The 144,179-nt window shown below is 38.9% G+C and overlaps 1 protein-coding gene and 1 pseudogene across 2 annotated transcripts in view; one reads left to right on the top strand and one right to left on the bottom strand.

Moving 5' to 3' along the window:
* Positions 1-36,165: 36,165 nt before the first annotated feature.
* Positions 36,166-102,955, top strand: LOC101614345 (annotated as a pseudogene).
* Positions 102,956-109,841: 6,886 nt separating this feature from the next.
* Nell2 (neural EGFL like 2) overlaps positions 109,842-144,179 on the bottom strand; it is a 396,883-nt gene continuing 362,545 nt past the window's right edge. For both annotated transcript variants that reach the window (XM_045153341.1, XM_004668535.3), the window contains exons 17-21: positions 126,045-126,185; positions 117,087-117,280; positions 115,990-116,166; positions 114,170-114,394; positions 109,842-110,549 (exon numbers count right to left, since the gene is read on the bottom strand). In XM_045153341.1, coding sequence (XP_045009276.1) covers positions 110,499-110,549; positions 114,170-114,394; positions 115,990-116,166; positions 117,087-117,280; positions 126,045-126,185 — 788 coding nt within the window. In that variant the 3' untranslated portion in view covers positions 109,842-110,498. The remainder of the gene's footprint in view (positions 110,550-114,169; positions 114,395-115,989; positions 116,167-117,086; positions 117,281-126,044; positions 126,186-144,179) is intronic.

Raw genomic sequence — 144,179 nt, forward strand, 5'->3', positions numbered from 1 at the left:
CTCCAGGTGCAGTGAGAAATTCTGCTTAAGGAAATAAAGTAAAAGAATGATGGAGCAGGATACCCAACACCCTCCTCTGGCTTTCAGACATGTGTTCAGGGGGTGCATACATATCTATGTGTGTGTGTGTGTGTGTGTGTGTGTGTGTGTGTGTGTGTGTGTGTGTATACATATATATGAATAAATTCTAAGGAATATATGCCTTTGTATTTTTATGTAAATGACCACTTCTGTCTGTAATAGAATGTGTTAGGATAGTCCCATATGGTCTTACCAGTAAATAACAGTGTGGTCTCCTTTTAAGTACAACTTGAGTAGAAGCCATGTATTAACATCTTATTAGTGTTTTAACAAATACCACAACTTCAAGATTTACTATTGATCTGTAATCCAACGTAAATTTCACCTGGGCTAAAATTAAGATGCCAGCAGGTCTTTTCTTCCCTGGAAGCTGTAGGTAAGAAAATTTCCTTGCTAATTCCAATTTCCTGAGGCCTCTGGCTCGTGTGGTTCGTATCCCCTTAATCCTTCAAAGCCAGGAACATTGCACTCTTCTGATAACTCTTCTCTAGTCACATTTTCTACTAATCACAAATTCTAAGATCCCTATGCCTTTAAAGGTTTGTATGTTATTGAGCGCACCAAGACAATCTAGGATAATCTCCCCTTCTCAAGGCTAAGATTTTAGTCACATTTGCAAAGATTGTTTTTGTCATGTAAAAAAGAATTGATAGATTCCTGGAATCAGAATTTTCACAATTGTGGCAAGTGGCAAAAATCTTTTACAATATTCCAGCAAAGGTGCTCTCGGCCACCTTAGGGATTCTCCTGAATGGAATGAGTCTCTTTTTAAAATTTTCATTATTTAGCATTTGTTCTACATATACACATCACTATATTATTTTATTACCCATTTCATATTAACTATGCAAGCTGTAAAAGTGCTTGCACATAAACAATCACCTCTCCTCTTTTTCAGATTTGAAAGCTTCTATTTAAATTCTGCTAATTCTGGAGAGCTTTTCTCAGACAGGACAGCAGCATGGATAGTATCTGAGTGCTTGAATGTTCTCAGACATCTTTCATACTGACTGAAGAATATCTTCCTCAGGTATGGGATTCCTAGTTTACAGTCTCTTTTTAAAATTTTTTTGGTTTATTTTTATTTATTTATTTGAGAGTGACAGATAGAGAAAGAGGCAGATAGAGAGGGAGAGAGAAGGAGCATGCCAGGGCCTCCAGCCGCTGCAAATGAACTCCAGACATGTGCCCTCCCCCCCCCCCACCCCGTGCATCTGTTTAACTTGGGTCCTGGGGAATGGAGCCTTGAACCAGGGTCCTAAGGCTTCACAGGCAAGCACTCAACCACTAAGCCATCTCCCCAGCCCTATAGTGTTTTTTTAATCTGTTTGTAGGGCTCATTTCATTCTTTAACATCTTATTGCTACTACTGAGAAGTCTGATACACATTTAGTTTTCTTTTTTGGTTGTTTTGAGGTAGGGTCTCACTTCAGTTCAGGCTGACTTGGAATTGACTATGTAGTGTCAGGGTGGGCTCGAACTGATGGTGATTCTCCTACCTCTGTCTCCCAAGTGCTGGGATTAAAGGTGCATGCCACTTCACCCAGATCCACAGTTATTTTTCTTCAATAGGAAATATTTATGATCATTGGCAATTTGTAAGTGTCCCTCTTCTTCTTGGAGTACAAAGTGCATACCTGAATATCCCTTTTAAGTTTCTTTTCTATTTTTATTCTAAACCAGTACTTTCAGAAGGCAGATAGCCCTTCTAATTCAAACTATTCAGATTCAAATAATTCTTAATGTAGGTTAATTCTGACAAACCTCCCTTTTTAAAATTACAGCCTGTCTTTTATCTATTTCTCCTTTTTTGGAATTCCCATTACATTTAGGTTAAGTGTACTAGATATGCTTTCAAGTCTTACTTATTCCCTGATGGATTTCATAAGCTTGTATTTCTTTTCTACACATTTTGAAAGATTTCTTCTATTTAATCATTTAGGCTTTGATTTTGATTCTCAGTAGTGACATTTCTTTCCTTTAATTTACTCACTAAATGTTTTGAATTGAAAGTCAGACCTTTGAGGTCTATAATTTAATGTCCCAAGTGACACCTTAGTTTCCTTTGAAGGTGACTCTTTTTTTGTTGCCCAAATTTAACTCAAAATGAGCTGTGGACACACCTGGGAAAGCAGTATTTCTATATGTGCTGGTAAGAATGCCAATTTCTGTTCCTGAGTTGGAAACTCATTGAAGTCTCTATTGGGATTCCACAAAACACTGATTTACTGTCTGTCAAAACAGGCAGCCAAACAGTCTCTCCACTTCAGAATAGACAATGTTCAGCACTGTAGAACTCCCTTAAAATGCCCCAGAAGAGTACTCAAAAAACTAGCCAAGCAAAATGGTGCCATCATTATATGACAGCATTATGTTACTTTTGGGAAGTCCATGGATCTCTGCTGTGGAGGCTCAGATCCAATAGTACTACTTTCTTTGTAAAATGATAGTAAGAGTAAAGTAAAAAGAAAGTGAAATAAGGGGAGAAAACATAGCTTTTACCTCATGTTAACCAAGTAAAACCTACAGTTTAAAAGCGAGTTTATTGTGGAGCCAAATAGTTCAAAGCTACCTATGTTGGCCAACTATCAAATTTTCATGCATGCATGTCCCATGAAAGATCAACCCTAGTACTTTATATAGATGAGACTGAGTTGTGGCCTGGAAAGTAGTGTTTAGGCCAGAGGAATAGCTGGTAAAAAATTCAAGGAAGACATTTTGGATCATGTCAAATCTATTAGCAATTGTGATCTGAGTTTGAATATTGTTACCTTCTGTATCTAACATAGTATGTGATATATAATAAGAGAACTATACTTAAAGTTAAATATAATCAAGAACACAGTCTTGGGCTGGAGAGATTGACCAGTGGTTAAGGCACTTGCCTGTAAAGCCTAATGCCCCAAGTTCCCAGTACCTGCATGAATCCAGATGCACAAAGTATCATGTGCATCTGGAGTTTGTTTGCAGTGGCTGAATGCCCTAGCACACATTCTCCCTCTCCCTCTCTCTCTTTCTTGCTCTCTCTTTCTCTCTCTCTCTTTCTCTGTTTTTCATTCTCTGCCTCTCACTGCTTGCAAAAAATAAATAAAAATATTTTCAAATATAACACACTCTAGGTTAATGAAGTGAAGATAATAGATAAGGGAAACAGGCATGCTAGCCAAGTAAAACCTTCTTTTCAAAAGTTTATTGACTAGGTTTCCCCATATACCTCCAGCTATTTGCACTTTCAAAGAATTTGTTAACTTATAGTTTTCTTCATCTACATTTTAATTTGGATTAACCATTTAACTTAGGGGAAAATCTTACTTTGCCATACAAAATCCTTTTCCTCTAAAAGCATGTCATTTCCTTTTTAACATTCTTTACCAAAAGCATATATTACATTTTTAACTCATGTCTTTTTGACCTGATGGTCCTTTCTTCTCCTTCTTCTTTCACCTCATCCTCTCCTCCTCCTTATTCTTTGGTTATTACAAAATTTAGACAATAGTTTTTAAATGAAAAGCCAGAAAACTGTACCTGAAACACAGCACACATTTTGTATCTTATATATTTAACAGTTATAAATACAGATAAACAATATAATGCCCTAGTATTTAAAAAAAGTAAATTAACTACTTTTTTGTTGTTTTGTGAGGTAGGATCTCACACTAACCCAGGCTAACCTGGAATTCTCTATGTAGTCTCAGGTTGGTCTTGAACTTATGGCAATCCTCTTACCTCTGCCTCTCAAGTGGATTAAAGGTCTGCACCACCACACTCAGCTAAATTAACTACTTTTCAAAGATTAACATCTTATTATAATAGGCATTATTATAACATATATACCTCCAAAGACATGACTTTAAAGTAGGAGACCTTACATCTCAAAGACATAGGGTCTACCATGATTATAAGGTGTTTGGTAGGTTAAGATGTAACAGGGAAATTGGTGTTCTTGCCGGCTTCCTGGAAACCCAAGCCCTGAGTTCATATCTGCAAACTAACCAAAGAATTGGCAATTCCAGATTCAAGAGAATGATTTTTAAAATATCACATGCTATTCAGATTTTACAAAGGAGTGCAGAAAGGGGAAGGCTGGGAGGTAAGGGAGGTAAAGTGGGGAGAAGTACAGGACATGAAGCTCAAAAGCCCATGTGGGCTAAGTGTAGCTCAGGAGTCCATGTGACCAAATAGGGATCCAGGGGAAAAAGCATGAAAAGGGAAAAGAAAGTTCAAAGAGCTCCTGCCATGTGGGGAGCTGGAAAGGATAAAGAACCTATGTGGACAGTGAGAGCCTGCCCTCCCCTTGGAAAGGAATTTATAACCTTAGGGTCGTGGCAGTCTTTTGGCCCAGGTGAACCAGAGGGCCGGTTGGCTGGTTGGTTAGGGCTAGGGGCTGTCTCAGGAAGAGATTAGATCTGGCACCAAGTTCCAGGGGCTGAACTTGATCAACCACAGTGTTTAACTCCTGTGAAAGACCTCCCTCCCAGGAGGGGTCCTGATCTAGGGAACTAGGCAAAGGATAAGAAGTCGGCCTGCACTTTCACCTTCAGGGATCCAGTCACCCTAACCCTCCCCCTCCCCCAGAGAAAGCCTTGGTTTCAAAATGATCACTTTCTAAATTTTAGTCTCTGATTTTAAGAATTATATCTTATTTCCCTCAGCTGATATAAAGATCTTGAAAAGCTGTTGTTAAAAGAATCCTAAAAACATTTATTTATTTATTTTTCTTTTTTTCTAAAAACATTTATATTTGTATACCAAACATACACATATCTTAAAATTAGGTATAGTGCTCAATAACTTTATTTTTTTTAAATAACAAAAGTGGGCATAGCTTTACTTACTGTGGTAGCTTGAATGTGATAGTGTAAATGCCCTATAAAGTCAGGTGTTTTATTACAATTGAGTTTGCAACTTCAGCTCCCAGAATGCAGCTTCCTGCTAGAGGGGCATGTCACTGGGGTCAGAGCCCAACCCTGAGCCGTGTTTGGGGGCAGATCTGAGTCCAGCCCTACTAGGTATGTTCAGAACAGTTTGAGGTCTGGCTGTTTGTGCTTGCCATTGTTTATGTATGCTTAGATCTATGGAATTAAGCAGCTTCTCCTACCATCAATGTAGTTTCCCCTGGATTTCTCAAGCACGAAATAAACCTCTTTTTCCCATAACTTGTGTCTGGTTGGTTGTTCGTCTCAACAAGGAGCTGACTGCAACACTTACTCAGTTCTTTCTTAGGACACAAGATGACAATAAAAAAAAAAAAAATCATGGAAAGAATGACAATGAACACACCAACACAATGTGCACAGTTAAAAAGAAGAAGACAAAGAAGAAGAAGTAGTAGTAGGGGGAGAAGAAACCAAAGTAGAAGGCTTACTTGTCTCCTGCTCTGAGACACAAGAAAGGTTTCAGGCCACATGATCTAAGGTGAAGATTATGAAGAATTAGATCACCATTTTGTGTTCCAATTTAAAAGTTAATCACCAGAGTTGTCTTTACAAATAGGAATCTTAAGTATAGTGTAGGATCACTACTGTGCCCATATATGACTTTGGACTTTTGATCTGCCTGCCTCCACACCTCTCTAGTGCTAGGAGTATAAAATACACCACCATGGCCAGTTAGGATTTGCACCCAGGGCTGAATGCATGATAAGTAAGCACTCTACCAACTGAATTATACCACTAGCCCTACCATGGGATCTCTTTTTCCTCTAGGTTTTATCCTAAAACATGTCATAACTGTATTTCCCTTTGTTATAAAGTTTGTTCTTTTGAGAGACACAGATGGGATAGGCAAAGTCAGAGCATGATAGATGAGCACAGAAGGTTTAAAATACTTTTGTCAGAATTCACCTTTAGTTCGTATATAATCTCTAACTTGTTCTTATTACTTTACTATTTATTTTTAACATCTCATTTGAATTTAAGTATAGTTTGTAGAACTCAATTAATTAATTTTAAATGAACAGTTTTCTCATTTCTCTCTTAAAGCACACATAAGCTAAATCAACATAGTTATCAGGCACAAAACCAGCTGGAGCATCAAAGGGCAATTTTCTTCACGACATTTCCTCCTTCCTTGAATCATATATTTGAGGTGACAGGGGAATGAGTCAATTGATAGCAAACATCCAAACCAAATGTTCAGAAAACGAAATACTTTCAAATAAAACAAAATGTATACCAGAAACAAAATGCTTTGAAAGCAAACCAGGACAAGTTGTCCAAAATATAATACCCTAATTTAAAAGAAAAGCTCAGAATAAGTCAATGGACCATCAATGAAAACAAAGGAAAGCCAGAACTCCACCAACTTCAATCTGAGGAGGTAATGCTTAAGGGCAGGGAACAAAGATTCCTGTGCTCATACCATGGTCCAATACAGGTGACTCCACTAGTGAAATGTAGACTGTTTTGGGGGCCCTGCATTTGGACATCATAATTGTACATGGGGGTTGAAAAACAGCTCACATCACAAAGGGAATAAAAGCTAGTCTATGAGTGTCCATGGCTGGGGAACACTGAATTAAATTGCTTCAAATTTCATAGTCCAATATGGTAACAATTTATAAAGTTTTTACAGTAACACAACAAAGAGAGTCATGTCCATTCACTTTTCAAATACATTGAACAAAATATCAGGTTACAGTGAAGTAGGAAAGATCTGTTAGGGTCTCAGATGCTATCTGATAAATTTCTTCACCTTTGGGTTGGTGGAAGCTAAGGTGTATATTAGTACATTCCAAAAAGTTTCATCTCATAGTAACAAGCATGTTAGGTCAAACACAGGAGTGGGCAGTAAATGGCTTTGAAGGGTATTAAAGATTTTCCAAGATAATATGGCTCTGAACCTGAAACATTCCAACTATTCACAATCCTATAAGTTCTAATGAGTCCTGTAGCATGTTTGAAGTAGTTGTTGCTGCTTTTGAAGAACTTTAGTTCACAATGGGAAAAGATTCTTGAAAGAATATTATGTATACAATGTAACAATTAGAGCTGATGAGAAGGATCAGTGATCGGAGAAACTTTCTTACAAAGCTTGATGGCCTGGGGTTAGATTCCCCAGTACCCATGTAGGGACAGGTCCACAAAATGGCACATGTGTCTGTAATTCATTTACAGTGACAGGAGACCCTGGTGTACCAGTTCTCTCTCTCTCTCAAATAAAGAAAACATTTTTTTAAATGTCATGGGAAAATACTTGTAATTGACAGATGAATATATTTTTCTTTTCATCTTCTTGGATTAAAATTTAAGAATCCTTTACTAATGACCTGGCTTAAGTCAGGCAAATATAGGCCTTTTCATAAACACTCTTTGACTTCCACACCAAAGGAGAAACTATGAACAGATATCTCAAGATAAGAAAAATATTGCTCTGGGAACTCAGTAAGCTTTTAGAAAGTCCTCCCAGAGAGTCAAGCCAGGTCTTTTGAGTCTTATTTTGTCTATAGTCACATAGAGCTGCCCTAGTAATGGGATGTCATGGCCCTGCTTTAAAAAGTGTCAGCTCAGAGTCATGCATTGCAGTGTCATTTGTGCATCTTTTGAAAGTAAAAATATTTCTTAATAAATCATGCAGTAAATTTATGCTTGAATTTAATTTATGAAAAAGTCTCCTTCCTGACAAATGTGTTTTTTCGTGCCAGTAAATCAGTGTGTCATAACTCTCATGTCTTCGCTCTTTTCTCCACTGCCAAGAAAATTTAATTCAGCTAAGTTAAGACCTAATTTTCATAATCCAATCACATTGGGTAAATGGATACCTTTTCTTCATAAGTATCATAGGTTGCTTCTCTAAAGTATTTTTCTTGAAAGTATCCCCAAATAAGTTATATAAGCAAATTGATAAAATTAATTGTGAATTTTTAACTTCTGTTTGACAGGCATTAATATGTTTAGAATGTTTAAAACATGTGCAAGGCTGGGTTAGGCAAATAACCTACTTGGGTTGATTAAAAACAAGCCAGCTGAAGTGTTCCCCTTAAGCAATTTTGGAGAATTTGAAAGGGGTTGGAAAGATATTGTTCGGGAAGGAGAGAGAGGAAATTGGAGGAGAGAGGCAGGGGTATACTAACTGCGGGTATATTGCCCAGGTAGAAACAATGCTACTGAAAATCCCTAAGGACTGCAGACACATCCAGGGACTCACACAGGTCACGTACTGCTGCTAGTCTTACGTGGGTTCCTTTAGCTTCGTGTACCTGCCTTGACCTCTTTCCACTGAAGGCACATTACGATGTCTCTAGGAGCTTCTGTAGCTTCCAACCAAAGTCTGGAAACTTTTTTCTGCTGTCCTTGCCCCCTGCTAGTTAATAGGTGGCTTTCCTAACCGTTTCTGCAGGTCTGATAATTTCCAGCTGGGGAGAAAATGTCTATGTGTACAATCCCTCAATGGAAGCTCTTCTAGGGCCTCCTTCCTTAGCATGGAATGGGGAGGGGTTAGTAAAGATGGTCCCCAGGGAATGAAAGAGAAAATCAATCATTCTCCCCCTAGGTCTGTAACTCACTCTTCAATTCTTGCCTCGCATAGGCTGACATGTTTGCTCAAGCTTTGATCATCCCTCAGCACCCCTTAAAGATTCGAGCAATTTCCACTCAGTCTTCGCTTTGAGTTCCCAGTTGCGCAACTACATCTTTGAACATAGATTCAGAGGCTCTGAGATGTAGTGGCAGACTTCAGATTTAAGTTGTTAAGGAGCCAGAGGAAAGGTGATGGATATCAGATGTTAAACCTGAATGGAACTGAAGACAATGTTCACTCAGTCTAATGAAGACCCTGGAGCTGAGAGGACTGTGCAGAGTCCACAGTCTGAGGCAAGGACTAGAACTCAGCAAGAGTGGGATATAGCCTTAGGAGTCGGGAACGGGACATGAGGAAAAAATGGGAACTCTAGGTAAATCTGCAGAGGAATTGAGATGAGCAAGTGTTCTGCTTCGGGGCTGGAGAGATGGCTTAGTGGTTAAGCGCTTGCCTGTGAAGCCTAAGGACTTCGGTTCGAGGGTTGATTCCCCAGGACCCACGTTAGCCAGATGTACAAGGGGGCGCACGCCTCTGGATTTCGTTTGCAGTGGCTGGAGGCCCTGGTGCGCCCATTCTCTCCCATTCTCTCTCTGTCTGCCTGTCTGTCACTCTCAAATAAATAAATAAAAATTTTAAAAAAATTTAAAAAAAAAAAAAGAGCGCTGCTTCCATGGTGAGTCTGACAACCTGCACCAGGGAGATGGAGACAGACAATGAGAAGAGTGAAAACACACAAAAGCAGAAACCCAGAAGCTGCTGAGAACAGAAAGCTGAAGTAGACTTAACACCCACCCACCACCTCTCTGGGAATTTTGTAGAAGAGGGGTAGAAATATTATAATAGCCACAGGGTGTTAGGGAATATTCACACACAAACACACAATGACTGACTGCTCTTCTCACTACTCCTAACCCTAAACCTCGTGGTGAATATGCCCAATCCCACTGAGGAGCGATCTCACTGGAAGGTACAGTTGGGAAGGAGCTGATGGTACCAACACATGATGTGTCCATACAAAGTTTCTACTTAATAAAAAAGAGAAAGAAATAAAAGAAGCCTCTGTGAGAGCCTGGCATGTAGCCTAGTGATACATACCTGTAACCCCAGAAATTGGAAGGCTGAGGCAGGAGAATTACAAATACCAGGACAGCTTGTAGCCTCACTACATAGCAAGATCCTATCTCAAAATGCAAATAAACAGGGCTCAGGGGATGGCTCAGCAGTTTAAGTGCTTGTTTGCAAAGCCTGATATCCTGGGCTCAATTCCCCAGTACCCATGTAAAGCCAGACGTGCATAGTGGTGCATATGTCTGGAGTTTCTGTGCAACCGCCAGAGGCCCTGGCGCACCCATGCTTGCTAGCTCTCTCTCCCTCTAACTTGCAAATAAATAAATGAAATACTTAAAATTTTTAAAATAATCCAATAAAGAATTTAAACATTTCCATTCTATTTTTATTCTTTTATCATCAAATCACCTTTTTTAATGGAAATTTGCCATGTCATATCACCTTTTTTTTAACTTCAGGAAACAAGAGATACCACCCTAGGTGATTACCAACTTCCTTAAACCACAGTGACTCAAATAGAAAAATCTGGAAAGTGACAACAAAATCACAGGGACCACTAAGCAAAGACCATATTTTCATCATTCAGCTTAACAGTTGCAACCAGCAAGTACATTCCCCTCAACCTATCCCAGGGACTTGGAATTTATTAGTTCTGCTTTCTATAATTAGACCTTTGGAGACCTAAACAAATAATAGTTGATTGGAATGTGGAGTGGAAACTGACTCTCCAAGGGCAGTATTGTGTTTGCTGTCAAGATGTGCTCATTACTCCCAGTGAAGAGATCTACATTCTGTTTGCAGTGTCTGCACCGGCACCGACTACAGCTGACATGAGCATTGAGGAAGCATACATATCTGTCCCCAAAGCACCTCTAATACAGATTCATTTAGAAAAGCAGATTTACTCAAATCATTTCTGGCTGTAGTGCTTTACAAGCATGAAACTGCAAAACTGCTTTCAAATCAGGGCTGACTGTGTGACTTTGGGAAAGCCTTCTTCCCTACCTCTCACGGTGGCAGAATTTCCATCTGCAAGGGGCACCGAGGGAAGAAAGAGATAACAAATGGATATTTAGTCTGTGCAGGAGTGGGGTTTGTTCTAAAGAGGAAGTATAGTAAACAACCACAAAGTATGCACAATTCTAATATACAGTGAAATGAATTACATTCTTTGGCATAGGTATTCTCAAGTTGAGAATACACCAGATTTACATGTAGCATTATTTAAATTGAGGTTAATGGGCATTTATAAATATTTAATTTAGTTTTATTTATTTGAGAGACAGAGTGAGAAAGAGGGAGAGAGAGGCAGGGGGAGGGGGAGGAGAGAATGGGCATGCCAGGGCCTCCAACTACTGCAAAGGAACTCCAGATATGTGCCACCTTGTGCATCTGGCTTACATGGGTATTGGGGAATGGAACCTAGGTCCTTAGGCTTTACAGGCAAATGCCTTAACCACTAAGCCATCTCTCCAGCTTGCAAAGTCTCTTTTTAAAAAAATGTGCATTAAGGGTATAGAGATGGCTTAGTGGTTAAGGGGCTTGCCTGCAAATCTTAAGGACCCAGGTTCAATTCCCCAGAACCCACATAAGCCAGATGCACAAGACGGCACATGTGCCTGGAGTTTATTTGCAGTGACTGGAAGCCCTGGAGTGCTCATTCTCGCTCCTCTAGCACTCTCTCTTTTCGCAAATAAATAAATAAAATATTTTTATGTGAGATTTTGCTTTAATCATTCTGATATGGAGGGCAGTATCCTGGCAACTAAGTTATAAGTAGCTTGGACTTACCTATGCTCATGGAGAATAGCATGATCATACAGTTGTATTTCCTTCTTTCTGGTCATTACCATAGGACCACACATAATAGTTTTCAATGGATGTGACCCTGAGTCAAATTATATGAACATCTCAGATTAAAAGAAGTTTTCTTTAAAGGGTTGTATTAAAAAATGTGAAATATGGTCTTTTTATGACATGAACATTCTGTAAATAATTGTTAATAGAATTGTTTCCTCTACTTCTATAGAAATAGTATATTGGAAATATGTAAAGTCATAAGGCAAATGAGTTAACCAGTTCTGGAAATGAAAATTTCAGGTAAGAAAAAGGGGACCTGAATATCATGTTTCTTATAAAGGTAACAGTGGGAAGTTAAACAAAGACTTAAGTTGTATTTTTTTTCACATTTACTTATTCCTAGCACTGTTTATATAAATGACATTCCAGATTATGCTATAATTTCAGTAACAATGCATCAACCATGATAAACAGCATAAAATATAAGACTTTATTCTCAGATAATTTTCTACTTGTATGTTCTTTAAAAAAGGAATAGTAGGGCTGGGGAAATGGCTTAGCAGTTAAGGCATTTGCCTGTGAAGCATAAGGACGATGGTTCAATTCCCCAGGTTCAATTCCACGTAAACCAGATGCACAAGGAGCACATACATTTGTTCATTTGCAGTGGCTAGAGGCCCTGGCATGCCCATTCTCTCTTTCTATCTATCTGGCTCTCTTTCAAACAAATAAATAAATAAATAAAAATACATTCAAAAATTAATAGTCATCTAATAGCCAAAATGTACACATGAAGTATTTATCCCCAAATGAAGAGAAATGACTTCCACTTTTGGTATACTTCCCATTGTTCCTTTCTTTATCCATCAGCAAAATGAAGTAGGTTAGAGTTCCCCTACTTCTGACATGTACTTTTTTATATTTATTTATTTATTTATTTGAGAGTGACAGAGAGAAAAAGAGGCAGATAGATAGATAGATAGATAGATAGATAGATAGATAGAAAGAAAGAAAGAAAGAAAGAAAGATAGATAGATAGATAGATAGATAGATAGATAGATAGATAGATAGATAGAGAATGGGTGTGCCAGGGCCTCCAGCTACTGCAAATGAACGCCAGATGCATGGCCCCCTTGTGCATCTGGCTTATGTGGGTCCTGGGGAATCAAGCCTCGAACCGAGGTCCTTAGGCTTCACAGGCAAGTGCTTAACCACTAAGCCATCTTTCCAGCCCCTGACGTATTTAAAGTGAAAAACACAATCACACTAACCTTTCCCCTTTCACCACACAGGAAGAGTTGGACTTACCAGTGTTCAGTCACTACCATCTGGCTTTGCAGGTGATTAGCAGCTTTCTTTTACTTTCCTTGCCAGCCTTAACATTTATCGAACACATACGAGGGTAGAAAACTCTTATGGAATTAAACTTGGCAGGAAAGGGTGGTTATAGATACACTCATAACACACTCAGTAAGAATTTAAGGATCCACTGTGATAGATCTAACTTCAAGAAGTTCTGCAGAACTGTCAATTGCTGCTTGTAAACCGTGCAACTTGAAATAGGAAAAAACATGTATTTCCCTGTCAGAAGGATGCAAAGCTTGGCTGAATGTCTTCTGGGTTTATCTGTCTCACTGATGTTAAAAATGAGCTATTGATTTTCCTCACACCATATAATCTGTGGAGGAAAGCTAGCAGAGATATACTCTCAGTAAGAAGTAGGCCAAGGTTACTATGCTATAAAAATGAAATGTTGGAAAAGTTTTGACAACATGTTGAACTAATTAGAAAGCAATGCACAGAACACATACAAGTTTCCATTATGTGAAATGTTTAAAGGTTCCTGTTCCAAATCTCATTTCAGGTTATCCTGTCATTAAATAGAACAATAGCCTTGCATGCTAATTATTAGTGCCTCATTCTCTGTAAATAGATGGAATCTTTTAAAACACATTCTTATCACTGAATACAGTTAGATCACTTTAGAGATACTAATATATTACTCACATGAATACAGTACCATGAAGCAACAATAATAATAATAAAAATAATAAAATGTCAATAACAAGAAACTTTGAGGTCTGTGAAAATATCACAGCAAAACTTAATATTTCTCTGTACTCAAATAAGGATAGTAAGCCTTATGCTCACCAAAGAACAATTAAACTGAGAGACCTCCAAAGTATAGAACAGGGGCTACTATGTGCAGGGGAGTTAATAAGTGGATAGACACTGAAGAACTAAGTATCTTCTGCTTTTGATTCCTCAGATTACAATATTTAGAAGTGCACATCTGTTGAAAGTTCATGCAAACATACACATCCTATTATTGGCATGGGTTGAACAGCTCATCAGGAAATGGACCAAACAACTTTGGAAAGACAATCATGATTAGTGGTCTAATTCCAGGTGAGAAATTGCTATACAGACTCATTTTCTCTCATGGTTGGCTCATTAATAGGCCTGAAAATGTCTGTTTTGTATTATAAAGACCTTAAAATACTTGGAAATTGTGGTTGTTTTGGATGTATCTAGTACATAAGAGTATCTTGTAAATGCATTATTCCAAAAGCATTGGTCCTACTAGTAAATTTATTTAACCCACAAGTTAAAACTATTCTAAACGTTTTGGTGTTTTCTAGGTCATAAACGAGAATGTTATCATATGGTAGGTAAAATAATAAACACTGTTTTTAGAATGCTGTGTTTGAGCCCTGGTTTTACCCACTATGTTAGTCAACTTTATATTGCCTTGAAAAAATACATTAGGAAAGCATGACAAGTCAATCTACAGTCTGCATTATGACTCTGAGGAATAAATATTAGTTAAGTTGGTACATATGAAGCCTTTAGAAAGATTTAAGCATGTACTATATAACTATGTTCTATATTATATATTACTGTATTAAGTTTGTACTATGTTAATTACTATAATTATTACACACATTTAGCAATATAAATATCATCATAGAAACAAAACAAAGAGAAGACAAATCCAAGTATAGCATCTTAATTTGTTAGTGATTGCTTGCTTTTGATCTGTTCCATGGTTTAGTTTCTATTTTATTTTAGAGACTTTGAAAGTCTCTAAAACCTAACTGAGGTAAAAAATTGTTCTGAAGATAACACTAGGGTAGATCAGAATGATCAATATACAATATATGTGCATATTTCTTGGGTCATTTGTATCAATAGTTTGTCAGTTTCCTGATTTAAAGAGCTTTTTGCTTTTCTGGGTTTCATAGTTCACAGTCCTCTCCTGATTTGAGTAGTTGAACCAATTCCCCAGGGATCATTTTGATTCCTTCCCTTGCCCTCCATATCAAGTTCTGTGTTTTGCATAACCATTCCCTTGAATCATAGAGCCACTGTTCTAGTCTAAGCGACTTCACATTCTATCTTCAGCCACACCTGCTTTCTGTGCTCCTATATGTTCTGCAGTTACTGTGTCTGTCTGGAATAGCTGTACCCAAGCTTCTCATAGGTTCTCGTAGAAAGTATCACTTCTCAGCATCACAACAGCTGCCCAGGGAGTTCTTTCCTTCTATCCTATTTTACCTCTTCTTTTACCTCATCTCTACTTATCTCTCCTATCCTCATACCTCACCATTTATTTATGCATTGAATTGTACACTATCCCTTCCAAAGTACATATGATAAAATATTAATGTTGATATGACAGTATCTGGATGTGGAGCCTTTGTAAAGTTATTATGGAGGGTCTTCATGATAAAATCAATGCTCTTATAAAAGGAGACCAGAGAGCTTGCTCTCTTTCTCTTTTTACTGTGTAAGTATATGGAGAGAAGATGATTCCCTGCTAGCCAGAATGATAACCTTCACCAGAAACTAAACTGGGCCAGATATTTAAGCTTGGATTGTCAACATCTAGAAATCAATTTCTATAATTTAAACTGTCTAGTTTATGCCATTTTAAATTACAGCTCAAGCTAACACAATCACTTATATGACATGTTTCAACATCTAGATGTTATGTATTTGTGTGACTTCGTAAGGGCTTGCTAGAACTTTGTCATCTTGTGGAAAGCCTAAAAGCCAACACCTGGGACACTGACCAGCAAATCACATACACAGCTGATGCTAGAAACTTCTAGGTTAATGAAGGGAAGGTGAGGCTGCTTCTGGATGTGATACTTTCCTCGGGAACTTTAACATGGGGGGTGAAATGCTCATGTTTTGGAGCAATTGAGTTTTATAACAACTGATTAAGTCACAGAAGCCATTCCATTCTACTTTTTATAAAGATCATCATCTTTGAGAAGTAGTTGCTTATTTATTTAAAAAATGCCCAAAGTGTGGAATCTACATTTAACTCTTAATACTTTGTAGATAGAATGTTATTCTTATAGCTAGAGCTGCAATTTGGCCACATATGATTGGAATTGTATTCTTGAATTTAGATTTGACTAAATAATTCAAGAAAACTAATGAGAATGGACAATCTCCCCCCCCCCCCACCAAGGATGGAGGTTGTAATCCTATTGGAGAAAAGGTAATCACAAACTGAGGGTTATAAGTTTAGACAAAGGCAAATAAAAAACTAATAAAAAAAGGGGGGGAGTTGAGGTAGAAAATAAAGTTTCTAACCCTAGTCTCTAAAAGACTATATTTCAAAAACACAAAGCTCTTAGTCAGATGTGTGTTGATGCTGGGACATAAGAAAGCTCCTCTCCACAGGCTGGGGAGAATGCAGTCTGCATAGCAGCCAATGGAATTCTCCATTTGTAGTTGATGTTGGAGCGCAGGGAAGACTTACCAGCTCCATTAGAAAGCCAGAACGATGACCATCTAGAATGTAGACATCACATGGGAAAGTGTTCTTCTGTGCATCTTTGCTCATCTTTAGTCTCTCTGGTACCAATTATCATAATGGAGACCAGGATATGTTCCAAGAGTCTCTTCCCCAAAGACTGCTGGAATGGTATATGCTTAATTAATGTGACCTTGTAAGGAACAGAGATGGATTTTGTTTTGGTCTAGATATCACGTTCATAGTGCATAACCTCAGTCTTTACAGGTACACTTGTTCTCAGAATGAGCAGTAAATTCTGTTTAATAAATCAGCTGACATTCTGCCACACATTGTAATTAATAGTATTAATATAATGCTGTATATCACACACCAGATTTTCTCAGCAATTCAATAACGAGAAAAGCTTTGATCCCAGATGAAGAGGGGAAGAGTCCTGTACTTCCACCTTAATCCTGGCTTTTCTTAGTCAGAGTAGGAAGTTCAGTATTCTAAGTCAAAGTTTCTCTGAGTCCCCATCATGTGCAAATCACTTCACTCTTGCTTTTGTTACCACTGTTCTATAATAGCTTTAATGGCCCATAAGAAAGGACAGAAGAGTTTACTATATATACCACCAGCAATGATGAGTCCTTTTCTCCTTTGCTTCATTCAGGCCTGGCTCCTGAACAGAACTAATAGAGAAAACACTGTAATTTGATTAGGAGGGTTGTGTGAAAAGGAGCCTCTCTCTATGCTACCTTATCCTAACCTGTATATATGACATAATTGTGAGATAGTCAGGTAAAATTTACCTTGATATTCATGTATTATAAAAGAATTTGTAAAATGATGAAAAATTTTTACACAATATTTTTTAAAACTTAAAAAAATAGAATAGAAAATTACACAGTTTATACCCAAAGAGAAGGATAATTTTCAATATCTTGTTAGAAATTAGCATTTAATAAATTAAAAGAAAAACCTACACTTCCAGGGAAGATGGCTGCATAGGAGCCATGCCAAACCAGCCTAAGGAGGTATTTAAGCAAAACCCCGTAAAATACACTTCTGAAAAGTGAAGGTGTAGAGGACAGCAGTCTCTAATAGACCACCAGTGGGAGGGCATGGAGGGGCAATAAAGGGAATCAGCTGATTCCCACATACTTGGGTAGCCCACCAGTCCTCCAACACCCCCAAACAGCAGTCCTAGCCATATTCCCAGCCTCAAGTTACTCCTACACTAACTTCAGGCAAGGGGCACAGGCCAGCATAGTTCTATCTGTGCCACTGAGCATTGACAATCATCCCTCCACACTCCCTGTGCCTGCCTGCATGTCTTCAGATGTACCCTCCCTGCCCCTGCGTCAACCTCAGACCTTCACCAGCCTATCCCCCACCCGTGCAACCTCAGACCCCCTCTGTACACCACGCCCCCTCCCTGCACGATCTCAGACCCATTCAGTCACCCTGCAAGCATAACCTCAGACCCGGTCCACCCCCTACCCAGGCCACCTCAGATCAATTCTTCTCCTCCCACCTGCATGACCTCAGACACCTCCACCTCCCCACCCCTGAGACCTCAGACCCGCTCCCCCAACCTGCAAAATCTCAGACACACACCAACCCCCTGTCAGTAGGATTTCAGACCTTCTCCACCCTCCTGGAGGCATGACCTCAGTCAGACCCACTTCACCCCCGCTGGCCTATCAGACCAGCTCCGCCCCCACAAACCTCAAACTCAGACTCACTCCTCTGCCCTACCCAGGCAGGACCTCAGACCTGCTCCACTCGCCACCACCACACAACCTCAGACCCACTCCACCCTCTGCCCACCCATGCAACCACGTCCCCCAAGTGGCACGACTTCCCCCACCCATTGCAACCACAATCCCACTCTCTCTGCCCCTACACTGTGATAGGCAAACCACAATGCAAATAGAATAACATAAAAAAAAAACCAACTGTAAGTAAATCCAGTAATATCATCCAGTCCTACAATGGATGTTTCTAATCAAAACACAGAAGCGACATTAGGATCAGAACCCAAAATGAAGTTATGAGCAATGCAGCCCTGATCAAGATACTGGGAGAATTTGCAGAAAAGCATCAAAGGACCAATGATTGTGTGGATGCTGCCACCACTAGAATAAACCTAATAGATAAGAAAATTAGAGATCCAAAGATAGTTAAGGGATATGAAGGAGAGTGGGAAAAAAAAAAGAGGACCGCAAAAATCAGCTGGATATTCTAAATGGAGACATAAAGAAATTCAAGGATGAAGTCCAAGAAGCATAAAAAAATCAGAAAATGATGTGAAAAAGGAATTTGACAAAGGGATGGAAACTATACATTAAAAAGTAGTAAAAAATGCAAACCTAATTAAACAAGCCCAAAACTCTAAAGAAGTTCTCAAGAATAGAGTCAACCATGGGGAAGATAAAAACTCAGATCTGGAAGACAAGATAGAAGAAATAGTTTGAGAGTTCAAAAGTTTCAATAAGTTCAAAATTTTCTCTGAACAGGACATGAGGAAATTGTGGGGTACCCTTAAACATCCTAATATTCAGATCATGGGAATACCAGATAGGGGAAGAAATTCAGACCAAAGGTATGGAGAACTTATTTAACAAAATTATCAAAGAAAACTTTCCCACCCTCTCAAAAGAAAGGTCCATCAAGATACAAGAAGCTAATAGAAATCCAAACAGATTGGACCAAAGGAGAAACTCTCCATGACATATTGTCATCAAGACTCTAAACATTGACACCAAAAAGAAAATCCAAAAAGCAGTTAGTGAAAAATAGCACATCACATTTAAAGGTAACCCCATCAGAATTACTTCAGACTTCTCAGTGGAAACCCTGACAGCCAGAAGGGCCTGGAATGGAACAGTGCAAACACTAAGAAAATATGGCTTCCAACCTGAACAACTATACCCAGCAAAAGTATCCCTCATAATAGATGGTGAAAGAAAAAGTTTCCATGACAAAACTCACCTTTACAACTATATTAACACAAAACCAAACGTACAGAGAGTATTTCAGGAAATTCTCCACACAGAAGAGTAAAATAATCAACCTCAAGTGCCTACACGAAGCAGATCACAATAACCATACTCAGAGAAGGCACAAAAATCTTCAAAATCCATGAAAACACCAAAACACATAAACCAACACAATATGGCAAGGATCAAATCAAATCTCATAGTCATCACCCTAAATATTAATGGCCTTAATTCATCCATCAAGAGACACAAGTTAACAGGGTGGATCAGAAAATTAGAGCTCTCAATCCATTGTGTTCAAGAAACCCACCTCATCACTAAAGACAGACATCTCCTGAGGGTGAAAGGGTAGAAAATGATAACCCAAGCAAATGGGAATAAGGTACAAGCAGGTGTGGCCATAATAATATCAGATAAAATAGACTTGAGACCAAAAATAATCAAAAACGACAAAGAAGAACACTTCCCATTTATCAAGGGAATGATCCATCAAGAGGATATCACAATCATAAATCTTTATGCAATAAACACAGGGGCACCACAATTCATAAAACAAAACCTACTTGAAAATAAAATAGAAATTACCACCAACACCATTACTGTTGGGGACTTCAATACACCATTATCAGCAATAGATAGGTCATCCAAACAGAAAACAAGCGGGGAAGTGAAAGAGCTCAACAAAACCATAGAACACTTAGACCTAACGGACATCTACAGAACATTCCACCCCAAATCCACAGACTACACATTCTTTTCAGCAGCCCATGGAACCTTCTCTCAAATAGATAATATACTGGGTCACAAAGCCTGCTTCCATATATTTAGGATGATTGACATAACCCCCTGCATGATATCAGATCACAATGCTATATTGCTAGAAATTACCAATAAAAGACCTACCAAGAATCACATTGGCTCCTGGAATCTAAATAGCACACCTTTAAACAATAAATGGGTAGTGGACGAAATAAAAAATGAAATTGCAAAATTTCTAGAAATGAATGACAATGAGAACACATCATACCAAAACTTATGGGACACAAGGAAGGCAGTCCTTAGGGGAAAATTCATAGCACTAAATGCCTTCATAACAAAGGCAGAGAGATCCCAAATCAATAACCTAACCATCTACCTAAAGTCACTGGAAAAGCAAGAAAAATTCAACCCAAAAAGCAAGATTGTACAACCACTTTGGAAATCAATATGGAGACTCCTGAAAAAGCTGAGTATGGAGTTACCAACAGACCCAGTTTATTCCCTTACTGGGCATGTACCCTAAATGCTCCATTCCTCAGTTCACAGAGATTTGCTCAACCATGTTCAATTTATAATAGCCAAGAGCTGGAATCAACCCAGATATCCACCATTGGACCAGTGGATAACTGAGATATGGTACATGTTCAGGATGGAAGTCTACACAGCAGTAAGGAAAAATGATACAATGATATTTGAAGAAAAATGGTTGAACCTGGAACAGCTCATTGTCAGTGAACTCACCAAATCACAGAAAGATAATCGCCACATAGTGTCACTCATCTACAGCTCCTAATCTGAATCTACCCAAGATGCCACCATACCTAGCAAGCATCTTGAAGACTGGACAATAATGTCAGTGAGGAGATAGGGAACGGTGAGGGAGGGGGTGGGGACACAAATCATGGACCCAAAGGTCAATGATTCCATAAAATTCTACATCCTAAAAGACAGACCAGATGGTTGAATGTTCACCAGGCTCTTAGAGGGAACACCTGAATCACAAGGTCCTGGAGAGGTTATGATGAAGACTGACCTTAATCTTCTACTGCCTCTCTCTCTCTCTCTTTCTCTCTCTCCCTCTTCTCTCTAACTCTTTTATATTACTTATCTTTTTCTTCCTTCTCTTTGTGGGCACTGACCTGTAACTCCCAGTACCAGCATATGGCTATCATCCACAATGAGCTTTTGATCAGAGAGACCTACAAGGTTTCCTAAAAGAATGACAGATTTCTGTCAGAGTACTTGATGACCCACCAAAGGTTAGTGGTAAGACTGTAATGCTGAAGATGCCATGTGCTGTTGGCATGTAAAATGGAGTGACATGGCTGAAAGCTGGAAGAGAGTCAGTCCCCAGACAGTCAGCACGTCTAGTGCCAGAAGGTGCTACATGGGCAACTGGGGGAAAATGATCAGTATCTGTCCACGCAACTCATGATCTAACCTACTTAGCAGCAAATAACCTGTCATGATGCTCACACAAGTGCATTAGTGTTGCACAGACATGGTGGGTAACCAAATGCTCTTAATTTGGTTAGCTGATCCACTATTGGAATGGAACCCATAGCTGAAGCTGGGAAACAAGGCAGAACCATATCCAAAAATGAGCCTGCTCTCCATTATCAATGTCCCACCAATCGTGGACTACAAGAGGGCCTACACCTACTTTATTCTCTCTAAAAAAAATAATGGTCATCCCAATTATCTGGTGCTAACATTCCTCTCCATTGGAGAATTTGCTTCTCTTTTTCAGATAGATGCAGATTCTAAGGAGAGAACCAACCCATTATACCTCAAAAGAGCCCCAGCTGAAACTAAGAATAATTGGTGAAACAAGTAAGAGTGCTGTTTTCTTGGGGAACCTGGTACCAGCACAGGGTGAAGGAGATCGACACAGAAAACAATCAACTCCTACCAAATCAGATATTCAGAGACACAGAGGCTCCCAAGACCTCATCACTAAAGGAGACCTAAAATGAACCCAACATGGCTCAGGAAAATTTTGTGGAAGAGGGGGCAGAAAGAATGTCAAACACACTGGGTCATGATACACAGAGACATTTCCTCCTATCCGTAACTGATGGCTAAGCCCCATAATGCATGATTCCTATACCCCAACAAGAAGGGCCCATGTGGAGGGGGGAGGACAGTGAAAAGGCTAAAAATGGTACCAACTTGACTGAATTCAGTGAGTACAAATCTAATTTCAAAATAAATAAATAAATAAAAGATTTAAGAGATTTAATGGGAAATAAGGTATAAAGCCAGGCTTTATCTTCAAAATTACAGTCTTCAAAATTATTTAGTTAAGCCGGGCATGGTGGTGCATGCCTTTAATCCCAGCACTCGGGAGGCAGAGGTAGGAGGATCACTGTGAGTTCGAGGCCACCCTGAGACTCCATAGTGAATTCCAGATCAGCCTGGGCTAGAGTGAGACCCTGCCTTGAGAAACCAAAACAAACAAACAAAAAATATATTTGGTTAGTTTTGAGGTTACAGGGTAATGATTAATTATATATTTGTCACTAGCTTCACCTTCTATATCAACATACTCCTCAGCTCTAAGTTGCTGTCTTCCAATATTATCATTTTTTTTCCATGAAACATCAAAATATCAACTGATTTCAGTTCTACTTCTTTATAAAGTTGATCATGTATCTGCAGCACTTTGTGCATCTGGCTTTATGCAGATCATTAAACTTTGCATGTGTGTGCCTTAATCACTAAGCAGTCTATCCAGCCAAAGAATTTTAATTTTTGTGCATACTTTGTCTTTTTCTGAAATTCTGATATGTCCTGTAAACTTTTGTATGACCCTCACTAAAGTATATTTTCATGGGTCTGAGAAGCTCCCTGGAACATAATTTATCTATACAGAAGAAAGAACCAGGCATGGCACATTTAGAACAAAGAATTTGTCATTGAAAGAGAATAAGAAATTTGTGTTCCATATAGTGGCTGTCACCCTAGCTGCACATAAGTAAAGAGAGAAGAACATAATGAAAAACAGAAAAGCAATGTGATAGAAAAACACTAAAATGTTGGTATACATGCAAGCACTACGTGAAGATGTTTCTGATAAATTATACTTGCATTCTACTTCCTACTCATTAGCCCACACTACCATATTCATACTTTGGCAATGAAGCCTGGAGAATCAATGGTAGACCCCACTGTAACATTATGATGCCCAAAGAGTCCTTTGGAAGCTAATGGAGCAGTAGCACATTTCAAAGGCAGCATACTTGTTCCTGAATACAGACATTCCATAGATTCCTTACAAATACTTAATGATGAAAATTGTAGAATCCAGATCCAAGTCGGTACCAGATACAACAAAATTTAATTAAAATAATGTGTTTTATTATAAGTGATACATTATAAAGTAAGATAAATAACAACCTCATCTCTTGAAATCACCACTTGAAAATTTTGATTAAATTTTGTCCCATGTTAGCTTCTGTGAATTGAGTGTGCAGAACTACCAAATCATGGGATAGGAACCAGGAGCTATTCTTATTAACATCCTTATGCACTGATACAATCACATAATTTAACTGCAATGTGATTAGTATAAATGGAATATATGTAGCTACCTCTACCAACTAATTGATTCAGGTACAATGCCAGTTCCTATTTATACTACTAAAGCTTCAGGTAAACAAAATGTACACAAACAGTAAATAGGAGCCTCACTCAAAATATTACACTTTTGTCAATCTATGAGGAAATAAATCAGTCAATTCATGCATTCTGTTGCTTATCTATGAAGATGTGAGATATATTAAAGTGTTTTGATATATACATATATATACACATATATATACATATATATCATACATATATATATGCTAGGTGTGCATAAAATATCATATGTACAAAATTTTAGACTATATACAAATGGTTTTGCCACACACACACATATACACACACACACTACTTTTTATTTGTTTTGTGAGTTTTTCTTTCATATGCCCTATTTTCTACATTGGTTCTTCAACAGTAACTGCATTTGGATCACCAAAAATATTTACATGGAATGTTGTAGTTAAATTTAGAGTTATTTTTGTTGTTACTGTTTTTGTGATTTCAGATGATCAATTTTTGTCCTATGGTAATTTGGTTATATTGTTTTACTAATCATTACAAAATTCACAAATCTGTCTAGTTAATACATTTAGCATTTTCAGAAAGGTTACAGGAAGAGAGAAAGGCTCATGTACTTTTTTGAAAAAATTGCTTTAGATATTTAAAAAACAATGTTTAGTTCTGAGCATTTACATAAATACAAATGTAATTATAATAGGCAAGTTGGCACTAACTCAAATAAGTACCTTAGCCAAAATCTCAAGTCAAAGTTGCACCCATAATGCTAGGAACTTTTTAATCTAATTCCATGGGGGAAAGCATTAGATGAACATCCAGATCTCATCTGATAGGCAACATAAGAAAAAGCAGTTTGATTGATATCCCCAAATGAACATTTGCAGACAAAATTAGAAGAAGAAATGACTATTTCAAATATTATGAAATTTTAATATTGGGTTTCAGGGCTCTGTTGTAAATAATTAGTAAAGTCTCAATTTATCTAATATGGAGAGAGGTTAGTGTTTGAACTCAGAAGAGAGAAAGTAGTGGTGAGTGAAGACAGGCAGAGAGTATCTGCAGGCAGGTTCGATTTTGTCCCATGACCATAGGTTGTAACCATGAAGCATTTCATAGATATTTTGCCCTGTAATTTTAAGTCACATAACATCAATGAGTGTTTTATAATAATAGCAATTCCATTATTTATCAATTACTTATATTAAACCTGTAAGATGGGGAAGTTGCTTCTAATATCATGAAGAATTAACATTTTAAAGGGGGGCTAGAGAGATGGCTTAGTGGTTAAGTACTTGCCTGTGAAGACTAAGGACCTCAGTTCGAAGGTTAATTCCCAGGACCCATGTTAGCCAGATGTACTAGGGGGCACACACATCTGGAGTTCATTTGCAGTGGCTAGAAGCCCTGGTGTGCCCATTCTCCACCCTTTCCTCTCTCCCCCCTTCTTTCTCTCTCTGACTGTCACTCTCAAATAAATAAATAAAAATAAAAATAAGTTTTAAAAAGTTTTAAAGGAGAACATGCCCACATAAACTCTGTAAGTATATCAAGTATCTGGTGGAAATTAAATTTAGCAAATACCTGATCTATGTATCTCCATGTGCAAACGTAGAGTCCAAGAACTCCTTGAAAAAAGTGGTGAAGAAAGGATGGAGCAAATAGAAAAAAATGGGAAAGAAAACAATGAAATAGCTTAGTTCTGGGTCATGTTTTCTCTAAAAGAAATAAACCAAAACAAAGAAAAAAAAAATAAATACAGGTGAGAAAAAAGCACCACCCTGCAGCAATTAAAGAAGCAGAATTATTGAGCCGGGCATGGTGGTGCATGCCTTTAATCCCAGCACTCGGGAGGCAGAGGTAGGAGGAACACCATGAGTTCGAGGCCACCCTGAGACTACATAGTGAATTCCAGGTCAGCCTGGCCAGAGCGAGACCCTACCTTGAAAAACAAAACAAACAACCAACCAAAAAACAATAAAAAAAATAATTTTAGTTGATAATAAGTAGAAGGTAAGGGTTGAAGGTAAGAAGAAAATTTAAACCCTTTGAGAACAAGGTTTCAAGATGCCTTCTGGTCCTCTAGCAACATCATTTATATATAAATAATTGAGACCCAATTATAAATCATTTTGATCTGTTAATTAAATAGGTCTCAAAGGGCTGCTAGGAAGCAATGTTTTGTTTGATTTGTTCCAATTACTGTATTAATTAAAATTTAGTTGAGCAAACAAATCTAGTTTCAATTAATCAATTAGTGAATTAACTAATAATGTAATAGAAACCCAATAGTAAAAATAGTGTAAGTTTGCAATTAAGCTGCAATGCCAGATTGTTTTTTTCTGAGAAATATGAATTATTATGCACTTACATTTATTTTCCGTTTTGGGCCCTTGTTATTCTCAAATCATTCACATTTTTAACCCTTGGACTTTCTATTCCTTAATTCTGTCAAAACATAATTTTGACCTATTTGTCTTCAGTTTCCACATCTAACTTCCAAGGTAGGCTTTTCAGCCATATTGCTGCTGTTTGAACTTCACTGAGACATGTCACTTTGGATGAATGATTTACAATGGAGAGAGAGAAAGAGAGAGAGAGAGAGAGAGAAGAAGAAGAAAGTCAGACAATGTGAGTTTCTAGACACAGCACTGGCTTAAGACAAAAGAAATTAATTTTAAAAGCTTACTTAATTTCCACAGCATTTTGTCAGTTGATTTATCCTATGAATTCTCTGCTGTACTAAGTGAAAATGTGTTAGGCTTAATGTAGGCACACTGGGTGTCCCTGCTAAGGAGCTAGGGATTAAGTAAGAATACAGACTAGGACATCCTGGTAAAATGGCTGCATAGGAGCCACTCTAATCCAGTGCAGGGAGAGATCTGAGCAAAACTACAGCAATATACACTCTTTGTCAGAAAAGTGAAGGTGAATAGATTTTTATTGGCTGCAGTAGAGAAACAGGAGAGACTAAGATCTATCAGAAAGGAGAAAATCAGCCAGAATCCCAGCATGGATCTGTGGACCCAAGCCGGACCCACAGACCCACATGTCCGCCTGGTACCCAGCTGCAGGAGCAGAGACAAAATAAGGGGATTTTACAACCTCATCAGCCTCCTTGAAAGTCAATCTGACAGGGAGACAGCAGGACCAGGCAGGATCAGCTGAGCGGTTCAGGAACAGAAATCACAACCTCGCAGCTGACAGGATTAAGGGTGTACAGCAACACACACCCTTAGGGATTGCAGCTTTATAAGGTTGGGTGTTTGTTTCAGTCTCCATACTTGCCTACTTGATGCTGGATTTTATTGAATGTGTATATTGCTCAGTTGAAATTTAGACTTTGCCAGTAAATTGCTCCACCCAGCCCACTAGAATACTAGAAAATCATGCAAACTAAACACCTAGAATTATTTCTGCAATTGGATTGGAGTACAAGAGTTAGTTTGTACCTTAAAGTCCTACTCTGAATGTACATAAATTGGATTTCCAAATCTAAAAGATCCACAGATTATTAGAAAATTAAAGTATCAAATCAAGCTAGGATGCAAAAACCATAATATTATAATACAAGAAACACAAAGAATCTAGACAATATAGCCCACCAAAAATTATAAATCCATCCGAAATGGCCCCCAATGAGACTGTTTTAGATGAAATGCCTGACAAAGATTAAAAAAAGAAAAAAAAAAAAAAAGATTTGACCTATATTCAAAGGAACCAAAGAAGAAATCAAGGAATCAAAGAAGAAAACAAACTCCTGAAGGAATTCTAAGAGAACACAGGAAACCAGCTTAATGAAATAAGGATGTCATTATAAGACATTAGTAAGGAAATAAAAATACTGAACAAAAGCTAGGCAGAAATTCTATCACTGAAAAACACAGTCAAAAAAGACAAAAACACTGTGGAAAATCTCACCGGTAGAATGGATGAAGGATAGATCACAATATCTAAAGTAGAAGATCAGGTGGCATATCTAATACAGTCCAACAAGGAGAAACACAAGCCAAAAGGAAGGTATGAATGGGAATTTCAAGCTATCCAGGAGATTATGAAAAGGTCAAGCATAAGAACTCAAGGTATGGTATGAGGGAAAGAATTTTAATTCAGAGGCTTAGTTGGCATTTTCAAAAAAGAAAAATCATAGAAGAAAATTTCCCTCAAATTGGAAAAGCTTTTAGAACACCAAATTGACAAAACCTGGAAAAAACAACTCTTCACTATGTTATAATCAAACTACTAAATACACAAAGCAGAGGAAATATATTGAACGCAGTTAGAGAGAAAAAGCAATTCACCTATAAAGGCAAACCCATCAGAATTAGAGCAAATTACTCAACACAAACTTTAAAAGCCATAAGGGTTTAGAATGTTGTATTCCAAATTCTGAAAGATAACAACTGTCAACCAAAGTACTTTATCCTGCAAAGCTGTCTATCCAAATTAAAGAAGAAATAAAGAAATTCCACAACAAAAATGGGCTAAAGGAATTTATGGCAACTAAGCCAGCATAACAGAAAATACTTGAAGGAATCCTTCATGCTGAAGAGAAAGCAAAGCATACACATGAGGAAACAGGAAAAAATAAACCATACTCAAATAGCAGTTAAAACAAGAGAGTAACAGTAAACAGGAAGCAATACAAAACAAAAAGAATGGTAAGAATAAACACATACCTTTCAATAATAACTCTTAACATAAATGACATCAATGTCCCAAACAAAAGACTCAGGTTTGCAGACTGGATTAAATGGCAGGATCCTGCTGTTTGTTGCCTCTACAAAAGATAAACACTGTCTTAGGGTAAAAATGTGGAAAACGGTAGTTCAAGAAAATGGGGCTAGGAAACAAACAGGGGTGGCTATCCTAATATCTGACAGGATAGACTTCAAACCAACATTAGTGAGGAAAGATAAAGAAGGTCACTTTATACTGATTAAAGAAACATTCCAAAAAGAGACATTACAATTCTAAATATACCTAACATGGAGGCTTCCAATTTCATCAAAGAAACACTATTAGACGGAAGGTCAAAACACCAAACACAATTGTAGTGGGTGATTTCAATACTCTACTCTCATCAATTGACAGGTCATCCCGGGAAAAAATAAACAGAGAAATGTCTGGATTAAATGAAGTCATGGAACAAATGGACCTAACGGATATCTACAGATCATTCCATCCAAATTCTGCAGAATATACAGTTTTCTCAGCAGCACATGGAACATTCTCCAAAATAGACCATATATTAGGACAAAAAGCAAATTTTAACAAATACAGAAAAAGTGAAATAATCCCTTGCACTCTATCTGGCAACAGTGGATTAAACTAAAAATCAGCAAGAAGAAAAACTACAGAGCATGCAGAGATTCATGGAGACTAAACAGTACACTATTGAATGATCAGTGTGTCACTGAAGAAATCAAAAAGGAAATCACTAAATTCATAGAATCAAATAATGATGTGAATACAACATACAAAAACCTTTAGGACACAATGAAGGCAGTTATAAGAGGGAAATTTATAGATTTAAGAGCCTAAATTAAGAAGGTAGAGTTTACAAGTAAACAAATTAATGCTTCACCTTAATGCCTATGATAAAAGAACAAGAAAAAAACAAAATAAGTTGACAGGAAGAAATAATAAAGATTAGGGCAGAAATTAATAAAATAGAAACCAAATAACAATCCAAAGAATCAATGAAACAAAGAGTTGGTTTTTTGAATGGATAAATAAGATTGATAAAGCTTAGCAAATCTGACCAGTAGAGAGAAGAGACAAAAATTAATAAAATTAGAGATGAAAAAGCCATCATTACAACAGACACCAAAGTAATTCAGAAAATCATAAGGATATACTTTAAGAATATATATGCCTCCAAGTTTTAAAATCTGAAAGAAATGGATGATTTCCTTGATTCTTATAACCTACCAAGGTTACATCAAGATGAGATAAAACATTTAAATATACTGTAACAAGTATGGAGATCCAAGGAGTTATAAAAAGTCTTCCAAATAAAAAATGTCCAGGCCCAAATGGACTCACTGGTGAGATTTACCAGACCTTCATGACAGAACTAACACAACTTCCTCTCAAATTTTATCATAAAATAGAAAAGGAAGAAATTCTACCAAACTCCTTCTACAAATCAAGCATCACCCTGATATTAAAACCAGACAAAGACAGAACAAAAAAAGAAAATTACAGACCAATCTCCCTTATGAACATAGATGTGAAAATTCTCAACAAAAGATTGGCAAACAGAATACAAGAATATATCCAAAAGATTATTCACCCCAACCAAGTAGGCCTTATCCCAAAGATGTAGGAATGATTCAACATATGCAAATTGATAAATGTAAAACATTATATAAATGGTCTGAAGGACAAAAAGGTCACACGATCATCTCAATAGATACAGAAATAGCATTGGAAAAAATCCAACATCCTTTCATGGTAAAAGTTCTACAGAACCTGGGAATAGAAGGAACACATAACAAAAGCTATTTATGACAAACCTACAGCTAACATAACACTAATTGGGAAAAAACTTGAAGCTTTTCCACTAAATTCAGGAACAAGACAAGGGTGTCCACTGTCCCTACTTTCATTTAATATTGTGTTGTAAGTCCTAGCTATAGCAATAAGGCAAGAGACACTCATAAAATGGATACAAATTGGAAAGGAAAAGATCAAATCATCATTATTTGCAGATTATATGATTCTATACATAAAGGACCCTAAAGACTCTATCAGCAAACTGTTAGAGCTGATAAAGACTTTTAGCAATGTAGTAGAATACAGCATAAACACATAGAAATCAGTTGCTTTCTTATATACTACCAACAAATATGTAGAGGATGAAATCAGGGAAACTCTCCTATTCAAAATTGCCTCAAAAATAAATAAATAAATAAATAAATAAATAAATAAATAAATAAATAAATAAAGTACCTTGGATTAAACCTAACCAAAGAAGTGAAGGAACTCTACAATGAGAACTTCAAAACACTCAAGCAAGAAATTGCAGAAGACACAAGTAAATGGAAAGACATCCCATGCTCTTGGATTGAAAGAATCAACCTTGTGAAAATGACAATCTTACCACAAGCAATCTATACATTTAAGGCATTCCCCATTAAAATTCCAATGGCTTTCTTCACAGAAATAGGAGAAAGAAACCTAAAATTCATTTGGAATCACAAACAAACCTTAAATAACCAAAGCAATTTTGAGCAACAAAAATAAGGCTGGTGTAGGGCTGGAGAGATGGCTTAGCAGTTAAGCACTTGCCTGTGAAGCCTAAGGACCCCAGTTCGAGGCTCAACTCCCTAGGACCCACGTTAGCCAGATGCACAAGGGGGTGCACGCATCTGGAGTTCGTTTGCAGTGGCTGGAGGCCCTGGCGCACCCATTCTCTCTGTGTCTCTCTCTGCCTCTTTCTCGCTCTGTTTGTTGTTCTCAAATCAACAAATAAACAAACAAAAAAAAATAAGGCTGGTGGTATCACCATACCTGATTTTAAGCTATATAACAAAGCCGCAGTAGCAAAGCCATATTGTACTGGCACAAAGACAGACACATAGATCAGTGGAACAGAATAGAGGAACCAGATATTAATCCAGGCAATTACAACTATCTGATTTTTGACAAAATGCCAAAAATATTCATTAGAGGAAAGACAGCCTCTTCAACAAGTGGTGCTAGAAGGATGAAAATAGATCCTTGTCTTTATCCATGCACATTAATCAAGTCCAAATAGATCAGGGGCCTTAATATTAGACCTGAAACTCTGAAACTGCTAGAGGAAAAGGTAGGGGAAACACTTCAACATATTGGCATAGGCAGTGACTTTCAGAATATAACCCCAATTGCTCAGGAAAGAAAACCACTAGTCAACAAATTGGAGTTCATGGAATTACAAAGCTTTTGTACAGCAGAGGATACTGTAAATAGAGCAAAGAGACAACCTACAGAATGGGAGAAAATCTTTGCCAGCTATACATCCAACAGAGGATAAATATTCAGAATATACAGAGAACTCAAAAACAAAATACCCAGAAATAAGAAATATTAATATTGATAAGAAATCAATCCAATTTTAAAATGTGCTACAGAACTAAATAAAGAGTTTAAAGGAGGAAATAGACGTGACATGTAGACATCTAAAAATGTGTTCTATATCCTTAACCATCAGGAAAGTACAAATTAAAACTACCTTGAGATTCTATCTCACTCCTGTCAGAATGACTCTCATCAAGAAAACAAATGACTATAAATGTTGGCCAGTGGCAGAAAAAGGGGAACCCATCTACACTGTTGGTGGGAATGTAGACTGGAATAGTCATTGTGGAAAACAGTTTGGAGTTTCTTAATACAGCTGAAAATAAGATCTAACATATGAATTAGCTATAGCTATATGAGTTAGCTAGCTATAGCACTCCTAGATATATATCCTAATGACTCTTCTCACTACCTTAGAGATACTTGCACAAACATGTTCATTGCTGCTCTATTCACAATAGCTAGGACATGGAACCAGCCTAGATGTCACTCAACGGGTGAATGGATAATAAAGACATGGCACATTTACACAATGGAGTTCTATTCAGTAGTAAAGAAAAATGAAATTTGCAGGGAAATGGATAGATCTAGAAAAGATTATACTAAGTGAACAGAAAGCCAAATGTCACATGTTCTCTCTTATATGTGGATCCTAGCTACAAATATTTAGATTGGCTTGTGAGCTGGAAATAAAAATCAGTAGCCGAGGCCAGTAAGCTAGAAAAAGGCTATAACGGAGAGAGGAAAGAGGACTTTAGGGGGTGGTATTGTGTATATGTAAATAGAAGAACAGATTACACAGGGAGTGGAATGGCCTAAGTGAGACCAGGGGAAGAGATTGAGTAAGAAAAGGGCATGGGGCAGAAGATCATTAAAAATTGAAGATATTCTAAATGAGACATATGAAAGCCTACTTTTTTGGATAATGGCACATCCAGTAGCCATAGATTGCTACTAGAAAATTTTCAGTGTCAGGGATGGGATACCTTCCAGTGAATTGTTGGTCAGGAGGTCTCTGTTGCCTCCAAAACATTACAGGCTATTGCCAAGGCTCTTGGTTTTCCCTATGTAACAGAGGGTGAGACCCTATGCTGAAGACTTCACATACCTGGGTAGCAAGGTCACTGAGAAATCAAGCTGGTACTGAGCTGAAAACCTTCTCCCTGTGTCCAGCCAACTTAAAGCTGCACTGCTTGCAGCCCTATTGGAGAAAGAAGTCATCAGCTGTGGACACTGGAAGCCTCAAGTTTGGCCAGACAGGCCAAATTACCAAACGGTTTCTATAGTGGTATGTCTGCTCTGGGGGAAACCAACTGCTGTCTAATTGGATTGGTGGTCTGTTCTATGGGAGGAAATACTTGCCTGGTACTGAAAACCTAATCAAAAGCCTATGACAGGGGAGGTCATGAGCCTTAGGGGTATAAAGCCTGCTCTTCTCTGGCTAAATGCATACATTATGCTCATCAAACTGCCCTGTAAGCACTACACTTAATGTTCACATTCATATATTAATGCTACTCTCACTTTTGATTAGAGAAGCTTCTCTTTTTAGGTGGTGGTGACCACAGGGATGACCCAAAAGGCAACATAGTGCTGAGAAGAAGTGACAGAGGAGTGTCTAGTACTGAAAATCTATATGAAATCTTCCAAGGCTCAGGGTCTACTGCAAAGAGGTAGCAGAATATATATATATATATATATATATGAGCCAAAGGAGGGGTACCACTCCTCACAATGCAACTGAGCAGACAGAAATTAGCCTTGATATAAATGACTTTGCAGTGCCTAGCAATATCTTCACAAGACCCTCATAATAGGAGAAAAAGATGCTTACATCAAAATATAAGAGAGGCTAATGGAGAGAGGGAGGGGATATGATGGCAGGCAGAGTTTTGAAGGGGAAATTGGGGAGTGGAGAGAATTATCATGGTTTATTTTCTGTAAGTATAGAAGTTGTCAATAAAAGATATTTTAAAATTTTTATTTATTAATTTGAGAAGGACGGGGGGGGGAGAGAGAGTGAGAGAGAGAGAGAGAGGCAGACATACAGAGAGAGAGAATGGGCAGCCAGGGACTCCAGCCACTGCAAACGAACTCCAGATGCGTGTGCCACCTTGTGTATCTCGCTTATGTGGGTCCTGGGAAATTTAGCCGTAAACCAGGGCTGTTAGGATTCAGTGGAAAGCGCTTAACCACTAAGCCATCTCTCCAGTCCCTCCTACGAATTTTTTTTTTTTTTTTTTACAGAGTGGAAAGAAGCAGTTCTTTCCCTGCGTTTTCCATTACTGGTAAAGCTTCTCCGTCTATGAGAAGCGAGAGCAGCGAGGCATCCTTTTCAGATGGCCATTCACTCCACTTAGCAGAGCTCCTGCAGCAATGTGTGCTTGGTTGTAGTTGGAAGAGATGAAATGGGAGTGATTTTCATTCCCACAAAGGGAGCGTCCAGATGGGAAACTGGAAAACAGGGTGACTATGCACATCGGCTTCCTGGTCCAACCCCATCCCACCAGACCGGGGAAACAGTCCTTTCCTTGCCAGCCCTCTTCCCCTCTCTGTTCTCACAGCAGATGCTTGCAGCATTGCCATGAAGCTCCAGTTCTTGGACTGACTCCAAATGTGTTGGGGAGGAAGAAATCAAACACTCACTAGAATTGTGCAGGGAGTTTTAGGAGCAATAGCGTAAAAGGGTTGCTGGAATGGATACTGCACAGAAGACCACGGCTTCCTTTGCAGCTTTTGCTCCCCACAGCCAGCATCCCTCGCAGTAAGTGCCTTACCTTGAGGTTCTAGTGATGTGCAGATGAATCTCATGGTTAAATGACGCTGAAATCATGGTGGGGAGAAACCTTGTACTAAGGGTCTGATAGCCAGGCTTCCTTATTCAATTTCTCTTTTTACGAATCCTATTGTTTTGATAAATAGACACTCTTTGGAAACAATTTATGTTACCACAATATTAACTCCTACATTTTACTGTAACAAACATAGAAGCATATTCCAAAAGAATTGCAACTGGCTTGCACTATAGCCTAAATGTGTTCTGTCTCAGTCTGAAACTGAGAAGGTACTCAGCTGAACTCTGCAGGAGCAGAGTCTGGTATTTCATTAACATTTCCCAGTAGCTTTTAAAATGTTACCCAGTGTTCAGGCAACAATCCAAGCTTCCTGCTATGCCTAATTTAAAATCCGCCAAAGCCAGTGATCATTCTTTTAAAGTTAGAGAATACGAATTGTCAGGTCAACAGTGTGCTTTTTGAGACTCTGGCACCTAGTAATGATGGCCTAGGTAATTGGAACCAACTCTGTCACCAAGGACATCTAGAAAACATGGACATAAGATGAGAATCATCTGCCCAGAGGCATCAGAAAGATGACATAATGATGGGATATATCAGGCCAAGATTGGGAAGAGAAAGGGCTGCCTGCTCTAATGAGCTGGCTTTGCCCTGGGAACCTTGCTGATCCTGGAGCTGCTGAGACCTTGGTACAATTTTCACCTCCTTCAAAGGGGAGGAACTGAACACCAAACTCCATAAGCCACCAGTATCTTAGATATGGATCCCAACAGTTTATACTTTAGAAACAAATATGACACAGAAGCTCAGCTGCCTGGCTCCTAATTATCTTGTTCACCCAGAAATTCCCACTTTAAAAAATAGGTTACAGTAACCCATAATTACTGATGTCTCCAGGTACCTACTAAAGCAAACAAAGTTCTGCTACAGGAATGCCAGATGGACCAAAAAGGAAAACAACACCCGCAAATATATGATACACTGTCATAAAGAAGAGCCAGCAGAAATACACTGGAGAGCCCATGTCACAGAAATTACTAGACGTCAAAAGCACTAAAATGATTTTAAAACTCATTTTCTTTTAAAAAAGTTATTACCTACTAGTGAAGGCAATTTACTATATGGACATAGAAAATGTGCATACATTTTTCTTTTGTTTAACAAGAGTTTCCATACCAGAATGAAATAGCAAAATTAAAAAAGAAAATATCTAATGCAGTGTCTATCGTCATTAAACAATTCAACATCCATCATCTATGTAAGTATGAGAGACATATATTTAAAAAAGTGTCTGTGCTGTGATTGAATGTGAAATGTCATACACAGGCTCTTGTGTTGGAGCATTTGGTCCCCTGATGGTGCTGGTGTTCAGGAAGGTTATTATGGTAGCTTTGGAAGTGGACCCTTGCTGGAGGAAGTGCATCACTGTGTGTAGGCTGAGAGGTTTGACAGCATGGCCCTATTTCCTTTCCTCTCTCTGTCCTTAACTGTGGGTCCATGTGATCAACTGGCTTCTTGCACCTCCTGTCATGCCTTCCTTGCCATGACGGAATGTTATCCCTGGTACTGTAAGCCCCAAACCCTTCATTCCCTAAGCCTCTTTTTTTCCAGGTTGCGGCCATGAGAAAAGTAACAAATATAGTAAGGGACAAGCGTAAAATCACCCTGTACTCCTCTATGGAGGCAATACTTCAGTAAGGCAATAGGCATATGGAAAGCTATGACCAATGGGAAGGTGAGGTCACCTAAGAAAGTGATGAACAGCTATGAGTGCAGCATGAGGTTAGTGTTAACTTGGTTCCTTGAATGGTAAACTTTAGCAGCTCTGCGTCTAACTACAAGATATCCAACTAACAGGCTGATTGAATGAACTGTCTCAAAAGGTACAATATGAGGTTAGATATAGAAATCAATCCAGCTCAACCTGAATTAAAACTCTAGTTTAGTACCTAATTTAAAGTTCAAGTTCCCACAGCAAGGAAGGAACACAAGAAGATGGTTTGTGTTTACATTTTCTTCAAGTGCCTCTCTTTCCTTGATTCTTTTAGCACTAAGATCTGGGAGGTGAAAAAGGCTAAGTAAAGAAAGAAAGCAAAGCTTTCAATTAGATGTGGCCCCACCTCATCATCTCTTCAACACCAGTGCCCTCCCAGATGCAGCATCCCAGCAACCCCCACTAGTGAGCCTCGTGTGTAGGGCTCTGGGAGGATTCTGTACACCATGCAATTCATCCAGTGGGAGGTATGTCGTCTGCTGAGAGGGTGGCCTCTCCATTACCCTCAATTTCTTCCATTCCCACCCAACATCTTCTGCTCCAGGAACAAATCACCCTGTGTCTTGTCTCTGAAGCACTGTCACCCTGGGAACTAAGTCATCCTTGGGTTACACTTCTGGTCACAAGTGAGTGCACATTGCCCTGCTCTTGCTCTCAGTCTTGCTGTCATGTTAAGTTCTACTTAGGAACTCCCACCTTCACGATTCTCTATTAGGAAGTACACACGGTCTCTAGGTCCAGTTATGTTTCTTAGGGGTTCTCCACCTCAGTTTTAAAATTATTTATTTAAGAGAGAAAGAGAGAGAGCAAATAGGCTCACCAGGGTCTCCAGCCATTGCAAACAAATTACAAACACATATGCCACCTTGTGCATCTGGCTTTATGTGGGTACTGGGAAGAGAACTTGGGTCCTTGGCTTTCCAAGTAAGCTCATTAACCACTGAGCAATCTCTCTAGTCTCCACTTCTTTACCTCTTGTTCTGGCAGCTCTTCTGAGTTTGTTTAGTGAAATAAACATCAACTCAGGAGAAAAATGCTAACTTCTGCTTTTTGAGAATGTCCTCAGTTCAACCTCACCCCACCTCATCTTTCCCTTCTTTCCTTACTCCCACCTTCTCTCTCCTTATTCTTGGCTTAGAAGAAAAGATAAAATGTGAAGCACATTTACCTTAAGCCTAAAGTTTACTTATTCTATTGATCTTCTCTTCAATGTACTGGATTCTTATCTAGTCCAGAGAAATATGGGGAGGAAGAGACTTTGGAGTTTTGTACTAAGGGCTGATGAGATATTTCCTATACCTTTTATTTGCAGCTGCCTTAAACTTTAAGACAAGTTTTAGACAAAATTTAAAAGAAGATAAATTGTATACAACATCCAGCTAATTTCTTTCTTTTTTTAAAAATTTTTTTTGTTTATTTTTATTTATTTATTTGAAAGTGACAGAGAGAGAAAGAGGCAGATAGAGAGAGTGAGAGCGAGAGCGAGAGAGAGAAAGAGAGAAATATGAATGGGCGGGCCAGGGCCTCCAGCCACTGCAAACGAACTCCAGACACATGTGTGCCCTTGTGCATCTGGCTAACATGGGTCCTGGGGAATCAAGCCTTGAACCTGGGTCCTTAGGCTTCACAGGCAAGCGCTTAACCACTAAGCCATCTCTCCAGCCTGCTAATTTATTTCTTAACTGTGACTTAAAACCCACTAGCTCTATGATTCCTGGTTTTCCCTCACACCTTTCCTGATGCTCCTACATTACAGGTGTTCTCTGTGACATGAGATACTCTACACCTGACATCCTTGCATACTGTTCCCAAAGGACTATACTATTAGTTGATATCATGTTTCCAACATGATCTGCTCAATTGTCACCCATTGTTCCTCGTGGAAAGTAACTATCTTCTGTGAAAACATTCACCCTTTGCTATCCCATTGCTCCTTTCATTTGTTTTTGTTTTGAGACATCTTCCTTTTTAACCAAAACAATCTTCCTATATCCTCCTGCCATCACAACTAGTCCCCATTGCTTATTTAAAATAAAAAAAAAAAAAAAAAAAAAGAATGTTTCAAGGCAGGCTCTCACTCTAGCCTAAGCTGGTTTCAAATTCACAGTGATACTCCTAACTCAGCCTCCTAAGTGCTGGGATTTTTGGCATGAGCCATTGTGCCTGGTGTCCCATTTCTTCTTTGTATGTCTACCATAAGCGATGCTTTGTTGAAAGTTAATTGTTGAATTCAGCCAAAATATATTGAATACTTAGCAAGAGATGAAAATTTCCAACCTTTTAGAGTTTATAGTCTCACTCTCATTAATCTAGGAGTTCCTTGGTGAGAGAGGACATACCTTATTAATTGCATATTCCCAGACAGAAAATAAATGCTTGCAGAAACCAGAAAATGCACCCAAACTAGGAAAGACAATACAAAAACAGCAGTCCCGGAATCTCTCTTCAAGCATTTGCTAAGAAAGCAAGACTGAAGACTACTTTACTCTTGTCATTCAGAGTAGAGATCATGAAAACCTACATTAGCAAACTCTACTAACCAGTCTTTACCTTCAATTGATTGGTTTCCCCACTTGTTGCTGCCTCTGGAGACTTAATGTTCGTGCTCTCCTCTGTCCCCTTTATCTTGTCTCATTGTAATTGAGAAGTAAGGGTCCCCTTTTGCAGGTTGTTGTTTTGTGGATAAAGCAATTTAGATACGGACTCAGAAGGAAGCTCAGAAACAATTACATTGGAATTTGTGATTAAAACAACAGGGCAGAGAAGCTGTCCATCTCAGCAGTTGCCAGGAGAAGGGGATGGACAAAGGGAAGTCAGAAAGCCAAGAAGACATATGCTATGATTATTGAGTTAGAAATAAAAGTCTGTGAGCAGCTGTATCAGGTGGAGGTGAGGAGGGGTAAGATTGAAGGGTTTCCTTCAAAGAGAACTGAGAAAGTGAGAATGCCCATAGAGTCTTGGCTATCATCTAAAATAAGGGGAGGAGGAAGTTGAGATATTATTTTTTAATTATAACTGAAAAGAGTAGGGAAGCTTAGCAGTTAGGAATTGTGGACAACTGCATTGAGAGAGGGGCTTCTGGGAGTGTAGATACATATCTCATTCAGGAGATAGTTACTCCTCATTTTCATGTGTCTTCAGCTGTAGCAGCCTTCCTGAGGAATGGTCTCCTGGCCAGGTGACTGACAGGCCTATTTGGATTAACTCCTTTTTTTCCCCACAGACACCAAGGGATCCATTTTATTGGATATAAATTACATCTTAGTAAAGTTTATTTAAAGAAAATTTCTCACATGAGTTTCTTTTGCAGCCACCCCCCCTGCTTTTTTTTTTACTTTTTAATTTTTTTATTAATTAGTTTTGTATTCAGCAAATACAGTCATTTTGGTGCCATTATTAAGCTCATCTGTGACTTACCCCATCCCCTTGCCCCCTCCTTGTTGAGGTATATGGGTCATGCATTGTGGAGTTAGCCCACAGTTATGTGTAGGATAAATGTCTCTGTATATCATGACCCAACATGTGGCTCTGACTTTCTTTCCACCCCTTCTTCTGCAAAATTTCCCTGAGCCATGTTGTGTTCATTTTTGGCCTGCTTCAGTGATGAGGTGTTGGGGGCCTCTGGATCTCTGGCTCTCTGATTTGGTAGGAGTTGATTTTTCTCTGTGTTGATCTCCTTCACCCTTGTGCTGGTACTCAGTTCACCAGGAAAACAGCACCCTTGCTTGTTTCGCCAATTTTTCTTAGTTTCAACTGGGGCCCTTTTGAGGCATGATGGGGTGGCTCTCTCCTTAGGATCTACATCTATCTGAAAAAGAGAAGCAAATTCTCCAATGGAGAGTAAGTTAGCACCAGGACAAATGAGATAATCCTTACTTTTTTTTTATAGAGAATTTAATAGGTGTAGACCCTCTTGTAGCCCATGATTGATGGTACCTTGATAATGGAGAGCGGGCTTATGTTTGGATATAGTTCTGACTTGCTTCCCAGCTCCAGCTATGGGTCCTGTACCACTGAGGGGATCAGTTAGCCAAATCAAGAGCAGTTGGTTCCCCACCTTGTCTGTGTGCCACTATTGGACTTGTGTGGGCATCACAACAGGTTATTTGCTACTAAGTAGGTTAGACCATGAGTTTCTTGGACAGATATTGGTCATTTTCCCCCAGTCGCCCATGTAGCACTTTCTGGCACTAGACACACTGTCTGGGGACTGACCCTCTTCCAGCTTCCAGCCATGCCATTCCATTTTACTGTCTACCACATAAGGTGTCTTCAGCAGTAGGGTCTTACCACTAACCTTTGGTGGGTCATCAAATGCTCTGACAGAAATCTGTTTTTCTTTTAGGAAACCTTGTAGGTCTCTCTGATCAAAAACTCATTGTGGATGATAGTCACATGCTGGTACTGTGAGTTACAGGTCAGTGCCCACTAAGAAAAGAAAGAAAAAGATAACTAATATACAAGAGTTAGAGAGAAGAGAGAGAGCGAGAGAAAGAGAGAGGGGGAGGAAGGGAGAGAGAGAGGGCGAGGGAGGGAGGGAAGCTGTAGAAGATTAAGGTCAGTCTTCATCATACCCTCTCCAGTGTCTTGTGGTTCAGGTATTCCCTCTAAGGGCCTGGTGAAGGTTCAGCCATTTGGTCTGCCTTTTAGGAAGTAGAATTTTATGGTACCATTGCCGTTTGGATCTAGGTTTATGTTTACCACCCCTTTGTTGCCCTCCCCTCCCTCTCCACCCTCAAGGGAAGGAACAATGGAGTGTTTTGAGGATGTATATTTTTCTCAACAATGTAAAATATCATGTGTCTACCTAGGGATACAGGTAGGACTCAGATCCCAATTATGAACAACAACAACAAATCATGTAACAGTAGATTTAAAAGAATTAAGGAAAAGTGAAAGAGAAAGAAAGTCATAAAACAGCCATGCTTTACAGGAGAAAATAGTCTCCCTTAATGGACCGCAACACTCCCATTCATATGGTATTTTAAATCTTAAGGAAGGCTATTATGATAGTTTCTCTCCTTTCATATTATATTTCAAATTCTAAGGAGAAAAATTGTGATATGTTCCCTTTCTTAAAAAAAAAAAATTAAAGCTGGGCATGGTGGCGCAAACCTTTAGTCCCTGAGGTAGGAGCATCACCATGAGTTCAACGCTACCCTGAAACTATATAGTGAATTTCAGGTCAGCCTGGGCTGTAGTGAGACCCTCCCTCAAAAAAACAACAACAAAACAAAACAAAAATTAGTGTGTTACCAGGGGCAAAGGAAATGGAATCCAATGCTGATCATGCATGGGGCAGTAGGGAGAAAAGGAAAGGGAATACATCCTCTATGATTTCCAAGCCTTTCAATTGACTAGCCACCTAACAACTTCTCTCACATGATACAGTATTTAAATTATTTTATTTATGTGTGCATGCATGCATGCTCCAGGGTCTTTTGCTGATGCAAATGAATTTCCTTCTGGCTTTACATGGGTAAATGGGGAATTGAATCCAGGCCAGCAGGTTTTACAATCAAATGCCTTTAACTACTGAGCAGTCCCCCACCCCCACATTTACTATTATTTGTTGAAGTTGCTGTGTAAGCTGGATTCTAAAGCCATGTGTTGCAAAACTCCTCATTTTCTGTAATCTCTCATGAATGAATGAAACATATGTTAATAAACTTCTGCTGGTCTATCCTGTGCTCTATCACTTTCTTTTCTCTGTTCCAAGTAGGAAGTCATTGCTGAAGAAATTATCATTCTGTCCATACCAATCACAGCTGAGAGCAGTCAGCTAGGATGTAAATACAAACTGTCTTCAAACTTCTTGTTCCCTTTCCCTTAACAAGAGTATCCAGGGTCTTTAGGGATGACTCAGGGGTTAAAGGTGCTTGCTTGCAAAACCTGTCAGCCTGGGTATAATTCCCCAGTACCCGCATAAAGTCAGATGCGCAAAGTGACACATGTGTCTGGAGTTCATTTACAGTGGCCAGGGAACATGATGGTCCCATTCTCTCTCTAGTTCTCTCTCTCTCTCTCCCTCTCTCTCTCTCTCCCTCTCTCTCTCTCTCTCTCTCTCTCTCTCTCTCTCTCTCTGTGTGTGTGTGTGTGTGTGTCTATAAATAAAAACTTTAAAAAGAAGAGAGTCCCCACTGCAGCCCTATTCTGTCCTACCTTGAGCACCTGGAAAGAGAGTGAGCAGCTTTCCAGGGAAGCCTGATGATATCCCGGAGCCACCAGATCAAACCTCTCATCTCCCTGTCTTTTCTTTACAATGCTTAGGGCACACTACAGCCTGGCTGTAGCATGTGCCTGGTCCCTCATCCATCCTATTTCATATGAGCCAGGCCAAGGAAACACAGTTGTCAGTGGTAACCTAGGAGAACCCACATTTCAACTGAGGTAGCTGGCAGCATCAGTCACAGTTAAACTGGGAGTCCTGCACAGACCCACAGCTCCTGGATCAACACCACCCAAATCTGGGACATGTGCTGATCCCATGAGAGACTAATGCCCCAGTGATAGGTGGGCTGTGGCAAATGGGTAATCTCATGCCCAGCGATGCTTATAGCAGGAACTAACATTCAAATATTGTCCTGAGAGAGAAACAACCTAAGTCACAGGTTAAAACCACAGGTGGGGAAGGAGTAAACCTTGAAGAGTTGGAGACTCAAACCCATCTTCCTGGTTTTTCTGTGGCTATATTGGGGCTTGTGTTCTGGTGATAGGAAGGAGAGCTCCAGGCCATCAGATCTCATTAAGTCTCATAATGAATGAAAGGGCTGCCCTTCTCTACACCAGAAGCCCTCATACTTGTCTCTTCCCTCAGCATGAGAAAAAAAAAAAAAAATGAAGGAAAAAGAAGAATCTCACTTTCAGTTCCCTTGGACTTCTCACTATGGTATATCTTTAGGAACTTAAACAAGTTTAATCTAGAGACCCTGAAGAAAAAGAGGCAAATATTTTACTACAACACCATCTGGCTTCAGTACAAGCTGAGTGATGGGGAAGTTGGGCCAAAGGATGGAAGCTTAAAGCATAGCACTATCCTGCAGGTGGATCTGCTTTCTCACAACCAAGAGAACAGATCTTCAGTATCATTGGTTCCAGGTGCCTGGCCCTTTACCAGTATAGCGGCCTATGCAGAGAAAGGACAAAAGCAGAAACCTCTGCCTCCTCATACAACCCCTGTTTATGTCCAAGCACACTCTCCAGGCCAAAAAAAAAAAAAAAAAAAGTGGAATAGAACTCAGGTGAAATATCTTGTCTCACTCCATGAAATCCCATGCCACCTCCATATTATTTCATTTACCCTGAGTTACCAGAGAAAATTGAACCTAGTTCTACGGGGCATACAAAGAGCGGGGTGTTCTACCAACTGCCCACTCCTGCACCTCTATCACTCCCCTAAGGGAAATGCTTGGTATCCTGGGAGCAATAACAATCCATGTCCCTTTGTCAGTCACAGACTAACAGAAATACAAGAAAAAGTGAAGAAGCTCCTTTAAGGACCCATCTTTATTGCTAGTAACTTTCAGACCCTGACCATCTGCTGTACTTTTGCGGAAGAGCACAGATCTTGGAGGAAGTGAAAAGGCATATAGATGAACTTTTCCTCAAAGTCCTGATAAGCATTATGCTAGGTGCACAGGAGTCCTTTCAGACGAGGTAGCCACTGCTTGGGGTAATAACATCCCCATATAAGATGATGCAGGGATGGAAAATTACATGTAAAAAACATTCCCTATGATAAGATCAGAGAACGTACTCAAAAGAAATAAAATTCTGCCCTATTTCTCAATTGGTTAATTGAAGGTTTCAGGAAAGTCACCAACCTTGATCACTCATTCTCTAAAAGACAAGTTCTTCTAAGCCAATATTTCATTAGCTAGTCAACCCTTGACGTTTTAAAAAAGCTTCAAATTTTACAGATGGTACCTCAGACCTCTCAAAATCAGCTAGCCAATGCTTCCTTTTTTGTGCTTAACAACTAAGATCTAAAATAATACAAAAAGGAGCAGAGAATCCAGGACACTGGCTAACCAATAGGAAGGGACTAACACTAAACATGACCACCTTATAAGATTTAAGGTACCCAGTAAAATAGACAACTGGCAGACAGAAAAGCAAAGGATACCCTTACTGATACCTGAAGAGTTAGCCCAACCCATCCCCCCAGACACAGACAGAGATAAAATCATTTTGTGTGAAAGATCTAATAAATACCTTATAAATATTGGCATTCTTATCTAAAAATTAAAATGGTATTTGGAGTATATAAAATGTTTCATAAAAGCTTACTATATACTACTTGTTTATGTAAAACAATGTTTATTAGAATCATAAATGTTTCACTAAGCTATTACATTGGAAACAGATTTTTTTTTTGTTTGTTTTTGTTTTTTTGTTTTTCGAGGTAGGGTCTCACTCTAGCCCAGGCTGACCTGTAATTCACTATGGAGTCTCAGGGTGGCCTCGAACTCACGGCGATCCTCTTACCTCTGCCTCCCGAGTGCTGGGATTAAAGGTGTGTGCCACCACGCCCGGCTAGAAACAGATTTTGCTAAGGATTTACCTCTAAAACAGGTTCTGGAAAAAAGTAAAATTTTATTTCATTGTTTTAAATGAAGAATAACAGAAAAATAATAGGACAGGATAATGTTTTATGTTGATCAGAATACCTCTAAATGATGCATATTACATATGATTTTGTAAAATAAATGCTATGGATTTGTTTTCAGGGGTAATAAGATGCAAATGATCAATGTAAGATTTTTATTAAGGCTGTGATACATAAAAAATGATAATTATACAGGTTTGTTAAGGGTTGTTTAAAAAATTAAATTTATTTATTTATTTGAGAGAGCGAGTGAGAGAAAGAAGCAGAGAGGAGGGAGAGAGAGAGCGAGCATGACAGGGCCTCTAGTAACTGCAAACTCCAGACACATTCATCACCTTATGCATCTGGCTTTACGTGGGTACCAGAAAACTGAACCTGACTACTTAGGCTTTGTTGGCAAGCACCTTAACCAGTGAGACATATCTCCATCCCAGCCAAAGGATTTTATGTTTTATTTTTACAACAAAGTTATAAGAAGTATAATCCCAGAGGTTGAAGAGATTGCTCAGTGGTTAAGGTGCTTGCCTGCAAAGCCTAATGACCCTGGTTCAATTCCCCCTTACCCTTATAAAACCAGATACACAAAGTGGTACATGCGTTTGGAGCTCATTTGCAGGGCCTAGAGGCCCTGGCATGTCTGCCCATCTTCTGTCTCTCTCTCCCTTCTTCCCTCCCTCTCTCTTCTCTGTCTCTCTCTGGGTGCAAATAAATAAATAAAATATTTTTTTTTTGAAAATTATAGGAGATACAATCCCAACAAGCAAAATGTAGCTAATATTACTGTAAAAATTAAATTAAATTACTGTAAATTAAAATGAAATTAAAGTGGCTATGTAATTAAGTCTAAAAATAACTAATATCTTAATTTTAAGACAAATTTTAATCTGAAAGCAGTAACATTAAGATGTTAAAAACAATAGTCTGTCTACCTGTGCTCCTTTTTTTTTTTTTTCCAAAACAGGCTTATTATATCCTATTTAAATTAGAGAAAAAATAGTCATTTAAAAACCAAGCTATGGGTGCCTTCTGAGCCTGTTTAAAGCTTCATTGATAACATATTAGCCTCTGTGTCTCTGAGATGAGGTTTTCTACTTTATATTGTCTTTGGAGTACAGGTTAGTACTATGAAGGAAATCATCATACTGACAGTTTAAGTTAAGAGCTACCAAATGATAGATCTACATAAAAGCTACAAAATCTTTAAAATAAATCTTTGATTTTCCTTAAAAATGTCTTTACATGACCATGTGTTTTCGTCTAATTGTACTTTGGTATTTGTACTGTTTACATGGTACCAAATTGTTTTATAAATATGGTCTTGAAAATTAAAGTCATTATGATGGCCAAAAGTACCTTTAGCCCTATAACTAAAAATAAAGTATATGTAGTTAAATAGCCTGCAATTAAATAGTTCTAGCCAATATACTATTTGGCTGAACATTATCTCAGATTTGCTTCCACCAGATCAAATAAGGAGTCTGTATTCTTGTGGGGTGTGGAGGGGAGGGGAATCTGACTCTCAGAGCATGAGGGCTCCTGCTCTGTCATGTTTGCTCCCAGTCCTGTGGCCTACTAGGTTTTCCTGTCCAGGGAGTCCCAGCACTGAGACTGATATCTCTGTGCTTTCAGCACTACTTGAGTAACTAATATGCTTACTTGCAACGGTAAGCAGTTAACCCAATAGAAAGGACTCAATATGACCTAGACACTCCAAGTTAACATTTAAATTTGCCTTTTGAGATTGTCAATAACAGAAAGAGAATAAAGACAGGTCCAAAGCCCAGAGGACATGATTACAAGCATAAGAACAAGCCTTACTTAGTCTTACCTGTGGGAAATAATGTCTAGACAGATAAATACCTGCTATCCCAGAGAAACCCCAAACTAAAGAAAAACTATATAAGGGCTATGCTTGATATAGCTGTGGGAAACCATGGCATTAAAAAAAAAAAAAAAAAACCCTGCCCTCAGTAGATTATAAGAAATAGAGTTTTGCCCCCTCTGAAAAGAAGGAAATCACTAAAAGTGACAATGCCCTATCCTCTGAAGGGAGTATGGAATTTTAGCTGCAGTAATGTCTGCAGTTATACATCAATGCTATCCAAGGTTCCCCAATAAAAGTCATATCCAAGGCACCATATGGATTCAGAGAAAGGAAGCTCTTTTCTTGGAGGTAGTCAGCTAGGGACTGGTCCAAAAGAATGTGGATGCCCCTGTCCTGGTGACTTCAGAACTTCAGTCTGACTTAGTCTCATCCAAGATGAGATAAAGGGAAACTTGTTGATAATTCTTCTTGAACTTTCCCTGGGCTTAATGCACATGGGTAAGTCCTTCCTCATGCCTTGCATTATGCAAACAGAGCTTGATTCTGGCCAAGTTTGAGAGACCAAAATGCAGAAAGACCTGTGGACTGGGCTGGAGAGATAGCGTAGTGGTTAAGCACTTGCCTGTGAAGCCTAAGGACCCCGGTTGGAGGCTCGGTTCCCCAGGTCCCACGTTAGCCAGATGCTGGAGTTCGTTTGCAGAGGCTGGAAGCCCTGGCGCGCCCATTCTCTCTCCCTCTACCTGTCTTCCTCTGTCTGTCACTCTCAAATTAAAAAAAAAAAAAAGAAAAGAAAGACCTGTGGACTATGTAGGTGTGGCTTATGAGGGGAAGAAAGAGCTTTGTCCTGACTTGGCTAGAGGTAGCTTGTGTGAGAAATTTGCTGCATTTTTCCTGTGTCATGAAAAGTTTTGCAGGGTTAAATTTAGAAGAAGTGGTCTGGGGAGGACAGAGGTTATGGTGCAGAAAGAAATAAAACTTGGGCTGGAGACTGAGCCTTTAAGCTGCAGTTCTTTGGGAGATTACCACCATTGAAATTGGGCCAGCTGTTTAGCATCAGGTCAACAAAAAGAATGCTAACTCTTAGACTGTAAGGGATCTAACTGCTGAATGCCCTGCTCTTCATGTGGGCTTTATTCCTACTGGATTGCCACATTTTGTAGCCCATCTTATGCTATGGAAACATAACAAATGCAAAAAATAAAGAGTTATTGTTTTTAAAATGCAGTTTATTTGTTGGAGGTACTTCTGGGTAATATAAGGCAGGGTTGGTGGAATCCCTGCATGGAGGATCAGTGGAGCCATGAGGATGAACTCTGGGTTACAGTGGAAGCTCTAGGACATTTTGAGATGCAAGTAGAGCTACTGGCTAGGGATAGAGTTGATCCCAGGATGAGAACAGCCCATCTGGAGGGCAGAATTGGATTCCCAGAGATGTTATCACTAGTTAGAGATGTTAGACTTGGTCCTAAAACATTTGATGTTTGACCTATTTGTTTTAGACCTTGAATTGGCTTAATCTTTTCTTGTAATGACATCTTTAACAGTGTGAATGTTTACTCTGTGCCATTATGTGTTTATTAATTAATTTATTTATTTACTTTTATTTACAGATGCAAAGTTAAGAGAGCTTAGATTATGGGGACTTTTGAGCAATATTGGCATTGATAAAAACTATAGGTACTTTTAAAGTTGGAATGAATGCATTGCATTTTATATCATGGATGCTAATCAGTTTATGGGGATCAGGGGCGGAATATGGTGATTTGAATCATTTGTCTCCATAAACTTAAGTGATGTGAATGCTTGGTCCCTGTTTGGTGGCAACTTTGGGTTGGAACCTTTCTGGAGGAGGTGTATTACTGGGGATAGACTTTGGGCTTATTATCTCCTACCTTTACAGTGTCAATTTGCTCACTGTTCTGTTGCTGTTTTCACCTACTGAAGTAAGGAGGTGATATCCAGCCACTTCCCATGATATATTATTCCCTGCCATCATCATAGATCTTCCCCTCAAGATTATGAACAAAAAAAAAAACAATACTTTCTTCCAAATTTGGTCAAGTGTTTGTCCCAGGAACAAGAAGATAACTGCAACAGGATTAACATCCAATAAAATATGATCCTCCTCATCAGACTCAAATGTGTAAGGAAGAGAGCTGATTAGTTGGTAAACTCAAGAGGGGTCAGCCCACCCACATCTGCTAAGCTTGAAGAAGCAGGAAACTGCTACCAGGATGTGTTGCTTCCTGCCATCTTGAACGAGACTGGATGCTCCCTTTGCAGAGAGGGAATGAAACTGGATCAGATGTGGATTCTAGTCCTGACAATACAAGCAAGATGCTATCTCCTTAGGTCTCTGTCTCTGGCTGATTACCTATAAAAAAGTTATCTTTCTCCTTTTTTCCTCCATAACCATTAACAATTATTTTTTTCAGCAGTTCAAGGGATGAAACATCCAGAAATAGGCTGTGAAAGGATGGCAGTCCTTGAATAAGCAGGGTCATAGCTTTTCTGGCTCTTATCCTTTCTGGGGACATTAGTTGTTCTGGTGATGTTACACTTACTGAGACCTTGTATTTTAAATCTTATAAATGTTGTATCTTCTAGAATATGACAGTTTCAAAATAAACTACTCATAATGAAAGGATTCTGGCAAACTCCTACTGCAGGGAATCCAAAACATTCTCTGCAACTGATAAATAAAGTATGGAGAGAATTTTGTGGTCTCTCTTACATAAGAACTATGCCCATCATCAGCATGGTAAAAGGTATAAATGACTCTTCAGCAATTCCAAGATTTATGGGACCACAGCTGTCAAGGGAGATTTGTGGCAGTGATGAAGAAACAGGAATATGATTTTTTTTTACATGCAGGAAGCTAAGGGTAGAAGCCCAAACGTAGAGCCAGACTATGCCACCCTGCCTTGGCAGGAATGGAGCTCTTGTTTGATCCAGGTTCATCCATACTGGCTGCGTATCCCCTACCGCCTCCACAGTCTCGCACACTGCTTAAGTGGGCTGGTCTTTGCAGTCAACCCTTTGAATCTGCTCACTAATAGGTCTTCCCCTTACATACTTGAGTCTGACTAAACAATTCATTTTTAATTAACTATAAAGGCTTGTCCAAGCTGATTTCTGCCCTCTCTCTGCCCTGTGATCTCTGCCTGGACACATCTGAGTCTGACTCTCCCCTATTTGGCCTTGCCCAGTAGGGAAGAGCACTATTTCTGGGCCTGGATAATTTTTGGCTTGCTTCCATTTGTGCCATGCTTTGGGGTAACTTGTCACTTTAATTACATGTATGATTTTTCTCTGACCCCTGAGTCTACCATGAATGTATTTCCTTTATACTCTAGATCCACCATGTGGGTATTTACTCTAAACTTTGGGCCTGCTACATATGTAATTTTTTTTTTTTTTTTTGAGGTAGGGTTTCTCTCTAGCTCAGGCTGACCTGGAATTTATTATGTAATCTCAGGGTGGCCTCAAACTCACAGCAATCCTCCTACCTCTGCCTTCTCAGGGCTGGGATTAAAGGCGTGTGCCACCATGCCTGGCTTTAATTTCTTTATTTTAAAATATATTTATTTTTATTTATTTGTTAGAGATGTAGAGTGGAAGACAAAGAGAGGGAGAGTGAGAATGGGCATGCCAGGGCCTCTAGCCACTGCAAATGAACTCCAGATGCAAGTGTCAACATGTGCATCTGGCTTACATGGGACCTGGAGAATCAAACCTTGGTCCTTAGGATTCACAGTTAAGCACCTTAACTGCTAAGCCATCTCTCCAGCCCATGTAATTTCTTTAAACTCTGGGAAACCACAGGTGTAACTCTCTTTACTACCCATTTCTCATCTGAATATCCTGGTCTCTACGTTGGTATTTTCTCTCTTCTATTCTTAAACCATCACCACTTACTTTGTTAACTTTCTTTCATTGGGAGGCTCGTGAATTTATTCTGAATCTCTCTACATAAGCCCTTGGATTCTATTATCTTCCATGTGTTTGTGACTCTGTTCTAGTCTTTCCTAGACCTCATTGTCTCTTAAATGAACCTCACTAGACTATTCTCTGCCTTCCACATGAGTGTGTTTCTTCTAAATCACTCTATATAAGTTCCTAGATCCTATCTCCCATGTGATTATGATTCTGTTGCAGCCTTTGCCCAGACTCCAATTTTATTTAAATAAATCTTAGAACTTATTATTTTCCCTATACAAATGCAATAAATCATAATTTATTCTTATTGAATCTGTTTTTATCAATTCTTTGTTAAAACAGCATGTGGACCCAAAATTGGAGTCCATAAGCTTGGGAGACCCTTCCTGAACCCCCAAGCCTACATCAACCTGTGGGTAAAGTAGGAGGAGAGAAAGGCACTGATATTAACACATTAAGGAAGCTGTTGACAGAGGAAGATGGAAAACCTACTCACCAGAGCTACATGCAACAAAGCAGAGCATGCTCCCTTTTACTGTCTCTCCTGAAAGTTGTCAGCAATGTGTGAGTTCTCTTTCCAGTAGATGGGCTCCTTCTCTGGTTGGTACCAGTCTCTACTATTTTTCTTCTCTCAGAATGAGATTTTTGTGAAAATTTTAATGTTTTGGGATCCATTGTTTCAATAGTCCGATAGCAAAGCAGCAGGATACAATTATTTCTTGAATATCTTTATTTCTGCCATCAAGTTGCATAACAACTTCCTTGTAATTGAAACATTCCAAACAAAAAAGTAAACTGCTCAAGTAAAACTCAAAAAGTAAATTGCTCACAGGTCTTAGGACGCTCCTGAATCTTACAAGATTCACAGAGTCCCTCCTTCCCAAGTTTATATAAGCATTAACAATGGATAGGAAAAGAGATTCTTCAATCTGCCTGCAAGACATGTAAGGAGCTACAGGGATAGAGCGTTTGCAAGTTGCCACCTGTATTGGAATGGGCTTTCCACTGACACAACTGCCTTTGAGTCATCCATGTTTCCATAAAGAACCCATCACTCATGCCCTTTAAGTGAACCCAAGAAGCTCATTGGTTCACCAAGTTGGACTTTGGTCTGTTATTAGTACCCTGTGTGTGGTGAATAGACATTTGTTCATGTGTGCTCAGGAAAAGTTAACATACCAGATGAAGGTAGTTCCTAATCACTATGATTGTTGTCTTTAGGAAAAGAGGGTGTTCAGGCATAGACATTCATAAGAAGAATAACATTTGAGGATACAGAGGTCAAAGAGATGGGTCTGAGGCTAAGAAAAGACAAAAATCGACAACACAGCCCAAGTGGCCAAGAGAAAGGTATAGATCAGATTCTTCCTTGTGGCTCTCAGAAAGGATCAGCCCTTAGAAATCTGAATTTGGACTCACTGCATTTCTGTCATTTGATCCGCATAGTTTGTGGTACTTTTCTATGGCACTGTTAGGCATTAGCAGACTTTCATGGTCATAGAAGATGAATTAAAGCTCATAACCAATTTTAGACCTCACCTCCCATTTCTTTGATGTTAATTTTAAGAAAAGCAAAAATTATAATTGTCATCCTTAGAACTTGAAATAACTTGTGAAAGGAGGACAAGCATCACAATTATTATTCAAGATTTAAAATACTATATGAAAGAGGGAGGGTACATGTAGAAGAGCTTTGTTGAAGGCCATTAAGGGAAGATTATTTTCTCCAAGCATAGATACTCTGTATAATTTTTGAACTACACTGATGCATGATTTTTATGTCAAATGAATCTGATATGAACCATATCTCTGACTCCGGGTGGAAATGTGGTATTCTAAATTATCCAAAAGATCATAATATTACAAGACCATACTCTTTTCCCTTCCCTTATGAGTTAATTCAAATGCCCTGTCATCCACCTGGACAGGAGATCACTACTCAGTAGGGTTAATATATTTGAAGGTATGTTAAAAATATGGGAGGAATAATTATCCCTTTAATGAGATTTGTACTTTATGCATGCATGCTAGAGTCCCTCCTTCACTTCAGTTGATTAAAGATCCTCACAGCCAAGCTTGCCCATTTTTCTGAGTTCCACTAACAACAGCAACAACAAAGTAATGTTTTCTTTCCCATTGTGGGACAAGATTCAATTCTGTCACCTCAAAGGGAATAGGGATTTATTCTGAAGCCAAATATGAGTGAACATAGCACAATAACACAGATTTGGGCAACCTCAGATACTGTCATGCTAACAATTTTGTGAAGTTTATATAGTAACCAAACAATACAAGTTATAAATCAAGGCAATTTTCAAATACATGGACAGAAACATCATATTTCTGTTATAGCAAAGTGAGGAACTCACTGCTCTGGGCCTATTGTTATCTGGTGACAATTTTAACCTTTGTTTTGGTGGAAACTAATGTTTCTTTAATTCTTTCTTATTTTCCTTCTTAGAGAAAGAGGGACAGAGAGAGAGAGAGAGAGAGAGAAATAGAAAGAAAGTGGGAAAATAGACATGCTAAGGCATCCAGCAGCTGCAAACGAATTCCAGACACATGTGCAACTTTGTACATCTGGTTTATGTGGATCCTGGAGAATTGAGCCTGTGTCCTTTGGCTTTGCAGGCAATAACCTTAACTGCTAAGCTATCACTCCAGCCGTAATATTTCTTTTTGTACATTTTATAAAGTAATATGGGAATTTCAGGTGTCTTTGAGAGCAACAAAGACTTTCTGGGCTCTTGAGTGGTTGGTAACTCAGAAGTTAAGGAGCTGGATAGTCACAGTCACACATAACCTCCACTGAGTCAGTCGGTTCTTATCAATTTCAATGCATGATCTTCACAGACCATAGATGATTAAGTTTAGAGAAATTTTATTATAGATATTACACATTTTTTGAATAGATTATACATCATAAGAGGAGGAAATAAGATACAGCTCTTGTTATGAAGTTGGAGGAGTTTTCTAGAAATGGGAAATCCCACTTGGACCCAGATTGGGGTCTTTTACTAGTGAGGGGGATGAACTGCTTAGTTTAGACCCAAAGCCAGGTGTTTAGTTACTTCTAGGTTTTCAGGAAAGGCAGTCATCTGAGCCTCTTAGTTTTCTTTTCTAGAAAAGTACAAGACAGAGGTATCCATTCACACCTTCTGGTGAGGTTTTAGGGGAAAAGAGATAAAGAGGAAAACAAATTCTCCATTACAGGCTCAAGGAAATTTCTTGCTTTAATTTTGAGAATTCTGCTATGCCTAAATAGTTTTTAAAAAGATTTTACCTGCTAGTCACAAGGATGCTAGGTCAAACACAAAGGTGAGTTATAAAAATAGGTGTTATATCCCAAAATGATTTGCTTCCAACATTAACATTCCAGCACTCACCCTCACAGAAATTCTAACCAGTCAACCAGCCTTGTAGGATGTTTAACCTAGAAATACCACACTTCCCCATGGAAGTTAATTCACATACTGCTATTTCTCGTTTGATACAAATCCTAAACCTATCTTGCTCTGATACTCTAGGAATTCTCATGCTTTCTCTGAAGACCCGTCCACTCCTGCACACATACATCTGCTTACAGACTTATCTGCAACCAAAAAAGCATGGATTTCTTTGTCTCACCTCCTCCTCCACCTCGTCCTCTGCCTCCATTTCCTTTTTAAGCTCTTGGTGGGTTTAATATAGGGTACTCAGATGACAGGAAGTCAATGATCACCAAAGCATTGCCTTGAGTTAGTGGGTCTCTTGCAAGTGTCACACACTGAAGAATTATGAAATGTAGATGAGGGGTGAGCTAGGTGACAGTAGATAAGGACATGATGAGGACCCCCAAGAGAGGACTCCCAAAAGAGTGGGAAAGGTCTCCTAAGACAGATAGCTGCCAACTGAGCTGCCTGGTCTCCTGTGCGTTGATGTGACTTGAGGTGCAAACTGGAGAAAGACTGAGGAATTCTTTAGTGAGATTGGTTCCTCTTTGCCTACCTCGTGGACTGAATCAGTGAGGCCCTATAGACCCCTTGTGGGTGCATGACCCCATGGTCCATTGAGAAGCTGATCATGCAACGCTCACCCATTCAGGAGAATACATGGTGGTCACTCACTTTCCTTGATGGTTGTACTCATGCTGAAGGATATTGACTAATTTCTTTTCTCATTTTTGTCTTTGGAATAGGTTATGTGATGGGATTTTACTGCACCATGAATGCTCACCTGACTGCCAGTGGACAAGTAATTCCTATGTTAGTAAGATTTCTTCAGGTGAATGAATGTAGCACAGTCCTACTTTTGCTTGGCCTAGAGTGGGAGTAATGGTGAGTGTATTTGTGGGAGAGCCGGGTGACGCTCCCACTGAGTAGGTTTGCACAGGGTAGGAAGTAAGCATAGTCCTCTGTATCTGTGGACTCTGCACTTCAGATTTAACCAACCTTAAGTCCAAAATATTAAACTGTGCCTGTACTGAACAGGTACTGATTATTTTTTGTTGTTGTTCCCTAAACAATACAATATAACTATTGGCATCATGCTTGCATTGCATTGGATAGTATAAGTAACCTAAAATGATTTAATATATACAGAAGGATGTATGTCTGCTAATGCTAATGCATTTTAGTTAACAGGCTTGCACGTCCATGAACTTTGATATACACTGGATGTCACTGCATAAAAGATCAATACTGGCAGAAGATTGTATATGGCAGAAGTTAGGTGATATTAGAAGTTTGGAGCCTGCTTCTAAAAGACCTTCATTGTTGTAGTGAAAACAAAAAAAAAGAACACATTAGTTTGCTTTTTTTTTTTTTTTTTTTTTTTTTTGGTAATGAGACATTTCATACCTAGTTAAGCTGTAGAGAATCTTATCCGTCATGATTCGATCATTCATTTAATTAGCAAGGGCTTATTGTGTGAAAACTATATTATTCAAAGCATAAGCATAACATGGGAGACAAAATGAATACATAAAACCAGAAAATATAATGTCATAGTGACATAACTATCTTGGCAGAAACAAATCAGGGTGATATTGGGAGTTTTTTAGAATTTCCAAGTTCTTGTGTTTGGAAATGCAGAATTGAACAGAGACACACAGTTACAACAGAAACAAAAAGTCTGTTAAAAAAATACCACTCTTGGGCTGGAGGGATGGCTTAGCTGTTAAGGCGTTTGCCTGCAAAGCTAAAGGACCCAGGTTCATTTCCCCAGGACCCATGATAGCCAGATGCACAAGGGGGCTCACATGTCTGGAGTGCATTTGCAGTGGCTGGAGGCCCTGGCACACCCATTCTCTCTCTCTATCTCCCCGTCTTTCTCTGTTAAATAAATAAATACTACTGTTTCAGAAAGAAGGAATTGGACATAGTAAAGAAAAAATTTAGAAGCTCAAATCAATACAAAGGATTGGGGCTTTTAAATCACTCAAGTCACCCTCTCTGAATCATTTGCATAGTGCTGGCTTTCTTGAACAGGCACTGTGCTACTTACTTATAGTTTATAATGGGTCAGAGATCACCTTCAGACATCCTGGACTGTGCCAATGGCTCCAGTCAGTTCAGGTAGGGTCCATTCAAGTGGTTTCCAGACTTCTTCTGCCAACAGGTTTATCTATGCTAATTTTGCAGCCATTGTGTTAGGCCTTCTGGACAAAACTTTCTCCTCTACTCTAATGCCCCATGGGTAATATGTGGAGGGAGGTAAATGAACAAATAAATATATCTCAACTAATGGTACTTAATGAAGAAAATAAATTTTTCAGCATGAGAAGACAGGTTTGGCAGAAGCAGAAGAGGCAGAGACTGGTGCACTATGTGAGTTGGATACTCAAGGAAGATATTTCCAGTAAGTGTCATTGAAAACAGCAGGGAAGCCGGGCGTGGTGGCGCACGCCTTTAATCCCAGCACTTGGGAGGCAGAAGTAGGAGGATCACTGTGAGTTCGAGGCCACCCTGAGACTATATAGAGAATTCCAGGTCAGCCTGACCTAAAGTGAGACCCTACCTTGAAAAACCAAAACAAACAAACAACAGCAGGGAAGTGAGGGAAAAGCCCTATGGTGTTTGGAGGTTTAGCAGCTCTGATGGGGGTGAGGGTGGGCATTGTTTGCCTTACAGTGTTTGAAGGAACAGGAAGGAAGTCATTGCATCTTCTATCCACTGTGTAGAGCAGAGTCTTCACAGATAAAGTCAGAAAATATGGGGAGACTTGGAATATATCAGGGTAGAATATAAGTAATAATTAATTGCTGTTTTCTTTAAATCTGGATTTTTATATAAAACGGTATGTCTAACAAATTTCAGTCTGGTCCAGGTGCACACACATGTCCTATCTTAAAATGGCCAAGGACATATGGTACTACCTCAAATATTGTCAATACACCCAAAGAAATGGGGGACCTTGGAGCATGCTCAGCATTTCCAATGAAGAAAACCAATCTCACATTGGTGCATGCATGTATAGTACTTTCAAATGTAAGTGCTGGATTTTTCTCCTTGGAGGAATGATGAATTATTGAAAAGCTCTCCACTTCATTCTTCTTTCCTGGTGACACATATTTTCTCATGTATTGAATGTGTGGAAGGCAAGGCACTTCACCAGATATTATGTATAGAAAATGTTCTCAACATTTTAACTCAAGTCAGCAAGACAGATGATTGAATATTTACATAATTAGATAGCTTGGTCAGAATTTAAATAAACCATTATAGCCACTGTCTCCATGAAAAGCTCTAAAACTCACTTCTAGTGCCAAATTAATATATGTGGATGAATTACACCAAATTATATGCAAAACTTGGGCTCCGGTAATTACTGAGATCTCAGTCAATAACCTAGCCAATTTCAAATTACAGATAAATAGAACTTCGCAGGTATACATGCCTATAATTTGATTAACATTTACAAACAAAATGAGGAAACACAGCTCTCTGCTGAGACATGAAATATTTTTTGTCCATTTGGAAGCATAACAGTTTTCAAGAGGCACTTTAATTTTTTTTTTTTTAATGATTGCACAAGAAAATCAGAGATACTGAAGAAAATTGAACTTGGTCCTGAGCTCTGGTTGAGAGGACATACTCATTTCCAACTTTCTGGAGGTTTGACTTTTAGCTATTGAGGAAAGACTTACAAATCTTTTCTAAATTACTATTTTTAAAAACCTTGCTGAATATGTAGCAGGCAAAAGCATTGCTCCACTCTTACTTTCACCCTTATATAAACAGAACATTTCTTTATTATGGTTTCATTTCAGATTCATTGGACAGGACTAGGGTTTCACTTCTGACGTTTCCATCTCATAACTTAGAAAGAATACACAAGTAAGTAGTGATAGAAAACATTTTTGAAGTAAATCATAAAGATATCATATCCTACATCAAGTACTCTACTTATTGAGGCTCAAAAATAACCCTCCTATTGACTAAAAGCTGCTATGTAATGATACAACAATGCTTACTGAAGGCTGATGAGTAAATATTGACAAGAATTCCTTTTGATTTGGCACCTAGTTATATGCCAGACACTTTAAAAGGCATATTACATACAATATCTGACAGTTTTTATCACTATTGTTTTTACTTTATACACTATGAATGAAGCCACAGAAGTGATATAGTTTATGGTTAAGTCACCTGTTCCAAATCATAGAGAAAGTAAGTGGCAGGGTGACCAGAACCATGGCATCTGGTCCAAACCAGGAACTGGGATGTTGTTTTCGGCTCTGCTTCCAGGAAAGGGCTGGTGTACTATTTATTCTAGCCCAATCATGTTTAAGTTTTGTCCTCAACTAAATGCATCATAGACTAAAAGTGATGGCCAGTTGTCCTTTCACTTCCATCTATAGCTATTTACTTGTAAAGTGCATCCTGACTTCATTTCCTCATTTAGTGATGTTAGGGAGGAGACTGAGGGGTGCACATGCCATCTTCTATAAGAAAGACAATGGTTTGAGGCATGATCAGAAAGTACAATTCTAGGGAGTAGAAAGAACTAGGAAGGATTTTCATTTATATTCTATTTACATAAATAGTCTTTCCATATGCATGTACCAATTCCTAGGCATACATTTAAAATAGAAAGAAGCCATGAATCCTTAAGAGCTTTAAAAAAGTTGACAGTTGCTAATTGGTTAATTAGTGCTTAACGAAAATGACTCGAAATTTGTATACTCCCAGATGAGCAGTAGGAGAAGTAGGCAGGAAACAAATCTAATGACTTGAAGTGGGATGCATGTGGCTGTTAGACAGAAAGCAGCTGGGATCTTCTTTCTTGCCTATTCTTCTTGAAGTAGTTAGTGATTCCCCAAGGAAATGTGTGAAGACATGTACAGCAAGGGGTATCCTCCACACTTTCCTATGGAAAGCCATCTCCATTCCCTGTCTGTAAAGAGAACATCCAGGGTTCCTGAAGTTATTATCACAAGTAATGCATGCTTGTATTCACTCAGTCACCACAGTTCTTATGTGACTCCTTCGTGCCTCAGCTAATAAGTTAGCAACTGAGAAACAACAATTAGCCAAATAGACATGGTCTTTGTCTTACAGAAGTTTCTGTGTTAGTGAGATCTTTTGGAACTATGACAAACACCAAGAAGAAACCACTTATGTGGGAAGAATTCAATTTAGCTCATGGTTTCAGAGACTTCAGTCCACTGTGAGAGGGAAGGTATGATGGAGCAGGGCAGTTCATATCATTAAAGCAGGCAGGCAGCAAAGAGAGAGGATTTCTGCACTACCTGTCTTTCTCTTTGGCCCCCTTTTCTTCCATCAGGACCTGCAACCAACGCGATGGTGCTACCCACATTCGGTTAGGGTATTGTCCCCATTCCTAACACTTCTTTGAATGCCCTCACAGACCCACCAAGGTGTGATATGTTAATTTCCTCAACCCTTCTCAATCCAATTCAGTTGACAGTCAAAACCAACCATTGCACACAGTATTATACAGTATTATATATGTTAAATAAATTATTAAGTAGTCTTTGTCATAGACAAACCACACAGAATCTAATAAAAAAGAAGAAAGGCCAGACACAGGCATAGTTCCCATTTTCATCCTACTTTCTTCCTTAGCTGAGGATGTCATATATCACAAATTAGTGAAGTTGAAGGAATCAAATGTGGCAGTATCATTGTGCATGGCAGGCTGTACTTTCACAGCAGCTCTGACACAGCACATGACCTCCAGAAAACTGTGGGTCATTTCATCCTATGTTTCTATTTAACATACATGTGTTCAGCCACTTTGAGATTCTCTCAATCTCCAGGGGAGCTCCTGGCAGAATACTTGTAGTCAGAATCTCAGTTATCCATCAAGTAGGCCAACAGGAGAATGTTGGAAATGACTGGTACCCTTGTTTTAATGGCAATTAAGGATGCAGGGTTACCTAGTTACCTCTCATTCTTTATGTCTTAAAACCTCTGTGTAGAGCCAGGCATGGTGGCACATGCCTTTAATCCCAGCACTCGGGAGGTAGAGGTACTAGGATTGCTATGTGTTCGAGGCCACCCTGAGACTCTATAGTGAATTCCAGGTCAGCCTGGGCTAGAGTGAGACCCTACCTCAAAAAACCACAAAATAAAAATAAATAAATAAATAAAAACCTCTGTGTAAATTCATAGTTAAATGGTTGTTTTCATTGTAACACTGACCTTTGGAAGGCCCTTATATCATAGAAATAGAGGTTATAAGAACTATCTGATAATAACAGACAGCCCCATATTATTTTGTGATAATAATAATAATGCCTATAATTAGTTACTTTTCTTATTTTCATGAAAAAGCAACTGACCATAAAGAAAAGCAGCTCAAGGAAGGAAGAGTTGACTTTGCTCACAATTTAAGAGTGCAGACACAAACATGTCTGAAATTTTTCTGCCTTTCCACTCATTACACTGTACATATTGCCTCTTCACCATCACATAAGTAATGAAGGCTAGTTTATCATTTATTTTAACTGTGCCTCAGTATAAGATTATGTGTAATGACAAGTCTTCATTGTCAAATTGATTGAGAAAGGTTTGAGAGGATTAATAAACAACACCTTGGTGTGTCCTCAAGGAAGGAATTAAATATGGGGACCAAAACCTCCCTGAATGTGTGCAGCTGCAGTTGGAGATATTCTGATTGAAATGTGAAGTGGTTTGACTCATTACATTTACAGTTACAAAGCAAGGAGAAGAATGCTGGTACTCAGCTTGTACATTCACTTTTTCCTATCTTATTTAGTCCAGGACACCAGCCCATGGGATGGTGCCACATACTCAAAGTAAGGGTTCTGTCATTTGTTAATTGTCTCTGAAAATACCCTCATAGCCATGCCCTGGGTTGTGTCTTGAAGCTCATTCTAAGTCCAAACAAGCTTATAATCAGGATTAACTATCATAATAGCTCACATCTATTAGGCACTACATGTAAAACATTCCTTACACAATCCACTGGATGAGGCTGTAGAAAACTGGTACTGTGGAAGATGAGGGATTGAAATTTACTTCATTCTTTAACAATTTATTTTATTGTGACAAAAGACTTCAAGTCAAGACCTAAAACTCATGTGATTTGAACATACTTTTCACTTTTTTTTCACTTTTCACTGTCACTTGCTCAGCCATTGCATCTCTTCAAACACTTTCCTTGACCAACTTTGACAGAGATTAATCCTTATGCTATCTGAGCTACCACTTTGTCTCAAAGAAGATTCATGTTGTAGGGGGAATGAGCTATAAATCAGGCTCCCCACTTTTAGCAAGCCACAAAACTGTTGTGGTGTTACTTACTGCCTCACCTTCTGTCACATTGGAGGCTTTGCTCAACTTAATTCGTAAATATCCTGTTGCTTCTGTTTTATTAGTGATATTCAAATAGTTTACAGAAATACCAAGAAGTTAAAGACAAAGCTCTAAATAGTAATTAGGAAACAGAGAGGAAGCTATTACCAGGGAGAAAACAAGCTATAGCATGCCACCTGGCATAGCATAGGGATGAAAGATGTTAGAACATAATTTAACCCAAACACAAGACATGGTAGGGCCAACTTCATTTGTAGTTCTTATCCTCCACTATGAGAAGTCTCTGAGCTGCATTGCCCAATGAACACATGGCTGGGTCTGGAATCAGACCACTACAATCTCCTGTTATGGCTTGGATCTTAAGTGTCCTTCAAAGATTACACATTAAAAGTTTGGTTGCTATAGGATTATTTGGAGGTGATGGAACCTTCAGGAAGCAAGTCCTAGAATAAGAAAGGTAGGTCTTTGTGACCATGACCTTGAAGGGGATAATGGGCATCTGAACACATCCATTTTCTTTACCTACCAACATCATCAGGTAAGACGATCTGAGCCACATGTGTTCCCTGACATGATGTACTTTGTCACTACACACGCAAAGCAATGGGGTCAAGTGTCAGGAGACTAAAACCTATACAATCCTGAGTGAAAATAATTCTTTAAATTTATTTATCTAGGTTTAGTCATTTTAATGGAAAGCTGACTAACACTCCTTCCCTACTCTAAGGGCTCCAAGAAAGCTCCAGGGCTTCTTTGAATCCAAGTTAGTCACCTGTAATTCAATGACATGCAAGAAGAGGGAGACAAAAGTGGTCTGCACCCAGACTCTCACACTGAAAGCTGAATAAATTTGAACCCGTTTCTTATACTGTCTAAAGCATCATTTTATTTTCTGTAATAGGTACAAATTATACTGGCATAAAGGTTGGGAAAATTGAAAATATTTTTACTATTCTTTGGTACAAAGCAAACAATAAATTATCAGTAACTAACATTACTGTGGCTGTTGGTACTGTTATAGTTATTTTCATCTATGTTTTTAGGTTGGTTAGAATCTTGTTTTAGGCAGTTCTCCAGAGTTGCTTTGTGGGTGTGCACCTTTATTGGCATAGAAAAATTCTATTGAGAAGGCACAGGCTACTCTATGTTACTATCTGGTGGATGGGAGACTTTTCCAGAGGGCATGAACAGGCTCACATTGTACTCAGAAAGGAATAAGACCTTTAATTCTGTTTCAAAGACAGGTGAATATGACTATGTACTATTGCACAGTATCTCTTTCTTATCACAGAGTAGAGGAAAATGGATAAATTCATTGAAAATGTGAGGAGGATCACAGAAGATGACATATGAGAGAGACATGAGGGGATTCTGGAACCCTGACTACATGTAGTTGCTGTCGCTTAGCAGCTCTGAGGTGCCAAGCAGTTCTGTAAGAGAAAATGACCAATGAATTAAAAGGGGAAAAATCATGATTAGGCATAGAGATTATTATATTCCCATGTAAATGAAGAATTTAAAGGCAGATTGTGCTGAAAACAAAACAAAGACTTTCATGCTGTTTGTAAGTAAATTTCATGGGGTAAAAAGTAATAATAAAATCATTTCATAAAAATAAGACTAATGGGCAAAGAAACACTGGGCAAAGGCAAGCATGAGGAATGCACTTGTGGCCATATTAAAATACACAGGGTGGAATTTCATGTTAAAGACACTCAGGTTAAAGAAGTACATTATACATAAGGGGTATTCAGTAGAAAAAGGAGAGAACAAAAGAGCAGACACAATGTCTAAATAGATGAGGAACATAGATGATGAACCATCACTCTCCAAAACTGATAGACGATATCACACCACTTACTGAAGAATTGCCACAGACCCAACCAGAATAACTGAAAACCTTTATTATGTATATGACAGCAAAAATTGTTTAAAAACAAAGACAAAAGAAAATCACTAAGACCTATAGAGTAAGTATGGCTATTCTAAACCAGAAGAGGGTAACATGATATCTTTCATAAAAGAGTGTTCTTCAAAGAAAAGGAAGAAATAAGATGGGAATTTAAATTTTCTAAGATTTCAACATTTCTTGGGAGGGAGGAGGAGTAGGCATCTATACACATTCTACTGTAATATTTCACATCAGCTATTATATTGCACTGTATCATCATGTCATCTGGAAAAAAGTGAACACATTCTAACTATAGGAACAAGTGTGAAAAATGAGATTGAAAACAAAATGGAAGGGAATAGATCATAATGTAAACACATTTTAAAAAGTGAGGGTGGGCAGGAAAGATGGCGTTAGCAGTTAAGGAACTTGCCTGCAAAGCCAAAGGACCCAGGCTTGAATCCACATTACCCATGTAAAGCCAGATGCACAAGGCAGTGCATGCGTCTGTTCTTTATTTGCAGTGGCTAGAGACCCTGGCATACTAATTTTCTCTATGTATGCTTTTATTTCTCTTCTTCCCACTCTCTCTCAAATAAATAAGTATTTATTAAAAAAGTGAAGGTAAACCGGGCGTGGTGGCACACACCTTTAATCCCAGCACTCGGGAGGCAGAGGTAGGAGGATCGCGTGAGTTCGAGGCCACCCTGAGACTCCACAGTGAATCCCAGGTCAGCCTGGGCTAGAGTGAGACCCTACCTTGAAAAACACACACACAAAAAGAAAAGAAAAGAAAAGAAAAAAAAAAGTGAAGGTATTACCATCGGACAATGTGAGTCTGTAAAGAAAGGAGTGCTATTTGATCAAAAGAGATAGCGACAGCCTAGCTGCTCTACAGACAATAAGGAAAAAAAAGGCAAGTATTCAAGGGAATTTAAAAACTTTTTGCAAGAAGGAGTGCACAGATTGGGGTTAAAGAGGGAAACACACACCCCCGCGACCCGCCCTCCCCCCCCCATCCAGAGCGCCCCATGGCGTCCAGCCCTGTCTTACTTCAGCATGCTCCGCGCCCCCCACCCCCCCTTGAGTCCAGAGCACCCTGTGGCATCCGCAGTGTCCCATACACCCTGCACCCACCCTAGCGCCCCGCCCACCACCTGCGCCCTGTGCTCCTAGCAGCCCCACAGAGCGCCCATGCCCCCACCCCCACGTGCCCCCTGCCCCCCGTGTCCCGCCCTGGCTCATCCCGCCCCCCCCCCCCCCGCACTCTGCGTGCCCCTCGTCGCCCCCCCACCCCTGCCACACACGGCCTGTGCCCCCCCACGTGCGTCCCACAACCCCCACGCCACACCCCCGCACTCCTAGCGCCCCCCCAGCACTCGCCCCCCAACCGCTCCAGCACCCCAGCATGCCTCAGTGTGCCCCGCCCCCCTCCACACCCCGCGGCCCCCGCGCGACCCCCGCGACCCCCCATGCGACCCACCACACCCAGTTCATCCAGAGCACCCCACAGTGTCCTGTGTCCTGTGTCCTCCCGCACCCAGATGTGCCACACGCCCCCTCCCCCGTGCACACCGCGCCCCCCGCCCCCCCACGCGCCCCGCGCCCCTAGCCCCCCCCCGTGCACTGCGGCGTCCCACGCACCCACGCCTCCCGCAGGCTCCCCTGCGCCCCTCTGCGTGCCCCGTGCCCACACACCCCCCCCACGCCCCCCAGGTGCCCCGTGCCCCCCCAAGCGCCCCGCACACCACACCCATGCCCACGGCACACCCCTCGCTCCCCCAGACCGACCAGAGCGCCCCATGCCCCCCGCCCCTCCAGGGCACCCCACCCTGTGCCCCCTGAGTCCTGCCACCTCCTGCATGCCCCACCCTGATAGCCCGGTGTCCTGGCGCCCCCCACGCCCTGCCCCACCGCATGCCTCACTCGCTCCATACATCCGTCAAACTCCACGCCCAGTCAGCCCACCCGCCCACGCACCCTCCGCATGTCCTGCGTGGCTGTGCCCTGATCGGGTACCCACCAGTCACGCCTGCCAGCCTGCTGCACTGAAGCTGAGACCTCCTACCTCGCCCTTGTTCTCTGATCCTGCGAGTAGACCAGCCATGTGGTGCTCGGTTTGCAGGCCTGTGGGGGCCACCCCTGCGTGGATAGGTGGCTGCCAGATCCCTTGCTGCTGTGCTCACATCACTTGCCACCAGTCAGCCTCTGCTGTGTCCTGATTCCGTACCCACATCATCTGCCTCTGCACTACAATTGCACGTGCAGCAGGCCCACTCCCACAACAAAAATGACACAAGTCCACACTGAGTCACTAGCGCCAGCGCAGGTGCCATCCCCTACCTGTACATCGCCACCCATCCCCCACTCCCCTGAGGCGGGAGAGTACAGACTGTTTACAGACCCCAGTGTACCCAGCCAGAGTCTGGGCACCTTCAGGGCTTGCTACCTCAGTCCCGTGACAAGCTCAAATGCAGGCAGCTTAGGTGCATTACTGGGTGAAAATTTAGGCAACTTTGGTGCCCCTGTCAGGCTATAGATAGGAGGCTTTGGTAAGAGTGAGCAAAAACGCAGGCTGCTTGCAACTGCCCCAGGCTGCCTTGGATTCACATTAAGCTAGATCCCAGGCTGCTCCACCCACCTACCTGCCCATACACTGACATGGGTAGACCACAGCGCAAAAGAAATAGCACGAAAAATAAAATGGAAGAAAATCCAGACAGATCACCCAGTCCAATAAGGATCACAACTAACCAAAACATAGAAGACTGTTTAGGATCAGAACATCAAGTTGAAGCAATGAACAATGCAACCCTGACCAAACTACTGCTAGAACTGACAGGAAAGCTACAAAGGATAGATAATCATATGGATGCTACCATCACTAAGCTAGAGCAATATGATAAGACACTGGAAGGAATTCAAAGAGAGCTAAGAGAGTTGAGGGAGAGTGAAAAAAAAGAGGACCTTAAAAATCAGCTGGCCACACTAAATGAAAATATAAAGAAATGCAAGGATGATTTCCAAGAATCATCAAGAAAATCAGAAAATGAGACAAAAAGGGAGCTGGACAAAGTGATGGTAGTGATACATAGGAAAGTAGTAGAAAATGCAAACTTAATTGAACAAGTCCAAAACTCACTAGAGGCTCTCAAGAATAGAGTCAGTGAAGTGGAAGATAGAAATTCTGATCTGGAAGACAGGATGGAAGAAACAGTTCGAGAGTCCAAAAATTTCAGTAAGTTCAAAAGTTCCTGTGAACAGAACATGAGAGAATTGTGGGATACACTTAACCGTCCTAATATCAGAATCATTGGAATACCAGAAGGAGAAGAATTTCAGACCAAAGGCATGGAGAACTTATTTAACACAATAATTGAAGAAAACTTCCCCCGTCTCTTAAAAGAGAGGCCCATCAAGATTCAAGAAGCAAACAGAACCCCTAACTGACTAGACCAAAGGAGAAACTCCCCAAGACATATTATCATTAAGACTCTAAACATTGACACCAAGGAAAAAATCCTAAAAGCAGCTAGGGAAAAACAGCACACCACTTTCAAAGGAAACCCCATTAGAATTACTTCAGACTTCTCAATGGGAACCCTGAAGGCTAGAAGGGCCTGGAATTAAACTCTCCAAACTCTAAGAAACTATGGCTTTCAACCCAAACTACTCTACCTGGCAAAAGTATCCCTTATAATAGATGGTGAAAAGAAAACTTTCCATGACAAAACTCAGCTTTACAAATGTATGAACACAAAACCAAACCTACAGAAAGTACTCCAGGAAATTCTCCACAGAGAAGAAACAAATAACCAAACAAAAATGCCTACAAGAAGCAGATCAAAGCAACCAAACCCAGAGTAGATAGAAAAAAAAAAAAATTAAATTCCGTGGAAATGCCAACACACCTCTCCCACCACAACATGACAGGGATCAAATCAAATCTCACAGTCATCACCCTAAACATTAATGGCCTTAATTCACCCATCAAGAGACACAGGCTAACAGGGTGGATCAAAAAATTAGACCCCTCAATCTGCTGCCTTCAAGAAACCCACCTTACCACTAAAGACAGAAACCTCCTCAGGGTGAAAGGGTGGAAAACAATATTCCAGGCAAATGGGAATAAGAAACAAGCAGGTGTAGCTATATTAATATCAGATAAAGTTGACTTCAAACCAAAAACAATCAAAAAAGACAAAGAAGGCTACTTCCTACTTATAAAGGGACCAATCCATCAAGAGGATATTACAATCATAAATCTGTATGCACATCAGTGAAATCAGCAGAATCATCAGGACTTATTTCAGAAACCTGTACTCCACAAAACTGGAAAATGTGGAGGAGATGGATAAATTTCTGGATGCATATCATCTACCAAAGCTAAACTCAGAGCAGATCAACCACCTCAATGAACCCATCACACTCATGGAGATCAAAAAAGTAATTTAAAAAAAACTCCCAAAAAAGAAGAGTCCAGGACCAGATGGATTCCCAGCCGAATTTTATCAAACCTTCACGAAAGAACTCAAGCCAAACTTCCTAAAACTGTGCCACACAATTGAAGAACAGGGAAAGCTACCCAACTCCTTCTATGAAGCTAGTATCACCCTAATCCCAAAACCAGGCAGAGATGCCACAAGAAAAGAAAACTATCGGCCCATTTCCCTAATGAACATAGATGCAAAGATCCTCAACAAAATACTCGCAAACCGAATCCAACAACACATCAAAAGCGTTATCCACCTTGACCAAGTGGGATTTATCCCAGGAACACAAGGGTGGTTCAACACATGAGAATCTGTCAATGTAATACACCACATAAACAAGCTTAAACAGAAAAGGCCTTTGACAAGATACAACATCATTTCATGATCAAAACATTGGAGAGAATCGGCATGGCCGGTTCACATCTTACCATAATAAAGGCAATATACAAAGCTCCAAAGGCCCAAATAATACTTAATGGAGAGAGACTGGAGGAATTGCCATTGAGGTCAGGAACAAGACAAGGATGTCCTCTCTCACTTCTGCTTTTCAATATAGTTCTAGAAGTCCTAGCCAAAGCAATAAGGCAGGAGAAGGAAATAAAAGGGATACAATTTGGAAAGGAAGAAGTTAAGTTAGCTCTATTCGCTGATGACGTGATTGTATATGTAAGAGACCCGAGAGACTCCATCTCAAAACTCCTGAAGGTGATTAACTCCTATAGCAGAGTAGCAGGATACAAAATCAATGCACAACAATCAGTAGCATTTCTGTATGCATATGACAAAGACACAGAAAAAGAAATAAAGGACATAGTCCCATTTTCAATAGCAACAAAAAAAAAAAAAAATACCTTGGAATAACGTTAACCAAGGAAGTAAAAGATCTATACAACAAAAATATAAAAACTCTCAAAAAAGAAATTGAGGAGGACTTGAAAAGATGGAAAGACCTCCCATGCTCCTGGATAGGCAGAATTAACATTGTGAAGATGACAATCCTACCAAAGGCAATATATAGATTTAACGCAATTCCAATTAAAATCCCTACAGTGTTCTTCACAGAGATAGAAAAAATGATCTCAAATTTCATACGGAAAGGCAGAAGGCCTCGCATATCAAAACATATCCTCAGCAAAAGAAATACCTCTGGTGGCATCACCATACCCGATATAAAGCTATAGTACAAAGCCATAGTAATAAAAACAGCATGATACTGGCATAAAAACAGGAGTATAGACCAATGGAATAGACTTGAGTACCCAGATTTAGAGCCAAGCAACTATAGCTACTTGATATTCGACAAAGGCCCAAACAATATAGACTGGAAAAAAGATAGCATCTTCAACAAATGGTGCTGGACAAACTGGATAACCACATGGAGGACTAAATCTTGATCCACACATTTCACCATGCACAACACTCAAATCCAAATGGATCAAAGACCTCAACATAAGACCAGAAACTCAAAAACTACTGGAAGAAAATTTTGGAAGTACTTTCCATGATGTAGGAATGGAAAAAGACTTCCTGAATAAAACCCCAGTGGCTCAAGTTCTTAAACAGTCACTCAACCATTGGGATCATATGAAGCTGAAGAGTTTCTTTACAGACAAGCATATAATAAGCAAAGCCAATAGAATACCCACAGAATGGGAGAAAATATTTGCAGGTTATCCAACTGATAGAGGCCTAATCTCTAGAATCTACAAAGAACTCAAAAGTCTAAACAATAAGAAGACAAATACCCCACTCACAAAATGGGGTGCAGAGTTGAACAGGCAATTCACAGAGGAAGGGATACAAATGGCAAACATGCACTTAAGAAAATGCTCATCATCCCTAATCATCAGAGAAATGCAAATTAAAACAACTATGAGATTCCACCTTACCCCAATAAGGAAAGCCAACATAAAAAAATCAAATGAAAATAAATGCTGGTGAGTATGTGGAGAAGCAGGAACACTCATTCACTGTTGGTGGGAATGTAGGATGGTACAACCACTTTGGAAAGCAATATGGAGACTCCTGAAAAAGCTGATTATAGAAATACCAACAGACCCAGTTATACCATTACTGGGCATCTACCCTAAAACCTTCAAACCAAAAGCCAGAGAGATTTGCTCAACCATGTTTGTAGCAGCTCAGTTCATAATAGCTAAAAGCTGGAATCAACCCAGATGTCCATCATTAGAAGAATGGATAACAAAGATGTGGTATATCTACACAATGGAATTCTATACAGCAGTAAGAAAAAGTGACACAAAGAAATTTGAGGAAAAATAGTTGAACCTGGAACAGATCATTCTCAGCGAACTTACCCAATCACAGAAAAAAAAATCGACACATAGTCTCACTCATCTGCAACACCTAACCTGAATCTGCCCAAGATGCCTTACATACCCAGCAAGCACCTCATGGACTAGACAATAAGATGGATGGGAGGGCGGGGAGGGAATCAAAGGGTGGAAAACAGTAATCCGGACCCAAACGGCAATGGTACCATAAAATTCTACTTCCTAAAAGACAGACCAAATGGCTGAACCTTCTCTAGACCCTTAGAGGAAACACCTGAACCACAGGACACTGGAGAGGGTAGGATCAAAACTGGCCTAAATCTCCTACATCTTCCCTCCCTCCCTCTCCCCCTCTCCCCTCTATCTCTCTCCTCTCTAACTCTTGTATATTAGATATCTTTTTCCTCAATTTCTTAGTGGACACTGATCTGTAACCCCCACTTCCAGCTTGGGCCTACCATCCACAATGAGCTCTTGATCAGAGAAAACTACAAGGTTTTCCAAAACAATGACAGACTTCTGTCAGAGTACTTGATGACCCACCCAAGGCCAGTGGTAAGACCCTATTGCTGAAGACTCCATACGCAGCTGACTCGTAAAATGGAATGACATGGCTGGAAGCCAGGAGAGAGTCAGTCCCCAGACAGTCAGTGTGTCTAGTGCCAGAAGGTGCTACATAGGCGACTGGGGGAAATGACCAAGATCTGTCCAAGCAACACATTGTTTAACCTAATTAGCAACAAATAACCGGATGTGATGCCCACACAAGTGCAATAGTGGTACACAGCCATGGTAAGGAATCAATTGCTCTTGATTTGGCTAACTGATCCACTCAGTGGTACTAGACCCATAGCTGGAACTGGGAAACAAGTCAGAACCATACCCAAACACAAGCCCACTCTACAATATCAAGCTACCATCAATCACGGGGTATAAGAGGGCCTAAACCTACCATACTGTCTATCAAAAAAGTAAGTGCTATCTCAATTTTCCGGGTGCTAACTTACTCTCCGTTGGAGAATCTGCTTCTCTTTTCCAGATAGATGCAGATCCTAAGAAGAGAGCTGCCCCAACATACCTCAAAAGGGGCCCAACTGAGACTGAGGACAACTGGCAAAATAAGCAAGGGTGATGTTTTCCTGTGAACTGGATACCAGAACCAAGGGGAAGGAGATCAACGCAGAGAAAAATCAACTCCTACCAAATCAGAGAGCCAGAGCCTCAGAGGCCCCCAACACCTCAGCACTGAAGCTGACCAAAAATGAACCCAACATGGCTCAGGGAAATTTTGTGGAAGAGGGGGCGGAAAGAATGTCACAGTCACATGTTGGGTCATGATATGCAGAGACATTTAGCATACCAATAACTGGGGGCTAACTCCACAATGCGCAACCCATTTCCATTAACAAGGAGGGTCTAATGGGAGGGGGTAGATTACAGATGAACCTAAATAATGGTACCAAACTGCCTGTATTTACTGAAAAGAAAACTAATAAATTAAATTAAAAAAAAATAAGCAAAACACACACACACACACACACACACTGTTTATAAAACACATGCATGCACAAACTTATGAAATATATTGTGTCCACACATTTATATATGTACATGAATATTGATAATCATAAATTTATATGAATCCTTCTAATTTGGAATAAACACATCAAAATTTTAAAAAAAAAGAGATACTCCATTAAGACAAAAGAATGAGACAATAAGAATTATATTAAGAAGGAAACCCCCTGACCATGAACAGGCACCAGAACTTCACGTGGGGTATGGCTACCTTATACTGCTCTTCTATGGCCCTCTTTGGTCTTTCAATATGAATTTTCTTTGATATGTGAGTAGTGGCTGAACATGGTTGCTACTTACATTTTTTGTTTTCCAGACTGAATTTCTAACTACACAAAGAAACCTGGAGTCCAAGCTTAGAAAGCCAGAGTGCTATCTTACTCTAAGCTATATTAGAAATTAAGCATTCTGATATCTGGTCACAGAAGTGGCTCCAGTTTGAGGGGCTTACTCAAAAAACATTTCCTTGGGCTGGAGAGATGGCTTAGCTGTTAAGCACTTGCCTGAGAAGCCTAAGGACCCCGGTTCGAGCTTGGTTCCCCAGGTCCCACGTTAGCCAGATGCACAAGGGGGCGCACGCGTCTGGAGTTCGTTTGCAGAGGCTGGAAGCCCTGGCGCACCCATTCTCTCTCTCCCTCTATCTGTCTTTCTCTCTGTGTCTGTTGCTCTCAAATAAATAAATTTAAAAAAAATTAAAAAAAAAAATTTCCTTGTCATCAAGTAACATATTTTCAAGAAGACCAATCTATTAAATGAATAATAGATCAAATAAAGAACAAGAGAAAAGAATAGTAGAAGTAAAAGGATACAAGTTATAATAGCAAAAGAGAGTCAAAATACATGAAAAACAAAATCACAATTTCAAAAAGAATTCAAAGTCACTAATTAAAATGCAAGGTGAGAGAAACTCCAGATTTTATTTCCTATTTAGTGCCAGAATTGCCCCAAGGCTAAGGTATGATACTGACAAATCTCTTTTTATAACACCATGCATCTCAGTCTTTGTGTTTGAGTATAGTTTAGAAAAACTTTTAAAGTTATGACATAGCAACAACAACATGATGTGGAAGATTGAAATGTGGAGATTCATATGAGATCCTTGTTTCCTATTACTTTCTGTAGAAGCTGGTTTTCATGACATGGAGTTTGAAGCTTGCACTGTCTACTAAGACTTCGATAAGTGGCATCATTCTGGCATGAAAAGGCAGAGCTCATACTATCTTCAAAAGGCTGCCATGATGGTTCAACCTAAGACGATAAGTAAGTAAGGCCAGTTTCAGCTTTCCAGGAGATTTCTCATTGGACAGTAATCTGAAAACAAAGCAACAGAGTTCAGAAGAGGGAATGTAGAATAATTACATATTTATTGATCACTGTGTGTGAGGTTAGACTAGGTAGTCATGCTCAGCATTAGCTGACTCTGGCATTCCCTCCTTTCTACATACCTAATGTAAACCAATAATATGGCATCCATTACAAGGTATTTATTTGTATTCTGTAAACAAGCCAGGCATGGTGGCACATGTGTTGAATCCCAGCACTCAGGAGGCAGAGGTATGACGATCACCTAAGTTCGAGGCCACCTTGAGAAGACATAGTGAATTCCAGGTCTGTCTTGACTAGAGTGAGACCCTACCTTGAAAAAAAATAATAATAAATAAAAAGGAAACTGTAGGCTTTTGAAATTATTAGATATCAAAAGAATAAGATCAGGAGTCAAAATTGGTACAGTGCACTGTTAAAGGCAAACATTAAAGCACTTGTAGACATACATGAAAGATGAGAAGCCAATCAGAGGGCACAAAGTGAAAGTGAGGAAGAGTATACTTATTGCTTAACAAATAATGAAGAGGTCCTGGGGTTAGACAGGGTGACATGATAAAGAGAAAAAAATAAAAGAGGGTGAGAGATGATATGATAAAAGTGTTTCAGGAGTCAGGATCAGAGCGAAAGACTTACAGCCTGTGGTAAGGACTTAGGCCCCTATTATTATGAGTACATCCACCGGAAGAGTTTGTAGGGGAATGTCATATACAGCTTACATTTTTAAATTGTCACCTTTGGCTTCCTTTGGACAGTAGACAAAAGTGGGATAAGAGTTTAAGCTTGGTGATTAGAGCTGTAAAAGGATATTGGGATAATCTCACTGGTAGTTTAGTTTAGCCAGCATGATAATCTGTCATGGCCATGCCTCAGAAGCAAAAATCTGATCCTCCCCACACACTAACAAAAGTTGGTTTAAACACTGCAAACCAGAGGGCATGAAAAGGCTTATTAAACATGTGAGGCTTGGAGCAGAGAGGGAAGATTCCATGATCTGGTCCATAAGTTCCAAACCTACTCTTGGGAGAGAGAAAGTGTGGTGGTTTGAACGTAAAAGGTCCCGCATAGCCTCATGTGCGTTTTATTAAGCCTGGTACTTAATCTCAAGCTAGTGGAGCCTTTGTGAGGTGGACCACTGCTGGAGATGTGTTACTAAGATTAGATCTTGGAGTATTATGGCCCAGACCCACTTGCTGGTGTTAGTTGTCTCACTTTTGCTGCTTCCACCCTGCTCACCTGACAAGGTATACGCTAGATATCTGACCTGTCATGTTGTCTCCAGTATGATGAAGTTTCCCTCAAAGCTGTAAGTGGGAAATAAACCATTTCTTTCCATGAGCAGCTACTAGTTGGACCTCAATAATGAGAAGGTAACTGCTGCAGCAGTGAAGCATACAAACTTGAGGCTTCTTCAGGTGGTCAGGGCATAGACTAGTCTGAGATCCCACATATGGCTTAAACATTCCAAAGTCCATGGCACCTCACCGGGGCCCCAGCTGAAACCATAGAGGAATTGGGGAAATGGGTAAGAGTGCTGCTTTCTTTGGCTGGAGAGATGGCGTAGCGGTTAAGCGCTTGCCTGTGAAGCTTAAGGACCCCGGTTCGAGGCTCGGTTCCCCAGGTCCCACGTTAGCCAGATGCACAAGGGGGCGCACACGTCTGGGGTTCGTTTGCAGAGGCTGGAAGCCCTGGCGCGCCCATTCTCTCTCTCCCTCTATCTGTCTTTCTCTCTGTGTCTGTCGCTCTCAAATAAATAAATAAAAATTAAAAAAAAAAAAAAAGAGTGCTGCTTTCTTGCTGAACCTGGTACCAGCACACAGGTGAAGTAGATAGACGCAGAGGACGCTCAACTCCTACCAAAGCTGGGATCCAGAGACACAGAGGCTCACAAGGCCTCATCACTGAAGTAGACCTAAAACAAACCCAACATGGCTCAGTGAAATTTGCGGAAGCAGGGTCAGAAATATTGTTAGAGCCACACATTGGGTCATTATGCACAGAGACATTGCCTCCTACCCATAACTGATGGCTAACCTCACAAATGCATGGCCCGGGAGGAGGCTAATGATGGTACCAACATGGCTGAATACACACATAACTAAAAAAAAAAAAAAAAAAAAAAAAGCCTGGGAAACCAAAGGTAATGCTCACTATATGGGCAGGCAAGAAAGAGAAGTTTAAACTCTAAGGCATCCAATATCAAAACATTGCTCCTGATTCTATTATATAGCAGTGGGGATCAGATGCTGCAACTGTTTTTAACACAAAGGTGCTATAATGTTTACAAGAGGAACGAGATTTGGCAGTGTAAGAGAGAATGAAGTTAAGACTGAATCTCTCTCCCACTATATTTTAGCAAATAAAAAATTTAGGAGATCTGAACAAATCAATAAGAAGGTTGCTTTATTTGTTCATGGATATTTTTTTCACTTTCCATTGAAGGTTTTATTGAAATCAGAAAACATATCCTTTACTTTTATTTAAAATCCTTTCCAACCTCCTTGAGAATCTTTCTTGAGAACAATGATAGTTCTCTACAAACAGAACTGTTCAAACACTTATTATTTGAAAGAATTTACACTAACATTCTAAAACATTTTGTAGGCTCAAACTTCATGCTTCCTTGCTTACCAATCAAGTTGAACACTGATTTTTAAGTGAAGTTTTCTTCAATGTCCTAAATTATAGAACTGGACTTTCATGCCAATATTTATCACAGATGTATTTAAATATCTGGTCCATAGTAAAGAATCTTTTACTTAAACATTTATTTCAAAAGTGACCTTTTATTGTTTTATAGCTAATAATTAAGGAGCCAGCTCTCTAGTAATAAAAGGATCCTAAAAGAGTAACTTAACTGAATATTTTTCAATATGCTTGTTGTGCATATGTATAGTGTCTATGGAGAAATTTCTAATCAATCCCTTTATTTCTTAATTAGGTTATTTGTTGAATTTTAGATATTATTTTCATACTGAACATTGACATCTTATTAGCTATGTGAATTATAAATGCTTTATTCTGCTTCAGAAGTTGCTTTTACAATATGTTGATTGTTACCTTTGCTATGTAAAAATTTAAGTTTTGATGTAGTCACATCTTCCTGAGTTTTGTTTATTGCCTCTATTGTCTGTGAATTTTCTCCCTCTTCTTATGTAGGAAGGTGCTATTGCTGAGTCTAAGATGGTGTTTGGACATTCATCAATAAAGACAGATTACTGATTTTGAATTTTCCAGAAAAAAAATCTGCTTTTTATTTCCTTTTTCCCATGAACTAAGAAAACATATGCTGCTGAGCACAATGGCACTCTCGCCATTTCCTAAGTCTTACCAGTATAATGAGGGGGCTGGGTTCAACAACTTTGGCATTGCTACTGCAGTGACATAGGCAAGCACTTACCGCAGGTGTGCAGGCATCAAGCACTGTTATCTGGGCAGCTGTGTGGATCCACACAACTGCCTGTCAAAAAACTCTTTCCTCTTTTGCCCTGTCAAATTCAAGTGGATTTATTTTCCTGTTAGAGATAGCCTGAGGAAATGCATAGTTTATAAATGAAGTCATACATGTTATGACAGAATAGAAGAAAATGCTAAACAATATATAAAAATTTTAAAATAATTTTACATATTTATTTTCTAGTAGAGATATAGAGGAGAGAAAGAGAGGAACACAGAGAAAGAATGGGCATGCACCAGGGTCACCAGCCACTGAAACTCCAGATGCATGTGCTACCTCATGTATCTGGCTTTACATGGGTACTGAGGAATTGAACCCAGATCATTAGGCTTTGCAAGCAAGTATCTTAATGGCTAAGCCATTTGTCCAACCCAATATATAAAAATATGTAATGAAAACAGAAAATTGGTAGTGCTTGATCATTCTTGGTTTCTTGAAAGTTAGAAAGATTTAAGTCAACATAACCTATGTGAATCTAAATTTCAACTTTCAAATACATTCCATTCTTATAGTCATTTTTTGTGAGTTAATACTTTGAAATCAAGTGGGGTATAAGAGCATTAATCACATGTAACCACCTAAATTCACTTTATTCTAGCTTAGTCATCTTAAATAAATATATAATATTACCCAATATAAAATTCAGAATTATATATTAGTGATTCCTTGTCAAAAGAAAAAAGGTTTACATGCAATTTCTAAAAGTAAAATTTAAAAAATACTAGGGCTGGAGAGATGGCTTAGTGGTTAAGTGCTTGCCTGTGAAGCCTGAGGACCCCAGTTCGAGGCTCAATTATCCAGGACCCAAGTTAGCCAGAGGCACAAGGGGCACAAACGTCTAGAGTTCTTTGCAGTGGCTGGAGGCCCTGGCACGCCCATTCTCTTTCTGTATCTGCCTCTTTATCTCTGTCTGTCTAAATAAATAAAAATAAACAAAAATCAAAACAATAAAACTAATATAAAGCTACAATTATTTTGGCAACTAAAGAAACAATTTGGAATCATTACAGTAACTGTCTAAGGACACCCAAAGGTTTTTTTATAAAATGTCTCCAGTGTCTATTTGGTGAGTCCAGTTAAAGCTGCCTTTCAGTTTCCTCAATACCTAACAAATGCTGTACCTGAATTAAACTATGGTGTAAATCATATATATTTTGCCTTTCATCTACTTGGACCTGTCCATGGTACTATACACAGCTGAGTGAAGGATAGGCAGTTGGTGCTCTTTGCATGCTTATACTTTTCCTAGTCCTTGGATCTTGAGGGGTTTCAACATAGGTTTGCCACATTAAAATAATACATATCGTACAAAGTTTAAATGTTATTGGAAAATAACTCATCAAAATATTTTAGGTTTTGTTTTTGCTTTGATATGAGCTAAGTGACTGAGATTTAGTTATTGAAAAATACCAGATGATATATAGAACAGCTTTAAAATGGCACAGAAGATATTTTTGCTAAGAAAGAGAATTGGCAGTCCAGATGAAAGCTGATTAATGTTAACTCAAAGGCCAAAGTAGTTCAGGGCTAGTGTTGGCACTCAGGTGGGATGTGGCTGTCACTTCTAGGGAAGATACTGGTAGACTCACTGTAGAGAAATATTCACTCAGATCAACATCTGAGAGCAAAACACAGTCAAAGAGTTGTCTATTTTGTTCAAAAATAAGAAATGTGTAAACTATTATAGAATTTAACTCATACATGTTTATAAACCTTGTAAACTTGTGAGGTTTGAGAGGACACACATCTGTAATCTCAGCTTGGAGGAGACAGACAGGCAGCTCCTTTCTGGGCAAGGACTGACTAGGCTGAATCAGTAATCTTTGGGATTATTGAGAGACTATATCAATAAATCAGGTAGAGAGAGACACAAACACCCACAACTGTATATATACATGAACATGCACTACACATATACATCTGCAAGAATAATTTTGGAATAGTTATCCTATGGTAACCAGGATCAATCCTGGTCATCTGCAGATGTTTCCTTAACATGAGTAATGATGTATTTATTAAAATGCTAGTCTTGTGGCCCAGAGACTGACTCAAGTGTGGAGAAGAACCAAGATTCTGCACTTTCAAACAGCCACTTTGGAGATTCAAATATCTGTTGACATTTATAGCTAGGTTTATGAATATAAATTAGTCCACAAAAGAGAGGTACACCAAAAATTTAGAAGGCAAAGTGAGGTAGAGCTTGTCTAGGTGCTTGAGTTGGGTATTTCAATCTTGAGCATGTTTTGTTCAGATTGTTCCAGGTGATATTTCAGTGTCTATCTTTCATGCTATACTGAACAAGATGAGTTTTGGAGACAGTAGTACTATCTTTATTTTCTAGTCACAGTTATAGTGATGATTTGTTGTTCTAGACCTGGAGGATGAGTCAAGAAAGCATACTTCAAAATAATTTCCAGCATCAGACACCCTGCATTATTCCAACTCTTGCTTAAAATACCAAGTGGTTTCTATTACTTTGGCTGTAATAAAGAATATGTCATTGCTGAAGACTCCATATGCAGCTGATATGCAAAATCAAACGGCATGGCTGGAAGCCAGGAGAGAGTCAGTCCCCAGACAGTCAGCGTGTCTAGTGCCAGAAGGCGCTACATGGGCGACTGGGGGAAATGACCAATATCTGTCCAAGCAACTCATTGTCTAATCTAATTAGCAACAAATAACCTGACGTGATGCCCACTCAAGTGCAATAGTGGCACACAGCCATGGTGAGGAACCAACTACTCTTGATTTGGCTAACTGATCCACTCAGTGGTACTAGACCCATAGCTAGAGCTGGGAAACAAGTCAGAACCATACCCAAACACAAGCCCACTCTACAATATTAAGCTATCATCAATCATGGGGAACAAGAGGGCCTACACCTATCAATCTGTCTATCAAAAAAGTAAGTGTTGTTTCAATTTTCTTGGTGCTAACTTACTCTCTGTTGGAGAATCTGCTTCTCTTTTCCAGATAGATGCAGATCCTATGGAGAGAGCTGCCCCAACATACCTCAAAAGGGGCCCAACTGAAACTAAGGACAATTGGTGAAACAAGCAAGGGTAATGTTTTCCTGTGAACCGGATACCAGCACCAAGGGGAAGGAGACCAACGCAGAGAAAAATCAACTCCTACCAAATCAGAGAGCCAGAGCCTCAGATGCCCCCAACACCTCAGCACTGAAGCTGACCAAAAATGAACCCAACATGGCTCAGGGAAATTTTGCGGAAGAGGGGGCAGAAAGAATGTCAGAGTCACATGTTGGGTCATGATTTGCAGAGACATTTAGCATACCAATAACTGTGGGCTAACCCCACAATGCACGACCCATCTACATCAACAAGGAGGGTCTAATGGGAGGGGGTAGATCATAGATGAGCCTAAACAATGGTACCAAACTGCCTGTATTTGATGAAAAGAAAACTAATAAATCAAATTAAAAAAAAAAAAAAAGAACATGTCATCAATGCCAGCTTTCCAGATAGCACAGGGCTCTAGGGCAGTGTTTCTATGTTTCACTTTCAGAAACAACTTTTCTTATCTTATAGGAAAATGGTGGTGAGGATTTACTAATGTATCAAGACAACATTGAGTTTTCTTGCTTGATACTTGGTCACCATATATGTTTACAAACTACTATCCACATCCTACCAGAGAAGCATGGATCATAGCAAGTGTTTAAATACTGCCTCCATGCCGGGCTCCACCAGCAGGGGCAGGTAGTGCTGAGGGTAGGACCAGGCCTGCTGGCTCCTCCCAAGGATTTGAGGAGGAGATGAGTGTCAAACAACTCAGACCTCTCCTAGCCACCAGAGAAAAACCACACTGAGTTGGGAGTCTTCTCAAAGCAGGAACTCACAGGAACTCACTTTATTGCTATGAGCAGTTGCCTATATAATGTTGGGGGTGAAGGTGAGGATTTTAGGATGGGGAGATAGAGGTAAGGGCCAATAGTAAACTGTAACTATTGAAATGGTAATTTCAACTGCCATGCAGAGGTGGCAGGCAAGAAACCATTAGGCATCTTGTTGAGTCCTAGCTGGCCAGAGACAGGTTGCCAAACTTTAGCTAGGCTCAAGAAGTTCCACTAGGCCTCACGCCTGGGCCTTTCAGGGCCCAACATCTCCCCCTTTTGTTTTTGTAAGAGCATTAGTCACTGTGGCCCCTGTCTTAGCTTGTCCCCCTCTGGGGATCTTACCTGTCACTGGGTACCAGGTGTTTAGCTCAGAGCATTCATCATGGCCCCTGTCTTAGGTTGTCCCCCTCTGGGGATCTTACCTGTAATTGGGTACCATGTGTTTAGCTATCTGAGAACTGACCTCATGGCCTGTCTTAGGTTGTCTTAGTTGGTCTGAGATCTTCCCCATCATAGGTCACATGGAGGGCAGAGGAGGTGGCAGTGGGTTATCTGAGGAACTTAATTCCTGAGGTGCCAGCCTGCGATAATGTATCTTGACCTGATGAAGTTTTATTGCCTCTAGCCACTAGTGAATAAATTGTGTAATTTTTTTAATTACATAAGGCCCAACAGTGAGAAGGAGGAGAAGGAGGGGGAGGGACCCAAGTAGAGGAAGAAGGTAGGGTAAGAAGTCATGTAAGCCAGTCTGCAGCGGGTTGTCCTGGAGGTCCCATTGCCTCCTCCCCAAGTCTTCCTGAAGCCTCTTAATCTTGTCCTGAATGATTCCCAATTTATTGACATAAAATTTTGTAATTGAGACTTGAGAGTTTGATTATATCTTTTAACGATAGTTTGGCCCCGGGGGTTCTATGGGATGTCTGTGGAATGTGAAATTTTCTAGGTCTGGAGAGAATCTACAAAGGCCTTGCTTACAAAGTAGGGGCCATTATCTGTTTTAGTTTGATCAGGCAGCCTGAGAGTGGTGAAACATTGAAGCATATGACTAATGGCATGTTTAGATTTTTTCCTGGCATGTGCCAATGCCCAGTAGACATGGGTAAAGGTCAGTGAGCCCAGTCACCACTAGAGGGTGGACTTCTCCCCTGTCCCCACCTGGGTCAGTCCAAGGGGGCCACATGGCAGTCTCCCAGGAGGTGGATTGCCTGCCAATTCCCAGTAGGGGAGGGTCGGGCACAAGCTGCCAGGAGGGGGGCCATCTATTTAAATTACAAAATTCTGCCCCTGGCTCCCAATAGATTTATAACTATCATATATTATAAATTGTAGTCAGTTCAATTTTAAAGGTCCCCACAGTCTTGACCAATTTAAGATATTAAGACCTGTAAAATTAAACAAGTTAAACACTTGTAACATATAAAGGCACAGATTAAACATTTTTAACTGGTATAAGGCATAGCAAGGAGAGACTAAAACAATGTAAACTGAACTACCATAACCTAAAATTTGTCTCAGTGCCTGTAATTTTAACTTGCTTGAGGTTTTCTAGCTTAAAATCTTAAATCTCAGCCAGGTGTGGTGATGCATGCCTTTAACTCCAGCACTCAGGAGGTGGAGGTAGGAGGATTACCATGAGTTTTAGGCCACCCTGAGGTGCCATAGGGAATTCCAGGTCAGCCTGGGCTAGAGTGAAACCCTACCTCGAGAAACCAAAACAAACAAACAAACAAAAAAAACAACAAATCTTAAATCTCTTAATCCAATATCTCTAGATAAGCATATCAGCCTATTACAAATTTAAACTTGATTAAACTCTCTGGGCCTGGGCTGCAGGATGTAGCCAGCCCTTATGCCAGTAGCCCAGTTCCAACAAAGTCCCCTTTAATTTTTCTTTCCTCTTAGAAAACTTATAAGCCAAGCCTCGAAGTTTAATGCTGTCTGCAATTAGTATTTTTAAACTTTCATCTGAATAGTCCATAAAATTTGGCTTACCACTCCAGAAGACACCTTCAGTTGTAAGCACCAAGTCCATGCCTATTTCTCCAAAACAAAGGTTCCAAAAGATTAACATCCACATGGTCAGGTTCATCTCAGCTCATTCCTCAGTCTATATCAGACAGCTTTAGGTTTGCTGAGATAAACTGCCAGACCAGGTGCAATTATGGAGTAAGGGATATTTACTGAAGCTTACCAATCCAGAGGAAGTTCCATAATGGCAGAAAACGTTGGCCTGCCTTCACAGACCCAAGTGAAGAGAGAGAGAGAGAGAGAGAGAAAGAGAGAGAGAAAGAGAGAGAGAGAGAGAGAGAGAGAGAGAGAAGGACAAGCCTTGACAAATACAACATCTGCAGATGCAGCTTGCTAGGACCCGTTCAGAAATACAAAAGCCGCCAGTGAACCGAAAATGAAAGGAAAGAGAAAGGAAATGAAGAGATGTTGACAAACAAGTACAGGTTATAGAAGCAAAGTTTAGCACATTAAATATGAAGACTGTAGTTGCCTATATAATGTTGGGGATGAAGGCTGGGATTTTAGGATGGCAGGCAGAGGTAAGGGCCAATAGTAAACTATAACTTTTGAAATGGTAATTTCAACTGCCAGGCCGAGATACCTTGTGTATCTGACTTTATATGGGTACTGGGGAGTTGAACCTGTGTCCTTAGACTTCGCAGGCAAACACCTTAACTACTGAACAATCTCTCTAGCCTCTTAAGAGATAATAATAAAAAAAAAAAACACTGAGCCATACATACACCATTTGGTTTTATGGCAGATTCCTCTGAATCAGAAAGTGAAATGCATATCACCTCAGGTAATTGTTCACTCCACAAGACCAAACAGAGAAAAATGCCTCTCCTATATATTTGCTATCTCTAGTTCCTCATGCAATTGGGACAAATATTGACAATTTGATCACTATAACTGCATTTTATTACAGAAGTTTGCCCAGGAGTCTCTCTGGGGATATTTTGAAATAATGTCTCATTCAAACCTTGAAACTTATTCTTTTTTAGTTTCCTGGCAGGGAACTTTTAGCATCAGTCCAAAATAAAGAGAATTTCCTCATCTTGGAAAGAAAAAAATGCTTGTTATGTGTCTAAATGAATACCTCTATTGAACAAATACTTACATAGGGCATGTGACAATTTATTCACTTATGCATAGTTTACTTAATTCAATAATTACAGAGACTTCAGAATTTTAAAGAAGAACATAAAATCAACATTGCATATTACCTTGTTTACCTTACACAAATGTCAGCAGGATTAATGAAAGGATGAATTCCTTGTGCAGGCACACTTTGCATTGGATAACTCATAGGTAGTCATTTCCAGAAGTGACAGTATTTTGTGAAATAGTTGCAGCATTTGACATCATTTTGAGTTTAGAATTCAATCCTTCAATTAAGAGGCTATTTTAGGACTTGAATAGATAGCTCAGGTCATGTGCTTAGTATGTATGAGGCTCTGAGTTCAATCAATCTCTAGGACATTCATGTGTACACACACAGGTAAATTTATTTTAGTTATGAGTAAAATACATTGGTTTTGATAGTAATATAACAGATGACCTACAAATCTTAGTGGCTTATCACAACATAGATTAATTTCTCATTTATGTCATGATCCAGTTGAATGCTCAATAAATAGCCTTCAGGATAGTGACTAGAAACAGAGCCTCTTTGCCTATAATGGTTCCAAAATATTCTACAGCAAGAGTCAATTTTCTATAAATGCCCAGATAACAAATGGACCTACCAAAGATATTATCTTGGTATATATATTATCCAAAAAATAAAACAAACTTTAGCAAGAATGTAAACATTATTTTGATGAAATTCTAAGCATAACAGTATAATTCTTTGCAATACAAATCTACCAGTGAGAGAAACTGAATTGTTTTTATTTTATTTTGGCAGTGAAACACATTTTTGTTTAATTAGGGTTTGAAATTAGCATTATGAAAATGATTGCAAATGCTTATAGGTCAATGTTGTAATTTAATTATAGTTTATAGAGTTCATCCTTTTAAAATGCTTTTCCACAGAGATAAATACTGCTGAATATTGATATCCATTTGTAAATATGCATTTGTAAGTGATCAGATACATCTCTTAGAAGGCATTTGTATGCTTATCTTATATATTTCTATATCTCTATTATATGGTCTTTTTGTTATGTCATACAGACAAATGACTTTCAATTACACATTAGGAGAAAGCTACTCAATTTTGATATTTTGAAATGTGAAAAATCCTCATGTACTTTCCATGAGGCATTCAAAATACTGCTAGAATGGAAGCTTGGGCTAGGAAAAAATAATTGCAAATATGTATGGGAGTGGAGATGTTGCTTCTTGTTTCAAAGTTACAGAACAAAACTGGGTAAAGCAGCCTTATGCCACCTGCTACACAAACAACATGGGTTTTCATGGAAAAATTATCCTGTTGCTTTACATATTAATGCTATTTTACCTTGAAATTTTAGGTCCAATTCACTACAAATTATCAATTGTGGGAAAAGCTGCTTTCAACAATTAATGATTCATTAATAGGTGCTGAGTGCAGTATATTTTTGCTCAGAAAAATATAAATTTTGACTCAGATCTCAAAGTTTAATAAGGAATTCTCAATACCTTTATGCTATTGAGTTATATGGCAGGTCAGAACAAATATTTAGATTTGATTTCTGAAAAAAATTAATGGATATAATAATGGCTGTGTCTGTGGGAACAAACAAGTACATGGTTGACACACATGATAGTTCAAATGTTTTCTGCCACTTAATTAATGATGATTATAGGGCTTAGATACTCCATTTTCTACTGTTTGTGAATTTGCCGATAAATCTTTGTGCTGCTCCACAGATATTTTTACTGTCATCAGCTGCAACAGATCTTAGAACATTCTATTTCAGATTGAACCAAATTAGTTTCTTCTCAACTTTTTTTGAGAATACTCTCTCATAAATTTGTTCCACACAGACAATTTGGTAAGTTCAAACTAAGAGTTTATTGAACAATTAGGAGTTTATAGAATGTCTATTTGTTTGGGGTAAACTAAGGTAAATCAATCAAAAACATTGGTAATTTTGGGCTGGAGAGATGGCTTAGCGGTTAAGCGCTTGCCTGTGAAGCCTAAGGACCCTGGTTCGAGGCTCGGTTCCCCAGGTCCCACATTAGCCAGATGCACAAGGGGCGCACGTGCCTGGAGTTCGTTTGCAGAGGCTGGAAGCCCTGGCGCGCCCATTCTCTCTCTCTCCCTCTATCTGTCTTTCTCTCTGTGTCTGTCGCTCTCAAATAAATAAAAAATAAAAAATAAATAAAAAAAAATTGGTAATTTTTGTTTCTGTTAGCTGTTGATTGATGTTGCTTACAATATTAATAACTTTAAGCAAGTTGCTTTCATCAAAAAGCAATGGTCAATAGTTTTTGTTGTTGTTCTCCTCTAGAGACCTTTCTTTGTCTATTGCAATCAAAGGTTTTAATGAACTCACCATCAATTAGTAACTTTCTCTACTTGGATAACAAATGAGCTACTTAAAAACTTACCAAGGTTGCACCCTCATTTTTCTGTGATTTTTAAAAATTTTTATGAAGACATTTTAATATGAATAGATAATTTGTTTTAAATTTCTCCTTTATAGAGTAAGGAATATTGTGATGAATGTCTGTTTTTAAATATCAGGATATATTATGTTACTTTTCAATTGCTGATGCAACATGACCATAACCTAAAACAACACACATTTCTTTTATGGCTCTGAAGATTATAAATCCAAGGCCAGTATTGTCTGCGGCATGTTCCTTCTGGAGGACTGTTAGACAGTTTTCTGTTCTGCTTTTCCTAGATTCTGGATGATCCTTGTATTCCTTGCCTGAGTATCGCAGCCAGTAGTAGCATTACTCTAACTTAGCTTCCCATCATCTCTCTGCCTCCGTTATCTCTACTCCTCTGCCCCTTTCTTATGAGACCATAGGATTACATTGACACAGCTGGCTTAGTTTTTCCATTTAAATATGATTTACTTTAGTCATATATAAAATTCTCTTGTTTTAGGAGTCTCATGTAACCTGTGTTGGCCTTGAATTCACTATATCACAAAGGATGACCTTGACTTCTTTAATCTGCTGAATCTACTTATCAAGTGCTGTGATTACAAATGTGACACCATGCCTGGTTTATGCAATAGTGGAGATTCAATCCAGGACTTTGTGTGTGAGGGAAACACATCTCTAGTCTCCACAACTTCTCTTTTAATAAGCAAGCTAACATATTCACAGGTTCCAGATATCATGGCGTATTTTGGAAGCTCTGTTTTAACTATCACACCTGTATTGTCATTATATAAAACAGTGTTTTTCTATTTACTTTGATAGAACAAACCACAATTCCACTGTGCTTTAAAAGAGCATCAGTTTTTCTTTTCATTTCTTTGATTAACTTAGAGTGTGCAGAGTGGAAAAAGAAAAAAAAAACATAAAATAAAATGTCATGATAAAATGATACGCATGGCTCAAAATTGCAAAGTTATAATTATATTACTGTAATGTGCCATGCATTGTCAGCATAGTTCAGCAATGAGAACACCATCAATGTTCTTTCTTTGAGGCGACCACTCAATGCTCCCATTGTTTAAAAGTAGTCAATGCATGACTAAGTGTGAACATGGATGTGTTCCAATAAAACTTTATGACATTGACATTCAAATTGCATATAATTTTATATGTCATGAAATATTCCTATTTAAAAACTGCTTTACAAATGTAAAGCCATTTTAGTTTGTAGGCTGTACAAAATCAGAGTTAGATGTGAGCTGTAGTTTTCTGCCTCTTACAGGTGCTCTAAGTGTTCCGCTGAAGGGTGCTCATGGGCTGTGCCTACAATCTCAATGTCTCACTGATGCTCTCATCCCATGAAGTATAACTGAGTATGCATAACTGCAAGGAAAGCTTTGAAATACAAGTTTTCTGTGTGTCCAAGAAAAGGGGAACACAAACATTGATAAATGCTAAGAATTCATGATAATGTGCTCTTTCTGATGACAAAATTGTAATTTCTCTTTTAAGTCTTCCATATGTAGATTATACTCACTCCCAAAGTCTGGGGCCTTGGGAAAATGCATTTACTCTACATCAAACCTGCTAATGTCTCTCATAGTCCTATGGCTGTGAACTCAGGATTTGTTCCTGATAGCCACAATAACAAATGGTTGTATTAGAAAATTGAAAAGGGGAGACACTATGGTTATTGGATAACCCAACTGGGCAAACACAGAAGCCCCAACCCTGAGAGTGAGGGAAAATCTTTCATATTTTCTTGGATATGCTTTTTGCACATGATCCTCTCCACTGCTGACTTTTCACTTGGGGGTTCTTATCTCTTATCCACCTTGCTACATCTGAAATGGTATGTGACTTCCTTGGGCTACAAAGCTTTATGTTGCTTGACTAGAGTATTTTATGAATAGAAAACTAATAATTTTTTTTAAAAAGAGTATTTTAATAGTTTGTAGTTACAATTCCTTCAGGCCATCCTTGTAGTTTTTATCTGTCATGAAATTCCCATATTTACAAAGTCTTTAGATGTTAGATTATACTTAATACTGTGCTCTTGGAAACATACCTATGACAATTTAGATGTGGTATGTTCCTGGACAAACATATATTGAGGTTTAATTCTCCAAAGATTCAGGTATAAGAATCTTGATTTTGACTTCCGGTTAAGATGGTGGCATAGATACCACACCAAAGCAGCATAGGGGAGAAAAGCCAAAAAAAAAAAAAAAAACAGCAAAATACACACTTTTACTAAAAAGTGAGGAGTATACGAAATTGAAACAACAGCAGAGAAGTAGGAGAGATCCAGAGCATCCAGAGCCTGCACCGGCTGGCAGAAGTGCCTCTGGCGGGGCTGGTCCACCTGCCAGACTGAGGTGGCAGTGGTGCTGGGCTTTAGCCACAGGAAAAGCCAGGTTAGGGGATTTTCCACAACACCGGAGCTCTCTGCAAACTCAAGAAATGTGGAAAACCACGGTGAACAACAGAGGAGCAGATCACGAGGTAGAAGAACACGTGGAACAGAGGGCAAACTGAACAGCATCGGCTCCCTCCCCTCCCCACTGCCAGTGCCCAGCCCATGAGAACAGCGCAGCTACTGAACTGACAGAGCACCAAAGAGAGACCCAATCAAGAGTGCAGCTGAGGCCAAAATCATCCCAAAAGGAAACTGGGATTACACCAGGTCAGTACCTGCCTAATAAACCTGGTATATATGCCTGAACCAGAAGTGCTAATTGCACCTTCCATGTCAGGAAAAAATTGGATGGATGGTCAAATTTGCCATTCTCAAATAAGCTGTAGTTTGGGCTTGTTATTTGTTGCTTCTTGAATTATAGTGTCTTTGCTTACTCTTCTGTTATACATTAGGGAAGGGTCTCACCTGGTCACAAGCTGACTTGGAACCCTCTATAGACCAGAAATCTTAACCACCTTGTTGTCAGGATTAAGGGAGTGGATGAGGCACCACACAGCCAAAAGGACAGACAGAGGATCTGGTTGCCATAATACCTACTCTTAGATAAATACTCTGAGCTGTCTTTCCTTGACAGTGTACATTGTTTAGTTAAAGTTTAGAATCTGCCTGTATTTTCTTCCTCTTAGCCTACTTGAATACTCTCATAGCAGGCAAACCCAACACCTAGAATCACTTTTGTACATCCTCTGAGTGTCTTCAGAGCCACATCTAGCGCCTTAAGCTCCTACCCTGAAGATATATAACAACAGATTGATTGATGCGTCTAATAATACCCAGCTAACTGGAAAATCTAATCATTAAATAATCCAAGATGCAAAAATATATACATTATAACACAAGAAAAAAAACAACAAAAATCAAGACAATATAAGTCCACCAAAAATTATTAATGCAACAGAAATGACCTCTATTAAGAACGAGTTAGAGGAAATGCCTGAGAAAAATTTCAAAAGAGAGATTATAAATATACTCAACAAACTCAAAGAAGAATTGAAAGGGAGCAAAGAAGACACAGAATGCCAAATTTAATGAAATAAAGAGGTCAATACTAGACATACATAAGGAAATAGAACTAATAAAGAAAAAACAGTTAGAATTACTAGCAATAAAGAACACAGTTAATGAAATAAAAAACTCCATAGAAAATCTCACCAGTGAATGGATGAAGGAGAGAACAGAATATCTAAGCTAGAATACCAGGTGGCAGATCTAATACAGTCCAACAAAGAGAAAGACAAATTTATAGAAAAATATGAGTGGGAATTTCAAGATATGAAAACAAATGATCATAAATGTTGGTGGGGATGTGGAAAAAGAGGAACACTTCTACACTGCTGGTGGGAATGCACTGTGGTCCAGCCATTGTGGAAATCAGTGTGGAGGTTCCTGAAATAGCTAAAGATTGATCTACCATATAACCCATCTACAGCACTCCTAGGCATATATCCTAAGGACTCATCTCATTTCCTTAGAAGTATGTGCTCAACCATGTTTATTGCTGCTCAATTTATAATAGCTGGGAAATGGAACCAGCCTAGATATCCCTCAACTGATGAGTGGATAATGAAGATATGGCACATTTATAAAATGGAGTTCTACTCAGTGGTAAAAAAAAATGAAGTTATGAAATTTGCAGAAAAATGGATGGATCTGGAAAGGATTATACTAAGTGAGGTAACCCAGGCCCAGAAAGCCAAGAGCTGCATGTTCTCTCTCATATGTGGATCCTAGCTACAGATGATACTTCTAGGTGAGAAGGAAAAAACTCAGTAGCAGATGCCAGTAAGCTAAAAATGAGATACAAAGGAAAGAGAAGGTAAGGGAGGAGGGTACTTAATAGGTTGGTATTGTATATATGTAAGTAGAAGAATAGATTAATGGGGGTGAAAAGGCCCTAAGTGATGTCAGGGGAGGAGATTGAGTAAAGTAAAGGTGGAGGGACGGCTAATCAAAATCTTAGAGGATATAAATAAATCAAATGGAATCCATCAGTTTTGGACAATGGAACACTCAGGAGCCATAGATCATTGATAGAAAATTTTCAGTGCCAGGGATGGAATACCATCCAGTAAGTTGTTGGCCAGGGAGGTCCCTGATGCCCCCAAAACATCATAGGACATTGCCAAAGCCCTTGGTTTCCCACCAGGAATAGATGGCAAGACCCTATTGCTGAAGACTCCACATACTTGGTCTGCAAGGCCACTGAGAAATCCTGCTGGAACTGAGCTGATAACCTCCTCCATGTATACCAGCTGACAGAAAGCTGGAAGAAGCCATTCTATATGCAGTTCAATGGGAGAAAGATGCACACCAGTGAAGATACTCAACAGTGGACACTGCAAGCCTTATAATTGGCCAACCAGTCCAATGGGTGCAATAGTGGCACATCTGTCATAGTGGAAGCCAACTGTCCTCCAATTGGACCAGAGGCCCACTCTAAGGGAGGGAATATATCCCTGATACTGAAAATGTAAAACAGGGGTAGTCATGAGCCCTAGGGTTGTAACATCTGCTGATGTCTGGATTAGTGTATATACTATGCTTATCAAAATGCTCAGTAAGCACTTCTCTTAATATTCATACCCTTATATTAATTCTACTCTCACTTTGGATAGAGAATCTTCTCTTTTCAGATGGCAGTGACCTTGGGACAACTCAGAAGGTATCATAGTGCTGGAAAGAAGTAACTAGAGTTCAGAGTAACATTTCGATCACACCTTCCAGGGTGCAGGGTCTAATGCAGAAGAAGTGGCAGAAAGAATGTAAAAGCCAAAGGAAGGGTTTGACTCCTTACCACGTGCTCCTTCCCAACAGAAAATTGGCCTCAATATCCATGACTTCATAATGCCTGACACTACCTACATAAGACCATCATAAGAGGAGGGAAGGATTGTTGCATCAAAAAAGAGGAGAGACTTATTGAGATGGGGAGTGGATGTGATGGAGAAGTGAATTTCAAAGGGGAAAAGGGGGGAAGGAGGTATTACCATGGGATATTTTTTTATAATCATGGAAAATGTTTAACAAAATTGAGAAAAGAGAAAAAAAAGGAATCTTGATTTCCAAATATTAGGTATAATAATCAAGAGGTAAGCTTAGTGGAAAGTAATGAGATAATGCATCACCATTTTTGTTGTTGTTTTTTGAGGTAGAGTTTCACTGTAGCTCAGGCTGACCTACTCACTATGTAGTCTCAGGGTGACCTTGAATTTGTGGCAATCCTCCTACCTCTGCCTCCCAAGTGCTGGGATTAAAAGCATGCACTGCCACACCCAGGTAGCATCAATTTTAAGTGAGTAATTATAGTACTTAAAGGACCAGTTTAGTGCCACAGGTTATATTGTTATAACAGAATAGCCTGGCCCCACATGTTTTTCCATGGAGCCTTTTCTCTATATTGTCATTATGGGATGCAATATGATAGTTTTAATTTATTTTTTTGGAAAATTGATCTCATGTATCTCAGGCTGGCTTCAAACTCACTATGTAGCTGAGGTTGACACCAAACTCCTGATTCTCCTATCTCTACCTCCAAAGTGCTGGGATTACAGGCCAGTACCACCACCATACCTAGTTTATCCAATTTTGGGGACCAACTAAACGCTTCATACATGATAGGCAAGAACTCTACCAACTGAGCTATACATATGTAGCCCCAGCATGATACTTTTTGATTTCCAGCTTGCCAACAACCTTCCTACAGACAAGTGAGAGTTTCCTATTCCTGTTGGAAAATTTAGATACTAGTTATCATAAGTGTAAAGTAAACAACTTTAAAACAATTACAATTTATTTTTCATCTATGCTGTATTCCAACTTGACCTTCACAGGACAGCTTTCTATGCAGTGATCCAAACTCTATCCTTCAGGAAATAATTTAAAAGAAAAATTTAAGATTTCAAACCCAAGACCCCAGGATATACTCTAAAGAGTAAAATAGGAATTGAGAAACTGGAGAAGCATTAGAACTTAGGAAAAAGCACACTAGTACACTAAATATTCAATTTGGATGCAGAATAACAGTCACTAGACACCAACTCCCAGAGGATGAGCTAAACTCTTAAAGTATGTTTGGGATTCTCCAATGGCTAGGATTGGCCAAGAGAGCCCAGTCATCAGGAAGGCTTATAGTGACACCCATCCTGGGTCCAGAGGCTTGCAAAAGAAGGACATCAGGCAGATGCAACACTCAACTACTTAAGGACATCTTAGAATGTACATATGACCAGGGTGAGGAAGAGCTCCTACTTTGATGGTGTATAATATACACTCTTTGTATTATTAATCATGGCTTCTATTGTAACTTTGACAACTGATGTATAGGTCAAGAACAGCTTTTCAATTTCTTTATGTCAGGTTCTGCTTATGTTGTTCTATGATTAACCTTCTTGAGTCTATTTTCCCAGTTGAAGTTATTAAATAGTCAGTTACTAAAGAAAATATATTGAAATAAAAAGCTAGCTACTTCACAGTTTTATTTGCTAGCTACTATTGTTTTTAGGTGTACAATATGTATCAGGCTACATATCCAGTTTATTTTAAAGAAAATATGTTTACCAGGATTAAGTTATTGAGTGGCAGAGCAGGGATGTGAACTCAGGTTCCATGAACTTTTGTACTTTTAACAACTTTCAAGTATTTTAGAACACTCAGGAAATTTTTTAGATATTTTCATTGAATCTTTATAAAATCCCTCCATGTAGTAGACAATATTTTTAATTCCATTTTATAGGTGGATTGAGTGTACCCTCTAAAGATCCCAGAGAGGGCTGGAGAGATGGCTTAGCAGTTAAGCGCTTGCCTGTGAAGCCTAAGGACCCCGGTTCGAGGCTCGGTTCCCCAGGTCCCACGTTAGCCAGATGCACAAGGGGGCGCATGCGTCTGGAGTTCGTTCGCAGAGGCTGGAAGCCCTGGCGCGCCCATTCTCTCTCTCTCCCTCTATCTGTCTTTCTCTCTGTGTCTGTCGCTCTCAAATAAATAAATAAATAAATAAATGAACAAAAAAAAGTATTTTAAAGATCCCAGAGAAAAAAAAGGAGGGAAATATCCAGAGACCCAGAGGCCCCCATCACCTCATCACTGAAGCAGACCAAAAATGAACCCAACATGACTCAAGGAAATTTTGCGGGAATGTCAGAGCCACATTTGGGTCATGATATGCAGAGATATTTCTCCTACCCATAACTGTGGGCTAACTCCACAATGCATGACCCATATACCTCAACAAGGAGGGGCCAGGGGGAGGGGGTAGTACATGGATGAGCCTAACAATAGTACCAACTTGACTGTATTCACTGAGTACAAAACTAATTAGTAAAAACAAAAACTAATAAATTAAAAAAAATAAAAAAGTCAACCAGCTCAAAGCAAAAAAAGGGGGGGGGGGCGTAGGGAGAAAGGAAAGTAGGGAAGAGGAGATATGACCTTAACTGTGTTTGAAAAGTGGCAACTGTGATAAGCTCAAGGATTAGGCATGGATACTCATTTGCTTCTATGATCAAAGAAAAGAAATACCACATACAGGATTGGATTAGATATGCCCATATGCCTGGAAAATTTTGGAAATAAGTTTCTAGATTTCTGATTTTTGTGTTTTCAGCAATAATAAGCTTTGTTGGTGGTTGGGAGTGTAGAGACATTGCTATGCCCATAGATGATGCTCAACTTTAATTTCAGACTGAACAGCAGAGAGCTTGGGTGCTACAGAAAGAGAGAGGGGAGGTTAATTGGAGAAGACAGCATAGCTATATTTGAAAACATAGTCTAAAAATATGGTTTTGACTTCTTAAAAAGTTTGTTAGATTTCAATTATGAATGGACTCTGTTTACATATAAGAAATGAGAAATAAATATACTTCTGATAGCCTTTATGTCATATATGTAGCAGGGCAGGTTCCCCAGGGCATCAGAGGTTGACCAATTATAGTAATGTCTAACAAGGTCTTGCAATATGTTTTTTTAAGCAAAGTTTATGGGAATCACAGTTACTGACATTCCTTGAAAACACACACACACACACACACACACACACACACATATATATATATGTATGTATGTATGTATGTATGTATATGTATATGTATATGTATGTATGTATATATTGCTGCTTTATCCCTGCACAGGTTGGGATGAGAGTTACAGTTGAGGCTTTGGTTTCAGACGGATTTGGTCAACCTCATGAACCATATGGGCAATAGCACTTTCTCATCATTTGAAGAGAAGATGAGTTTGAAACAAGCTATATTGTTTCCAGTCTTCTTATGTACTTAATCATATTACTATGATAGTTGCTTTTATGTAGTGTTCTCCCTTGGAATCATGACAAAATGACTGTGCTTGGATACAAGATGTGATAGGATTTTAAACACACGAAGTCACATGGAATCAAATACTTCATGTTTGATTTGTAAAGAAAGTTCTGGAATAGTTAATTTCTTTTTCCTTTTGGTTTTTCAAGGTGGGGTCTCACTCTGGTCCAGGCTGACCTGCAATTTACGACGTAGTCTCAGGATGGCCTCAAACTCACAGGAATCCTCCTACCTCTACCTCCTGAGTGCTGGGATTAAAGGCATGTGCCACCCCGCCTGCCTTGGAATACTTAATTTGTAACAAAATAATAAAATCTAACATTTAGGTAACATGAGTCAAATATGCCAGCATAATAATTCTGTCTGCCTTGTCAATTGCTCCTTTGTAAAATATTTTACTAGTGTTCAGTTCTATGTAAAGCAAGAATTTAACCAAAGTACTACAGTCATATTTTTGTTGGCTCAGCTTTGTAAGGAAAGTGTTTTAAATCACTAAAATAAAAAAATAAAACTGCTTTATTCATAGCAAGGCAAAGATATCATCCTTGGAATTTCTGTGAGAACTTATGAAAGGATGTACAAAGATCTGTGCTAAAAATATATATTTAATAGAAATGAAAGCCCAAATTAATAGAGAAATTCAATTTGAAGTAAAAAAAATGCATGCTTTTGGATTCTTTATGGAATTCTAATATGCCAGTGAGTAGAATGTTACTTTATACATCATTGAATATGCTCATAGAAAGATGATTTCATAAACATACTTGGCAGGAAATCATTTGAATGCACTCTTATTTAGCATTTTACAATTTTTATGTATTTGAAATTTAACAGAAGAGATTTCTTGGTGAATTGGGGAAAATAACATATATATATATATATATATATATATATATATATATATTTATATTTATATATATGTGATATATATATATAGTTTGTTTGTTTTTACATAGAGATGTCTAGTGAAGGAGTTCCCACTTACAATATCAAGTTATAAACCAAGTATGTTCATTTCTAAAGGAATTGCTCCAAAATGTGTTTTGTTCTAGATGTGATATGTGTATGGCATGGTGGTACACACCTTTAATCTCAGCTCCTGGGAGGCAGAGAAAGGAGGATCACTGTGGGTTCAAGGCCAGCCTGGAACTATGGAGTGAGTTTCATGTCAGCCAAGGCTAGAGTAAGACCCAACCTCAAAACAAAACAAAAAAGAAAGAAAGAAGGAAGAAGAAAGAAAGAAAGAAAAGTAGATATGCCATGTAATAAAGGCATGCAAGCAACTGGATAACATCTAGAAATAAAGAACTCTGCTCTTTTGTGAGAACACACTGAACAAATTTAAAATTTGTCGAGACTTATAGGAGGATATTTGAAGAGAAATTTGTCAGCATGGCTAAATATAATTGAGATTAAAATTCCAAAAGTGAAGTTGAAATCTAAAGAAAACATATTCAAGTGAATGAACAAAGGACAGAAATACTGATGTCCAAAAATGTAACAGAAAGTTTCTCTGAGTTTCCCATTTGTGGAATGTGCATAAGCAGGTATATGGAGAAACAATACTCTGAATTATGAGGAAATAAGAGCTTCCAATGAAGGATACATATTAAAAAAGAAAACAAATAAACCTTCAACTCAATATGTTGAAGAAAGATTTAGTAAAAAATGTATCACAGTATTTCTAATATAAACATACAGGTATGTAGACAGATTCTAGTTACAATATTCTATGATTACATATAATGTCAATATCTTTTCAGATCATTACTTCTATTTAACATGATAGAAATTTAGATTTTAACACATAGAAATGTTTAGTCTGTATTAGCCAAAAAAAAAAACCTCTTTCATTTCTAGACTTATATTAGTTACTTTTCCTATTGCTGTGACAAAATACCTGACAGAAACAACTTAAGGAAGAGGTTTATTTTGGCTCACTATTGCAGAGGTTATGGGCCATCACTGCAGGGAAGGCATAAGAGCTGGAGTAGCTCAAACTTCAGTGATAGGAGTGTGAAGAGGAGCACCTTACATGGCCACTGGAATAGAACGCAGACATCAGGACCAGAAGCAGCAATAGGCTAGGACCATCAGAGACCTCAGTGAACCACCTCTGCCACAACCTCTCAAAACAGCACCACCATCTTGGGAGCTGAAGAGAACAGTTCAGATTCAAATTATAAGGGTTCTCATTTAGATGGAATTGATTTGTATGAAATAAAGATAAACTTTTATATTTTTATTTTTTCTTAATTAATATCCACTACTGCTTTATCTGTAATAACAGTTATTAGATATCAATTATCATTATATTCATGGGATGACTTCTAAGGTCTTGCTGTGATATATATAGATGTATATATACATATGTGATATACATATATATGTGATATATATATTTATACATGCATCTTATGTGATTATTGGCAATTTACATATTTTTTGGTTATATGTCTACACAAATTATTTTATACACATATAGTGTATATACAACTATATGTAATCTGTTATAGTTTTATGCCTTTAACAATGACTATTAATTTCTTTAACTTTATACCTTGCTGATATATGGAAGAATAAATCTCCATTGTCCTCAAATATAATTCACTTTCAAAACAGTCTTTATTCTTGGTCATTTGTTTTGCTACAATATTAACCTTTAAGGAACACTCATTGTAGCTACTTGAGAGAATTGACATTTTTTAAATGTATTTATTTAAGAGTGACAGACAGAGAGAGAAAGAGGCTGATAGATAGATAGAGAATGGGCATGCCAGGACCTCTAGCCACTGCAAAGAACCTCCATACGTGTGGGCCCCTTGTGCATCTGGCTAACGTGGGTCCTGGGGAAATCAAGCCTCGAACCGGGGTCCTCAGGCTTGACAGGCAAGCGCTTAACCACTAAGCCCAAGAACTGACATTTTTGTGATGATTAGTCTTTCTCATTTCTTGGTTTAATTGGATTTTATTTAATGTAAAATACTTTTGGCTCTAATACTCTGTTATCATTCGAGTCCAAACTACTAACATCTTGCCTGAAATTCTTGTAGTATGTAAATACCTCCTGTTTCCTGCTTGATGCCTCTCCATTTCTCCTCCTATACTTGCCTGATTTGTGTAAGGTAGTTATGCTCATCAGTCATAATGAAGCATGGGTAGGCTCAAAACTTTGTCTCCCATGCCACTAAAAATAAAAGCTCAACCTTCTAAACATAGACGAACCTGGCTTAGTCATTACTCATTTTTCTGCCTGCGTTTTTGAGCTAGCTCATTGCTTAAGACATACAGAAGTCATGGCCCAGCCTCAAACCTGCACACAGAGGTCCCTATCCAAGAACACAAATATCTGAAAATATCACTTTATTTAAGCATTTATTTGCTCCACTGTCACCTTATCTCAGAGAACTATGACCCCTGTCCATAACACTGTCCCAACCCAGTTCAATTCTTTTTCATAGTATTTCTTATTCTCATTACGTGCTGTAGTCTCTACTTATTTGTTAGTATCACCACCATTGGGATGTGTACTGTGTGAGAAAACAATCAGTGAATACTTATGGCCTAGGCACATTTTGCCCCTTATGGTGCCTGGATGCTCCCTCTTTGTAGCAAGTGTTGTAGTGAGGTCAGTATACTGGATGCTCTTCACACTCATAGCAATGTCTGGTATACAGCAGATCCTTAAAAGAAATTTAGTGAATATGGATTTATACTTTATTCCACTGGATCATATATAATATTGATATATACATATGATATATATGTATTTTTTCACACACATACAAACCAGGTTTCCTAATTTTTAGAATAAATTATATTTTTGTTTTTCAAATTTCTTCCTATTTATTCCTTTGGCTTTGTTAAAGAAATAGAAGATTATTGAAAAATAAATTAAATATAATTTCTTATCTGTACATATTAACACTAGTATTTCATACTTTTCTTTTGTTTAACAACTGGAGGTGTTCTGTATGGATAGGACAGAATGTTTTAAAGGCAATTTTTTGGTGGTGGTACTCACACATTGTGCTACTCAAACTAAACAAGATATCCAGGATCATTCATGTAAATAATCTCTATGAAAATGACTTAATCCCAGTAAAAAGATATAAGTTTTTGAGGAGTCATCTTTGCCCCTGGGAAACTGAAGGAAGACAAGAATCTGCGGCTCACACCATCCTGTTCCAAACTCCATCAGTGGTGCTAATCTCTGCCAATTTCTTGTCACCACATATCTGGAGCCACTTTGTCTTTCTATCTACAGGTCTGTTAAGTAAGAGTGGGTGATTACTCTGTAAAGAGGTGACAATTCCTTTGTGGGAGATAATAAATGAAATGGATAACATCAAAAAGATCACTGTGAATCAAGGCTTTGACTGCAGCACAACAGCCAGTTATTGCAGTGTGAGACTATCTTGACTACTGATTGGAACAGAAATTAAGTAAGAGACACATGCGTCTGGATAGGTCTGTGAGAGTGCTTTATGGAAGATGATACAGAGAAGTGTGTAACACCTTCTCAAAGTGTGTAGTACCTTCTTCTGTCTGCGACTAGACGTAAAGAGACCTGAGGGGAAAGAAGTGCAGCTTTTATCTGCTGCCATTGTTCCTTCTACTCCACTGCTGCTGTCCTTCACTGACACTGGAACCTAGGTTCTTTGGCCCTCAAATGTGAACCAAGGACTAGTGGTTCTCCAGGAAATCTGCAGGCCTTCAGCATCAGATTAGGACTGTTGAGGCATTTAGCTTTGTGGACTGATCAGTGGCTTCTCAGCTTCTCCAGCATGCAGACAGATATTGTTGGACAACCTGGCCCTTATTGTATAAGCCAATCTAATAAATCTGTCTTGTAACACGTGGTGGTTTGATTCAGGTGTCCCCCATAAAATTAGGTGTTCTGAATGCTAGGTTCTCAGATGATAGGGGTTTGGGAATTAATGCCACCTGGAGGCAGTGCATTGCTGGGGGTGGGCTTATGGGTATTATAGCCAGTTTCTACTTGCCAGTTCTTGGCACACTCTCCTGTTGCTATTGTCCACCTTATGTTGGCTAAGGGGGTGATGTCCACTCTCTGCTCATGCCATCATTTTCCCTGCCTTCATGGAGCTTCACCTCGAGTCTATAAGCCAAAACAAACTCCACACCTCCACCGAAGCTGTTTTTGGTCAGGTGTTTTCTGCCAGCAATGTGAACCTAACTACAATACAACATAAATTCATTCTGTCAGTTATATTATTCTAGAGCACCCTGGCATACAGATTTTGGTACCAGGAGTGGTTGCAGAGGAACAGAGTAGCAAAGGTGAATGTCTTTAGTCGGTTTGGTATTATCTGGACCTGGCTTGTCAAGTCCAGCATTACTAAAGACTATTCTGTTAGCAAAAAGAACATTAATAATCTATGGTGTCAACCAATGAACTCAAAGATGGATGAATTTGATTCACCTGATTCACTTCTTGCTATAGGTATCTTCACATTTCTGGGGGAAAAACACTAGTGAAAGCAGCTGGTGGGAGGAAAGAGTTTATTTTGGCTTATAATCTTAAGGGGAAGTTCAATAATGGCAAGGAAAAGATGGTAGAACAGGAACTAGACATCAACTCCTGCCACTGCAGATGTCAAATATTAGTAAGAGAATGAGCTGGTTTCTGACAAGAGGGAGCTAGAAATAACATCCCAAAGCCTTCTGACAGTAACACATATCATCCAGAAAGCCCTACCTCTCTAATTGACTCCAAGTTTGGACCAAGAATTCAAAGCACATGAGTTTATGGGGGACAGATGATTCAAAGCATCACATCTTCCCTTGGTACCCATAAACTCATAACCATATCAGTGCATTCAGTCCCACTTTTAAAATATGACTTTTTTTTTAATCAACTCCAACACTGTTTAAAAGTCTTATCTGACTCAGCTCCTAACAAACCTGATATCCAGAGACACAGAGGCTCCCAAAACCTCATCACTGAAGCAGACCTAAAATGAACCCAACCTGGCTCAGGGAACTTTGTGGAAGAGCAGGCAGAAAGAATATCAGAGCCACACCTTGGGTCATTATGAGTGACATTGCCTCTTACTCATAACTGATGGCTAACCCCACAATGCATAACCCATACTCTCCAACAAATTTGGCCCCTGCGGAGGGGAGAGGACAGGGAGAAAGCTAATGATAGTACCAACATGACTGTATACACTGTGCACATAACTAATAAAAATGAATAAAAGTCTCTTCTGAAATAACTGTTAGCCTATAAAATCAAAACACAAATTATATATACATAATGACACAGAGAAAACATTCCTACATACAAGGCAAATATCAAATCCTGCAGCTCCAAGTGTAATACATGACAAGATCTCTGAGGCTCCAATTCCACCCTCCAGCTGGGCTATCCACAGCCTTAAGGAAAAATCCATCCCAACCCAGCAGCTCTTCTTGGTGGCTGTCCTACAGTCCTGCCATCTCCAAAATCCTGGGGTCTCCACTGTATAGTTACATACCATGGCCTCTTATCCTACTTTATAGTGGAAGCTGTGGCTGCTCAATTGGATAAATTAAGTATAATTGGTCTAATTCAACGTTAGGCTAAGCCAGCTGTGAGCACCACACTTGCTTTCAAGGACAGAGTAGCCAAAAAGCATTCATAATGATTAGGTGACAAATGACGTTTTAACCAAATTCTTACATATGGTGGGCCTAAGGGGCCTTAAAACTTACCTTATGCTTATTTTCCCAGTATTAGAATACATAATTTTCTGCTTATATGATCAAAAGAAGTTGACAGAATCACCACATTGTTTCCTTGTGGAGTGAAGACAATGATGGTTAGAAAGGCCAAATGGAAGCCATAAGAGTGACTCTCGTGGGGGAAATATTAGACAAGAAATAATGTCACATTCCTGAAGGGATTGTAAAAATTAGTGCCACCATCAAGGACTTGAAATATGGAAGAGTGGGAAGGGTGGTTGTTCCGCCTATTTGGCCTTTTATGATGTCAGATGGGTCCTGGGTAATGACAGCTGATCATAATAAACCAAGTAGTGACTGAAATTGCAGCTGATGTTCCACATGTGGTTTTATTTTTTTTCAGCAGAGTTAACACATTTCTATATCTGGTATACAGCGACTGATCTTGCAAATGCTTACTTCTCCATACCCATACATAAAGACCATCAAGAGAAATTTGAGCTCTATTCAGTCACATGTGAAGCAATGCCCTGACTTGGCATCAGGACACAGCCTCATCCACCTCTGCTACCGCCGCTGCCCACTGCTTCCTGACTAGAAACTTTTGCAAAGTGAATGAGGTCTGGGCCTTCATGAATATATGTAAACAGGACCTGAGTGTCCTGTGCCACTGAGGAAATGTGCTTCCTGCAGGAGTGAATGGAAAGCATTGGAGATAAAGTGCCATCTGCTACTATAAAGCTAAATCAGAAAAAAAAGACACAGAAAAATATAAAGACATATGAGCCATTCAGTGAGGAAAGAGATGTAGAAATTGATAATAAAGATGTAATTAAACCAGACACTGATGCCCCTCAGGAAATGTGAGGTGAAATTGTAGTGATAACTGAAGAGAGGATGGATCAAGCAATTGAAAAGAAAGAGGCTGCTATTGAAGCCCTACACCATGGTGAGCTTCAGAAAACCATTGACTTGTGCACAGATGCCATCAAGCTAGCCCCTCACTTGGCCATTCATTATGCTGAGAGAGTCAGTTTCTTTGTCAAGTTACAGAAGACAAATGCTTCCAATAGAGACTGTGACAGTTATTGAAATACATCCTGCTTCTGCTCAGCCTTTCAAGTACTGAGGGAAAGCACACAAAATTCTGGACCATTGGTAAGAAGCAGCCTATGATCTTGCCCTTGCCTGTAAACTGGATTATGATGAGGCTGTCAATGAAATGCTGAAAGAAGTTCAACAGAGGGCTTGGAAAATTGTCAAACATTGGAGAAAGCATGAGGGAAAATGTGAAGAGAGAGATATAAAAGAAAGTCTAGAAAGGGTTAAGAAAGCTGGAGAAGAACATGAGAGAGCCCAAAGGCAGAAAGAAGCCAGACAACAATCTGGAGTTCAATATGGCTCTTTTCCAGGTGGCTTTGCTGATAGAATGCCTGGTAATTTTCCTGGAGGTATGCCTGAAATGGAAGGAGGCATGCCTGGACTTAATGAAATTCTCAGTGATCCAGAGGTTCTTGCTGCAATGTAGGATCCAGAAGTTATGGTGGCCTTCCAGAATGTGACCCAGAACCCATCAGATATGTCAAAATCAGAGCAACCCAAAGGTTAAGAATCTCATCAGTAAATTGCCAGAAAACTTTGGAGGTCAAGCATAAAGCCCATTAGCAAAAGCCCTTGCTGAAGGAAAAGCATCCTTAATGGATGTTACAATAACACAACCCAGTGTACCTCTGATCATCTCCTCAGGAGAGCTGAGGTGCTTTGAAGTTAATCCCTATCCTCCTCACCAAATGCAGCTGAGGCATTTTACAATGATTTGCCATTAGGGTATTCATGCAGATAATGTTTTCCTACAAGGAATTACAAACTTTAAACACATTCAAACCTTAAAAATATTTAAATCAAATGTAAAGGGTATTGATTCCCATATTTTCTTTTACTAATCCTTTTGAGTTTTTACTTTGAATTACTGGGCAAGGAAGATGAGTAGGGGAGATTTATTGTTCTAATGTGAGTGAAATAAAGGCTTTTTAGTGGGAAGCAAACAACACTTATTTGAGTACATTAAACTTGAGTTGGGCATATGGTTACTGAGGGATTTTGATTTGTCTCTTTGAACATTTTTGGTAAGTTATTTATCTCAATAAAACTACTGGGACCACCAGTGTTTTGATGTGACCTCAGTAGGGACTGGAGGTAAATGGCAGGGCAGCAGCAATCTTACTATATCGTACTTGACAGAAGCCCTTATGTAGGTCACATTTAAATCCTACACTGTGTTGAAGAGGTAATGTTTTTATTACATTGCTGTGGAGTAGATTACTTAGTTTTGCTATTGTTTAGTGTCTCAAATAAAGGTTTCATATTGAAAAAAGTTGATTTTGGCTTACATTGCCAGCAGCACACCTTTACTATTTTAAAGCATATCCACATCAGAATATGGAAAATAAAATCCAACTAAAATTCAGTAAAATATCTAGGAGTCCAGTGTTGTGGGTCATGAACAATATTTCTTCTGAGGTGAAGGATAAGGTGTTGTATCTGGCCTCTATCACCAATAATAAAGGAGCAGAATTCTTAGTGAGCATTTTGGTGGCAGCACATTCCTCCCTTTAGTAGATTTTTCAATCCATGTGCCAAGTGACTCTGAAAGCTACTTATTTTGAGGGAGGTCTAGAACTGAAAGAGGCTCAACAAGTCCAGGGTGCTAGCTACAAAAACTGCTCTGCCACTTCAGCCACAGGATCCAGCACGCTTGGTGGTAATGAGGTGTTGGCAGCAGACAGGAATTTTATTTGAGGCTTGGTCAGATTCCCACATAGATGAATCCCAGTGAGGACCCTTGGGAATTTGGAGCAAGCCCTGCCGTCATCTATAGACAACTATTCTTCCTTTGAGAGATAGCTCTTGGCTTACCATTGTACCTTTGTGGAAACTGAATTCTGAAAATGTTCCAGTAAGTTACCACATGACCTGAGCTGTTTGTCATGAATTAGTATTGCATTACCTACCAAACCATAAAATTGGATGTACACAGCAGTAGTCCATCAAACGGAAAAGATAATGTACCTAAGCAGATCCTGAAGGCATAATTAAGTTACATGAAGACATTGCCTAAATGCCTATGATTCCTACTTCTGTCACAATGTGTTTTTCCCCCAGGCATGCACACATGACCTCTGTATGGTTTATTGAGGAGAAAAGAGTAGATCCTGGTTTACACACTGATCTGCATGCAATGAAGGCATCACCCAGAAGTGGACAGCTGCAATACTATAGCTCCTTTCTGGAACAAGCCTGAATGGCAGTGATAAAAAATAATAATCATAATCTTCAGAGTGGGCAGATCTTTAGGAATTGCACACAGTAATGCTTTTTTCTTGAGAGAAAATGGCTAAATATGCAGTTATATACTGATTCACATAGCCAAAGCTGATTGAGAATTTAGAGGGAGAACAATTGAAAAACTAGTGAGAAAGACATTTGTGATGGGGTATTGGATAGATTCCTCCAAATGGACAAATGATGTAAAGACAATTGTACACCATGTAAATGTTTACCAAAAGGTGAACCACAAAGGAGGACTTCAATACTCAAGTAGATTGGATTGCCCATTCTATGGACTACAGCCAACATCTTTCCCAACCAACTGTGTCATTGTCCAATAGTTACAAGGATGCATGTTATACATGGGCCCAGCATGGACATCTGCTCACCAAAGCTTCTGGTTAGAGCTGTAGCTAAGTGTCAAAGTTTTCAGCAGCAAAGACAAACATGAATTCCTCAGCATGGCACCACTCCTCGGGTGACAACCTAGTAAAATGGTAACAGTTGCCTACAATGGACCACTTTCATCATGGAAAAGGCAGCTCTTTGTCCTACTGGAGGAAGTACTCTGGATATGGATGATTCGCCTTTCTTGCTTATATTGCTTCTGACAAAACTACAATCCCTAGATTAAAAAATACCTTATATGATGTGCCGATATTCCACACAACAGTGTTTCTGAACAAGGAACTCATTGTTCTGCCATATGTGGACATTGGGCACATTATCATGTAATTCTCTAGCCTTCTCATGTTCCCCACCATTCTGAAGCAGCTGGCTTGATGGAATAGTGGACTGGACTTTTAAAAACACAGCACCAACAAAGTGGCAATACCCTGGAAGGCTGTGACAGGGTACTCCAGAAGATTATATATGTTCTCAGTGTCTTATTTAGAGTACTGTTTTTTCCCCTTATATCCAGGATTCATGGGTACATGAATCAATAGGTAGAAATGGAAACAGTATCACTCACCATTATTCCTAATGATCCATTAGCAACATTTGTTTTTCCTGTTCCCATAACCTTCTGCTCTTTTGACCTAGAAGTCTTGGTTTCAGATGGGTGAGTGCTTTGACCAGGAGGCACAAGAAATATTCCATTGAGCAGGAAGCTAAGACTTTCTCGTCCCCACTTTGAACTTGAGGATATTATTGAGTCAACAGGTTATAAAGGAGTTCTACCATGGAGGTAAAGAAAACTATACATGATCCTTTAGAATTGCTATTAGCGTGTAGTAATCAAGGTCAATGAGAAACTATAACATTCAATTAAAGCAGGGTGGTAAATGGTCTAGACCTCTCAGGAATGCTGCTACAGGTCACTCCTCCAGGTAAAGAACTAAATCTGCGTGCTTGCTTAAGGTGGAGGAAATATGGAATGGGTCATTTTTCCAATTACAAAAATTAGGATTGTAATTGCCTTAAGTTTTTCTGACCTATGTTAAGAATGCTCATACATATATGCACATATATTCAAAAGATACTTACGTCTCCTTTCCTCTATTTCTTCACTAGGTAATGTGACATCGATGGAGATAATATTAGTAGTTAAGCATTGTTAAACATATAGTATCATAATCATCAGATACTAAAAGTTGAGGTATTTCTTAAAGGACTTATGCCTTCTATTTGTATTTCTAGTTTTATATAAAATAGTCACATCCGGTTAGGTGTAATTATGACATTGTTAACACTGGACGTTAAGTATGACATAAAGAGATCATGCTGTCAAGAGTGGAGTTGTAATGACTAATTTTGTTCACCTTTGATAGGATCAAGAATCAAGAAAGAGGTGCACCTCTAGGTATGTCTGTGAGGGGATTTCCTCACAGGATTAATTGAGGAAGACACACTCCCTCAAAGTGAGCTGCAACTTCTGGCAGGGGTCCAGACATAAAGAAGTATGTAGGAAAAGCCATGCTATATTTGCCTGCTTGCCTTCACCTCTTCCTGATGAGTGCATATACCTTGTCGCTGTTATCCTTTCCTGACATCAGAACTAGCTTCTTCAGTCTTCTAATATGTACTAAAGACCAGAAGCACTCCAGGAATCACAAGGCCTTCGGCACTAGAGTGAGACTGCTGAGGCATCCAGCCTCGCTGTCTGAGCAGCTGCAGAGTCTCAGCTTCTCCAGTATCCAGGCAGCCATTGTTGGTCTACCCAGCCTGTATTGTGCCAGCTAATCTCATAAGTCTTTTGCAATATACATCTGTCGTATTCATTCTGTTCCTAGTTAATATACCGCAATGAACAGATTATGCACAGAGGAAAAACATTCATCTACTGCCTTCGAAGATCCTTTCACAGCATGAATCTTTTGCAGATAAATTTACTTTTGTACAATGAACATTGTCGACTTGAAAAAATATAAACAAAAAGTCTTGCTTTAAAACAATTGATATATCCAATACTTAAGCACTAGATCAATGGGTCTAGGGCCACACATGTGTCTCTAGGATCAGAGACATTCAGCAGAACTCTTAACTAGTAAGCAATGTGAAAATTTGATAGATGAGATAAATGCTTAGTGAACGGAAGCTCATATTTTATTCAGTAATGCACCTCCAGCTTTGTTCAACTGAATCATTTCTATACTTGAGTACTCAAGAGTATTGAATATTGTTTTAGGGTGTTGATACACCATTCATTATGTAAAGGCAATTACAGGGTATTTCAACTTGTTTATATGCAGCCAAGTTATTGAGAAGATGAAGGGAATTCAGCTGAAGTGTATTTGACAAAACCAGCACAGAAAGCAAAAGCAAAACCACAAAAAACAAAACATAAACAACAACAACAAAAAAATGAAACATGGTGGCGCATGCCTTTAATGCCAGCACTTGGGAGGCAGAGGTAGAGGATTGCCATGAGTTCGAGGCCACCCTGACACTACATAGTTAATTCCAGGTCAACCTGGAACAGTGAGACCCTATCTCAAAAACCAACCAACCAAAACAGCCATTTAGCATCCTTATATGGAAGACAAATGATGTAATTCAGTATGTATTACTTACCAAATAATCATATTTACTTATTCTGTGCTTTTTTGAATCTCAGAAAAAGGGACATAAACTAGACGTAGCAAGGACAATTGCTACCAAAGCTTGCTGATGTAAGAGCCAGGCATTGTAAATGCAGTATTGCAGGCTTTTGAGTTCTCACATTGCCATAATGTTGCCATTGCTCAACTGTGGCATCTTTTCCAATTATCAACAGAGTGAGAAATAAGGCATTAATCTTCTCTTTTTTGAGGGATCATGCCCTTAGAAAGCAGCTGATTACTGCATTCAGGGATCTGCAGACAAAATAATAATCTCACAGGTATCTACTATTTATGATATAAGCCTCAAAGAGGGGAAAAATCAATGTGAATGGACTCATTGATTTAATGGTCTTGGGAAAAAGATGCTTCTATTCCCATTTTCCTTCTCAGAATTGTGTTTTCTTTCACTCAGTAGTCTAGAGAAAGCAGAAGTTTATCAGCCACCAATATGCTTACAGCCTGAAAAGGAATTAAAAAATATTTGGACTACAGAATTTCAACCCTACTTTCCTTCTAGAAAGACATGTCTAAATAGTAAATTTCTGTGTACATAGATGTAAATGTGTGCATAGATACATATACATTTTTTTACTCTCCTCATGAAAGAAAATAAAAAATATTTTAAGTACCTCTCAGTAGGAAATCTCAAGGAAAATGCATTTAGAAATATTTAACAGCTGCCCTCTGGGATACTACATTGCTCTTTAGTGCAGTAACATAGCAGAGAAAAATAAACATTCTATTCTAATGAAATTTAAGAAAATATTTTATTTATTTATTTAATAGAGAGAGAGAGGGACAGAGGAAGAGGCAGAGAGAAAGAGAGAATGGACATGGCAGGGCCTCTAGCCACTGCAAATGAACTCCAGACATATGTGCCCCCTTGTGCATCTGACTTATGTGGCTCCTGGGGAATTGAAGCAGGGTCCTTAGGCTTCGCAGGCAAATGTCTTTACTGCTAGCCATTTCCCCAGCCCTTCTAATGAAATTTTAAATTAAATATATGAAGGCTATGTGACAGAAACATTTATGATAAAACAATGAAATAGATTCTTGAATTTACACAAGCAATAAGTATTCTCCATGCCACAGTATTAAATCATTTATAAATTTTCCTGGGATAATTAAATATAAATTAAATATTAAATAGGCTATCTTCATAGCAATGGTAAGGTAATAACTAAAGGCTACTTTATCACTTGCGTGGCTTGTCAATGGTCATTTCCTGTTCATCTCTACATTTTTCTTCAAGCAAAATGCCTCAATGCAACTAAAACAAGCAATTTGCCAATATTTATATTTTCACTCATACAAAACATATGAACATGATTCCATTGATTAATTTCAATTATTAGGTTTTGCCATCTTGTATTTTTCTCCTGATATTTTGATGCATCAAAAGCTGGGTGTGCGCTGTTATGACTCTTTTTATCCTGGAGAAGGATTTATATATCAAAATGTGAAGGACCACTTCTTGAAAGTATTCTCAACCTTCACACGCTTCCATCCTTATGTATATTTGTCAGAATTAGGCAGGAAACAGATGGCATGTGTAAGAAGGCTAATTAAAGTTTAATAAAGGGACCATTTATAAAGATGTGAGCGTTACAGGGCAACTGAGAAACAGACCAAGTGTTTTCCAAGGACAGAGCAACCAGAGATGCTATAATTTCCAAGACATAAGAAATAAGCACATTATTTTCACAACCTAAATATGAGGCTTGGACAAATAAAGTCACCCACCCAGAGATATAACCTTTAGTAAGGTAACATAGCCAATCATAACGATGACCTGGCAGGAAGGGAGCCAAAAGAATTCATCTCCAACTTTGAGCTCCTGATGCTCCTAGTGTTCCCCAAGTGCAACATAACTGAAACCAAAGTGGAATCCCAAGGCATGAGTATTCACTAATACTTTCATGCACACTGGTCCCACGGGATGCGGAACATGGCAGTAGAGTGAAAGGAAAGATCTAGAGATGTAACAAATGCATCCATCACCACCACCACCACCCACACTTAGGCATATGGTTGAATGAAAATCACCTTTCAACTTGGAAATATCATAGTGGGAGTTTTTCATCAGAAATACTAGAAAGCAATTTGTATTTTCAGCCACCTGTAGAAAAGTGGTACACCTTAAAGACACAAGACACAGTGAACTCATATGTTATCAGGTAAGAGAAATATTTATTTTATTTTGCACAAGAACGAGCTTATACTGAACAAATCCAACCAAATGTTATTAAGTGCAGTAAAACAAGGAAATAGGGATGACTTTTTTCTGTTAGAAAATATTAAGTAACCATGCCTGTGCATCATTATTGTCATTACAGTAACTTGTTTCAGATTTCTTTTCAGAGTGTGTACTGTACATAACATGTTATATCCTCGTTGTTTTGCTTCTGAAAATAAAATTCATCCACTGCCTGTCTTCATTTTTGCAGTGAGGAACCTAACTGACATAATGATTCTGACCTTGAAGGAACTTTCTGCGCCAATGAAGCCAGAAGCTTCTAAAGATCTGACAGGCTCAGTCTTCCTACCATGGATCACGATGTCATGCTGTACTTTCCATAGCCATTCTGTGACACGGTGATGTCAGGTAGACAGCAGGCAGAATTGTGGTCTAGTTTCCTCCTGAATTTTCTTTATGTGATTTTTCTCAAACTCCAAAAATTCTAGAATTGACATTCACCCAGCTAGTAACAAAGCTGCATGATGCTGGCCACAAAACATCTAATTTAAGCTTCTTTTCTTTTTCTTTTTTGGTCTTTTGAATGAAAGAACATTCTCTAAATAGCAACCTTTCATGAGACAGTTAGCTTCACAGCTCCTGAAGGCACTGTGGATCCACTGAACAACAGACATGGCCATTCTAGAGAAAAAGGTAGAAAGAAGAGATGCATTTTTAAATCATCAGTAAATTATCATACTTACAACGTACAAACATAAGTATGTAAAATATTTGCTATTTACATGAACCTCATTTGATTATGTTTTGTGTTTGTGAATGTTAGGTGGTGCATGCTTGTGTGTGGGTGCACATTAAGCCTGAGGACAATGTTGGGTTCCATACTCTGGAATACCATATACCTCTTTTGGAGACAGGGTCTCTCATTGGCCTGGAGCTCACTAATTTGGTAGACTGGGCTGGCCAGTGAGCCCCAAACATCCTTCTGTTTCTGAATCTCCAGTGCTAGGAGTACATATGCATGTCACTACACCTGGCATTTGTATATGAGCACTGGGAATCAAACTTAAGTCCTCATGTTTGTGAAGCAAGCACTTTACTAACTTTGCCAGCTGAACCACCTCTCCCCAGTTCTACGTAAACCTTAATTTTTGTGTAAATTTGTGTAGTATGTGCAGTATGGAATGTGTGCATATGTGTGTGTGTACATGTATGTAAAGATGCGTACACCCTGTGCATGTGGGCAAAGACCAGGTAGAATTTTGGGTCTTCTTTTGCTGATCTGTGTAATTCCTTGAGACAGTCTATCACTGAAACCAAAGCTGTCATTTCTCAGTCAGACAGGCTAACTAGTCTTGCTCAGGATTGGGCTCACACCCAGCTAAGAACTGAACTCTGTGTGAGTCAGGCCCTTACATGTGTGTGGCAAGCACTCTTACCTACTGAGCCAATTCCCTACCCCCAGAACCTTATTTTATAAACAACACAAAATAAAGGCAATAAAAATCAATTTGGAGGAATAAATTTGGTAAAATGATCATATGCTTTAACTCATATTTAAATCACATGGCATCAAAGAGTTACTTCTAAGAATCAGTGCTTATCTCAAAGGAGATAACTTTAATATCAAAATACTCTCTCTGAAATCCAGACCACAGATGCCTGTCTAGTGCTAGAAGGTGTTACATGAGCTACTGGGTGGGGCCAACATCTGTCCAAGCAACTCGAGGTCTAAGCTACTCAGAAGCAAACAACCTGACTTGATGCTCACTCAAGTGCAATAGTGACACACAGCCATGGTGGGAAACCAACTGCTCTTGGATTGGCTAACATATCTGCTCAGTGGAAAGGAAACCATATATAGAACTGGGAAACAAGTAAGAATCATATCCAGATAATTTATTTGCTTTCCAATATCAAACTCTCACTAATCTTGGGCTACAAGAGGGTCTACACCCATTAAATTCTCTCTAAACTAATAATGGCTATCCCATTTAACCTGTGCTGACTTCACTCTCCGTTGGAGATTATGGTTCTCTTTCTGAGACAGAAGTGAGACCTGAGGAGAGAAACAACCCATCACACTTCACCAGGGACCCAGCTGAAACCATAGAGGAAATGGGATATCAGCACAAGGGTGAAGGAGATAGACACTGAGGACACTCAACACCTACTGTAACATAGATCCAGAGGCTCCTATGAGCCCACTACTGAAGAAGACATAAAACAAACCAAACATGGCTCAGGATGCTTCATAGAAGAGGGGGAAGAAAGATTGTTAGAGCCACAAGTTGGGACATTATGCACAGAGACACTGCCCCTTCCCCATAACTGATGGCTGCCCCCACAGTGCATGATCCATAATCCCCATGGGGATAATGGGCATCCCCAACAAGGAAGATACCTTTGGAAGGGGTCAGGGATGAATGAAATGGAGTACGTCAATACCTAATAAAAAATACTCTCTCTGAAATATGTTCCTGCCAAGAGTCCAGAGATTACAGTGGCTGTTGATCAGCCAGGGAATAACAAAAACAAAATAAAACCTGAAAGCATTCATGTTTTATTCCTGTTATTGAATATATTTCCTTTCTGAGCTATACTTGGCATAATATTCATAGTATAACCAGATCTATCGCGTTGTTGTCAGTATTTCGATGAATAGTACAACTCATTAAGAGTATAAAATGATTTGACTCAATTGGATGATTAAATGTCAAGAAATCATCTGTCTGCTGGACGCTAAAGCTGTAGTTTGAATGTATGTCCCCCACAGACTCTGGTACTTAAAAAAAAAAAAAACTATTTTATTTATTTATTTATTTATTTGAGAGAGAAAGGAAGAGTAAGAAGCCAAGAAAGAGAGAGAGAGAGAATGGTCATGCCAGGGCCTCTAGCCACTGCAAACAAATTCCGGATATATCTGGCTTTATTAGGGTACTGGGGGATCAGTCTGAGCTCTGCCTGGGTCTCTGCTACTTGCAGCTTTTTGATGTGTGTGTATGCACTTGCACATGTGTGTGCATGTGCATATGTTAGTGCTGGTGTTTTGCTTGCTGCAGTTTTCCTCTGTTTGGATGTATGGAAGCAATTTCTTCTGTCCCTGATTGAACATCCCCTTGAATATGCAAGCTTGGAATAAATCTCTTCCTACCATAAACTGTGTCTGGTTTGGATGTTCATTCCAGAAACATGAAACTGTCTACAACACATGGGCAATATACCCTTGTAGAACACAGTAACCCAGAGTATTTATTATTATTGATACACATTAGTAGTTTAACATTTGGTAGTGCATATTCAGAAAACAATAGTTAATGTTCACAAAAATCTTTGCTGGATTAATAAGTTGGATTGATTATAACAGATAGAAATTTAGAATAAATACAGAAAGAGATATAAAAGGAATCTTAAAGTATAATGTATTTTTATCTTTCTTTGTCTCATTACATCAAGACCCTCTAGTAAGCATTTTTAATAAATGAATCTGAATGAAAGTGCTCTATTGAAAAAAATTAGAAGATTGAAATACTTAAAAACCAGAACTGGTACAGATATGCAAGGCTGAGCAAGTTCTGATGCCTTTCTGCTGCTGATGTTAAGTGTTTGTATTACTTATTTAGCCTTAGCGTTGAACCCTAGACAATTACTATGAAGTACAAGGTCATCAAACTAAACTTTATAGGAATAATAAATTGAAATGTCTTCAACTTGGTCACTATGAACTCTATCCTGCAACGTTATAAGTTTTGTTGAAGTAAAAGGTGTAAAGCTCCATTTTCCTAGGAAAACAAAATGGGAAATCTTTATAATGATTTTTTTTTACCAATTCTAGAAATAAAATATGGTAAACAACAGATGTAAAAATTTTCAATTCAATGTAACTGACCATAATAACCACAAAACATGCCCATTTTTAACAGTGAGTTCCTCTTTTGAAAATGTTATACATCTACTTTGTCAATATATTTTATAGTACTCATAAAGGAACTAGGTAAAAATCAATATGATAATATTGTCTTCCATTGTGCAAGGAGAAACATGAAGTTTGATGTTACTATTTTTTTTCTACAGATATGTTGTTAGCTCCACTAGACTAACTTGGGTTGTTTCTACTGATCAGTGCCATGCACACAGGCCCCTTCTCCCTAAAAACCTATCACAGAAGCACATGGCGGTCAGCCTGGCACTAATAAAGCCAAGCGGCAATCTTCCTGCTTCCTCATTGTACAGGTTGTGCACATTATCTCTGAGTCCTGGGTGCCGTGGACAGAGTACTCACATCTTACAGCTAAGTGCCTTACCTTGCACTGGCAAAGAGTACACTCTGTGCCATGCTTGATCCAAGAGGACCCAGTGAAGCGAATCACATTCATTTCATCCAGGCAGGTTTTGGTGATGTCATTACGGATGGTGTCTGCCTGGCAAGGGTCAGCAACACAATGTGGGCAGCACTCATTTTCTGGGAGGACACTGAATTCGCACTCTACATCTGGGCATGGCAGGGGCCAGCAATCAACCTCCCCTCGCTGCAAGGAGAAAAGATGGCCTCAGGCAGAGAGAAAAGACCACAGAGTTGGAGGAAGCACAATGGTTACTGAGTATTCAACCTGTGATTGATAGCTATAGGTTGAGTCCCAATGCTCTGAGTCTTTGCAGAGAATCTGCACAAGCCCTGCTACACTGATGGGAGCTGTTAGAATGGATTTTTAAAGTCTTCAAGGACTGTGCAATAACACAACAACCATTTCCCTCAAAACAAAAGCAGGTCCTATCTTTCCCATGACAGAGGGGAACTACTCAAAGTGGAAGATACCTCTTTTTAACTTTTTCATCATGAGGACCTTTTCATTCTTGATTGCCCAAACTTCTCATTTATCCCTCTCTCATAAAGAAAGCTTTGTCCATTTATACAAAAACACAATAAAATATGAAAGGAATTTCATAGTATGTTGGCTAGTTTATACATTTATTACTTAAGAACTTTGAGCTTCTCCCTAAAAACAAAACAAAAACCTGATTTCAGTCTCTCTAATTTAACATTAGAAAATTGTATGAATTGGATTTTTTTTTTTTGCAATCTTTTTTGTGAGAGAAGCCAAGAAAAAGAGAGAGAAAGAATTGGCATGCCAGGGCCTCTAGCCATGGCAATCAAACTGCAGATGTGTTTGTCCATTGTGACCATATGCGACACACCTTATGTGTCTGGCTTATATGGCATCTGGAGAGTGGAACATGGGTCCTTAGGTTTTGCAGGCAAGTATCTTAACCATTAAACCATCTTTCCATCCTGGATCTTTTAAAACACTTTTTCAACCAGTTTCCTATTTTCTTCATAATTCTAAATCTCATGGTCTTGGAGATGAAAGCAACTTCTATGTGCAGAAACTGACGTGGCTTTTACAATTGATTTTTGGAGTAAATGCATTAAAAGAAAGTGGCATTAAAGCAATGCCACAAAAATATCTTCACACAAACAGAAAGGGACCGACTACAGTTTTAAATGGAGTCTTGCCTGTGAAACTTCTGTTTTAAGGACATATAGCTCAACTTTCCTTTTCATTTGCACAATTAGGAAGAAACAAGACATTTAGTCAACTAATAAAAAGGGTGTTATTATTCTCATTAGCCCTTATCTCTAGGAAAACTTTCATAAATCTATAAAAAAATTCAATTCTCATATGCATTCAACTGCATAATCATGGTATGTGCAAGACAAGTTGCCCACAGAACTACGCTGCCTAACATGCCTTAGAAAGAAAGAAAAAAACATGCTATTTTATTTCAAAGTCTGAGATTAGAGGTTGGATCACAAAGCTTTACTTAGAAAAAGAGTGATTTTTTTCATGGATGCATTATTCTACCCATAACTGTCCTTTAGTAAGCATAAGTTACATGGGGGGGGGGTGAACTGGGAGAGTAGGGCTTTCCTTAGCCTGGGCTAAGGAAATACTTCTAAAAGAGCTGTCCTTCCCGGAGAACAAACATAATGCAGGGCACCACAGCTACTCCACAGGCCATTTTCTTGTGTCCATCTCTGCATCATTGGCCAGTACATGGTGTCGCTCATTTGGGGTGGGGGTGGGGAACAAGCATTCCTGCCACTGCATGTAGCTGTACTCACCAAGCAACGGCACTGTTGGCAATGCTGGACCCAGGTGTCACCACTGTTGTACAAGGTTTCCCCATTTTGATGGAGACACTGGCTGCTAAGCCTTGGGTCACATTCGGGGCAGCAAAAAAGATCAACTGTGGGATTCTCACAGTCACAGACCATTCGTCGACACATAACAAATCCATTCTGAGTGAGAAGGAAATAAGGCATTACTGATCCCCTCCACTTTTTCAGACCACTAGTATTATTTGGAGGCTGCAATCATTTACATTACTTCACAAAATTAAGTTCCTTTAATATTCCACTTTGAAGCTAACAGACAGAAATGAATCAAGCTGGAAGACTTATTTACTTCCCACTCCATGCCTTACATGACTTGACCAGGAAAAATATACCAAAAGCTTTCCAGCAAAAAAAAAAAAAAAAAGGTAGCTACTATATGTTCATTATGTGCTTTTAGTCACAAATATACAAGGATTTGAATATTAGTCTCATAATTTGAATACTTTGTATGTAGTATTAATTATTTAACTATAATTTAAGTCTCCATTATTAACTGGGTACATATAACAGAACACCTATAATAAAAGTGTTGCCCAAATAGATTTTTTTTTTCCCTCTAGGGTTACTACTGGTGTATTCTGGCCTCATTTCTACATTTGTTCAAATGATATGATGATTAAGAAAAAATTAACATGCTAATAAAATGTTATTAACATGAAAGGAGACAAACACTGGGATATAATGTACAATGCAATATTGTTCAGTAATAAAAAGCAGTAGTTACTCGCAACAATATAAATGAATCTCAGAAAATGTCATGCTGTGAAAAAGAAGCCAGATATAAGTATATTCCATATGATTCCACTGATTTGGGGCTCTAGAAAATATTAATGTGACTGAGAGAGGACTGGAAGCAGTGTTTGCTTGAGTCTGAATGAGCAGTACTAACAAAAAAAGGAAACAATATTTGGGCTGATGAAAATGTTCTGTTACATTAACTAGAATGGCTGTAAAGAGGATGCTTGCTTGCATTTGTCCAAACTCACCAATTTATATACTTAAAGGGCATGCAAACCACAACCCAACTGAAAATTTGTGCTGACCTGACATGAGCACACAGAGCAGCGATCGTTTTCTAACACCCAAATCTGTCCGCTGTGTTTGACTTTTCCATCATGGAAGCAGTCTCCTGTGCAGTTCTTTCCATGGGGACAGCGGCAGTCATACCCACCATCCAAGTTGAAGCAAATAGTATCATTGGCACAGCTGTGCCTCCCGGTCCCACATTCATCAATATCTATAGCCAAGAAAAAATGCATAAGAGGACCAAGAATATGCTGTTTCCATTAGCTTGCAATCAGGCAAGCTGACATAAAGCATTTATTGACACATTTCCTATCAAATGCTGACTAAAGCAATGTGCATAACTTGTGAGCTTCACAGGAAAAATGCTATCAAATTTCAAAAAGTTTCAAAATTTGGATATCCTTATGTAGAATTTTAATTTTTATATCTCTATAAATACCATTAGCTTTTGTGAGACAATAATATTTTTGAAAGTAAGAACATAACTCAACTTATCAAATAAAACATGCCTATGACATTTTATTGGAGATATAATGCTCAATGCCACACTGGTATTTACAACACATCTCTTTCTAGTGGATGAGAAATATCATGGGACTCCTGAGGCATTTTATTCTATTTTAAACCCTCTTCCCAGCCACTCCATTCTGCATGCAAGCTATTTCCAGTATTCTGCTCCAGTGCTCTTTGACTTATGACACTATCCTTAGACTGTGTTCATGAAGGGCAAGGAACCATGTGCAATTACCATCTCCCTTACAAAGATGCCACTCCTTCTTGACATCACATTTCTGATCATGCTTTCACAGCCCTGCTCAACTCACTCAATAGTTGCCATCCTCCACCAGCCTTACCTATTCCACAGGCATGACAGCTGAAAAAATTTTCATACAAATGAAAAGCCAACATACTTTGACCCATAGATCAGGTCTATAAGAGGACATGTGATTCATTCTATTTACCCCATAATTTAAAGGTCATGAGCCAAAATACATTTCAGAGACTATATGAGTGGCAGTAAACAGTTATTTCCCATTTCATCTGTTTCCTCTAAGTAAAGGTCAAGAAAGAAAAAAATCAAATCACTGCAGAAGTGGGTTGGAGAAAGGATGGGATGGATTGGTAACTTTGAACTAGGGGAACAAGGCACTCGTTTTCCTTGAAGATATTACAGATTGAGTCTGGCAAATATCTTTCTTAAATGGCTTGATTTCAACACTGAATGAAGACCTGCTTGGTAAATATATATTGGTCCCATTTAAATTCTTAAGTACTAAAATTCAATTGCAATATATTCCTGAAAATAAGGTACCTAGTACTTTTATTTTTATAAATTCCCATCTCAACAAAACCAATGTATTGTGATAATGGTTGAAAATGTTAATATGACTACAATGAGCTACATTTTAGCATGATTTGTCAAGGGAACACAACTGACTAAAAAGAAAACTGTATTGCAACATGCAAAAATTTAAACAATTAATTGCAAATATATATGTACATATATATAATTTCAGATCAGTTAACTTTTATAATAAAAATAAATTTTATAAATTAGCTCTATACTTGGTATCCTCAAAATAATATGGTATTTTGGACATGCTCATCTTTGCCTTTGTTTAATAAACTCTTAGACTTTGGATTATGGTGTGCAGAAAAACATGCACCACAATAATTTGGTCCCACTGAGCACAAACTTTACCAATACCTCTTACTATACAACCATTTTATGAAGATGCTATTCCACTGACTGTTATGGCTGGATTCCTTGCATTTTATTTTTCTTTGTATTTCAAAATAAAAGTTCCCCTACTAGGTAATACAATTTTTCTTAAAGTCATAAGTAGTCTCTAGATATGCCTCAAAAGACAGAGATGTACAGATACATGTGAAATGTAGTCTTTGATAAAATACATGTCTAATAGAGGCACACAGCAAGGCATTGCTTGCCTCGATGGTTCAAGCATGTAGTGGCCTACCTAGAAAACATTGTAAGCAGAAGCATCCTAATGGACTGCTTACAACCTCACCCTGCAAGTTGATTTGAACTCATTTGAACTAACTGATTATTCTAATTAATATTTATACTGAATTTCTTAACACCAAAACTTTACCCAATTAATTAGTGGCTCTGAATTTCAGAACTTACAATACAATACAATAGGTTTTATATGCTACTTTGGAAGTCTTCCATATATAAAACTTCCAACTTTACATATTTTGCTAATTATACATGTTGACTGATTATTAAAGAAACAATATTGCTAAACCCATTGGCCATGACTCCTTTTTCATGGAACTTGTTTTAGCACCAAAATTTGTCACAGCTCACTCCCCCTCAAATAACTTACTTGTAAAATCTGATTCTGTCATAATTTGACTAACATTCAGCCTTTAAAAGAGGAACTAATAGCATGGTATAGAGTATTTTGAAGTAGGACTGAAATCAGAGGCATAAAGTTTTTAGAGTTATCAAGGCTGTTGGAGGAAATGGAAATGTTCTACAAGGTCTGCTGGACAGCAGAGGAGACAGTCACTCAGCTGAACAGCCAGGCCCAAAGAAAGGTGATAGATTACAAGAAATTTGAACTTTCTTATAAAGGCAATAAAATGTTATTTGGGGAAAATGCAAGTAATCATAATCAATTTTTAATATTTTATAAATATCCCTTGTCATCATTTTGGAAAAGGATTTGGAGCATTTGTGGATTTGAAGCCTTAGGATCCATGAACAGCTGTTTTAGCAGTTCAGGCAAGAGATGAACAGACAGAGAAAGCTCATAGAATGATCGGTGATACCAGACAGTATTCTCTAAGTGTTGACTCATTTGATACTAACAATGGCCCTTGGAATTTCAGGGAAATCTTAATTTGATATTAGGAGAGTGAGGCCTAACAATGTAACATAACTTTCTCAAGCTCATGGTCAGGAAAACATAGAGTACAAACAGAAACTGAGAAGTCAGGATCCAAGTCGGTGCTCCTAAAGCTTTTCTGAGGAACACACAGAGAGGAAACCAGGAAGAGTCACCATGGCTGAGTGATTGGTAGCTTCGCATCTCAGAGGGAGGAAGGATTGAGAATGCTTACATGGCTGACTTGGAAGATTTGGCTGATTAAAGACATAAAGAAAAGTAGGGGCTGGCTAGCAGGCATAAGAAAAAAGAATGGGTCTGACTACAGACCAGAAGCGACAAGAGCAGACACAAGGATGTACTCAATTGAGGATGTATCTAAATGACCACATTTCGATATTTAATTTTTAAATATATTTTGTATATTTTAGTTACTTAGTTGAGATAGAGAAAGAAGGAAGAGAAAGACAGAGAATGGGTGTTTCAGGACCTCCAGCTGCTGCAAATGAGCTCCAGAGGCATGTGTCACCTTGTGCATCTGGCTTATGTGGGTCCTTGGGAGTGGCAAGCTAGTGGCTTAACTGCTAAGCCATTTCTCCAGCCAGAAGGTCACATTTTATATCATGCAATGTAAGATACTCTTCATACTGTCTTCATTCCCTACCTCAACTGCCAATAACTTCATATTTAACAGTTCCGATGCAAATACTAGGCATTCAAATGAGCATTTCTCAATGCCAAAGAAGTAACTGCTCCCTGTTTCCTCCTCATACACAATTTCCATTCTCTCCTCAGAATCAAATTATTTTTCTCAGTCACTCTCCACCTTGTCTCCTAGATTTCTTACTATATCCATTCAGCATAATGACTGTTGCTGTCCATGTTCTGTCTTCCACACACCGAGAACAGTGACTGTTTCTATCTCATATTTGAAAACAGAAGTTTCTGGTAATGTAACCAAAGTTGAGTAAATATTCAGTGCTACTGATTGAGTTAAATGGAATCCATTTTAATTATGCCTTTTAAAAGTATTTTGGGGGGCGTGTATATGTGTGTGTTGATGTGTATGAATGCAGGCACAAGTGTCCCAAGGTGCATGTGCAGATGTCATAGAACACTTTTCAGTGCAGTCCTTGTCTTCCACCTCATTGAAACGAGGTCTCGGTCAAGGTTTCTCATTATTTCTCTCCACTAGGTTGTGAATTTCCTCCCATATCCACCTCCCCTTTTACAACTGGCACACTGGAATTGCAGATGCCCACTACAACTTCTGGTTTTTACTTAAAGTTTGGGGATTCAAATTGCAGCACTCAGATTGTGTATCAAATATTTTATCCATTGAACCGTCTGCCCCGTCCCTCATTTGTATTTTAATATAGGTAATAAATGTGTAACTTGGCTTGAGTGGAATACTTAAAAGATAGCATACTGTACTGATTATTTGTTTGATGTCATGAGCTCAAAGGAACTTCATAAAACTTAAAGATTATCCAACTAAGAAATAAATAAAAATATGGGCCTGAATGTGAAATAGACTCATGTGGAAAATACTGGATTGTGTTCAGTTATTCAAAATTGCAGGCGCAGGAGAAATGACAATATGGACTAGGATGGTAACATGCCAGCATGTTACCTGGGGTTAAGTGTCTAAGCCTCAGAGAAAGAAGGGTAAGAAAAACAGCATACAACTTGAATGAATGCAGCTTTTAAACTTTCATGTGGTGAATGTAAGTATCGCTTTAAAGATAGTGACATAGTATAGTTATTTATTTACATTTCCTGCTAGGAATCTTTACCTCAGAGTAATTGCAAAACCACAGCTGGGTTCTCTGTGATTTGAAAATCCTTATTTTTTAAAGCAACAAAAATATAGCACCTTTACAGATGTAATCATACTTTTAAAATTGGATCTTTCTAAATACTAATATTACAATTCTACAAATCATTGAAATTGCAGTAAATGAATAACTGCATAGTCTTTTGGTATTTTTCTTGAATAACATAGATTAGTTCTTTTGAATTACTATTCTTTGATTCTTTCTTTCTTCTTTGAAAAGATGTAATAGAAAAATACAATGACTCCCAAGATGTTGGTGTGAGCATCTACACTTAGGTATCTCTAGAACTAAGTGTAAACCAAGAACTTTATTGTATATCTTATTAGATCAATTAGAAATTGAAGTTAAGTCACATTCTAGAGCCCTAGTTCTATAAAGCTGTAGCTAGGGAAGAGGTCTGAGTAAAGAATATGTCCATGGCATTTTAAACTATTAAAGTGATTGATTTGGGGTTTGAGAATATGTAGAGAACATATTTAAGACCCGAGACTCAAACATGAAGTTCTTTGAAGAGAAAAGAACAGCCTTAATATACAGTCTGAAAGAAAGCCAGAGGTGTCTCTAAAACCAAGGCAAGAAACTTAGGTTTTGAGAAAAAAGTTTAAGTCAAACATCTGAGTGGTCAGACAAGGAGGCATTAATTGACTAGAATTTAGCCAGCTGGAAATTGTTAGAAATCTTGTAAAGAAAGGATCAGTCAGAGTAGTGGGACCAAAGCCTCACTGCTCACTGGATGCAGAGAGAACAGGCACAGGGAATTCTGTTCTTACAAAGAATTCTGTTAAAAAGACAGCAAACAGGAGATATGAGGGAAGATACTAAGGGAGTTAGGTGATATTAAGGGAAGTTAGCCCTCTCTTTTTTTTTAAATTTTATTTAATTTTATTATTATTTTTTTTTAAAAAAGCACTTTAAGAATTGAGGGTTAATTTTCTATTTATTTATTTATTTATTTATTTATTTATTTATTTATTTATTTATTTAAGAGCGACAGACACAGAGAGAAAGACAGATAGAGGGAGAGAGCCTCTGCAAACGAACTCCAGACACGTGTGCCCCCTTGTGCATCTGGCTAACGTGGGACCTGGGGAGCCGAGCCTCGAACCGGGGTCCTTAGGCTTCACAGGCAAGCGCTTAACCGCTAAGCCATCTCTCCAGCCCTTTTTTTTTTTAATTTTAAAGAATGGCTGTTACTCCAGAATGTTTGCATGTTGATAGAGAATTTTTGAAAGAGGAAAGGAATCTATTATAATATGGAAAATGGATATATTAAAGGCAAAGTCTTCAAATAAGAACTTCTGAAATGAAAATGATTAGATGCACGGTATGTTGGAGGGCTTGATTTTTGAAAAATTATTTTATTATTTAATGGAGAGAGAAAGAGAGAGACAGAGAGAAAGAGAGAAAGAGAAGGATGCAGATAGAATGGGTGCACCAAGGCTTACAACCACTGCAAACATATTCCAGACGCATGTGAAACCTTGTGCATCTGGCTTATGAGGGCCCAGGAGAATCAAAGCTGGGTCCTTTGGCTTTGCTTGCAAGCACCTTAACCACTGAGCAATTTCTCCAGCCACGGGAGGACTTGATTTTTGACAGGAGAATCACACTTCATTTCTTGAGACAAGTGGGCTGGACAGCGGCAAGTACAAATGTGAGAAAGCTATTATATCTCCAGGAAAAGTGAAGTAGTGTCTAGAACATACATGTGGTCACTTTAAGAGGCCACAGCTTCTGGGCAACTAGGGCCAGGTGGGAAAACAAAAGCAGTGTCATGACACCAGGAAAATACAAAGCCACTTTCAGGAACTGGGTGGCAGCAGAGGCCCCAAGGTAGAAATGGAAGGGCAGAGGCCTTCTTTATTTCTCCATTGTCCACTCTCCATTGTCTCCATGGCTCTTAGCACATAAGCTGAGACACATGACATAAAAGAGTCCCCCTCCCCTTCAGAAATCCATGAAAGCAACAAGCTCACTTTGACATTTGTATTTCCAGATTTCTAGAACCACTCTTTGTCTCTCACTTTCTCTCTAGCTTTATACCCCACCATGCCACCTGGGCTGTGGTGCTACAAGTCTCCTAATAAAGGTTTAACTCTAAAAGGGCATCCCACCTCATCTTTCTCCTAGACCAGGCTCATCTCCCTCTTAAATTATGTCAGTCAACTTTTGATGACTATAATTTTCTTAGTCAAGTAAGTCAGTGGCAGGGACCACAGAGAAAGGATATGGCATCCAAAACATGAGGAGATTGAAGAAGGTATGATATCGTTGTATCACAGAGAACTGAGAAGTAAGACAACCCTGAATCATGTGTGGCCCTTATCCTAAGTAACTTCTTAGATAGCAGTCAGTGACGTTCACCACTTAGTCCTCACCCATTAGGATAATAATCCTCCTTCCTTGAATGTAGGCTGGATCAATTGAGTTGCTTCTAATAAAACGTGGAAATGGAATATCATAGCTAACCTATGATTATTAAAAGACTGTGGCTTCCATATTGGGCATTTGCTCTCACTCTCTTGATCGCTTCCTGTGTGGGAAGCCAGCTCTAACAACTTAAAACAGAAAACTGCGGCCTTAACATAGTCACATATTTAACTTTGGAAATATATCTTTTAGTCAAGCTTTCAAAATAAGACCATAGTCCTGAGCATAAAGCTTGATTGTGATCTCATGAGAGACCTGGAACCAGAGGCACCCAGCCAAACTGCACATAGATTTATGGTCCTCAGAAAAGTTGACATGCTATTTTCAGTTGCTAAGTTTTGGAAGTTACCAGCGCATACCACCTGAAATTTGTGTTTATACATTTATGAGATAATGGGTGTCACCTTATGACTTTTTTCCCCATTTCTGTTCCAATATACAGAATAGAATAGGCCAGGATGTCACCCACAATCACAAACAGGTTATCCTACATGATCAGTAGGAATTGATTGGGAGAGCTAAACTGAAAATATATTTTCAGCCTATATATATATCATATATATATATATATATGTATATATATATATATATATATAATTTATAGTTAGCTTATTTTCATTGCTTTGCATCATTTTTAAAAAGTCACATAAGACAACACTATAGAACACAGGAAAAGTATTATCAGAGAGGGAGAAAATCAGTTTGATCTGTCTATGGACTGTAATCTTTGGTTCTTGGCATTATAAGCTGGAGATATTCATGCTGGAATATTCCTTGCAATTAAGTGATCATTAGAAATGCCAGTGTTCAGGCTCAGGTAAGACAAAACATTCCCATTCGTGTGTAAAGCTATAAATGGCCCTCTGCTTGGTCCAGAGTCCTTCCAGCTGCTGGCAAAGCATTCTGGGGCCTTGGCATCCATCACTCATATCTCTTCTACTTTTCTCATAGAAATCCTCTCAGGCTCAAAGGTGAAAGATCTTAACATTGAGGTGACAAGTACCTTTATGTTAGATTCCCAATGAGTTTCATTGACTGCACCATCTTTACCCCAATATTCTCTCAGGGTGTTGCTTTATGAAATTGTGAATACAAATAGAGAAAATGAGTTCTTGAGTTTTGCTTTGTTTTTCCTTCCTGTGCCAAGGATTGTGATGGAAACTCTATCAGTACTGGCAGCAATCTAGTCACTCCATTGCTCTGCCTGGCTTCTAAAAGCTATATTTCTTAGTAGAGGGAATAGAACAGCAGAACTGTTTGTCATTCCACTGAAAATCAATGGTAAATTAGCAAATGTAATCATTGAATTGTCTACTCCTATTAGATTAAATACTAGTTGGGAGCAGAGAACACATCTTTTGTATTCAACATTCAAGATTCAACACTCATCAACTATTCCTTACTTTGCTAGATAACCATATGCTAGGAACAGCTCAGAATAACATGCACCATATATATTATTCTCAGTCACACCAGCATCATCTTCTTACCACACCAACCTCCCCTCTTTTATGCTTACACTGCCTACTTTTTCTATCTGTTTTAGGGCCAGGTTTTTGTATGCTTCCATTTTCAAAAGTTTATGTGATAAGTGTTTTTCATTCTAAGGCATATTTTAACATTTGTAAGGTTCCAAAAATGATAGATGTAGTGTCACAAACTTGATCTCAATTAAATGAACATTGTTATGAAGCAAAGGTTGAATAGTAACACATTTCTAATCACTGCTGTATGGACTCACAGCAAAAACACAAATGGCTTAGATCTTACCTATCTATTGTTTATATCTCACTGTTTGCATATTTTCCAGTTAAGAGTAGTCTTGACCTCTATATCCTCTGCTTGTACTGACCTTCACAGGATTCTCCACTTGGTGCAAACATCCCATTGTCATGGTAGCCATCTCTGCACTCACAATGATACCATCCAGGCAGGTTGATGCAGTTAGCACGGCTGTCACACTGAACAAAGCCATCAGAGCATTCATCAATGTCTGTTTAACACAGAAAACAAAAGTAGGGTTTTATACAATGGTTTCTTTCTCTTAAATAAGTAAAATATTCTGCTATAAGACAGCTATAATTCGATAATTCTTAATGTCAACAAACCTTGAAACTGAAAAATATAAAATCAATACAATCACTCACTTGTTAAAAAGTGAGCAGAAAGAATGCAGTGGTATTAGTAACCAGAGAAAGACCTAGAAAGCTTCACTGTGAAAGAAGGAAACCACCAGTGATGGTCATCCAGGCTTCCAGCTCCTGCAGACATGCTGGAGGATGGCAGTTTTCCAGCACATTCAGGTTAAGTGTGGAAATGTGAGTTTCTCTGGGTAAGTTAGGGTGATAGGAGTCACTTCCAGGCAGAGTTCTAAGGAGCAGCATGTGATTCACATGTACCCTTCTGCATCACAATGACTAGCAATTTCCAGAGGTTGTAAAAAGCAACTCGAATTCCTGCAGCAAGAGATTTGCATGCATACCACAGACAGTATGAGGAAGAAGTCAACCTCATTGCTTTATGCCAATGAAAATTTTAGAGTCAGATGTTGTTGTCTGCACAAACTATCCTGACCAAATCATCTTCAATATATGTGGCTACAACATCCATGCATCATGTCAAGAACAAGTGTAACATTTGTCACTTTGTACTCCATTTCACATTTATAACTTTAATCAGTTCTCAAAAAATCCTTCCATTGAATATTATGCTGAACACACGTACAGACTGAAGCAAAAGGAAATGATGGGATTTAACAAAGGTTATACACCAGGTTAACAGTTGCCGGACATTCACATGTATGTTCCTCCAGACAAGCAGAATTGGTCTGAAATTGCCAAAATTTATACAGTTTGGATCTCAGGTATTAATGTCAGAAGCCTATTTCCAAATGTTATGAACATTTTCTTCCTTTGTTCCACTTAATGAGCAGTAAAGTATCCAACAACACTGAGATCTCTTCCTTCCCTCACAGAGGGAAAACTGACTTCTGGAATTACTTTACAATGTATACTTACCTCCTCATTACTTCCTGGGTTTCAGAGTTCTTTGGCTTGAATAAGATCTTGCTAAATCATCAAATAGAACTGCTCCATTGTGGCTACCAAAATATCTGCATGTGCTACTATGCACATCTTAATGGCCTTAATATATATATACCATGACAGAAGGGTCAACATAGGTATGTCTTGTACCTGGGCCACGTTGCTGCAAGTGGACTGAAGGTAAGACTTTTATAGATATTTTACAGATCCCTGCCCTTATATAGTCTATTCTTTTTGGCAGAATGTACTATCATTCTACTCCAAATTTGTGGGTGGATAAGTCTATTTTATTACATTGTTTTGTTGGTAGTGTTCATCAAACCCAGGGCTTTCCGAATGCTACACAAGCACTCTACCACCAAGACACATTCTCAGTCCTTCTTTTGTTTCCCTTTAATTATCCTCTTTTCTGGTGCTCATTGAAAAATTACTTATGGGCTACAGTGATGGCTTAGTGGTTAAGGCACTTTCCTGCAAAACATAAGTACCCAGGTTTGACTCCCCAGAACCCACATAAGCCAGATGCACAAGGTCATGCATGCACACAAGGCGGTACATGCATCTCGAGTTCAACTGCAGTGGCTAGATGCCCTGGCACACCATTTTTCACTCTCTCTCTCTCATAAAAATTTTATTTGCTTATTCATTTTGTTGTCCTACATCAAGATCTTTCCTTATGGTTCAAGCCAGCCTTGAACATGCTCTGTATCCCAGGCTGGCTTCAAAAATCACAATCCTATTACAATAAATACCACCACATTCAGCTCTGATACTCAATTTAGAAAGGAATGCATGAATACATTTGTAGATGACTTTTCAAAACTCAGGGAAGTAAGCCATAACCCACTACTTAACAAGTTTTTTGAATAAAATTAAATACAAAACATTCTCTTAGGTTAATAACACTCAATAATTGGCCCCATTTTATATCATTGTAACATTTTAGTAGTATTTCTGAAGTATGAAAATATTTATCTCTGTGATTACTGGCAAAATGACTCTGAGCAGCTAACCAGTGGCTTCCTGACATTCAGCTACTGAGGATTGCTTACTGAGGCCTCACGGGCTCTAAGGAACAGACTATCTGTTCCTTAGGGGCTTGTCTGGCTGGTGAACCTCTGATTATAAATGAGTTCAAAATGCTATGCTCACTTCAGCATTAGTAAGGCTTTTCTTCTCACACAAATGATGTGGAAAATCGATTATGTCAGTTCTTAAGTTCATGGACAAAAGGAAACAGGTTGAGATTTAAGCATTAGAAGTGAGTTTCACCAGAAATCTATGAGGGAAATGTTGAGCCTCTCATTTTAGGAAAGCTGAGTTCTTAGAATTGATTATTTATAAATAACTATTAATAAGACAGGTTTTTGTCCACAGAAGCAACCTTCCACCTATATTTAATCCCCAATTTAATCATTTCTTCCTGACAGCATAATTGGAAATAACCTTGCATTGTTACTTCTAAACTTCCTTTCCCTCTTGTCACTCTTCTTGTCATGAAGCCTGCTCTTATACTGCCTTCTACCCACTCCATTTATGTGCATCACAGCACCCTTCCTAGATGCACAAGATTACTCTAAAGTGTAAGAGAAATGCTTTGAATTGTGTTTCTAGTTTTTGGAAAACTAAGGATACAAACATATGCCAGTTAAAATGTAGTATCACACATAATTTAAGCATTATTTTATTGCTTATTTTATTCATGGTTACAATTTATCTTATGAATTGTTTATTTTATACATTATTACAATGTAGCACTTTAGGGGATGGGTATATAAATATATGCCTCATTCATTAATGTGACATTCATTATTTATTGAATGCTTGTTATATGTCAAGTATTAAGTGCTGGAGAATAGGAAATAGATATACATGACTGGTGCAACTTGTACCCTTGATAAATTATCATCTATCTAAATTATTTTTTATGAAAATAAAATTCATGTAAATCTGAATTTACAATCATATAATGTACAATGTTATGGGCCACCAGTGCTGTGGTATATAGATAGTAATGGACAAATACTTCATTTTAATGGCTACATTTTAATGGCTATATTTATTTTTCTTTATTATTTCCATTTATAGCAAATGTTAATTATAGAATAGTAATAAACTTCAAAGTATATTTTGAAAGTTAAAGGAATTACAGAAATGATATCAAGTAAACACTGATATATATGTTAATAAGAATACAACAAAATCATTAATACAGAGTGTGAAAATTATTGATATTTCAAGAGGATTTGATAGAATTCCTTATGTAGTGAGATACCAAAATTAATCTAAAATACAATTCACTCTGTAAAAACTACCTGCCAGGGCTCAGCACTACATACTTGCTATCATTTAGGATAGGAAAGGACAACCAGAAATTTAATATCTGTAACCTCACATTATTCTTGTATTATCCTGCTAAACTTGGGTTTTTGTTTGCTGTTTTCAAAAATTGTTTTGCTTTTACCGTCAGTTATTTATTTTGAGGTACTCTGTGGATACCTTCAATTATAAGAAATGATATAGAGCATTTTTAATATTCACCAAGTACCCCAAGTGTAATAATAGTCTCAGAGAAACCACAGCACAGTACTGTTCCTGGGAGTTTGACATTGATACACTAAAGACAGGGAGCAGGGCCATCCTCACAGGGATTTTTCCTGTTGACTGTGCACAGCCACACCCTTTCTTTACTGTCTCAACCCATTACTTCACCCCTATGAATAACAACTATTGATTATAGTTACCTTGCTGTACGATCTCTTGAACTTATATTACCCACATGTACATATCTACCTGTTGCCCAACATCTTCCAATTCTCTCTTCATCTTAACCACCCTAGGTTCTGGTAAATACTGGTCTATTCTCCTTCTCTAATGAGCTCAAGTTTTGTTTTGAGTCTACAAGTGAATGTGGAAAATACATTTTGTTATTTTGAACCTGTCTTATTTCATGTAAGATAATGTCCTCCAGATTTATTTATGTCACAATGATAGGAGTTCACCCTTAATATTTTTAATAATTATGAAATTTTACTGTATGAACCAGTTATGTGTTAGTCATATTATCCATAGCTTATTCTCTTATATCCCCTCTTCTCCAACCACATTCCACTGAAGCCCTCCTAAATGGAGTTAATAGTATTCATTCTGGGGTCATAAATGCAACACTCAGTCTACTCAGTCTCTGTTTGGTGGAGACAGTGCCTCTGGATCCCCCCTTCTCACTCTGTGGGCTCTTATAGTTTTTCTGTCCCTGTTTCTGCAATGGTCCCTGAGCCTTGGCAGGTGTGTTATTAAGTCTTCTTTAGTATTGAGCTTAACTCTTCTTTGTGACTACATATTTTCCCCTGGTGTATATATGCACACATGCATTCATTCCACTTATCATTGATGGACATTTTGGTTGAATCTATCTAAAGTATTATGGTTAGCAAATATACTGGTTTTATTTACTGTGGCTATATACCCAAAAGTCAGACTTTAGGATCATATCATTTTATTTTGATTAATTTGAATCTAAATGTGATTTTAAACACTGGCAGTAAAAATTTACATTCCTACCAACACTTTGTACATATTAACTTTTCCTACACAACCATCAATATATGCTCCTAAAGTCTGACTTTATATGCTATCCTTTATTGTTGTTGTTGTTGTTGTTGTTATTATTATTACCACTGTAACAGGAATGAGATGAGAGCTTATTGAGATTTTGCTTTGCTTCCTTCATGGTTAGTGGTGATGAACATTTTCATATATTCTTATTATTGGGAACATTTGTAAATCATCTGTTTTTTGTTTTTGTTTTTTATTTTTGAGGTAGGGTATCACTCTAACCGAGGCTGACCTGGAACCTACTATATAGTCTCAGGGTTGCCTCGAACTCATGGTGATCCTCCTACCACTGCCTCCCGAGTGCTGGGATTAAAGGCGTGTGCCACCATGCCTGGCTCTAAATCATCTTTTAAGAAATGTCTACTGGGGTCTTTCCTATCCCTTCATTTTTATTGCATGTGTTCTTTATAGGTGAAATGAATCTTAGATGCAGGGTGAGCACCTATCATGATCTGTAAAACCCTGCCTACAGCAGCTACTGTAGTATGAGAAGGTGCAGTGAGTCCAAAGCCACCATGGTTGGTAAAGTAGCTGGTGGCATGCAGAAACCATGGAGGCCTGACTATTGCTTGTGTTAGTGCAGATCCAACCCATTGCGCTGTAATCAGCTGCTGCTTAACACTGTATCAACAATCAGGCCAGGGACTGGGACCCTTTTGTACAGACATGAGGTCCTACCTAGCACCAGGGAAATGTATTGGTACTGGCCTAGGTTCAGGGATCAGGAGACTGTGCTTAATTGTTTTGTGCTATGACAGACCTGGTGATAGGGTTCAGCACAGAGGCCTATGATCATTTGACTCCTTTCCCCCAAGTGGATGGTGTGCCTACATTGTATGGTTTAGGGCTAGGAGGTGAGCGCCATAGGGTAATATAAACTGCCCTTCTTGCCTCTTCTACCCATCTTTCCTTCTTATTATTAAACAACCAAATGCAGTCATCTCTTATTTCTTGGCTCTTGTGGAGATATTTTTGTGCATGGATAGTTCTTTAACTTGATGAGTATATGGACAACAAAGTGAAATTACTGGTCTTTTTTTTTTTTTTTTTTGCCATCTTGTTCCACCCTCTTCCTGTCCTGGTAATTTTGATTTATTAGAGTCAGGAGGAAATAAAAGTGTGCCTGCATTCCTAAAATATGCACTTTACACAAGAAGATATATTAATTTGGTCATGGTTTCAGTTAAAGACAAATATCTAATTAAAATATTCTCATCTATAAGCTGTTTGATAGCAGAAGTGCCTTTAGATACTCAGTAAATATTTAGCAAACAAATGATTAAACTCTTATCCACAATTTATGAATGGAGTATATTTAATATATTCAAATGTGGATATTATCCCAAATTATAACCTATCAATGTACAGCTCATTCACTTCAAATATGCACACACTGTGGTCTACATATTGTTTAATAAGAGAAAACACTAAAAATTTAAATAATTTTTTGGTTACTTTCCTCAAATAGTTAAAATATAATTTTACATCATCCAGTTTAAGACTACACTTTCAGGGTTTATCCTATAGTTTGTTACAATAACCAGTTGAATTAGATATATACAAATGTCAGGCACTGCCAGGCACAGGCTGGAGCCTTCAAGAGAGGGCCTGAGCTGCCAGGCATGGCCAAGGATTCCCAGGCTACAGGAAGCCGCTCCCTCTCCAAGCCCAGCATACCTGAATTTAGGCTCTACCCATAGCCCTGTGATCTTTGGCCAGTTGCCTAGGAAACTCCTTATCAGCCTTCACATGCCCATCCCCCTGAGATGCTAGATCACCTGACTCTCCTACCATTGCCTACATACTGGAATGAATATTCCCATAAGAACCTTGTAAGTCCAGTCCCCTTAGGACCCTTCCCCCGCACACCCAGATGCTTATAAACCCATTTGACTGACAATAAACCGAGAGAGCAGTTCACCGAAACTCCTTCTGAAAATCTCTTACTTTCGTGCTCACCCACCCCAGTTGCCTGGGCATCTTTGGGGGACTGCGGCCAGCCCCAGAGCAAGAACCCAGGAACCCACATCTGGTACCCGAACAGGGACCCTATGAGAAAGACAGGGTAGGTGAGTGCTCTCCCAGAGGGACTGAGAGACACCGGCCCATGCAGCCTTGCCTCCACGTTTTTGAGGGCTGGCAGATTTCTCTTTTTCCTCCTTTATTTTTAGTTCTTGCCATCATGTGGGGCCAGACAAGATGAACTGGCAACTGATGTCTCTTGGCTGAGGCCACTCTTCAGTACTGACTGAAGGCCAGCCGTCCTCTGCCTAGACCCTGACAGCCTAGACCCTGACAGCCTATTAGGTGTTGGCAAACACCCTCTATCTATTTCTCTTTCCTCCATCAGACAGAAGTTATTTTTCTCTTTTCCTCCTATACTTTAATATTGTCTCCCACCAAAAGGAATCACAGATTCATAGATTACAGGCTCTTCTGAAAGTTAAGGGAATTAAGCTCTCCCACAGGGAGGCTGGCTCCTTTTGTGGAGTTCTTCAGGTCACCCCCTGCATGATTTCTGGGCATCCATGTGGCCCTGACACGTAGACCTGCATACCTTATCTGGTTTAGGAAGGAAATTTCCCCTCACTCCCTTTAAGCAGCAAAACTACAAGCTGGCTTTGTAAGTGCTCCAAAACAGCTCGAGTCAGATTCAGGCAGCAGGCTCACACGTGCCCAGACAATGGCACCTCAGCCTGTACAAGTGCCATGTCTCTGACTCCTCTCCCAGTGGCCCCCCACTGGCACCCTCTTTTCCCAGTAGCACCCCCCAGTGGGCCCCTTCATTCTTCAGCTACCTCCCAGTGGTCCTGGAGGACCTTTCTTTTCCCAAAGTTCCTAGAACCCCTCCCCTTCTTTCCCCTTCAGGTAGCTGGATGTGGACCCCACAGTCTCTTGGCCAGTCTCAGCCACTACCTCCATGTGTACTAGACTGGGCCTAGGTAAGTGCTGGGGAGCAGGGTGGGGCTGAAGCCAGGCAGGGCTGATCTAAAGTATATACAAACCCCACCCAGCCATTACAGCACCAGCACCAAGAGGCAGCAAGAAAGAAAAAAATAAAGGTCACAAATAACTAAAGGCTATGGTGAACTGAAGTTTTATGTAAACAATTCCATACTTTGTTACATGATATCATAAAGATAATTACTGAGTTTATATTCTAGGTCAGCTTCCACTTACATAGAGGATTATTGAAAACAACAAAATTCTCTCTGAAGTGGTAACTTATAATTTGTCAGGTATTTTAAAATTTAAAAGACAAACATTGTAATGTCCTGTTACTTAAAAGGAGAAGGCAACTGACCTGACTACTAGGCCAGCCTGTCTCAATATAGAAACAAAATTTGCCTTAGTTACTCCTAATAAAATCATTTCCAAGTGTGTTATTGGTATTAATGACATAATATTGTCTTTAGACTATTTGCTTGTCAATGACTAATAGAATTAATCAATTTGGTGTATTTGTCTTGCCTTATAATAAAGATGGTTAATAATGGGTTGAGATGAATTGACTGAAGGACTGGTAAGGAATTTTTCAATGTTGTAACATAGAATGCTCATTAAAAATGCTTTTTGAGTGGTACTTAGATCAAAATATTAAAGTATATGGATAAAGATGTGCATGTGTAGGAAAGAATTTTCAGGCTAAACCTAAATGCCATACCTAAAGTTACAGATTTTTCAACTGTTTACAAAATCTTAGGATACAAAAAACTAATTTTCAGGCTAAAATATGTTGGGATTGCTTGCATGAGCTTTATCAAATTTAAGTCATGGGTAAAACATAAAGTTGTTTTATGTTAAAAAATTTCTATGGTACATAAAATCAATAACTATCAAGATTAAACCAAAATAATTGGTTGTCAAATGGTGTCTTTTCTTTCAATAAAAATTTATCAAGGGTTATATTAAAATTTAGCTGTTTTGGGTCAAAAAAGGACCAGATTCTGATCTAAGTAGGTGAAGTAACTCCCTTATTTTTGGCAACTTAAGTCCAGTGCTTAAAAGAAAGTTAACTCTTAAGACATATTCCATAATTTAAGGTACAGCCTCATGCTCAAACAATGGTTCTTATCTGAAAAAAATAATATTCTAGCTCTGTGGTTCTGTTTCCAATGTTCTCTGCATAACTGGTACACACACAGGTATCTAAACTAATCAAAAATGTTTTCAAACACAGGTGCTAAGACTTTATACTGTCTTATTTGTACTTTTCTGGCAATTTCTAGGTTAAATTAATTAATTTGTAAATTAATTGCTATCATTTTCAAGACTGGTAACAGGTTCTGCCTATATTTATAAATGTTAGATATTTAAAGTGTAAGATGTGCCTACTTCCTATGCCTTAGATATATGACTTATGCTGCCACGGTACATCAAAAATTTAAAAGATTAGACAAAATGATATTAGAAGCTCTTGTGCCATTCCTTAACTAAATTTATTTCAGTAATCAAAGGTGCTCTATATGTACATACGTTCAGGTTGGTGTAACTTCCTTTCTATGTGTGTCAATCACCTATGCAGTAGCCAAAGACAGTTGGAATTATTGGAGCAAAAAGGGCTAATAGTTTGGACTGTGCTCCCAGGTCATCAGGAGATGGAACACTTCTATCTTGGCCCCCTGGTAAGTCATCTGTCTTCCTGAGCAGGGAAGATATGGAGACACAAACAAAACTGGTGTACAGTCTGAAAGAGGAGAATCACAATTGAGGAGCAATCAGTTCTCCTGACTTCCCAAAGAAGGGAAAATTACTTGTCCAGCACAGCCCTGACTCAACCTAACAGACAGAAGACAACAGTAAGCTATAGGGATACCCCTGGGTTCTCCTGAGAGCCAATAGTGACCTCCTAAATTAAAAATGTTTAAACAATTGAGAAAAAATTAAATTAAAAAAAAGAAATTTTGGCTATCTGCATGGTCGTAAACACTCAGAGAGAAATGTATAACCAAAGATAAAAATACCTTAAATATATAAATGGCCTATTAAATAATACAAGAGCTTTCCAAGAGGCGGAACAAACATTAAGACATCTTTTCCCTATAGTTCTAATTCTATAATAAATAAAACAACTATAGATGTCCAAAGAGTTATTTATTTTCAAATCTAGATTTCATATATATATATATATATATATATATATATATATATATATATATATATATAGAGAGAGAGAGAGAGAGAGAGAGAGAGAGAGAGAGAGAGAGAGAGAGAAACCCCCAAAATATTTGTACAGCCTTTAATGACACCCAATGCACCCAATGGCTCTCTATTATCAAGATTAAATGTTGTGTATATGTTTCTGATAACTCTGCTAATATCTCATCTGTTGTACAAGCTATGTCAAATACTACTGTGCCATTTAATGAACAGTTCTGGAAGAAAATCTCAGCCAGCTCATCATCAAATAGTCCTGAGATGATTCAAGCCTGTCTATCTGGATTCCCTTAACCTCAAAAAAGACCAGTTTTCTGTGTGCTCACTTCTCATTATTAACTTCTTACTTTTATTATTTCTCCCTAATGTTCTCTTTCAAGACTATCTTCCTACACTCTGAGGTCCATTAGAATAGTTTCTCTCTCTGGGAGAGACTCTCTAACTGCAAGTCACTACTTCATGTTCCATTCAGCAGGAAGTAGTAAGGATCTGCAGTTTTCTTCCTTTGTCATCTAATAGCAGTTAGAGTATCTTCTCAAGGGAGGGAGAAATAAAGAGGGGATAGAATTAGGGTGAGAGGACCCCTAAAGGTAAAAAAGACAGAAAAATTTTCTTATCTCTTGCCCAGCTGCAAAAAACTGTTTTTCCATGTGTGCTCTGAGTCCCTGGCTCTGCAAAGAACAGACCTCGCCCTCTTTGATGCAGGTCAAGATATGTCTCTCTGCCTGTCCAGCTCTAAGCCAACCAGAGCTGAATGCCTGCTCAATATTCCCATACTCAGGACCAGTTGTGTCAAGACACCAGCTCTCCTTTTGTAAAAAAGGAGTAACCACCCCATACATAAATACTTCCTCTCCCATTTATTATTCCCCAGTCTTGATTGCTTCACAGGTGTATCTCTACAAGAAAAAAAATCTACAAACTCCACCAGTGCCAACTAAAGAGATCTTCATCCCTCTACTGGTGGGCCTCTGCGTGATCTGTCTCTCAGTGCCTCTGGTAAACAATAGCCTAGAATCTCTCCAGAGACAATTGAACTTAATCATGGCTGTGGTACTTCAAAACCATATAGCCTTAGACTTCATTACTGTTGAACTTGGGGGGCATGTATGGTCTTGGGACACAATATTGCTTCTTTGTTAACGAATCAGATGTTGTTAAGCTGCTTGACTGCTACAAGCCTGAGGACCCCACCACCTGGTTCTATAAGCATTTAGTTACTTGGCTTCTCCTTAGCCCCTTCCTTACTATAGGAACCCTATTGCTTGTAGCCCCCTGTCTCATCAAATTTCTCAGATAACAAATAACTAATATGACTAAGGTTGCTACTAATCAGGTCCTCCTAATCACCTAATTGTATCTGAACCTATGGTAAATTATAAAAAAGTCATTCAGGAAGACACTGCCCCATTATAAAAACAAAGGGGGGAGTTGTTGGGCACTGTCAGGCACATGCGGGAGCCTTTAGGAGAGGGGCCTGAGCTTCCAGACATGGTTAAGGACCCCCAGGCTATAGGGGACCACTCCCTCTCCAAGCCCAGCACACCTAAACTTAGGCTCTGCCCATAACCCTGAAACCTTTGGCCGTTTGCCTAGGAAACTCATCAGTCTTCACACAGCCCATCCCCCTAAGCCCCTAGATCACCTGAAACACCCCCACCATTGTCTACATGCTAGAATGAATGTCCCTTTGTGCTAATTAAGCATCAGAAATGAAATTGGTACATCCAAACCCCTTAGAGTCCTCCCCCCACCCTCAGATGCTTATAAACCCATTTTCCATGACAATAAACCGAGAGAGTTGTTCACCAAAACTCCTCCCAAAAGTCTTTTACTTTTTTTTTAAAAATTTATTTATTTATTTATTTATTTGAGAGCGACAGACACAGAGAGAAAGACAGATAGAGGGAGAGAGAGAGAATGGGCGCGCCAGGGCTTCCAGCCACTGCAAACAAACTCCAGACGCGTGCGCCCCCTTGTGCATCTGGCTAACGTGGGACCTGGGGAACCGAGCCTCGAACTGGGGTCCTTAGGCTTCACAGGTAAGCGCTTAACCACTTAGCCATCTCTCCAGCCCGTCTTTTACTTTTGTACATTCATCCACCTTGGATGCCTGGGAGCATTTGGGGCAGGGGGTGATTGCAATCGGCCCCCAGAGTAAAAACCCAGGACCCCACATACAAACAAAAACATTAGGAGAAAAAGTGTTATTTTTTGATTATATATGCAAACTTCCATGTTTGAATATTAAAATGGAGCAAAATTATTTACAATGTTAGTATATAATAAAGTCATATGATTTATTATCATTCATAGAGACTTTAGTCTTGTATTCCATGGAGGCAGTATGTAGTAAAAACTAAAAATAAATCTTATGAAAATTTATTATTTCATTTTTCAAATGACTCCTCACTTCAATGGGACAATTGGAACTTTTCCCATAACTAGTGACAGTGTTGCCATGCCATCCAAAGCATAGAGGGGCGGGGGCTGTGAAGATTGCTCAGTGGTTAAAGGAACTTGATTCCAAGCACAGCCAGCCTCTAGTCCACAACCAACATTCAGAATAGCAGCCATGCTCCAGGAATGGATATCAATACAAAATAAAAATCAAGGCAAGACTAAGGCTAGATAGGAAGCACATATGTTAAAATACTCACTAAAAATAAACCAAAGCAAAAAAGGCAAGAAAGAAAGCTGTAACAATGTCACTAAACTCATATGCATTGGTGACTGGTTTGCTTTTTCTCCCTTAAGTTTGATACTGTGAGAGAAGGCACTCTGTAGATTTTAGCTGCAGCCCAAGGAAAATGGCTTCTGTCAGTGGCACTTAGATGACCATTTTAGACAATGACAAATTATTTCATTATAAAATTTAACATTGTGATGGTGTGAGACATGAATATTAACTTGTATATAGTAGCCATTTTGATTAACACTGTATCAACAAATCATAAAAAGTGTGAACATTAGGAACCATCTTTACCTAAAATGGAACCTAATCAGTATTTTAGTGCTCTTTTTTTCAGAGTAAGTAAAAACCAATTATTTGCTGCTTTTATGTTGTATACAGAAAAAAATAAAAGAAATTCACCTCTATTTGTCATATTGTTAGAGGCAGTACCTAGTAACCAGAATATTGTTTTATATGCTATTTATAAAAGTGACATTTTTCATAAAATAATTGTTCTATTTATAGCATGATCCCATGTCCCATTAGTTAAATTAAATTGATAAACATCAGACAATTAAAAAGACCCAAAACAATTAATCAAGTCATGATTACTCACACATAGACTATTTGCTTTTGAGATTTTCTGCAGCTGCTTTTAAAATCACAAGGTCATTTCCCACTCTCTTCTTTTGAGCTTTTGGATGTCTGCTTTCAACATTTAGTGCTCAAATATAAATTCATTTGGAAATCATAATTTTTAAAATTTAGGTCAGATTTGGAAATAAATATAATCTATAATTTTGTATTCGAAGACCAAATTTCTCATATATTTTTTTGAAAATTCAGTATTACAACACATGCAAATAGATTTTTAGAACCCTAAACTCCTCTACATAAGCTGGATAGTAACATTGAAGAGTTACTAAAAATTATTTTCATTCTTTTATAGTCACAGGTAGGAAGGTAATAAATAGCACTGAAACATGAAGAGATATAATTTTATCATATTGTTTAACCTCACAACAACCATGTTAAGTGTTCTTATCCCTGTGCCATAGACAAGGAGGGGATGACAGCAACTGCCTGTAGATGAGAACCTCCTTCATCCCAGCCTAGCTCTTCCCCCACAGAATGCTGACCCTTGAGACAACATTAGCCAACCAGAAACAGTTTATCATTTGGAATGAGTCTTTATGTATCTTAATAGGGAGAAAATTTTGGTTCTTTAGCTTATGAACTATCTATCCTTCTAACATCAAATATATTATTAAATCTCTCTGCGCTTTCTGGCTTAAATGAGGAATAATACTCTTTTCTCCTCAGCTTGCTATCAACATATACAGGCTTGTGGAATAAGTTTTTTTTTTTAGTTTTTTTTGTTCATTTTTATTTATTTATTTGAGAGTGACAGAGAGAGAGAGAGAGAGAGAGAGAGAGAGAGAGAGAGAGAGAGAGAAAGAGAGAGACAGAAAGAAAGAAAGAGGCAGATATATATCGAGAGAGAATGGACATGCCAGAGCTTCCAGCCATGGCAAACAAACTCCAGATGCATGCGCCCCCTTGTGCATCTGGCTAACATGGGTTCTGGGGAATCAAGCCTCAAACCAGGGTCCTTAGGCTTCACAGGCAAGCGTTTAACCACTAAGCCATCTCTCTAGCCCCAGAATAAGTTCTTGATAATGTGTAAACTAGAACTAAATGCAGTATTACATCCTTATGAAGCCAATTTTCATTATCAAAGAAGAACATAAACATTTTAATTAGGAAAGAACACTGAAAATCAGGAAAAGTAGCTTATTCTCTCAAAAGTCTATTATTTATCTTCCCTCAGGGTGCCAGTACTTCCCACATCCATGTCTCTCAGATTCACATTCCACATGTCTAGAGGACACTCCAGAAAGAGATCTGGATAATGTGATTTTTGAACATATTTATAATCATTCTTTTGAATTCTTTCTCAGGCATTTTCTCTAACTCATTCTCACTGGAGGACATTTCTGATGCATTAATACTTTTAGGTGGATTTATATCGTCTTGCTTTTTAGTGTTTCTTGTATTATAATGTATATATTTTTGCATCTTGGATTAAGTTAATGCTTGGATTTTCTAGCTAGCTGGGTATTCTTAGCTGTATCAATTGATTTGATGTAATATATTTTCAGGGTAGGAGCTTAAGGTGTTAGGTGTGGCTCTTAAGACTCTCAGAGTATCTACAAAGATGTTTTTAGGGGTTGAGATTCCCTGCTATAGGAGTATTCAAGTAGGCTGAGTGGAATAAAATACAGGTAGATTCTAAAATTTAACTAAACACTGTACACATTCAATCAAAAACAGCCCCGAGTATGTATGCAAGAGTAGTTATTATAATGACCAGATCCTCTATCAACAAAGAGGTTAAGATTTCTGGTCTGTTGAGGGATCCAAGTCAGCATGAGACCCTTTCCTGGTGCCATCCCAGTTACCTTGGATGATTTTGGTCTCAGTCAAGTTGCTTCCTGGGTCGTCGGGCTGCTGTTCTGATTTCTGGAGCGGGGCACTGGCTTTTCCTGCGGGGCAAACCGAGCCTGGCAAGTGTGGCCCTGCAGATCAGCACCCCTGCTGCTGGAACTGCTACTGCTCAAGCTCCTGCTGCTGGGTCTGTAGCCACCGCTGCTGCTGCCTCTGCTGCTGCTGTAGCTGCCACTGCTGGAGCCACCACTGCTGCTGAAGCTGCTGCTGCTGTGTCCACTGCCACTGCTCCCACTGAAGCTGCTGCTGCTGGGGCTACTGTTACCGGTGCCAGAGCCACTGATGTTGCTGCCGAACTCTGCTCCTGCTTGGGTCCCGCTGTCGGCTCAAGTTGGTGTGGCCGGGTCCCAGGACTGCTGCTCTGTTCGCCAGAGCTGGGCTCAGGTGGTGGGGGAGGGGAGGGAGCCGCAGCTGCTCTGGTTCTCTCGCTGTTGCATGTGTTCTTCTACCTCACGGTCTGCTCCTCTGTTGCTCACTGCCGCTCTCCCTTCACGTTTCCTGAGTTGTGGAGAGCGCGGGTGTGAGGGGAAGCTCCCGCACCTGGCTTTTCCTGTGGCTGGAGCCGAGCCTGGCGGTTTTCTGGTGCGCTGCCGCCGCGGCTGTTGGCCGAGCTGCCGGAGCCGCTTTTGCCAGTCTGTGCGGGCTCTGGATGCTCTGGATCTCTTCTACTTCTCCGCTGCCGCTTCAATTTCCTATACCCCTCACTCTTTAGTAAAAGTGTGTATTTTGCTGAGTATTTTTGGTCTTTTCTCCCCCCCAGGCTGCTTTGGCATGGTACCTACGCCGCCATCTTAACCGGAAGTCGGATAATGTGATTTTTATGTTTTTATCATATTATTATTTTATTTCTATGTTCTCTTCAGCCTTTGTGATGGCCTTTGTACATTCTAATGCATAAACCATTGTCACTCAACTCTTCACTGGTTAGTTAACTACTTACCATGTATGCATCTTATTCCAAGACCAATAGCCTTGGGGAAATTTTCCTGAACTACAGAGGCTACATTACATCTATTATATTATTACTGTTTTTGTAGCTCTCCCTCTATATTTCTCTGAATTTTGTCTTTATAATACTTATACCAAAATATTTTCATTGAGGGGGTGGTATGGAGGGCCCAGTTTTAGACAAATACTACACTGACTTGATTCATATCTCTTTATATTTGGAAAGATGTCCCCATGTTTTTCTGTTTCAAAAAAATCTTGAGCTTGCATGAACAGTGTGTAGGTGGGCATGGCAGTCTGGAGTGAATAGGACAGACCCATTTCTGGGCTCCTCCCACCTCCCCAGTCTGAGTTCCTTGCACTGTCAGAGAGTGGGGAGGCTCAGTGGTCTGGAGTGAGTAGGCCAAACCCCTGTTTCTGGGCTCCTCCTACATCCCTGGTCTGTTTCCCTATACTGGAATGTGTGCTGGAGGGCATGGCATGAAGTAGACCAGATTCCTGTTTCCTTGCTCTTCCCAGCCCCCTGGTCCTGGTCGGTCCCATTGTGCCTTGCTCAGGGAGGCCTGCTCCCTGTGTGAGCTGTGGAAATAGGCTTTTGCTCTGGTATCCTTTCTGGCCATTAGGTACCAACAACCCTATTACCTGAGTCAGAGGGCGAATGGGCCAAAGGACAAAAACTTTCTTCCTCCTCAATAAAATAAAGAGTCTTCCTAAAATGGGTACATAACCGTGCAAAAAAAGCCAACAAAAGTCAGAAAACTGGAAGATCTACACCAAGGATGCCTAGTCCTACAATGGAAGCCTCCAATGTTATCAGAGAAATCAAAGAAATTCATTCCTAAAATGAAAACATAACAACAAATGAGACCATGATCAAAAAAAAGAAAAATCACTGAATTAGAAGCAAACTATCAAAGAACCAACAATCATATTAATGAAGTTGAACAGAATTGTCTCCTAGAACATTCAGCTTTTGACAGTTGGCTTAACATAATTGAAGAAAATGTTAGAACCCTCAAAAGAGATATGAAGAAATTGAAGGTAAGTCAAGAAACGGATGATCTCAACAACTGGGTGACTAAGCTTAATGAAGACTTGATCAAGTGCAAGAATGAACTACAGGAAGCACCAAGAAAATCAGAACTCAAATTGAAATCATACCTCAAAAAAGAGATGGACATGATGCAAAATAACACAACCGAAAACAAAAATCAAATAGAAATTATAAAAACCTCTCTAGAACCCCTCACCAACAGATTTACTCATGTGGAAGACAGAACCTCTGACCAGGAAGATAAAACATAAGAAATTTATAGGAATGCCAAAAACTTTGCTAGGTTTAAAAAAAAAAATCAAGTGAACAGATTATGAGGGAACTGTGGGACACCCTAAAATGGAGAAACATCTGGATCATGGGTATACCAGAAGGAAAGGAAATCCAGGCCAGAGGCATAGAGAATATATTCAATGAAATTATTGAAGAAAATTTTCTGAATCTTGCAGATACAAGAAGCTCACAGAACATCAAACAGACAGAACCAAATAAGAAACTCTTCAAGACACATCATAGGTAAAACTTTTAACAATGAAAAAGAGAGAGAGAGAGAGAGAGAGAGAGAGAGAGAGAGAGAGAGAGAGAAAGAAGAAGAAGAAGAAGAAGAAGAAGAAGAAGAAGAAGAAGAAGAAGAAGAAGAAGAAGAAATTAACAACATGCAAAGGCAATCCTATCAGAATTATATCAGATTTCTCAGTAAGGAATTAAAGAAACCCTTAGGGCCTGGAATGGAACACTCTAAAGTCTAAAAAACTATGGATTTCAACCCAAGCTATGCTACACAGCAAAAGTATCCCTCATAACAGATGGTCAAAGAAAAAATTTCCATGAAAAAGGTCAACTCTATTATGTGAACACAAAGCCAAACCTACAGAGAATACTTGAGGGAATACTCCACACAGAATAGTCAAACAACCAATCTCAAGAGCCAACAAGATCACAATAAACAAAATACACCAAGCTCAAAACAGTACATAACACAAGAAA

The sequence above is a fragment of the Jaculus jaculus genome, chromosome 6, assembly GCF_020740685.1.
Source record: "Jaculus jaculus isolate mJacJac1 chromosome 6, mJacJac1.mat.Y.cur, whole genome shotgun sequence".
In the NCBI taxonomy this organism is placed as follows: Eukaryota; Metazoa; Chordata; class Mammalia; order Rodentia; family Dipodidae; genus Jaculus; species Jaculus jaculus.